At 41.4% G+C, this 144,179-nt stretch overlaps 1 protein-coding gene and 1 long non-coding RNA gene across 51 annotated transcripts; one reads left to right on the forward strand and one right to left on the reverse strand.

Annotated features, from left to right (window-relative positions):
• The first annotated feature begins 5,470 nt into the window (after positions 1 to 5,470).
• Positions 5,471 to 16,942, forward strand: LOC145530372 (uncharacterized). Its single transcript, XR_014071712.1, has 2 exons — positions 5,471 to 5,920; positions 14,211 to 16,942. It is a non-coding gene; the product is annotated as an uncharacterized LOC145530372 (long non-coding RNA).
• Positions 16,687 to 96,969, reverse strand: VRK1 (VRK serine/threonine kinase 1). Of its 50 annotated transcripts, none has more exons than XM_081551645.1 (19): positions 96,905 to 96,969; positions 92,943 to 93,037; positions 90,738 to 90,843; positions 82,814 to 82,924; positions 81,817 to 81,931; positions 76,812 to 76,884; positions 68,626 to 68,913; positions 63,824 to 63,988; positions 59,011 to 59,066; positions 51,286 to 51,355; positions 50,333 to 50,420; positions 46,183 to 46,291; positions 45,971 to 46,063; positions 43,871 to 44,003; positions 42,973 to 43,093; positions 42,618 to 42,676; positions 38,460 to 38,638; positions 21,704 to 21,794; positions 16,687 to 17,086 (listed from the first exon to the last, which is right to left on the reverse strand). In XM_081551645.1, exons 8-19 carry the CDS (start codon positions 63,981 to 63,983, stop codon positions 17,055 to 17,057), a joined length of 1,191 nt encoding a protein of 396 aa, XP_081407771.1. In that variant the 5' UTR covers positions 63,984 to 63,988; positions 68,626 to 68,913; positions 76,812 to 76,884; positions 81,817 to 81,931; positions 82,814 to 82,924; positions 90,738 to 90,843; positions 92,943 to 93,037; positions 96,905 to 96,969; the 3' UTR covers positions 16,687 to 17,054. The 50 variants fall into 50 exon arrangements, with proteins under 50 accessions (XP_081407771.1, XP_081407779.1, XP_081407780.1 ...); XM_081551653.1 differs by lacking the exon at positions 68,626 to 68,913 and adding an exon at positions 86,925 to 87,027 and having other exon boundaries at positions 82,814 to 82,870; positions 90,733 to 90,843; XM_081551654.1 differs by lacking the exon at positions 68,626 to 68,913 and adding an exon at positions 86,925 to 87,027 and having other exon boundaries at positions 82,814 to 82,873; positions 90,733 to 90,843.
• Positions 96,970 to 144,179: the final 47,210 nt, after the last annotated feature.

Consider the following 144,179-nt stretch of genomic DNA (forward strand, 5'->3'; position numbering starts at 1 on the left):
CAGCAATACCATTCTCTTTTTAAAAATAACTTCATAATCCAATTATCCCACCAAAAATCATTTATTAAATGTCTCTTATGTTGTAGACACTGGGCATTGCTCCCATATTTCTGTGAACTTTTTGGGAAAAGACCACATAGCGGGTTTTTTATTTTAAAAATAGCTGTTCATAAATGTAAAACAGGGAGCAAATAGGAGGTTGATGGGATCTAAGCCAGGTTGATGGGATCAGGAAGGGTTTCCTGGAGGAAGTGAAGCCAGACTTTTAAAGAACTAATAAGAATTAGTTCATTGCAAAAGAGAAGAAAAGGCTTTGGGGGCAGCGAGAGTGTCCTGAGCAAAGACATGGAGGTTGACGGAGCAGCTCATTTGAATAACTGCCAGCCGTTTAAGATGCATGACATTGTCACGAACAGTGAGTGGCAAACCCTTTATTTCCAATTAGTTTTTCTGTGCAGTAAACAGAGCTCCTTCTTGAGTCTTCCTTCTTCTTCCCTTCAGGGTATGATGGTGACATCAGGGTTAAAAGTTGACACCATTTTTTTAGGAAATAGCCACTATTAGAACACAGAAGCCAGGATAACAGAGATTTCTGGGGAGATGGACGGGAGCTGGAAGACAGAGCAAACAGTGAAGCTTTTGGAAGAACCAATGAGGGACTTCTCTGGCAGTCCAGTGGTCAGGAGTCTGCCTTCCAATGTGAGGAACACAGGTTCGATCCCTGGTCAGGGAACTGGGATCCCATATGCTCTGGGCAGCTAAGCCCGCATGCTACAACTAAGACCCTACATGGCCAAATGAATAATCTTTTTTTTTTTTAAAGGGATGATGAAACAAGAATCCAGGGACCATGGGAAGCACCTCTCTGACCATCACAGGAAAAATGGCAGGTGCTGGTTTCTGCAATCCCATTTTCCTGTCTGCATGTGTGAACACACACACCTAAGGGTCATCTGGGGTGGCTCTTGGGTCATATAGGTGAAGGGTTGAATAGATTCATACAATAGATGAAGAGAAGGTCCCTGGTGTCAGACGAGGAACTTTCTAGAGATGGGGTTCACTGTACCTTCCTCTGTAGTTAGGAGGGCACACAGTCAGAGTAGATTCTTCCTGGGAAGTCCTGCCCTGGACCAGCTGTCCTCTGTGGACAGGGCACACAGGAGTGGGATGAAAAATCCGAGGAAGGAGTTCATGGTCTTAATATTTCTAATACTCTTCAGATAGGTACTTTCCATTAATGATGTAGCATGGCGCAGTGGTAAAGAATCCGCCTGCCAGTGCAGGGGACACACGAGATGTGGGTTTGATCCCTGGATCGGGAAGATCCTTTGGAGGAGGAAATGGCAACCCACTCCAGTGTTCTTGCCTGGAGAATCCCATGGACAGAGGAGCCTGGCGGGCTACAGCCCATGGGGTCGCAAAGAGTTGGACACGACTGAGCACACACACACATTATGATGTGGATTGGGCAGCTGATACTTCTGTCTTTCTAACGTGGATCTTCCTAAAGGAATAAATTAAAAAGTGAAAGAAAAAAAAATGCAGCCAAGAGCCTGAAATGTGAACTGGACTGAGGCTGTGGTCCTCAGACCTTTACTGAACATGCATTCCATCACTGGTTCATCCACCGCTTCATGGTCTGATGTTTGTTAAGCACCTTCTAGATGCCAGGAGTCGTGGGAGGTGTAAGGGTGAAGCAGAGAAGAGCTTCCTGTCGATGAGGAGCAGAAAGTGAGAAGACTTGACCATGCTGTAGGAAGGGGGCTTGGGAGGGCTGCACCCCCATGCTGTGCAAACAGAGGAAGAGCAGCCCATGTCTAAAGACAGGGTGACCCAGGGAAGGGCATACAGGGGGGCACAAAGGCTTGGGCCACCTCCTCTCTTTGGGTAGTTGCCGGGGCCTGCCTGTGACCACAGCGTGGTCTAAGCTCACCCTCTGTGTCACCTGGTTCGTTCCTTCACTCCCCATGGGCACTGATGTACAATCCTGGGCACCTCTTCCCAAGGCTGCTTCCTGTTACATCAGGGTAGTGGCTAGCAATCAGCCATGGGGGGACTTTTACCCCAGGGAATTTAGCAAACTACAGATCAAGACTCCTCTCTGCCAGGAAGTGGTTGTTAAACCAGTACCTACATGCATGCCCCACTGTCGGTCCCCAGGCACTCAGTGAGCTTCCTGCCTCAACAACCCATCTCCTTGGGGTCCCTTTCCTGGAGACCCGGTTGAAGACACCGGGTGACTTTACGTGGGGCAGCTCTGCACTCTAACCCTACCTTGACACGGGGACTTCAGGCACTTCACCTGATCACAGTGAGCCTTCTGTTTCTCAAATGCGTTCTGGGTTGTGTTACATGGAAGGCAGAATGCCCAGGGTGTCTGCAAGGTGGTGGAGAGGACACCTCATCCCAGTGCAGCCTGGGACCTAAGCCCCGGGGTCCCTGTCTAGTAAGTGGAGATGAGTTCCTCAGGTTATTATAAGGAATGGAGACCAGTGACCAGCCCAAAGCATCTCTCTGCACAAGTGAAAGGCTCTCAGACGGTGGTCCGTGAGAACGGGATTCTTTACTCCCCCAGAACCCAGTGGCTCAAAAACATACCAAGTGATCAGAGTAGGCTGCAGCAAACAGAGAAAACAGGCAACCAGCCAATCCAAACACAAGACTTTCACTCCCATTTTTTCTTCTTTGCTGCCACCGTAAACAGAAGAGAATTCTAGCAGAGGTATTCAATGACCACACAGTACAATTCAACCACCTCTTTAGAACCGCTCCGTTCTGCTTCCACTGTCAAGACTACCAGCTAGTATATGGAAAGGTCTGCCTTGGCTTTTGGCATGATGCTCTTGTTGCAGAGAGCGGATTAGATTTACCCTTGCCTATCTGCATCCAGCTACAGTTGAGGGCTAATTGTTACCTTGGAGTGGGTACGCTGCTGTGGGTCTCTCCTTGTGGAGCCTAATCAAGAGGATTTCTAGTAACCCAAGACGCGGTACCAGGCCTTTCTTGGAAGCAGATGAAAGCCATTTGTCTTTAGCATTCTGTCATGTACCTCACCGATTCCCAAACTGTGTTCGGGAAGACAGTCTGAGACATTGCTTCCGCATGGCTGTTTGTTTGGCAGGGTGCTTTCCCAAGCTCTGTCTCACATCATTTGAAAATTACCAGCAGGTGCAATTCACGTGGGGTTTAGCAAGTAGAAACATAGGACACCCAGTTACATGGGAACTTCAGATAAATAATGAATCATTGTTTTTAGGAAAAGCATGTCCCAGGCAATACAGGGGAGATGTTTATATGAAGAAGTTACGTGTTCATCTGAAATTCAAAAATAACTAGGTATCCTGTATTTGGGGGCTTCCCTGGTAGCTCAGCTGGTAAAGAATCTGCCTGTAATGCAGGAGACCTGGGTTCGGTCCCTGGGTTGGGAAGATCCCCTGGAGGAGGGCATGGCAACCCACTCCAGTGTTCTTGCCTGGAGAATCCTCATGGACAGAGAAGCCTGGTGGGCTACAGTGCATAGGGTCACAAAGAGTCAGACACGACTGAGTGACAAACACTTTCTTAGCCACCTGAACATCTTCTAAGTGATCTCAACTACTGCCCCATGACCAGATCCTACTGCTTTGTCCATCATGTCCATGTTCTTCTGGAGACAGAGAGGAGCTACGAGTTAAGAACCTCTGCCTTTTCTAAGCTGGTTTATTTCTGGTTTGGTGCTTGATTTCCAAACAGGGGCAGGGCACCACGGTACATCTGAAAACTTCGTGGGGGGTGGGGAGAGGAGAGAGGAGACTGAGAGCCAGAGCTAGACAGACACAGACAGGGAGAGATATCTGAAACCGTATAGCACAGGCTTGCCCTCAGCCAGAGAAAATACTTGGCGGATTCTCACCTGCATTCCCGGACCAAACACCAAAAGAAAGAGGTGGGGCGGGGGGCGGGAACCTAAAAGCTTCTGCACTTCTGTTGACTATAGGAGCAGTGCTATCATGGCTCACCTTTGGCCATCAAAGCTTGCACCCAAGGGAGTTAACGACTGAGGCTGTCCTCGCAGTCTGTTGGTAATTATAAAACAAGATTGTCTTCCATTAGCTACAAGGAAATTCAGCTCTCATTACTTAATATTGTTACATCATGATCTGATGCCAGTTAACTTGTTCTTTTCAACCCCCTCCTGCTTAGGAATGATCGCCACTCATGTTGCTCACCAAGTATTCTCAGTTCTTCTTCCCAGGGCAGGCTGGGTCGTGGAGTCTCCAAGGACTCGTACTGTTTGTTCACAGGACAGATTTTCAGCTCTTTGCCGACACTGATTCTCTCCACCATACTCCCTGTGACCACTTCTATCCTCTTCTCCAAACGAACTTATCCCGGTTTTTCCAGTGTTTCCTGGTGCGGCGTGGTTTCTTAACTATACTCTCTCCTTCCCACCCGCTTTGGAAGCACCTCACTTTGTCTGGGTGCATGCGAATGGGGCACCAAGATGTGGTCTGTTGGTTGCAGACTGCATCAGTCAAGCAGCCTCTGGCCGGTCACCGCCCTCCCACTGGCCTGGCCCAGGGGGTGGTCATCAGCTCCCGTCTCCTTTCCCTCCCTGTAACTTGCTGCTGCGCCCTGTCTTCTTCATCCCGCGCTTGGTAAGTAAGTGTTAGTCGCTCAGTCGTGTCCAGCTCTTTGCGACTCCATGGTCGGTAGCCCACCAGGCTCCTCTGTCCATGGGATTCTCCAGGCAAGAATACTGGAGTGGGTTGCCATTTCCTTCTCCAGGGGATCTTCCCAACCCAGGGACTGAACCGAGGTCTCCTGCATCGCAGGCAGATTCTTTTCCACTAGCGCCACATGGGAAGCTAATACTCTTAGGTAACCAATACCTTTCCCCTGAATATTTATACTTGGCAGATTCATTTCATTTCCCACTTTTCCTCAACTTCCAGCCGGTCATTCATTCATTCAGCAAATATTTATCCCCCATCAATGATGTGCCAGATGCTGTGCAGAGAACTGAGGCTACAAAGACCAAGACAAGAGGCTCAAGGGCTGCTGAGGGAGAAGGACTGATAATCAGAAAGACTGCCCAGACTCCTCTGACTCCTGATATCATCCAAAGTATAAGCTGCTGTTGCTAGTAACATTTCATCTGTAGACATGACTTTTTTGGGGCTCCAAAAAAACTATCAGGTCTAGAGAAGAATGACAGCAAGGAGATCAAACCAGTCCATCCTAAAGGAAACCAATCCTGAATTTTCATTGGAAGGACTGATGCTGAAGCTGAAGCTCAAATACTTTGACCACCTCATGCAAAGAGCAACTCACTGGATAAGACCCTGATGCTGGGAAAGACTTAGGGCAAAATGAGAAGAAGGTGGCAGAGAATGAGATGCTTGGATGGCATGATCAACACAACGGACATGAGTTTGCACAAACTCTGGTTGGTAGTGAAGGACAGGGAAGGCTGGTGTGCTGCAGTCCATGGGGTCACCAACAGTTGGACACGACTGAGTGGCTCAGCACCAGACACGGTAAGCAGGTTCTTATGTCTTTACGTAAAAGACAAAGGAAACGTGGAGAGAAGGACTGAGCAGGCCAGGTCAGTGAGGACTTGTCTGGGGGAGCTCTGCCCTCCAGCTAGACTCCACCTGATGATACAATGCCCACATTTCCGCACTTTTCCCAGGACCCTTTGTTTTGCTGAAATAAAGTTTCACTCTTTTTATTCCTCATAACTACTGGCAAAGGAAATATACGAGAGAGGAAGAGGGAAGGAAGGAAAAAGGGAAGGAAGAGAGAGAGGGAGGGCAGGAGGAAAGAAGGAAGGCTTAAAATGAAAAAAGATTTACATCAGCATCATGTTTAAATGTTTTTTAACATAAATTTAAGCATCATGTTTAAATCATGGAGAAGGCAGTGGCAACCCACTCCAGTATTCTTGCCTGGAGAATCCCATGGATGGAGGAGCCTGGTAGGCTACAGTCCATGGGGTCGCAAAGAGTCGGACACGACTGAGCGACTTCACTTCATGTTTAAATAAATCCAGAATATGGTGTGACAATGACATTTGAAGATTTGCCCATTCTTTTACTTTTTTCGGGGTTACTCAAAAATCACCAACCGTGTTTCACCACCACATACCAGCACATCCTGGCTGTCCCCTAGGGTCCAGGAGGTCAATGCTTGGACGGCTGGGTTCATCTGACGTGTACTCCTGACTCTACACTTCTCTTGAGCTTTGAGCACCCCTTAGAGAAATATTTTCCTTTAATAGTTCTGCTTGCCCTTTCATCTGCCAACATTTACACTGCACCTGGCAGACAGCGGGTACCCACTGATGTAGCAGCGCAGAAGCCCCTGGAGGGCTCCCCTGGACAGCACAGGACCCCAAGTTTCCTGGGGAGCTGGGGAAAGAGATGCAGGGCTGGAAACGAGGCTACTCTCCTGGACCCTAGCCTTCCTTCCCCACTCACTGTGGCCTTAAAAACATTTAACATCGTCTCTAAAAATGTTCAAGGATAAAACGAAGGAAATCTCCCGAAAACTGGGATGAAAAAACAAGAGAAAAAACAAGAAAGAGGTCCAACAAGTAACTGCTAAGACATAAAACAGAGAAATTGGAAAGAAGGACGTAAAGACGGCAAGAATGCTTCTCGGAACTGAGAAACAAAGTCTCCTCTGGTCAGAAAGGCCATGGATTCCACAGTCTGAGACGGCCTCCGCAGGGGTCCCTGCTGGCTCCCACTCCGGCCCCTCTGCAGCCTGTTCAGGGTGCTTCAGGTGGCCTCTTAAAGGGGTAAGTGGAGCCTACCACTCGTCTCTGTGTCCGTGTGTAACGTTCCAAGGACTTTTCACTTCAAGGAGAATAAAACCCAGACTCACTCCTGCAGCCCTGCGTGGTGTGGCATCTGCTGAGCTGCCCAACCTCATTTCTGTGTCTTTCGTCCACCTCTCCCCACACTCTACTCCCTGCCCATCAGAAACGCTCAGCTCAGGACCTTCACTCTTACTTTTGCCCCCAGTCGAGAACCATCCTCTCCCGACAGCTTCCTCCTCCTCACTCCCCAGGTCTCCGCTCTGACATCATCTCATCAGAGGCAGAGGGGTCTTCCCTGGTCACCCTGACTCACAGAGCGCCCGCTGTCCCACAGACGTCCTCCAAGTTCATTTTTCTCTTCTATGTTCTTCACTGTCCTGTCATTATGTGAAATTATTATAGTTATCTGTGTATTTCTTATAGTTTCCCCTATGCGATTATAAGCTCTATTAAGAGTGAAAACCTCATCTGTCTTATTCACACATCATCTCCAGTGTTCCGAACAGTGCCTGGGACAAAGTAAATTCTCAATAATTGACAAATAATTGATTTCCTAATACAGCAAATAACAAGATGCCTCACTGAGTCGTGAACTGTTATAACAGCAAAGGTAAAGAGAAGATCCTAAGAGTTTCAGAGAGAAAAGGGAACCAATGCATTGGACGTCCCTTTGGAAACATTAAATGCCAGAAGGCTGTGGTGCAAAATTTTAAAAAACCTGAAGGAAAAGACTTTCAACCTAGGCTTTTATACTTAGCTAAATATCTATTACATATGAAGACAGATTAAAAATATACTTTTTCAGACATGAAAAAATTTTTAAAAATTAATAATAACCTCCCACACGTGTGTAAAGAAGCTTCTGGAGGAGTACTAGTGCAAAGTAAGAGTGAGGATCAAGAGAGGAGCTGCAGAGACCAGAACAGGAGATACACTACAGTGAAGTGATACGGGAGCTCAGTATTACAGCCAGGAGATGCCCTAGGTGCAGAGCTCTGCAGAAACCCAGGGACGAACTGGCATTCAAGAGAGCAAGAAGGAAGGCTCCAGTTAATTTCTAGCATATATATGTAATATACTATAGGTTCCCAAATGTTATATGGTATGCTATTTTAAAATTTCTGCAATCATTTTCCATCATCCTCTTTATACAGTTTTAAAAAGTATAGTAGACATACAATATTATTTAAGTTCTAGAAATGCAATATAATTAATATTTACTTTTATTCCTATTGATTTTAGTATCATGTAACCATTACATGTATTACCTATTCAAAATGAGTATTTCCTAAAAATTAGTTTAAAATGATGTATGGATAAGGGAGGTCTAACATATATTGCCGACATTCACTTAAAGCCCACAAAGGCCATCCATCAACAGCTACAGGGTCCCCTGAAAAACCATGGTAGGGCTGTTTCTGCCTTCAGTCTCCACAGGAGAAACCATCAAGCCCTGACCTCTAAAGATTTTGACCTGATTTTCAAAGCCAATTCTATTTTTATCAAAGGCCAACTAGTTACATATACATTTTTAATAGTATATTAATTTGACAGACTTAGAGTTGAATCATAAAGAAGGCTGAGTGCTGAAGAATTGATGCTTTCAAATTGTGGCACTGGAGAAAACTCTTGAGAGTCCCTTGGACAGCAAGGAGATCAAACCAGTCAACCCTAAAGGAAATCAACCCGGACTATTTTGGAAGGGCTGAAGCTGAAGCTGAAGCTCCAGTTCTTTGGCCACCTAATGTGAAGAGCTGACTCATTAGAAAAGACCCTGATGCTGGGAAAGATTGAGGGCAAAGGAGAAGGGGGCAACAGAGGATGAAATGATTGGATGGCATCACCGACTCAATGGACATGAGTTTGTACAAACCCTGGGAGACAGTGAAGGACAGGGGAGTTTGGCGTGCTGCAGTTGCACATGACTGAGTGACTCAACAATAAAACTTGACTGCTTATAATCTAACACAGGATAAAATGACCTTGCCCTCTTCTGTCAGCTTCTAGCAGAGGAGAGAAACCAGCAGAGAGGCCCTCCAGCATTTCTGGTCCTCTGCTAAGACAGGTGAAGCTCTTCACCCTTGTCAAGGAGGCCACACTCTCACTGATGGCAGCTCAGTCATCTAGCCAAAGGCTACAGGAGTGAATCCAGAGGAAAGATCGTGTGTGAATGTGTACTAAACACACTTACAGTGAAAATCTAACTATAATGAATGCTTGGGTTTCACTAGAATTTGTCTGCCAGGTGGCCTTCGGTAGGGAGGATAGCACCAGCAAAGCTACAGCTTCACAGTTCTGAGAATGAAAGCTAACCCAAGTAACAGCCAGACACTGGGGAGTGGAAAGTATTCAAACATGCTTACTGCTTTAGAAATTAAGATCAAACTACAATTCCTAGTATCTTCTGAATGGGGAAATTAAGAGCCACCATTTGGAGTAAAAAACAAACAAACCAACCTGTACTTTTTTGATGGGGATCAACTATTCATTTCAAAACAGGGCATGGGCAAGACGGGCAGGCTGGGGGTGGGGACAAGCTTTGGACGCAATGGTCTGAGTCAGGGTGACAGGACCTATTTGCCTGCTAGCTTCTCCCCACATCTTCATTCCCAGGGTCCTGACGACTCGGAGAGGAAATGTCAACTGAATGTGCCTGTGCTAGTCTAATTTCTTTTGACAGCCTGTTTCACAAATTATAAAAAAAATTTTTGAAATTAAGTATCTTTGAAAATGGAAAACAGACGCACTGTCCCAGTACGGAGGGGGAAGGAAGGGGCACTCCACGTAGAAAGTAAAATTGTGGCAAACCAATTTGCAAAGGGTTGGGGGTGTCAGTGTTAGAAATGGTTTGAATTAAAAAACACGAACAATAGAGACTATCAATTAGGCATGAGGGCTCTGAGCCTATGTGCTGGCTCGTCTACAATTTTTTTTTTTTTTAATGTCTGGCAGAATGTTTTACAAACTAAAACCCAGCAAGACTACAATTCTACCAGAAGGTGCCTCAGATGGTTTTGCTAATAATTTTGATCAGCTGAAATGGAGAAAAGCATCATTTCAATTATTCACTTTTCAAAACCTGTCAATTTTAAGTTGGAATATTAAATGCTCCTTTCTTCCTCCACCACCAACCAAATAAAACCAAATCCCAAAAGAACACTCACAGAAAGCAAAAGGGGGTTGACAGTGACATTTTCTAGTATGTTAACATACTAAAAATCTTGATGTTAATTTCTTGCTACTCAGAAGGAAGTAGGAGTCCAGCTTATGTGTAACTTTGAGGGAGAGAAAGTTCCTTTAGAGAGCTAGGGGGAGGCTGGCATTGCTCCTGCCGCAGAGATACAAGTGCAAACCACCATATATTGGCTTTTGTTTTAATAGCCTTTTAACCAACTTTGTTAATGGACTGAATGCAATTTAGATATGGAACTTGGCTAAAACGTAGCTTCAATTGGCTATTAAAATTTAAGAGCCAACTAAGATAGCTAATTACAAAAAAAAAAAGCTCCAGTGATAATGCTAAGCAGAATTAGTAATAGCAAATGACAGTCTGTCTGGTCTTATTCCCATAGGGAAAGAAACTCTTAACTGAAGTCAACCAGAGACTGTGCAGCCAAGCTAATTGCATTACTGGTATTATGGCATACAGACCTGGCAGCTCGCTGGGACACAACAGAAAAGGCAGTCTATCCAACCCAAGGCAAAAAGCAACTGACCCTCTTCTCCAGACCAGTTACGACAGGTTCCGGGAAATTCTATTTTTATTCAGTTGATGGGGAGGTGGTCTTTCCTGAGGAATCTCCCGGTAAAACCCTGCGAGGAGTGAGGACGAAAGGAAACAGAGTCTAGAAAGCAGTTCAAAAGGAAAAGCGCCTTCAGGACACAGAATGCGATTCTCCCGTAGATATTTAGGTCTGAAAGAGACAACAATAAATATCTGACTGCTAAAAAGTTGAGCTTGGGGCGGGGGGACAGTGGTGGTGGTGGACAATGTTCCACTTCTTTGCTTCATTACAGATACCTTCATTATGGCATCGGGGAAGTGCAGACTAGCTCTCCTGTGAAGATTTATCGTGTGTGGTGGCCACTTTGAATCGGAGGTGCCAGAGTCTTTAACATTCCCTAGTCAAGTGTCTCCCTGCTGCGTCTGTAAATGTCAGTCCAGTTTTTTCACGGCTGTGCGCACAGATTAGAAACAGCAGGAGAGCCGGGGAGTATGACTACAATACCAGTCAGGACACTTGTCTTCGTGGCTCTGCTCAAGTGATTCTTGGAATGCAGGACCCCGCTGTTTTCTAATATTTACACACAACTGGAGTCATCAAGAGCAGTAAATGCAGTCTAAAGGCAGTCTGCTTCTTTTGTTAGGGACTTTACATTCAAATAGGGACATCAACAATAACACCAGAATTAAAAAAAAAGCCCACAACCACCATTTAAAAAAGTTTCGTACTCCCCTCCACCCCCACCTCCCCGCCCCGATTTTGCTGCTAAAAGACCAACCAGGTATTATCAGGACTGTTCCCTTAGCGCGACCCTCTCTTCCGAACATCTTCTGTGAGCATCACACAGTTCATTGGGAACAGCAGGGGTTCCGGATTCTTGACCCCGAATTGTGATTCTGCCGGCTGCGGTTCCTCTGACCTCCACACGAACAGACAGGGCCTTGGAAACCATTTTGATGTAATTTTAGCCACCTTTGCTTTCTGAACACTTTGCATGACATATCAAAGACTTATCTGGGGCCTTGTAGCACCTGGAATACAGACTTCTTTTTCAAAAGCATGGTTACGAGCTTTAAGAAAGGGCGGTGTGTGTGTGTGGGTAGCCCACCGTGACTGCGTGTGTTATCTTAAGAAATGTCTAAATGATCCTATTTTAAATGATAAATTATAGGGTAAGTTATGTATTTGGTCTTAAGTTTTTAAACATCTGCCAAGAATTTTTGAAGGAGAAACCTGAGAGGTGCGTTCCACCTTATGAAACCTACACAGTGATGTTTGTCAATTATTTCTCAGTGAAACTGGGACAAAAAACGAAACAAAACAACTTCGGTGGCTGGTAGAAGGTGATGGAGTGCCTACATGTGGACCACATCACACACTTTGCAACCAGTGCTAAACAGGTAAGGACGTGCATAGCACTCCTCCAGGTAGACTGACTCATAAGTCAGCACCAAAATATTCTACAAGAGTTAAAAAAAAATGAAGATTTTAAAAAAAAACAAAGCTTTTTTTCAGGGGTTGGGGGTGGGGGGACAGTGCGCTGTGGAATCTAAAGTGCCTAGAACATGACCGTCTTAAGGATCTTAAAGGCACAGGTCTCTACCTTGAAAGGTTCAAGAAATAAACCATTTCTCTCTCGGCCAGGCAATCTAACAGAACAATGTGTACTTCCAGTTGTAATCTTCCAAGATATACAGCCCTAGAACTTCAGTGTTCAGGGTTAGCAGACCCTTCAGTTGCTTCACTCTGAATTTTAAGTACATATCCAGCCCATATGAGGAAAGCTTGAGACATCTCTCACATCTGAGAACACTGAAAAGGTGCACCATGAACTTCTGTACTATGATTTCTGTGTTAAGTTCTGAAAAAATATAAAATGCAGCAATTTTTTAGTTATTAAACAAACTGAGGCCCATGTGTTATAATGCGCTCATTTACGTAACTGCGATCACACCTCTAAATCGTGACCACTTGCTTCTAAAAGACATCAGAAGCAGAAAAACAACCTACCGGAAAATGGAAACAGATTTCAGACTACTGTCCCACCTCCTCCCCGCCCCCACAAAGGCTGGATTCGTGCCTTTAAAATTCCTTCCTGCCTCTGTACTCCAACCACAAAGATTATCTTATTTCCACTGCCAACTCAGACCCCTGACCAATGGTGGACCTCACCAAGACAAAAGGAAGAGTTTTTCCGAAGAGTCTTTAGCAGTTCACAAATAAATCTGTACTTTGCTCAACGGAGAAATTTTACAGGTAATTTCATGATGAGCCAAGACTACAAAAATTCAGGACTACTACTCATCAGCTGCAAAATGCTACTGCTGTAATAAAAGAAAGCTCACCGACACATGAATAACACAGCAGTAGTACAGTGGAAACAGTAGTTATTTTATTTGTAAAATAACAACCAAGTGATAAGAGTTGCCTAAGCCATCAGGGCAACAATATACTGCACAGACTCGCTAATCTAGTGAGTGTGGCTGTATTTACCTAGAGAACCCCTTTCCAATGTTAATTCTTCAGTGTGTCTTGTATTTTCTATATCAGTAGAGCTTAATGAATGACGGGTATATAGAATAAACTGTGGAACTTTAAAAGACACATATGCAAAACTTTAACAGCGCAACTAGTACAACTGGAAAAATTATATAAGCATGAAACAGGACTGAAAAATAATACAACCAAAGGATAAGAGTTTGATTTTTGTGCCAGTGGTAAGATCATAAATGAATTTTTTTTCTTTCATTTTGATTTCTGTTAATCTGGTTTGGGCAGTAAATAAGAATTAATAAGTAAAATGGCACTAATTAAATCAGTGTGGTACTGGCATAAGAACAGACAAGACAGATCAATGAAACTGAACTGACAGTCAGAAACAGACCCTGGTGTAAGAACTTAACATGTAATAAAACAGGCAAAACAGACCAGAGTGGGAAGCGGGTGGGGAAGATAATTTAACAAATGGTAGTGAAACTACTGGTTAGCTATTTGGAAAAAAATCCATTGTGATTCTTATCTCATGGTATATATATATCACACTAAATTTCATATGGATTAAAAATTCAGAAGCATTAAAAACAAAAAAAAGCCCTGGTAAAATTTTGATATCAGGATGGGAAATATTTTAAAATAGTGGCAGAAATTACAATGAAAAAGGTCAACAGATGAAAGCCACAAAAATTAAGTCTTCAAAAAAAAAAGGGGGAAAGTCAGCAACAAACATGACAAAAGTTAAGATCATTACTATACAGACAGTGCAAACATACACATTCAAAAAGTGAATAGAATGATTAGTTTACAAATAAAAAATTGCTCAGGTTCACTAGCAATTAAAAAAAATTACCTTAAAGTGTAAAAATCAGTAGCACTCAAGGATGACAAAAATGTTAAGCTGAGCACTGATTTATTGAGTAAAGGGTTAACTGGTGGCGTTTTGCAAAGCAAGTTGATAACAGGCACCAATAACCTTACATTTTCATAGTCTTTCACCCAAAAGTTCTCTTTCGAAAATCTAAGGAAATACTTTCAAACCTACCCAGACTCTGAAATGTGTGTTAGTACTTTAGGGCTTCCCTCATAGTTCAGTCGGTAAAGAATCTGCCTGCAGTGGAGGAGACCCGGGTTCAATTCCTGGGTTGGGAAGATCCCCTGGAGAAGGAAACGGCAACCCACTCCAGTCTTCTTGACGACTTAGCAACTAAACCACCACCACCACCAAGCAAACAGTTGTACATGTGGACAAAGACTTCTGCCCAATTTTATCCAAGAATATTGTTTATAATATCCTAATATTGAAAACAACTTAAATGTCCAATATGAGGGAAACAGTCACGAAAGTATAACGAATTCATAAGAAAAAAGTATTATGAAAGCACAAAAACTATATTTACTAAGTATCTGTAATAACATGGTAAGTTTTTAACATTCACTTTACAAAGCAGAATATAAAGATTTGTAAAGTATGATATTTAAAGCTAAAAATGCATAGAAAAGGCTAGAAAAGATGTGTCAAAATATTAACAGTGGGTTGCCTGTGTGTGGTAGTAATGTGGCTAGACATTTTCCTGTATATTCTAAATTTTCTACAGTGATCATGTATTACTAACACCCTGTGATGACCAGAAGAAAATAGAGCACTAAAAATAGAATTTTAAAGGATAAACAAGCGCACACACACACACAAATACAATGAGGTGTTTATATTTCCACCAATTATTTACTGCTATGCAACTTAAGCTTCTGATATGCACATTTAAGTTAGCAATTCAAAGAAGTAACAGGGGAGCTTGGGGTGGAGGGTGGGGGTGGGGGTGGGGAGGTTGCTGCCCTGGCCTATTAGCGTTTGATTTGTCTTAAAGATCATTATTGAAGAACACCTAGGAGCTACTTTACACCAGGGCTTCGAGGGTTATCTATGATTTATCAGTTGTTTTCTAGGAAATACAGAGCACCTCTAGCTCCCGCTGTCTGAAGGCAGGTGCCTGGCACAGGTGTGGGTTCTCAACAGAGCTGAAACCTTCGCTCATCACTAAGGACCTAAGAGAATAGCGGGGCAGGCAGGCCACGGTGGGGACAGGAACACGTCCCACGTGGACGCTGGATGGTGAAGGGAGAAGGAAGAAAGGCGAACCCACTGGATGCAGGGACCGGAAAGACAACACAAGACTGAAAACAACATATACGGAACTGAAAAGGTCAAGGATAAAAAGCCTAACTCCGAATGACAAGGAGGTTATTTAACTACTTTTTAGGAAAATATAGGGGGTAAGAAAAACCAGAGAGGTAGGGAACAGAAGAACAGTAGAATGAGGGGGTGCAGCTGAGGAATCAAACTGGCTACTGCGGCTACTGGGTTTTCATTTCTGCAGCCCTGCCAACAGAGTAACATTCGAGAAAATGCCAGCACTTGTTAAAAACAATATGTGAGGAAATATTTGTTTTCTTAATATTTAACCAACAGGCTTTTGCTATGTTTTTGTGTTTTGAAAAATAAAAAAGGCTAAGGCATATACACAAAAACACGCCACACACATTTTATCCTATTTTAAGCGTCATTGTGTTTGAAACAGAACTCGAGAGTTGATTTTAGGTGTTACAAATAAACTTGGGACCATAGCACTGATGAGTAGTAAAATCCAGCAATCTACAGAAAACTGGAGGAGGTTCTGCCCAAAATCTTGTTCTCTATTCTGTAAAGACAGAGAGCCCAAGAACTTCAGGAGGCGTTTAAAAGATTAACCTTCAAAGGAAAGTTGCAGATCTGCTTTGCATATTTCAACATCCAACCACCACAGTGATAAATGCTTCATGTGACAACTAAATATCCACACTGGAAAGCAAAGGGTAAAGTCTCTGTGCTGATTTGAAGCGGCTCAAACCTGGGACAACCCTGTTGATTTCTGGTATGTCTACATCCACCTGTACTATTATTTACTTAATGTTTTCTTCAAATCAACTTGCTTTTTGAAAAAACTCTAATACCTACTTTAGCCTTGTCCTAAGCAAGAGAAATTGCCAGTTTAATGTGCTATTTATATTCTGAATACATATTAAATAAATGCTTAAATATTTAAATAAAAAACCATCTAAAAACACTGCATAGGTTACAAGTTCTAAGACATACCACCCTTAAAAAATTTAATCTGATTCCAATTTCTCTAATGAAGCAAATCTTGAGAAATTGTTTATGTTTAAATTCCAAGCTTTATTCCTAAGGCAACTATAAAAAGTCCACATTTTAAAATTTCTAATCACTTAAACTCTGAAGTGTTTGGTTTCCTGTACAAATATTATACGCTACAAAAAATAAAAAACTTGTAAGAAAAATAATCTCCTATAAATGAACAATAAGTCATATGTATATACTTAACAGTATTTCCTGAAAGGAAGCCAGTCTATAAAATCTTTGATCATGCCACCATGTGATAACTATTTTCTTATCATAGTTTGCACACTTAACTAATTCTCATGTAATCTTTCAAATACATATATATTTCATTTCTCACTGATATACTTACTATTCCATGTTTTCTTCCATAATCCTTTCCCTTCTTTTTGTACCTCTCATTTCATACAGCAGATGCTTAATAAATGCTTGTGAAACTGAACAAAATCAAGACAAACTAAAATCTTATGCTCACAACAAATTGTGTATTTGTATCAAGCAAAAAAAGACCTTTATTTTAAGTTGTGTATTTCCTTAAAAGTAAGGCTTTTGTCAGACATTTATACTCTGGAAAACATAGAACAATCAAAAAGTGCAAACAAACTGCATGGGACAACTTAAAAAGGGTATAACCTTAAGATCGTTAAATTTTATAAATTAGGCTTTAATAAATTGTATAAAGTATTTATTTAATAAAAAAAAGTCTGCTTTTCAAACACATAGGTACTTCATTGTTACCCCCAATCCACAAGACTCACATGAAAATAAAACACTTAATACAGAAAAAGAGGAAAAGGTCAAATTGAAAGGAGGAAAGCCGAATGAAAGGAAGAAATGAAAAACCAGTTCACAGTATTTACTTCTGGACTCTCTTTCTGGTTTTTGAACCTTGAAGAGAAAACAAAGAGATTTAAATCATTAATTTACAAAAGAAAATAACAGATATATAAGTATTTCCATATACAGTGATTTATGTTTAAAATCTAACTGACTATGATGTTTTGTGGAGATGACATTCATACACCAATTTATAACTGTTAATACCCTAAAAATCTTGGGAAATTGTGTCATTTTTTTAGTGTGTCAAAAAACATGCTAACAAAGTCTACCTTCTACTTTGAGGTTATATGAGAATGTATCCACTGGTAAAATATATCCCATTTACACTGGTCATGAACTATTTCTCCCCCAAATTTTTATTGTGCAATTTAAAACATTAACTCCTGATATAAATTATAGCAACGAGACAGGTGTTCCTTGGGGGAAAAGCAGTGAGTTACGCATATTATGAAAACCCAGGAATTTTGCCTAAATGTGTTGCTTTTTAAAGCCTGTTCCCTCTACTCTTCAGGCAGGAGAGCAGTGGGCTATTCTGAAATGCAAAGTCCTGTCCACTAGGCATTAAGCAGATCCCAACCGAGTCGCCTTCTAGAAAAGCATCACATCTGACTCTGGCTGAAGTGCCTTCGGACAGCTCCTGAGCTACTCGGCCAACTGTTGCTGGGCTGGCAGAAACCAGCGCTTCTTTATCTGGGGCACACGGATCCGCCTCCCCAAGGAGACTCTGTCCCCCCACACCACAGGCCACCTCCACCTCGAGCACAGCAGAGGCAGAAGGACGATCCCAGCCCTATCACAGCCGCCTGTGCTGGCAAGTGGAGTGTGCCTTCTAGGCCTCGGGCTTCCTTCCGCCAGAGCAGCAGAACCAGGGTGAGGGCAGCGAGGAGCCCACAAGTGATCAATGAGTGCACTGAACAATAAAGAGATCAATACTTCTTTTCTGAAGTGAACAAAACATCCTTTGAATCTAGGACAAAATATCTACCATACATGTCTAATCACACACAGTTTCTAAAGGCTTTCTGATTACAGGTTTATTTAGGTACTTAATTGGAAGATCAGTTGTTTGGTTTTTTTTCCAGGTTCTAGTTTCTATTCAGTTTTCATACATTTCAACTCATGCAAACTTCAATCTCATATAGATGCCTTTTTTTCACCACCAATCCTAGTGCCCAGCCTATAGACTAGGGTGGGCTTAAGAGTTTTTCTTCAATTTTTGTGATACGGCCTTCTTTTAAAAATATCCCATGGCAGATTTTTTACTACAACAACTTTGAAATTAATTTTGCATAGAAAACTGCGACCGCTGTGATTGTCTAAAACTGGCATAATAGAATACCACTAAAGGGAATACATCAAGGTCAAAGGGAATACATCTCCCTTTCAATAAAATATGAATCTACTGCCACATTACAAAGGACACTAAAGTTAACAATTATAACTACTTTCTCATTAATGTCCTAATTTGACATTCTACTCTTAGATTAAATACCACTGCTACTTATCCCCATTCAATCTAGATTTAAAGTTTTCCACTGCAACTAAAAATGCCATCACCACCTGGAATTTATTATATAATACGTATTATGCAACTTAGACACTTTGCTACATGTATCAATTCAAAATGTCTCCTAATAATCAATTCTGACTGTTGCAGGAAAACACCCATTTCTCCTCCAATCTCTTTAAATTATAACTCATTTTCTTAATATTTTACTATGGTTAAAAGGCCCAATCATAAGACTAATGTGCAAAATTTAATATTTGAAAACTAAAATATACAAGATTGGGATATTCTTCTATGATGCAGAATGAAAAAAAAAAGTGGGAAATTTCTTTGCAGGGTGCCTTAGAAACATCTCTTCCTTTACTAGACCATAGCTCTTCAAGGGGTACACATGTCATGCTTTCCTCAAAGAACCCTCAGGCATAGTCCAAAATCCAAAGTACTTCAAAAATACTACCACCAAGAGTAGGCTGTTGAGTACTGTCTATTGTATGAAAAGTAGGGACAAAGTATACTAGCCATAAATATCATGGCTATATTAACTAATTTTTAGTGTATTTCTGAAATATTGGCACGGTTTTGAAATGCCAGAATACATGTGGTTTTTTAAAGGTTTATCATTTTGTGGGGGAAAAAAATTACTTGCAGCAAATTACCAAATTTCCTCAATTGGTAAAAATTATGCCTTGCATAAAAATAAAAGGATTAGAGGCCTCTGTTCTTCCTGAAAACCACCTCGTCACCCCCTCTCTTTCTTCAAGAAAACCTACACAATACACATTTTGAAAGCTTTCAGAAAGTGTTCTTACACAATAGACCCCCAGCTAGTCAAAATGAGTTTAGGTGTATCAAGAAAATTATACACATTTTTAAAATGGTCTAAATAGATATTAAAGGAAAGTTGCTCCCATTTTGCTAGGCACAGCATTCTGAAAGATCACACAGTGAGAAAAATCTCTTACCATATTGTAAACCATAAATTGTGTTTGAAAATAAAATTGTTAATGAAGAAACTGACATTTCTAAAGCAGCTGTTAGAGGTAACCATTCTTGAAACATGTTTCTGACACAAAATCTTAAAGCTCTAGAAACACAGAATTCACTGAATCGTATTATGTATTTCTTTAAAAAATTCCAATGTAATAATGTGCCTTCTCCTTCAAGTTACTTTAAATTAATGAATATAAATACATACATTTTCATGAACCCCTGGATGGTTTTTTTCTTTGCAAGAAGCATTAACATTTTACTATCTCAGGTAAAATTTCTCTCATTTATGAATATTTAGATAGCAAAATACCTTAACCAGCCTTATATTTTCATGGGGAAAAGAATTACAATGGGAAAATAACAGCATTTAATTACAGCAATTCAGAGTTTATATGAATAAAAGAGAATCTATTATCTTCATTTTTTTAACATCAAAAAAAATCTGGATTGTTCTTAAATTAGTGATGGAGTCTATTCTCTTCTTTTGTCATTAATAAATAAAACAAAGATACTAATACATTTTCTCACAGTAAAAAATATCAGTATAAGGACCTTAAATTAAAATTTTAGGTATAAAAAATACTTTTCATAATTACAGTCAAACTGAAAATCAAAACAAATATCTCAGATGCTCATTAAGTAAAGTTCAGGGAACAAATGACCCTCAAGGTGTGAAGGGAGGCAGGAGGCTTCCCCAGGCACAGCTGGGAACGGGCTCCGGTCTACATGGGTATCAACCTTACAGTAACAACGCAGGCCCTCTCCTCAACTTAAATTGCCTGTTTTAAATGTAAGGGATTTCTTTAGGTAAAAATATTGCTCGATCGTTAAAAATGCTCCTTAATTTGCCTCCCAGTCACCATCATAGCTGTTGCCACTAGCCTCTGGCTGAGACATACTTCCATGTACCGCTCCCCGGGACTCCTCACTTCCTAACAACAAAATGAACAAGACAGGGGAGGTGGCGGGGGAGCGGGGGAACAAAAACAGGAGGGAATGGAAGATGGCAGCAGCAAAGTGAGAGGCACTGTTTCAAAACCTCTGGCTTCCAGAGTGACATTATACACTCCCTCTTCAGATGTCCCAAGGATTCTCTTGGGTAAATTCAGATAAACCTAAGGACGAACTATCCATAATATACAATGAAGAAAATGATCGTCATATCAGGGTGAAGGTGATTCTCTCTCAAAGTCAATTTTTGCCTTCCACAAACATGCACCAGTGCTGCTTGTCAAAGGCAAGGAAAAATACAGCACTGGCCTGGCTCTACAAGGAACTGACACCTTGATGAAAATTTTTCCCCAAATAAGCCTTTTCTTTCAGAAATCAGAAACATCTCAGGGCCAACAAACTAATAAATAAAAGGCAAACAAACAGGAGAGAAATTTGGGGGGGTGGGGGGTGGGGGCGGAGAATGGTACTGTAGCCAGTTTTGAATCTCTCCTCATTGAGGCAAGTAAACCATCTCTCGTGAACCTTGGAACATTCCCCGTTTCCCGAGCCCCACAGGTGTGCCTACACGCCACAGGCTGGCCATTCACTAACCAGACCAAAGTCCAACCTCGTCTTGCCCTTTGCAGATGCTGCCTTGCTAAGGTCACTTCTGGAAGCCACACTTGAAGTGCTCTCAGCACCACTGTAGGAGCCACTGAAGAAATGACTTTATACCTTGCTTCCTGCTTCAAGAGCCTGGAAAAGTGATGATTTGAGGCTTTAATTCCTTGCAGCCCAATTTGTTGAGAGAAGAGTTGGCAGACCCTGCGGTAAGCCATGTACTAACCACCTGACCTGACATGCCCCTTCAGGCACAGAGTTCTGTGGTTAAGTGTGGGGAGACAGACAGAGAGCAGACAGAAAAATAAGTGCTCTGGTCTTCACGTTTACCCCTTTCACAACATTCTGTCATGTAAATGCTCTGCGTCTTGGGCTCCATATCTGCAAAATGAGACCAACTCCTGGTCCCAACTTCAGGGTTACTGGAAACATGATGAGTAAGTAACACAATGCGTGAACAAGGGACAATGGGATACATAGTGTATAAGACCTTCTCTTACCTTTTTTAAATTATACAATGAGAATGTTATGACCCAAACAGTTAACCCTTTATTCAGTGGGAAGAAATGAAATTTGTGTTTATTATATAAGAACTAATAGACCGTTCAACTTACGGGTTTGTGTGGCCTCTTCTGTCTGTTTATCCGAGCATTCCATACCTTCAACACTAGATTCTACTCTTTCCTCAGCTTCTTTCTTTCTCTTCTTACATATAAAAATTAAAAGAAAGAAAAAGAAATGTGGCATGATGGTTAAGTAAATATACAAGCTTTCCAGTTATTAGCATAAATGTATCCATACAGGATTGGGTGTGCCAAAACATACAGGAGAATACACACAACTTCATGGGTGGGGGTCACCTAAGGAAGGGGTAAGGGATGAGAGAAAATGAGGTTAAGAGAACCTTTACCTGTATAGTTAGCCTAGGAGTGGGAACATTTGCTATATCCACCTTTTTATGCTTCATATAATTTATCATTGAAAGTCATGTTTTAGCCACCTGGACTGATTATACAGAAACCCTTTTTGAAAGCAAAGTGTTTTACAAACTTGATACCATGACTTGCTCAAGCCAACGATACTTCCTTTCGCCATTTTACACTGTGTGTGGAGGGTCGGGGGGGAGTAAATTCATTTAACAGGAAAATATATACCTGGCCCATGTATTGCATCAGCGGTTATACCCTATAAGTTGGTTAGAAATTTTTATTTATTAATCAACAATGGCAAACGTCCAATAAATGGTTTTTTTTTAAGTTTAAGAGGGCCATAAACCTTACTGTAAAGGAAGAGTCTTAAAAGTATACAGTGCTCCTAAAATCTCAGAAACAGGATGGATTTTCTAATACTCTCTCAGGCCTTTCCTGTTTTCTATGTACTTTTCTAGTCAAGTGTTATCAATACTTAGGAGCTAATGCCTACATTCTATCACCACCTATTCTTTCCAAATGTTCATATAACTTATTTTTCTTACTTTCTATCACAACTATAGTTTCTAACTAGTTCAATACTGTGTAAAACTTTTTTAAATTCTTTTTTTTTTAACTTTCTTAATTTTATTTTTTATTGAAATACAGTTAAGTTACAATATTGTGTATATAGAAAGTGATCCGGTTATTTTTTTTTAATGGAGGAAAATTACAATGTTGTGGTGGTCTCTGTTGTACATCAATACAAATCAGTCATAATTATATACATTTGTTATTATTTAGTCGCTAAGTTGTGTCTGATTCTTTTGTGATCTCATGAACTGTAGCCCACAGGCTCCTTTACCACGGGATTTTCCAGGCAAGAATACTGGAGTAGGTTGCCATTTCCTTCTCCAATCATATATATATATATCCCCTCCCTAAAATTCATAACATCTCTGTACGCAGGTATACCTATAGAAGGACACTAGTAATGAACCAAGAACTTTGTATTTTTCATACAGCTTTATCCCATGTAGTCTCAAATTTAAATGCGTTGAAATCCACATCAGAACTCAGAGCTTCTCTAGGCTTCCTAAAGTAAGTCTGTAGCATTTAGGAAATCATCTGATACCTCTCAAATTTCACAGATCACAGCACATCAGAAAGTTCTCATTTATATTTTCCTAACAATTAGTTTTAAGTTAAACTTTGTCAAAAAAATAAAATAATTTTCCCAGCTTCAGGTCATACAGTGTACAGCTATGAAAGAGTATAATGCTTGCTGACAAGACACAGTTCTTTTTCCTAATGGCAACCATGGGTTCTGTTCCACAGACAACTACATGCGAAAGCACAACTCTATTCAAACGACATCATCTTAAAACCGCCAAATGGTCAGAATTGTTGTTATCTATGTATCACAATCAATCCCACTGCTCCAAAACACGCTGAGGGTAGCTGTGGAAAGATGAGAACTCAGACATATCCACCATGGTCCTGAAGAAAATGCGCCGCAAATATAAAAATAATATCCTGACTAAACCTTAAGAAACTTTCAAAGGCATTCATTTAGCAGATTTGTATATGTAGGTATTGCTTCTCAAAAATAGCTGGAAGATTGGCTGTAACTTCATATAACTGATGAGAGAAGGGGAGAGTGCCTTACATCTTTCTTTTCCAAAGTGTTGCTTCATGATTACCATCTAAACCCTGCTGGGCTGAACAGATTGGTTCGATAATTACATACAATAACTGCAGTGGGCAGGTAACCCTCAGCTGGCACAGGGCAGCTCCCCTGTGAGAACTTCCATATGCAAACTGCACTGATGGAGTGCATTAGGTACCTCTCTCCTGCCGGTGCACAGGCCTGATTAACGCCAGCCAAGACTCCAAGGTTAGCATGTCAGCAGATTTGTGATGCATTAGGCAGGAATAAACACAGACACTTTTGTTCGTTCGGACCAAAACTAAGGAGGAATATTTCAGTACTATGTTGCTTTCCATACGGGAGAGAATGCATTTTCCAGTTTTAGGAGGGCAGATTTTTAAACGCTCATTATAAAGGGAGCTCTCCAATACATTCTACCCAAGAACCAAGTGCATTCATCTTGTTTTCAAGCTTATTTAATAAGTAGGAGCTTTCTTTATCCCCATGCAGGTAAATTACAGAGGAATGAAAATCAGACAGTATTCAACCAACAAAAGAAACACCTGTGTTTGAGCAGGATGCACTGGGGAAAGCACTCAATTTCATGAATCCACGCTCCAGTTGGGCGTCTCTTGCCCAACTCCTCTGACAATGCATACAGTAAGGATGGAAAGGACCAATGGTATACAAACTAAGACCAATTAACAACAACAACAACCTTCACGTTAAAGAATATCTAAGTATGTTACTCATTTTACAATGCAATGAGTAAACTTCCTAACAGTGTGCTGCCAGCTTCTTTCTCCTGATGTCATCCAATGCTTCACTCTGTTACCTGACAGCATCCTGGGCTTCAGACAGTGCATTATTTTGGTTGTCTGTGAACAGAAAACAGCTTCACAAAGTGTGCTGAGCTCTGACTTTCACATATTCCATATCAGGTCTCACAGGTCCCTTTCTTTACGTTTATAAACAAAACCAAAATATTGCAGGACATACAAGAGTAATTCATAAGCTTAAGATGAAGCTTTCTTTTAATTCAGCATGGCTAAAATATCTTTTAAAACTTAGGTTTATTTCAAAGGGCATGAATGCATACATTACACACTGTATTTCTGAAGTGCCTATACATGCTAGGCTACAACTTAGTTAATTAGCAGCTTCTCACCTCTAATTCAAAAACAGGAAGACAAATCAGCTAGATGCATTGAACTTATAACTTACTAACAGTCTAACTGAATGGAGACCAGTTACAGACTTAAAGCTGTTTTAAGGGAAAACAGAAGAAAAGTCTTCAGAGACAAAAACCAAGGACAAATTCTTTGCACCCCAACTCAAACATCCAAAGATCACCACCATTTCTTTCAGCAGCATCTAAGAGAAGCCAATTAGATTCATGGTTATAGCAAAGGAGATGTGTGCTCAAGGACTGTTGTTGGGTTTTTTCCGCCCTTATGACAAAAGTCTTAAATGTTTATTATATGGGACTTTCCTGGTGGTACAGTGGATAAGAATCCACCTGCCAATGCAGGGGACACAGGTTCGATCCCTGGTTGGGGAAGATCCCACATGCTGCAGAGCAACTAAGCCCCTGTGCCACAACTACCAAGTCCGTGCTCTAGGGCCCGCAGGCCACAACTACTGAATCCGTCTGCTGCAACTACTAAAGCCCGTGTGCCTACAGCCTGTGCTCTGAAACAAAAGAAGCCATGACAATGAGAAGCCAGTGCATCACAACTATAGAGTAGCCCCTGCTCGCTGCAACTAGACAAAGTCCATGTACCACAATGGAGACACAATGCAATCAAATAGAAACCACTTTTAAAAAATTACTGTTCCCTCTATTCTGTTCCCCCCCTTCCTCATAGGAAACCATATTTTCAAAAAATGTTTCTTATATAAACTTAGAATGCACAGCTTAAAGTGATTAAATGTTTGGTATTGCACATGTGTCAAACAAAGAACTCTACACACAAACATGAGATTGCAACACACAGTTAATCTTATTGGACTTCTTTGATTAAGGCCACCGAAATCATCAGGCAAATGTAGACACTTTACAAATTACTATTATATTCCTTAATCAGTTCAGTTCAGTCGCTCAGTCATGTCCGACTCTTTGCGACCCCATGAACTGCAGCATGCCAGGCCTCTCTGTCCATCACCAACTCCCGGAGTCTACTCAAACCCATGTCCATCGAGTCGGTGATGCCATCCAACCATCTCATCCTCTGTCGTCCCCTTCTCCTCCCGCCCCCAATCCTACCCAGCATTAGGGTCTTTTCCAATGAGTCAACCCTTCGCATGAGGTGCCCAAAGTATATTCCTTAATAGTAGCCAGAAATAGAATATTTGTTACTAGTGGTAACTAAAAGGAAAAAGAATGTATCTTCTATGACCATAAAGAAACCTATGTGCTACACTACAATATTTATAAAACCAGTGGATCTCAGTTAAACTTCATCTAGGCAGAAAACACTGAGGCTGGGACAGAAGAAAGCTGGGAGAACCCGTTTAGTATTTCGATCTGGGGGGAGTAAGACCATGAGGACCCAGAGCTCATGGTTCTTATCAGAACTTCCTTCCACAGGACCATACTTTCTCCCACAGGACTTTTCAGTATGATGTGGCAGTTACCAATTGCAGTGCTTTCACTGTAACAGACCCCTTCCTGGAGAGCCAGCGAGCACTTACATTCCACTGCCCACGCCCTCGTTACCTACTCGCCCACCCTGGACCTTCCTGGGGGCAAGAGCACTTGGCATTATGCATGTTACACATGCATAATTATCTAGGGGTCTGCACCTGTTGAGCAACTAGTCCCCTACTACAGTAAAAACAAAGAGCTGACGACGCAAGCCCCTCAAAAACCATGTAAATGGACATTCAGTAATCTCAGAAATGTTTTGATCGAAAGTAGGAAAACATCAGATATAACGGAAAAGAGAAGAGATGAAAAGATGGGAGGTGGGTTAGGAAATGAGTCAGTGACTTAAGGGCAGAAGAATTTAAAGAATGGTCTAAATGTTACATGTGAACCGTGAACTTCCAGATGTTCAAGCTGGTTTTAGAAAAGGCAGAGGAACCAGAAATCAAATTGCCAATATCCGCTGGATCATCGAAAAAGCAAGAGAGTTCCAGAAAAACATCTATTTCTGCTTTATTGACTATGCCAAAGCCTTTGACTGTGTGGATGACAAGAAACTGTGGAAAATTCTGAAAGAGATGGGAATACCAGACCATCTGACCTGTCTCTTGAAAAACCTGTATGCAGGTCAGGAAGCAACAGTTAGAACTGGACATGGAACAACAGACTGGTTCCAAATAGGGAAAGGAGTACGTCAAGGCTGTATATTGTCACCCTGCTTATTTAACTTATATGCAGAGTACATCATGAGAAACGCTGGGCAGGAAGAAACACAAGCTGGAATCAAGATTGCTGGGAGAAATATCAATAACCTCAGATATGCGGATGACACCACCCTTATGGCAGAAAGTGAAGAAGAACTAAAGAGCCTCTTGATGAAGGTGAAAGAGGAGAGTGAAAAAGTTGGCTTAAAGCTCAACATTCAGAAAACTAAGATCATGGCATCTGGTCCCATCACTTCATGGGAAATAGATGGGGAAACAGTGGAAACAGTGTCCGACTTTATTTTTTTGGGCTCCAGAATCACTGCTGATGGTGACTGCAGCCATGAAATTAAAAGACGCTTACTCCTTGGAAGGAAGGTTATGGCCAACCTAGATAGCATGTTTAAAAGCAGAGACATTACTTTGCCAACAAAAGTACGTCTAGTCAAGGCTATGGTTTTTCCAGTGGTCATGTATGGATGTGAGAGTTGGACGGTGAAGAAAGCTGAGCACCGAAGAATTGATGCTTTTGAACTGTGATGTTGGAGAAGACTCTTGAGAGTCCCTTGGACTGCAAGGAGATCCAATCAATCCATCCTAAAGGAGATCAATTCTGGGTGTTCATTGGAAGGACTGATGTTGAAGCTGAAACTCCAATACTTTGGCCACCTCATGCGAAGGGTTGACTCATTGGAAAAGACCCTAATGCTGGGTAGGATTGGGGGCGGGAGGAGAAGGGGACGACAGAGGATGAGATGGTTGGATGGCATCACCGACTCGATGGACATGGGTTTGGGTAGACTCCAGGAGTTGGTGATGGACAGAGAGGCCTGGCGTGCTGCGATTCATGGGGTCGCAAAGAGTCGGACACGACTGAGCGACTGAACTGAACTAAATGTTACAACACATCAAAGTGATTTATTATTTTAAATGAGTCTGTGTGTGAAAGGCTGTGATCAGAGTAACACATGCTATAATTTCCCTCCACGGTAACCCTGACTCTACTGGAAAACAGGCAGGACACCCATCACGTATTGTCTAAGCACCTACTGCATGCCAGGCTTCCTTGGTAGCTGAGCTGGTAAAGAATCCGCCTACAATGCAGGAGATCCTGGTGTGATTCCTGGGTTGGGAAGACCCCCTGGAAAAGGGACAGGCTATCCATTCCAATATTCTTGGGCTTCCCTGGTGACTCAGATAGTAAAGAATCTGCCTGCAATGTGGGAGACCTGGGTTTGATCGCTGGGTTGGGAAGATCCCCTGGAGGAAGGCATGGCAACCCATTCCAGTATTCTTGCCTGGAGAATCCCCAGAGAGAGGAGCCTGGCGGGCTACAGTTCATGGGGTTGCAGAGTTGGACATGACTAAGCAACTAACACTTTCACTGATAAGAAAAGTCATTTCAGAGTTCCATAAATGAGTCCAATGTAATGCCACATATATAGAATTTCACTCTGTGAAGTATTAATCCATCTGTAAAGTGACACAGGCAACACCACATGGTCAAACCCTGATTTTCCTTACATGGCTAACAAAATGTGGAATATCTACGTCCTTCACCAGTTCAAGCTACCACACTCTTATGCTATGAAGAATGTAGCACTGCCTGTAATTATATGAAAATGGTGCAGCAAAGATCATTGCTAACTCATGAGTTAGCAAATAAAACCAATGCATCTGTAAACTCTGTCAGAATAAATAAATAAATGAGTGAAAACATTGCATCTAGGTGGCAAGCACACGTGATTGCTTGCTCTATGGGCAACACACTTTTTAGCAAAAATTGCTTTCATAAAGTAGGCATAAACGCCCACTTGCTTATCTGGAGCGAATGTGTGTTACTTCTGAAGACCTAGAAACGAGCTGCTTTAGGAACCTACTGTCATCCACGCTCCTAGAAAAAATACAGCCACTGAGCAGATAACGAACTGAAAAACAAGCTGAATCTGATCACATGATCTTCAGGAATACTATATGACTGAGAACTTACTTTCATCAAGTAATAATGGCAATCACAGCCTGGCAAGGTCTCCCAATATAAGCACTTTGGGAAACAGTAAATCCATCTTCCACAGTGTTGGCAACAATGGCTTTTTGAGACTCTATCATCACTCACATCATAAGCACCACAAATTTAATCAAACTTGTGATCACTGAACAACTGAGAGCTGTATCCAGACATTCAACAAGCAGAGGTCAAGTCTAACGCATGACAGTACTCTCTTCTGTGCTGGAATTAATATGACCTGAGGCTTCCATGACCTGTACCATTAATGTCAAAACCTCCAGCAAAGTCATGGTTTTCAAGGGCAACTTACAGGGAGAGGCAAATGCATAGCTAGTTATGCTTTAATTGTCTTTAATATTTTATATCTAAAACCACCAGGAGATTTTCAAGTGCCTTGAGTTCCTATGAGGAAAAAAACTATATAAATGCATAATAATAATAATAATTAATGATTGTATGGCCCTGGACAATTCATCTAACTTCTTCTGATTTTCACTGTCATCATTCGTAAGCAGATATATCTCATATCAGTGCTGTAAAGTATATGCAAAATAACGTAAAAGTACTGATAGACTACAAAGTACTACATAAATGTTCAAAGGAGACCCAAGGCTGATATAACCAGCATTGAGCACTATCAAGTCCCCTGGGTAAATTTCAAACAAAGAATTAAAAGCACAAGACTCTGAAGCTGTAATATTGCAACCTAAAGAGGCCAATATTTATAAAAATACATATTTCAATGAAAACCAAACCCTCTGTATGTACTGGTGGGGAATTAAATGCTCTCAAGGCATTCATGAACAAGTTTCTTAAATATAAACCAGGCTGCATTAGCGTTCCTATTAAAAACAGACTGCCTGATCTCCCCCCAAAACATCTATGCCACAACATTTCTAATCCCTAAACAACATGGGTGAACGGTGAACACAGAATCCTCTGGCATCAGAAGTCCTCTGCTTTACGTCAACTGCTTAGGTCCTTTAGTATCAATCAACAGCTTTAGGGAAGAAAGTTGACTTCAAACTCATTAATTTAACCATTTTTAATATGAGTGAGTTATGGAGCTCCATTTTGGAACCTTTATTTCACAGTGATTATCATCTCGTCTTTGTTGCAAAAATCAACTTTTACCCATTCCCCATCATTTACTATTCCAAACAATTAACTTTAACACACATACTCACCAAGTGAATGTAAGCCAGTCTTCATTCACATCTGCCTGATATACTCGATTGCATAAACTGAACTTGAATGATATATGATCTTAGTTCAAAAGGTATTGAAAGATTCAAATGAAAATTATTTCATTTGAATCTTTCTTTTCTTGACATCAAGACGCCAGAAAGACTTGAGAAAATGTAGTCAGTGAAACAACAGCATTTATGCTGCAGTTAACATTTACTGATTAATTTATCATGTGTTCAGCACTGTTCTAAAGCACTTTCTAAATCTCATTTAATCCACACAACAATCTTATGAGCAAGATAGGCAATATTACTATTTCCACAGAAAGATAACTTTTAAAAAACTCATCCCTTATTAAAAATAAATTCACACAAACGTTTAATATAATTCCTAAAAACTAGTCATGATATCACAGAAAAATGGAATCTTGGTCTAATACCGTCTTTTGAAATTGAAATTGTGAACATATCTTATAAGCATATCTGTTTATTACATCCAAAAATAAATCCCCCTACATATCATTCAAAGTACTTATATGATGCCAAAATTTCCTTTTCTAGCTCTTCCAATAAAAATCAAAACACAGCATGTATGAATAACTATCTACAAATACAAACTGGTCATGTGGTTGATAAGTGCTATTATTTAAAGTCTTTTAGACTTAAATGCCCAATATCTGCTTTGTCTATTTGCAAAAGGGATGCTTCACTTGGAAGCTAGAATTCTAAGATACTCAAATTTTGGTTGGCAGTGGTTCTCACAGCTATGCCTGCACAACACAGTCACCTAAAAATCCTGAGGCCTAGGTCCCCGCCATAGCTTTTGGTTTAATTGGTCTGGGGTGTAACCCAGGCAGTGGAATTTTTAAAAGCTCCCAGGTGATTTTAATATGCAGTCAAGGAGGCCACCCCCTGCCGTTCATTTGGATTAGAATCACCTGAGGCACCTGTGGTATGGTGCCCTCCCCGGATCATAACGGTGCAATACACAGCTGGAAACTCCACTGTGAAGGAAAACATAGTCCTCCCCTCAAAAACAAACCTTATAAAGTAAATTGGAGGCTTAAAAAAAGATTTTAAAGATTAAAGAAATGAAAAATGATTAAAGAAATGAAAAATGATAATTACAAAAAAAGAAATAACAAGGAAACCAGATAGCTAATAAGCAGAAAAATAATCATTATAGGATTTATAAGTATATTAGAAATTTCAAAAACCACAGACAGAGCTGACAACTAAATGACATGAAGGAAAGGTCTGGGATGATTACAGATGATGCAAAAGAAACAGACTAAGAATTAAGCAAGCATTTAGACATGGAAGATGTGTATATTCTCTACACAGTCAGATGCAACTACAAACATCACTGAGGTAAGTGGAAGAACACCTAAATAAATATAGAGGTATACCATATTCATGGAACAGAAAAGAATATTGTGAAGATGTCAGTTTTCCCCAAAAGTCAATGCAATCTCAAACAAAATCCCAGACGTATTTTTGTGGAAATTAGTAAAATTTATAGGTACAAAGGGCGAAAAATAGAAAGACGATCTCAAAGAAGAACAAAGCTGGAGAACTTAACTATCAAATATTACCACAAAGTAGTAGTTCAAGCAGTGTGGCACTCATACAAACACAGAAGAGCGGGCCAGTGGCAGAGAACAGAGTATCTGGAGACAGATTCAAACACACGTGGCCAACTGAAAACCAGCTGACTGCTACGGGGACATTATGATCTTTCCAGTAAATGACTCAGATCAGGCAGACATCCAGAGGGTAAGCAAACACCAATTCACACCATTCACAAAATCAAATTCTGTTAAATTACAGACCTAAGTGAAAAAGAAAAAATAAAATTTCTTGACAAAATAATGACTGTGAAGTAAACAAAATCTTTCTAGACTAGAATACACAAAGCACTAGCCATAAACAAACACACACATGCAAAAAAAAACCCTGATAAATTAGATTTCATTAAAGTTAAGAACGTCTGTTCACCAAAGATGTCATACTAAGAGAGTGAAAAGAAAAACCACAGACTGTAAAAAAAAAAAAAAAAAAGTGCAATACATATATTGTGCATATGCAAAGTACTTAACTCAGCAAATCAAAGAAAAGCAGAGAACCCAGACATATTTTAATGGACTTGAAATGCACTTCACACACAAAAAAAGGTTAATCAAGACTGATGTGCACATGAAAAGGTGTTCAAACTCAATATTCCCAAGGATATTAAATTAAAACCAGAAAGAAATACTAGTAAACATCTACCAAAGTAGATAAAATTAACATAATGCAATAAAGAGTGTCAGTGAGCAACTGAGACTCTCCTAAGCTGCTGGTGGGAGAGCAGAGTGGACAGAACCTTGGCAGGATCTGCTAAAGCTATTATGCATACATAGACCCTATGCCCCAGTAACTCTACTATGTACACACCCAACTTGAATTAATTATATGTGTTTCCTAAAAGAATTTATGAGTGTTTTTAACAGTATAATTGCAATCACTGAAAGCTGGAAACAATGCATACATCCATGAACAGCAGAAGAAACAAATGAATCATCATACAGTCATATAACAGAGTACTATACAGGAACAAAAACCAAAAAGACTTTTGTTACTTGCCAACAGAACAGAAATTTGAAATACAAATGAATCAAAGACTCAAAAGTGTACAAAACATATGGTGGTACTGCTAAGTTTCTTAAAAATAGCAAAATGAATGTTAGAAATCATAATGTTGGTTATTCTTAATGAAGGGGTAATGGCTGAGAGAGGTTTCAATGAATGATCCACATCTTGATTTAGGGGACATTTAAATGCATGTGTTCACTTTTGTGAAGTTCAAATTTCTCACTTATTTGTGCATTGTGCTGCACAGATAGGGCTCCCCTGGTGGCTCAGGCAGAAAAGAATCCACCCGCAATGTGGGAGACTTGGGTTCAATCCCTGTGTTGCAAAGATCCCCTGGAGAAGGGAAAGGCTATCCACTCCAGTATTCTGGCCTGGAGAATTCCATGGACTGTATAGTCCATGGGTTCACAAAGAGTCAGACACGACTGAGCGACTTTCACTGCACAGATATCATAATCTTACTTATTTTAATGGATTTTAAAAAACTAGGAACAAAAAATACTTGACAAAATCCAAATAAGACAACATTCAAAGTAAGACAATAATGGGATTTATTGATTTGTTAAGGACAGAAATAGTATGGACCCAAGAGAAGCAAAAGATATTAAGAAGAGGTGGCAAGAATACACAGAAGAACTATACAAAAAAGATCTTAATGACCCAGATAACCACGATGGTGTGATCACTCACCTAAAGCAAGATCATACATCTTGGAGTGCGAAGTCAAGTGGGCCTTAGGAAACATCACTACGAACAAAGCTAGCAGAGGTGATAGAATTCCAGCTGAGCTATTTCAAATCCTAAAAGATGATGCTGTGAAAGTGCTGCACACAATATGCCAGCAAATTTGGACAACTCAGCAGGGGCCACAGGACTAGAAAAGGTCAGTTTTCATTCCAATCCCAAAGAAGGGCAATGCCAATGAATGTTCAAACTAGTGCACAAATGCACTCATTTCACATGCCAGCAAAGTAATGCTCAAAATTCTCCAAGCTAGGCTTCAACAGTACATGAACTAAGAACTTTCAGATGTGAAAGCTGGATTTAGAAAAGGCAGAGGAAACAGAGATCAAATTGCCAACATCCATTGGATCATCGAAAAATCAAGAGAATTCCAGCAGAATATCTACTTCTGTTTCATTGACTATGCTAAAGCCTTTGACTGTGTGGATCACAACAAACTGTGGAAAATTCTGAAAGAGATGGGAATACCAGACCACCTGACCTGCCTCTTGAGAAATCTGTATGCAGGTCAAGAAGCAACAGTTAGAACTGGACATGGAACAACAGACTGGTTTCAAATCGGGAAAGGAGTATGTCCAGGCTGTATATTGTCACCCTGCTTATTTAACTTATATGCAGAGTACATCATGAGAAACGCTGGGCTGGAAGAAACACAAGCTGGAATCAAGATTGCTGGGAGAAATATCAATAACCTCAGATATGCAGATGACATCACCCTTATGGCAGAAAGTGAAAAAGAACTAAAGAGCCTCCTGATGAAAGTGAAAGAGAAGAGTGGAAAAAGTTGGCTTAAAACTCAACATTCAGAAAACAAAGATCATGGCATCCAGTCCCACCACTTCATGGCAAATAGATAGGGAAACAATGGAAACAGTGACAGACTTTATTTTCTTGGGCTCCCAAATCACTGCAAATGGTGACTGCAGCCATGAAATGAAAAGACACTTGCTCCTTGGAAGAAAAGCTATCAGAACAAACCTAGACAGCATATTAAAAAGCAGACACATTACCTTGCTGACAAAGGTCCATCTAGTCAAAACTATGGTTTTTCTAGTAGTCATGTATGGATGTGAGAGTTGGATCATAAAGAAAGCTAAGCATGCAAGAACTGATGCTTTCAAAAGCATCTGTGGTGTTGGAGAAGACTCTTGAGAGTCCCTTGAACAGCAAGGAGATGAAATCAGTCAATCCTAAAGGAAATCAGTCCTGAATATTCATTGGAAGGACTGATGCTGAAGCTGAAGCTCCAATACTTTGGCCACCTGATGTGAAGAACTGACTCCTTAGAAAAGACCCTGATGCTGGAAAAGATTGAAGGCATGAGGAGAAGGGGACGACAGAGGATGAGATGGTTGGACGGCATCACCAACTCAATGGACTTGAGTTTGAGCAACTCCGGGATCTGGTGATGGACAGGGAAACCTGGCGTGCTGCAGTCAGTCCATGGGGCTGCCAAGAGTTGGACACGACTGAGCGACTGAACTGAACTGAATGGGATTTATAGGGAAAGGAATTCTTAATAAACACCAAATCCACTTAGATATAGATTTAAGGGCAAACTACCATTAAAAAACAAAGAAATGTATCAACTGCAACAATCTAAATTTATATAAGTAAAATACAGTTTCTGCTATTCTATCATACAAAAACAGCTAGATAGATCTTCACCAAATTTAGATGGTATATTTGGAGCAATCTGACTTCAATTATAGGCTACACGGTGTAAATTTAATGATGCTGAGGTGTGATCACATCAAAGAGGCAGGAAGTTGTCCACCAGGGCAGCTGCAGGCCTCTGATGGGAGTTTGAAGACCTTTCTTTGCTCTTGTTCAGTTCTCTGTACCATGTTCCAGGCTGAGTGCCAGCAGGAATTTATTTATTATTTATTTAACAATGGTTAATGATTTTTCAGAGGAACTATGGAAAGGCCAACTAGTATAACATAACTTAGAAAAACAAAAAACTGGAAAGTAGAACAAAGGGTACTTGGACATCACTTATAGGGAGCAACAATATATATTGCTTGAAAATAAAAAAATTAAATACAAATTGCAGGGCCATGCTCTAGACCTAGTCAGCAGGTCTCCAGGGGTGAGACCCAAGAGATTCTAATGAACAGCTCTTTTTGTTGGCTTGGGCAAGCAACTTAATCAAAACTTTATAAAAAAAAATAGCTAATGGAGGTATTAATGTCTTTTAACTTGCTGAGTTCTTTCCAGTAAATTAAGCTGTTCTTAACCCAGACGGGACAGGGAGAAATTCTTTAAGGACAGAACTACACGTTATTGATCCCTGTAGCCCTGGGGACCTGGCCTAGATCAGGTACATAAATTAGACCTTACACATAACTGCTCAATGGTGATTTAAGAGTACACAGTGAATCCAATAACTGTTGGAACTGTTTGGACAGATTCTAAGTGTCGAGTTCTAATCAACAGTTGAAATCTTTGGCTGCAGTACTTTTTAAGGAGAAACTAATACTTAGTATCTTTCTACTTTAGCTTTATGTCAAATCCAAACTCTCTGCTTTAAATAATACCCTTAGGTTATTGAAACCAAAAACAGTTCCAAGTGGATATATTCATATTTCACTACAGTTTCCAAATTTACTGTACCACAATCAAGCATGGCTGTAAAAAGCTAGACAGAAGCCTTGCTTCATTTCACTGCTGATCAATTCTTACAGGTTTTTGTTTTCTTTTTAAAACTCTTATCTCTTAGGAATATAAAGAGAAATATATATTGAATTGATTGAACTCATCCCTTTCAGAGATTTGAGTGTCCTAGATACAAAGAATGTACACTTTTATGTAAGTTTTTTAAAAATTATGATAGAGGAAAAGAATAAAGAATAAATATGCAATTACAAGGATTAATACAGTTTCTATGATGAAGCATTATACTCAGCTCTGAAATTCTGAAAACCAGAGCAAAAAGCAAAAAAGGAATTTCAACTAAATACACGTTCCTAAAAAAGAGATGGAATATACTAATCACTCAGAGAAGAAAGCTTTCTCTTGTTGGAAGTTCTCAGACTCAAAAGTTGGATGAAGCTCTGCTTTTATCTGTTTTAGATGTGGTATATTTACAATTTATTTGAAGAAAGTGTTCTGATGCTTAAAAACAAAAACTCTTTCACTTTACAAATAAAAAAAAAGGTGACAAAATCAACAATTAATCTACAGTTAAATGCCTAACAAGCAGCTTCAAGATCTTACCTAACCTTAACTTTGATTAATTTCTTTTAAATACAAAAACAGTCCTGTGCCAGTTCTGAGCTGGAAAAATAAAAGGCAGCAAATGAATGAAGGAAACCTAACAGTTCAGCTTTTTATTCATTTTCTTCCCCTAAATGAAGCTTTATACATGTAGGGGATGATCTAACAGGAAATTTCCAGCTTTCTGAACTATCCAAGGACACAAGAGAATTATAAGGTCACAGATGTGAGCTCCGCAGCAGACTGACCTAGTCAGCCGTAAAGTCAGCCAACCTGGGGAAATGGGATCTTCCCCAGCATGTAGTTACAAACCACAGTGGTTTGCAAAGGGAAGCGAGATGGCACTGGACAAGTTCTCAGGACAACAGAGATCTTTATTTTTCAATCAGCAAAATTTTAGAGCAAAACACTACAGAAGCCAGCTATAAATATTAATGCACAAAAATCTGTCTGAGCAAGATGTGAGCTGTATGTTTATACATGTATGCAAATTCTAAGTTTACCACCTTCCTGAAAAATTCCACTCAGCCTTCAGTTTATCCTCTTCACATAAAACTGGATATGGTTTTCCTCCTGGTCATTGACCACAAAAATGCAGTAGGTGCAATTATGACAAAACTTATGAAAGCAAGAAGATACATATATATATAGATGCATATGTATAATTCCAGATTCTGTGATGAAATTATAAAGAAATCTATCAGCCAAAAGAGTCAAATTTATGATCCAATTTCAAAATTCCTATCTCCTCTGTAAATTAAAAAAATTATAAAAAACTTTTAATATGCTGCTTATTTTAAAGGGAGAAAATCGTTTTTAACTCTTTATCTCATAGTTTGGAATATGAGACTTCCAAAAAACTCTACTGGAATTTATAGAGTTAATGACAATTAAAAGTCAATAATGTAAAAACATATTTTTCTTCTAAAAGTAGTCTTCCTTTTTCATAGAAAAGTAACTAACACAATTTCAGATTAAAAAAGGAAAAAGTTAATCAATAATTATTAAAAATAACTGGTAAGATAATGCATACCTTAAAATCTGAATTTTAAAGTGATACCAGGGGTTATCTACAAGTCTGTACAATACTTCTACCATAGGTTTATTATTTAACATTTCTTTCCAAAAAACTAATCCTCATATATACAGATACACAGCTTTATGAAGTGACATTTCTGTAAAGAGCAAAATAAATGCTCAAATGAGAAATATACCACACCAACAAATAAGGAAACTTTCAAATGTAATTTTCAAAAGATAATTTTTCAAAACCAATTTTCAAATGGCAAATACTTCGACTACACCAATGAACAAGGAAAAAGTGAAACATGGGATCAACCGAAAAGGGGTGACATGGGAGAAAAGGACACACAGGATGTGAACTGAGAGCCCCACCCAAATCCCTCTGCTACACATTAGGATCCCAAGTCAGAAACTTCCAGGGAATTTCTTAACTTGCTACCGGACATAAGAAATACATAAATACTCATTTTTCTAAAACCTTCTATGTATTTTTCCATATCATACAGTTTGCTTTTACATAATGATGATAAATATTTAACTGCAGAGCAATCTGCTATTTTCTTTACTGAGCTACTGGTTTACTTGCCTATATTTGTTGCAAACAGTCACAGGAAACCCAAAGGAAAATTCATTAACAAAACTCACCTTTGCCACTGGTTTTGCTTTCAAACTTCCATTCTCCACAACAGTGAGGTCCAGCTTGCCATCATCCTTACTTCCTATAGCTTTCAGTCCTTGCAAAAGAATATCTCGCAACTTTTGATAAAGAGGTTTTTCAACATAATCCAGTAATTTCACTGTTTCCATGTACTTAGCAATTTCCTCTAAAAGAATAACACAATTATTTTGTAGTTTTTATCATAAATACAACATACTTGTCTCTTCTAAGAAAATGATCTACAACTATAGTAACATTAGAATGCAAATATATAGCTTGTTAAATATGTTTTTCTATCACGTCTGCATTGAAAGTATGCTTTTGAATTCAGGAATTGTCAGATAAGTCTAATAAAAAAATGCATTTTTAGATACAATGCAAAAAACATCTTTTAACTGTGACAGTAAGAAAGACAAGCTTAAAATTTAAATATATATAAAAATAATTACTAATATAGTTTTAAAGCTACTTTTTAAAAGGACCTAGAATAAATATTATGAAGTAAAATGTGCTTGCTGCTGCTGCTAAGTCGCTTCAGTCGTGTCCGACTCTGTGCGACCCCATAGACGGCAGCCCACCAGGCTCCGCCGTTCCTGGGATTCTCCAGGCAAGAACACTGGAGTGGGTTGCCATTTCCTTCTCCAATGCATGAGAGTGAAAAGTGAAAGTGAAGTTGCTCAGTCCTGTCCGACTCAGTGACCCCATGGACTGCAGCCTACCGGGCTCCTCTGTCCAGAGGATTTTCCAGGCAAGAGTACTGGAGCAGGGTGCCATTGCCTTCTCCATAAAATGTGCTTAAGTACAATAAGTATCATAGCCAGAATTTTTTTTGTGTTTTTTTTTTGCCACAGAAGCCATTAGTTCTAGAGAAGACAGCTGCATATTTTGGGTAAGTGAAAAATAAAACATATGAAAAACAGGTTGAAAAAAAGAAACAGAAGCAAGGCCTGGTTGTCCCATAAAAGAGAAAAACCAACTTGTGAATGATAAAACGTCTACTGTACACTGAGGCAGAATCAAACCCATAAAAAGAAATCTTACTAGTCAAGATCAACACCTCTCAACACCCATCTAAAAATCCATCTTTGGGTTAAAGACTCATGCATGTATATGTCCAGCCCAGCCTTTCCACCGACCTTCAGACTTGTATATCCACTGACTTCCACTGAGTCATATACTGGCTCTGTAACTGCCAGCTCATTCCAACAAGTGCAAATACAAAATCCTGACCAACCCCTAAAACCTGCTCACCCTGCAGTTTTGTCTTAATTATAGAAAATCCCATCCTCCCAGCTCCTCAAATCCTCTTCCCACATCCAATAAATCAAGACATCATGTCAGTGCTACACACACATTCATTCATTCATTCATTCATTCAGACATTTTAAGTACCCACCACATGTCAAACATGATTCTAAATACTTGGGTACATGAGAAAAAAGAAATGAAAATCCTTCCTTTCAACTTTCTTAATCTGATAAAGGGGATCTACAGAAAACCTAAAGCAAACACCACCAAGTGTGATAAAATACTGGACTTCCCTTCTGAGAGAAGAAAACAGCAAGAAGTCCATCTACACTGTTTCTATGCTGCCTCAAAGTCCTGCAGTTTTTAGCTGGTACAGTAAGGCAAGAAAGAAGACAGAAGGCACTGAGTGAATGGGAGATGTGAAACCGTTTATTCACAAACATGAGAGTATATGTAAAAAATCCTAAGAAATCTATCAAAAAACTTCTAGCCAATATGTAAATTTAACAAGATCACAGGATATAAAGTATTTAAAAATCTATTTTACTTCTATACACTAGCAACAAGCAATTAGAAAAATAAATTGTAATAAAAACATATCACATACAATAGCATCAAAAACCTACAAACAAATATAATGAAAGATGGGCAAGATTTTTTCCAAATGAAAACTATAAAACACAGGTGAGAGAAACGGACACCAAATTAAACAGAAGCTATAAAGTATCAACTGTATAAAGATGCCAACGCTCCCCAATTAGTCCCGAGTCCCTGCAATCCCACTCAGAATTTCAGCACACTGCAGAGGGAGAGGATGTGTGGGACTGACAAGGTGATTCTAAAATGTACAAACATACAAAGGATCAAGCAAAACAGCAAGTCAAGTTTAAAGAAGAAAAAGTGCCAGAGGACTTAAACTACCAGATAAAGCTGTAGTAATTAAGAGAGTGTGGCCCAAGAATAGAAAAAAAAAAAAAAAACACACAACTATGAAAGAGCCCAGAAACAGACCCACAGACCTGCAAGTGACTGACCACAAAGGGGGCATCACAGAGCAAGGCTGGGCTTTTCAAGAAAGGCTGCTGTTAACAATGTGAACTATGCGAGGTGACGAGGGTGTTAAATCATGTTCATCTTGGTAATCCTTCTCCAGCCTACATGTACAGGAAGATCTCGGAAGACACTATCGGTTATCTCCAGACCGCCGCAATAAAGCAAGTATCACGATAAAGCAAGTCACATTACCTTTCCTGGTTTCCCAGTGCATTGAAAAGTTATGTCTATGCTATACTGTAGTCTATTATGTGTGAAATAACACGATGTCTAAAAAAATGTGCATACCTTAATAAAAAAAACACTTATTGCTAAAAAGTGCCCACCATTATCTGAGCCTTCAGTGAGTCATAATTTTTTCAATAATAATGTCAAAGATCACTGATCACAAATCACCATAAGAAGTAATAATGAAAAAGTTTAAAATATTGTGGGAGTTACCACAATGTCTGACATAGACAGGAAGTGAGCAAATGCTGTTGGAAAAAATAGCACCAACAGATTTACTCGACATTGGGTTGCCACAAACCTTCAATTAGTAAAAAAAAAACAAAAAACCACATCTGCAAAGTGCGATAAAGTTAATCGCTATAAAATGAGGTATGCCTACAAAGAAATCATCACGTTATAGAATTATATTTGTCAATTATTCCTCAATAAAGTTAAAAATTAAATAAAAACATTTAAAAAAATGGGGATGAATTTCACAAATGCAGTATTGAATGAAAGAAAAAGAACGCCACCAGAAACTAGAACATTAAAAATCTCTGCCCTCGAGAAATTATCTGTTTTGTTCACTCTATGATTCCATTGCCATATAGTTCAAAGAGAAATTCTTGATGTTGGAAGTTGTGCTAGTGATTCATTAGGCCAGAGGGAGAGGCTGGTGACTGGGAGAAGGCACCAGGGAGCATATCTGAAAAGGCTGTAACATTCCATTTCCAGATGTGGTTGAGAGGTTGCAAATTTAAACAGCTTAAGCCCACGGTAGACCTCCCTGAAAAGGAGACAACTGAGCAAAGGCTTGAAAAGACTTCTAAATATATCCAAACTGACCACTGCTCACACCTGCACGGCTACTTCCCTTGCTCAGATTATGGCAGGAGGCTCCTAACCGGCTCCTGCTTATACCCGGCCTTGCCTCCTTAGCAGTCGATCTTCAAAACAGGAGCCGGAGAGAGTTCCCTTAAAGACAGACAATTCACGGCCCTCCTTTCCTCCAAACCTCACGTGCTCTTGCGCAAAGTAAAAGTCAAAACCCAGGATGGCCTAGAAGCAGGCATCAGCAGGCACTCAGGTTCCTTCCGCGTGGACATGTTCTTCCCCAGAGCTCACTCCCTGTCTCCTTCCCACAGCTGCTCAAATGGCACCTCCACAGGAGGACCACCCCAGGCCACCCTATTTACAGTAACAACCCACTCCTTCAATTTATTTCCTGCGTTTTTCTTTTTTGCCACAGTACTAACCATGCAATAAACTGTGAAATTTACTCATTCATTTACCGTCTACCTTTCCCAACTAGAGCTTCATGAGGACAGGAGTTTTTCTTTATTTTGTTCACTGATATATCCCTAGTGCCTAAAACAGTCTGAGGCACAAAATAAAGCCTCAACTAAAAAAACAGCAGCATTACTGAATGAAATTTGGTTCCTTGACTAAAAGCACTGACTAACAACTGAGTAACACCCACCTGTGGAAAGGCCTGCGCAAGCAGCCCCAGTGAGATGGTTACACCCAGCAATACTGAAGCTCTTCCATTAAGGGTTATTAGTCTATGGACCTCAGGATGTTTTTCCTCTCAGAAAACAAAAATCCTTATGAACACTGAAGAAGCCTTTTCTTACCTGGCTTGTTTTTCTCAGGAAAACATTTGTCCATCAAACTTGCAATATTTTCTCTGTATCTGTTAAAAATTAAAGAATGAGTCATTGTTTGATGCTTGATGCCATGGAAAGTTATTAATATTTAATAACAGTAAATAGCACATTAAGCAGCACTGGGCTACATCCTAAATACACTTAAGAACATTCTTCTAAAATAAATTCAACAAAAAGAAATCCAAGGAATTTTACTGTTAAACAAGTACTTTCTTATTTCTACATTAGTGTCAGTTAAAGCTACAGTCCTCGTGAAGAAGTTCCGACCAAACAGCTGCCTCATCATTTTGCCCCAAATAATTCACTGTAAGTTTTCCTTTACCTAATTTTGGAATCTCTAACGTAGTTAGGATCTTTCAAATTATCCTCCCACGGCAGATGGCCACTAAGCCACTGGATCATGCAATATCCAAGGATTTCCAAGTCACCGCGTCTTGATGGGGCTGGGAAAGAAAACACTTCAGCAGAGTGAACTGACGCTTGAGGCAGAGTTTCAGGCATATCTGAAGCCACAAGGTAAGAGAGTCAGCTCTACAGTCTTCGTTTTCATCATAAATCTTGACTCCACTTTGAAAAAAAGCACCGAATACTGGGCAGTATCAAAGAACTCATTTGCCTTCGACTAATAATTTACTTTATAACCCAAACTGGCAAAACTCTAGTTTCAAACTGAGACTACTAGTCCACAAAATAAATTATAAAACAATGACACATTTAATAGTGCCCTTGGAAGTTGTGAAGATATTAAAAATGCTGTAAGCTACTAAGAGGCCCAGAGAACTGGGGTTTTAGTTCCTCCACAGTGTTGGATGCAGGAAAAAAAGAAACGATGGCTGAAGAAACAGGCCAGCTGAATGGGTGACAAAGTAAGTCTACTGGTTACAAAGTTGTAGCTGCATAAGAAACCACAGACCTTTATGGGGGAAAGCCGCCAGCGTTCCAATTAAGCTAAAGAAAAGCAAAAGAAGCCTCACTGCAGCTGACTGAACGACTTCACCACCGACCCGTCATGACCTCTGAAGGGTGAGAGGAAGACAGGGAGAACACAGGTGCCCTGTTCCTCAAACGCAGGAGCCTAAGCTCCCCCTTCTCCCCCCGCCCGACCCTGCCTCCTCAGTTCTGATCCGTCTGCTTATCCACTGACGCAGGATGAAGAACCACGCGGGAGTTCAGCGGAAAGCACTGGTGCTGTAGCTCTAGCTCAGGTGCCTCGGACGTACCCACACCGTTGTGCGCATCGATGCTGGTGAATTCAATTGTGCCATCGTGACATCTTTTGGGGTCTTCTTTGTATTCTTTATGAGTCCCTTCTGGGCAGTATCGATAAGCAAGGCCATAGTCTACCAAGTACACCTATAAATGTCCAAGCACCAAGACAAATTAAAGCCTGTAAAGCTCACAAACGGAATCCTGTCACTGGAGGGCAGATCCACCCACAAAGCCGCACTACAACACCCCACACCAGTCTGATCCAACACGCGAACAGCATCAAGTACTTAATTCTGAAATGCCTTTTATTTAAAGAAAAACAGTTGACGACCGTGTAGCTACAGTGCAGATAATACCACCTGACTTCCTTACGTAAGTATGTGCTTTACTTGTAATAATCGTCCCCTCAATTTGAGCAAGGATCATAAATCATACACTTTTTCTTATGGCATCAAAAACAAAACTGAGCCGAGTAAACCATCAATACCTGTCGCAATGCAACTGCCACACACGGAGCCCAAGTGCTAACGTAGCTGACACACGGCATGTTAGTTTTTCCTCTCTTCACTTATAGAATAATCAAGTATCAATTCACTTCATAAAAATATTTTCAAGATTATAATGATGACCTGAAGAACTTTTAGATGAGGCTCTTAGGTACATTTAAATATTATATGTTAAAGTCAAGTCTTCATAATTAAAACTAAATTTTAATATAATGTATACACATATCTATGGGCATGTACATGTACATCTGATTAGCATACAAAGCTAATAAATTTGGCTTTCCTCTGTTCCTGAGCTACATATTACATCTCCAACTCCGGGTAACTGTCTCGCAGATGTATGCATCTGGTCACAGGAGGGAAGTGAAGTAAAAATATGGGTCTGGATTGAGCGCATACATCTAATACTGAAAAAATTATCCCATCCAAAGCATATGCCCAAAGGATAACCAAGCTGCAAAAATATTTCCACCTGAACAAAAGGCAGCATGTTCTAGTCAACTGTAAAAAGAAATTATATTTGTATTTATTATATAAGTCTGGTCTACTTCAATTAACGGAATCCTTACCGTTCAGGTTCGTAGCTGTGTATTGTTTGCTTGCTTGCTTATTTTTAACCTAAATGCAAATAAAGTAAGCTGCCTGGAAATTCTGTGGCTGCCTTTAGGATTTCTCCATTAGCCTGCTCTAACCAGCAACTTCCTTCTGTGGTATCTATATAGCTCCTTACAGCCACCGTAACAGAGAGGGGAAGGGGAGGACAGGAAAAGAAAGGGGAGCCAAAGGAGAGAGGGAAAGCTAAGCAAGAGGAAGTCAAAGTCAGACCTAAGACAAAGAAAAAAGTCCAGTATATCCACTTATCACCCTTAAAATGCCTAAGTATTCCTTTCTTATACAAGCTCAAGTAAGAAGTGAGAACATATATAAAATGGATTAAATACAGAGGCCCAACTATGACTTCAACTAAACCTGACTTTTACCAAAATCATGGAGTCAGCTTCAAGAAAATTATAAACCCGTCTAACTCCAACTAAATTGACCCAAATAAAGGTATAATAACATTAGCTTTTCTCTTTTCCTTAAAAAGTGAAAATTACAAAGTGAATGTAATAAGCTTAAAAAATGCATATTTGAATTCCAAACCCTATGCAAATTTAGACAGCTAAGATATTTCTGTAAACCAATTGATTTCAATAATCAACATGTTAAAGACCAAATTTTCCAAGTAACAGAACACTTACATTTGATGGATTTCTTGAACAAAGGAAATAAAAAAAATGACAAAGCAGACAGGCAAACATAATTCATTGGTGCACTATGTAATTTTAAGCTTCCACCCCCAAATAGCTATTTGAAATTCATTTTGTATCACAAGTACTTCTTCTGAATATTATTTAGGGCAAAATAGCCAACTTGATAAAGTGCCAACAAATAGCATCAAAAATGTAGAATGTTAACTAGATAAAAGTGTCAAGAAGAAATATTATTATTACCATATCTACTTCAAAAAGGAAAACTTCTGCATGGGTTCAAAAGTTCATAGCAACCATATTTGTTTTTCAAACAACAGGTTTTAAACAGTAGAAATTAAAGTTATAAAGCTACCTGGTCAGGATTCTTGTAGCTGAGAAGAAGATTTGAGGCCTTGATATCTCCGTGTACATACTCATGCTCATGAATATATTCCAGAATATCCAGCTATGAAAGCATCATATACAATAAATTAATGCAGTACCTGACACCAACCAGCAGAGGACCAAGCGTCAACACAACTAGCCTTTACTGGATTAAAAACAAGAAGAATGTAGCTCACATACAATTCTTAAGCTTAGCTGCAAGACAGTTTTCCGAGAAAATCTTTTGGCATTTGCTTCATATATTTTCTGAAGGTCACTCCCAAAGCGATCTATTATCATAAACCTGTAACTAAAGACAAACAAGAAAAGTCAATGAACAAAATGTAACTCAGGAAAACCTACTTTGCCATGAGTACTCTCCTTTCAAAGTAATTTTTTTCAAGGCAATGTTTAGTAAGAAAGTAAAAAGCAAAAGGAAAGAAAGACATCTGAAACAAGTTCTTCCAATGAAAAATCTCAAGAGCTGCAAGAGCTGTCCTGGTTCTTCCTTTTATCTTAGGGACCTCCTGGTCTCAACAAGTTAAATGAGACAGCATTCAATGCAAGGAAAAAACATCCACAGAGAGAAGACAACAGAAGCTTTATGGTAAAGATAATAAAGATAAAATAATTTGAGAAAGGCTGATATCACTGATTTTTGTCATAGTTAAAGTTAATTTATGCTTCTGGATATTAGCTTCTTGTCTGTGACTGTTCTCTATTTTTAAGGACATTTTAGCAGTATTAACATTCTGTTAAAATCAAGAGTGTCAAGAGATGCTGTAACAATAGCTAAATGCAATAAAACTGCTTAAATGGTATAAAAGAATTGTGTACTAAGTACTCAACAGATAAAATTTGGGGAACAGTAAATGTCCCAGAAAAACATAAAGATTTTCACTTTTGCCAGAAAACCAACTCCATCACCTGGGCCGAGTCACATTTCTTGTTTGGGCCCCAATTTTCACAGGTGTCAAACGAGACAGTAGGGCCTCATGCTTTTTAAGGTCTTTTCTAGCACCCAACTCTACAATTCAATAACTATATGTTATATTTCATATACTGTGTATACAGTATACTTCAGGGCACTGAAAAGAGTCACCTAGTTGCAGTGACATGGTGCATCTTTTGCTCTGTGAACCACTTTTATCTTTATAGAGTTTTCCAAATTCTGAGCTGTCTAGTTAAACCATTCAATAAATCAATAAAAAACCAAGATGCACCAAACACTCAAAATGTATCAAGCTATCTTCTAATGGGAATAAGATTAATAATCACTGTAACACCAACAGCTGGCATTTACTGAAATATGAGAACGGCCCCATTCTAAGCACTTTAGATGCATTCATGTCGGTGCATTTAAACCTGCCATCACCCTGTTACGGCAGGCACCCCCATGAGCCCCACTTTACCACAGAAGAAAACTGATCATTAGTAATTTGTCCTCTAGGAAGTGGTGAATCCACGTTTTTGACCACAACACTAAATATATCAAAATAAATAAACCTAAGTAGGACACAAAAATCTCACTTACATATGTTAGGTTTATAAGATAAAAATACAGTATGACAAGTTCTACAGGGAAAGGAAGAGCTAACAGTTAAAAGGCAATATGCCAAATAAAAAATCCAAGATTCTACCTATTCTTGAACTGGAAAAGAATTAGAGATCCTTTTAAACATCTTTTAATAAAATAATTAACATTTATAGAGGCAAAGTTATTTGTCCAAAGTCGTGTAATTAGTCAGTGGCTAAATGTCTTCATTTTTCTAAGACCTTCAGCACCCCGACCTCAAGCATAATAAAGAGGGAACAGTAATGCTGACTTCCTGATTTCCTCTGTACAATAGTTTTTGAGAGGTTGAGGGAGGAGACCAAGGACAGATGGATGAGTTAGTTTTTACAAATAAGTGATTTGATCGTGTAATTATTATAAAATAATATGTAGGTAACAAAAATACAGCCTCTGCTGACACTCTGAAAGGGAGCTGAAGCACACGTGGTCTGATGCTATCGGACGCCTATTAACACATCACAGGACGTGGAGCTCTGTTTTCATTCACAGATCACCCCACCACTACTCTCAACAATCCCTCCATCTTCTCACCATGTCTGAAGTATCCACATCAAATGAAGCAAGATTCTGTATACTGCACAGAAATCTTTACCACGTTCTTCCACAAAATTATTTCTACCACTGAGCGCTAAAAGAAAAGCTACTTCCAAGTAACTTCTCTAAAGTAAAACCACTGATGTATACTTTCCTGGGGACTTGAATAAAACAATGCAAATAATGGGAAACTATAAATCAGCATAAATGATTTAATAACGATAGCAGCTAACATTTTTACGAGCCTAACACTGTGCTAAGCACTATATTCACATCACTTCAGATGAGTTACAGGAGGAAGTTAAGGATTTCTGGCAGGGGAGGAGGGCGGGAAGGAGTCTTTCTTTTCTTTTTTTTTTTACTTTTGTAAGAACTAAAACAATTATTTCTTAAGAGCTTCAATCTAAAAAGTAAACCATTACCTTATGGGTGATGACCTTCCCATTTAGAAGATATCTGCAGCCAACTCTATGTCACAGAAGACATACGCTCAGCGGTAAGGTCACCAGGGGTCAATGGTGGGGGGGTGGGAGGTCAGCTGTACCTCAAACGTGTCTGTTCCTTGTTTAAGCACCTGCAGTAGCTTCCAGCCACCTACCGCACACAAGCTCCAAACAGCCCTTTCTTCCATGTCTTCATTACCTGCCTCAGCCTCTTTCTCCAAGTTATTTCCTTCTCTTCCTCATGTGTGTGCAACACCCTTTCTTTGTTAGAGAAAGATGGCCACGAGGCCACCCCAGAGGCCAGAAGCCTACTCTGCCCCTGTGTGCTGGTCACTCCCCGCTTGAGAGGCTATTCTTTGTCTACAGTGCTTTTCTAAACCAGCAGTTCTTAATATTTAAGGGATTAAAGACCGCTTTGAGAGCAAAGCTAACACTTACATATATTCTAACAGCTTTACATTTAATACTCTCTATTATGTGGGGAGGTGTTACTCAGCTTCACAGATGCGGTAACGGACACAGAAAGGAGTATCGTACCCAGTCACACACATCTTTAGGGGCAAAACAAAGATCTGAAACCAAGTGTCTGCCTCTAGTCTGCTCTATACTATTTCTCTAAAAAATTTCACGAAAACTACAGAAACTTGTCCCAGCAAAACCATAACAAAATGCTATCTGGCCATTCCTCCGAGTTGCCGGGCTCCCTGGGTTCCAGGATCAGAACTTCCCGTGCAGGGTGCTGGCTGCCCTCCAGCAGCTCCTCTGATCTCCATCTTGTCTGGCGGAGCCCACCTTGGGTTCAGGCTCTCTATCCTTTCCCCTGTCTGATCGCTGTGACCACCCTGCCCCTGCCAGTGGCTGGTTTAAGAATGAGCACTGATAAAACTCCAACAAAGAAAACATGGAGGGACGTGGCCACAAGACCCCTGGGAATGGTTTCCCTGCCAGCAAACTGAAACTCACCAGAAGCAACCCAATTTTCTGCTGTGGGGGACTGTTTGCATGCAAAGTCTAGCAATGGGCAGTCACCGTGAGACTGCACAATGGAGAATTAACAGAGAACAAAGCCAAGATAAAGGAACCCGAGCACTTGATGGTGACTTAAAGAGAGCTGAGTCAGTTTTATCTTTACCTGCAGCTGAGAGCATCCTAACCAGTACACCCCAGTTCCAACCAAATAGACTCTCCAAATCTCAGCTACCAGCACTGCTGAATGACACTCTATTCATTCAATCAAATATTTTTAAAGTGTCAATTATGCATCAAAAGCATTGGAGGTTTCCTCCAACTCAACTCTGCCAACAATGTCCTCTCCTCTCTGAATTCTTAAGACACACATGAGGCAGAATCACACAATTTGGCACTTAAACTGGTCTCTGGTTGTTTCAAACAACTTTGCTTCTTCTCATCAGTTAGACTGAAACCTCATAAAGGTGGGCAGATTATACTGATGTCTCTAATAGGAAATGCCATGTTGAAGCCCGAGGGCTCCCTTTGACATAAGCAACATGAAGTTTTCTCTTTGCTTATTCATTATTAAGGGAAAAGAAATAATGCAGGCACGTTTGGCTTTGTGTTCCTACTCGTCAGCTGGGTTCCAGGCAGCTGCTACCACTTGGTACAAGCCCCCCAGATGAGAGAGAACACCGTGTTCATCTCGGCAGAAGACACGCCACACAACCCAGGTGAAGGCCAAGCAGCACTGCAGGCAGGTGCTCAGTACACAATTCTTGACTGAACAAACTGAACAATAAATGCTCAAAATGGGAGGAGAAAAACAAAACACGCATGTTTTTACCTTTTTCCATTTTTGTCATGTAGACCAGACCCCCAATACTTAGGGACACCCAGGTACTTCAGTTTATGGGTACGAATCCATTTCTGAACTACAAGTTAAAACACATGCTTGTGATTTCAGTTTTGTTATATATAAGCAGGTTTTTATATCTTCAAGAACAGAATGCGTAAGATTCCACCTTAATTCACAAAAAAATAAGTGAACAGTACATAATAACCAATAAATGAAAAGTACTTTACAATTGAAACATTTTTATTAACCTACAAAATTGTGCTATCCTGCCCTAAATGTTGTCTTTAAAATGAAAAATCTGCGAAAGACATTTTTTTAAAAAGTCAAACCACAGTACTGCCATTAAGATTAATATCTCCAATTACCTAAGTGTTTACTTGTTTCCACAGTCTTACTTTTTACCTCATTCTAAAGGTCCTCAGCCAGGAAATCAAGCTCGAGGAGAGACAGAGCCTTTAGAGAGATTCCCAAGCCCAACAGCAGCCTGTCAGGGGGCTCCCTGGATCTGCAGAGGGGACGGAACAGGGGAGGGGACAGGAGGACAGGCAGGATCGGGGGGCTGGAAGAGACCTTGCCCTCTCCCCTGGGGGTCTGTTCCGGTTCATCGTGATGGCGACCCTGCAAGTCACGGTCTCCAGAGCTCAGGGAGACACTCAGAGGGAGACCTGGGGATCCCTGAGCCATTCTCAGGGGCTAGGGCTGACCCTCAGTCTTTAACACTGTCCTAAATCACACAGTATTTACTAACTCCGTATTATCAACATAAGTGAGATCTTATCATGACAAACCCATTAAGAGATCAAAATTCTTTCATACAAATCGTATTTTAAATACAATCTATCTATACAGTAAAAAAATTACAAAACCATAGTGCTCTATTCTAAAAAACAAAACCAGTGTTCATTTTAAAAGTGCAAGCACATGTGTACTGTATTTCTTACTTTGTTCTGGTTTGGCAGCTCGCTGGTAGAACTTTAATTCAGTAAAAAGAGGTCCATTATCACTGGGTTCCTTAAAATAAAAGAGCTCATTAGTACACACAGTAGTTAAAATTACTGAGTAATTTTCAATGAACCTTCAAAAAAACACTAATAAATCAATTTTTCTTTCCAAACTCTTTGTGACTCCATGGACTGTTCACCCACCAGGCTCCTCTGTCCATGGAATTCTCCAGGGAAGAACACTAGAGTGGGTAGCCATTCCCTTCTTCAGGGGATCTTCCGGACCCAGGAACCTAACCTGGGTTTCCTGCATTGCAGGTGGATTCTTTACCATCCGAGCCACCTAGAAAGCCCTCTTCCAACAGTATGACTTTGATATTTCAGTTTATAAACTATGTTTGAGATTAAGTAAAATGCTTGGAAATGTTTCAGACAGTCTCAGAAGAGTCCATAAGTCTTGTATTTCTCTCTTGTATTTCTCAGGGTTCATTTCTACATGTGGTAAACTATACAAAACCAGATATACAGTTTAACCTTCGCAGAAATTTAAGAAAAACTGTTAACCTTATTTTCACCATTATTAAACTGCCTCTTAAGCAAAGATCAGCAACCATGTTAACTGTTTCACCAAGGGGCTACAAGATTATTTCTGAGATTTAACAAAAATTTCAACAACTGATTTAACCCATTAGTGGCAAAATCCCATTCCTTTCCTGTTTCTCATTATAGTTATATCTAACATCAAAACTGGCAGGAAACCATTCTTATCACAAAGACAAGTGTTCTGGAACCCCATAGCAAGCAAGCATGTCCACGTGACTAGATCCTTTGTTGACACTGATTCCTATGATTTTCAAGGAGGGAGCCCTACAATTTATTCCCCGCATGATAATTTAAAGTTCGGAGGGAAACGAGGCTCAACAAGCACTGTTTTCACCAACGTTAGTGAACTATACTCATTTCATATTTTAAGGGATATGAACAGTTAAAATTATTTGTAAAGAGGCTTATATTCAAAAAAAAATACTTGGAAAAATAAGAAACATCAGCCTGTTGGGAGTTTTGCCTAGTTAAATAAATCTAGGATGGTGGGAAACATAATTTTGTGAACTTTCTAAATAGTAAATTTTGTCTAATAAAACTGATCAGTATTTATTTAATGTTTGATAGTTTATGTTGATATTATCTTAATTATTAAAAGTCTGAAAATTTTTGAAAAGTATCAAATTTTCAACTAAGGAGGCTAATACTTCTAAACTAATTTTAGGGCTGCTTTCCTCTGGAGAAGTTCAAGAAGAAAGTTACTTCAGACAGAATGTCTGTGTAACTGGAGTTTCAGAGTCAGCAGAGCATTAGAAGAAGCAGTAAGAGAAGTCGACTACCTTATCTGAGAGAACATTTATAGAAATATGTAGATTTTCACAAATATGCAAATACTTACTATATGTTCACTTTTTCTTTATTCAAGATATTCTCACTGTCACAGAAGTTAATTTTGCTCCTTAACGTTTAAACAAAACTACTCTAAATACACAGTTTAGTATCTCAGATTTCCTGTTATTCAGAATAATAGAAATCCCTAGTTAAAGTACTTACAGGAAGACTGATTAGACAATATGCGAAGTCAGGCAGTAGCCACTAAGAATACGTATTCCACAGCAAAAGAGCAACATATATAACACTGGGATCAGAACTGGAAAATAAGCTAGCCTTATTTGTTATAGGCAAGCTTTGGAAGAGAATGGTATACAAGGGTTGTATACCATGTCTTAAGAAGTAGAAACTAACCGATATACTAAGGTGTGCCAAATCACTACCTTGTGGACTCACAACCGCAAGTTTTACCATAACCTGTAGTTCCTTCCCTTGCAGCAATGGGAGCTAGACAGACACTTGTGAATGCTTAGAGCCCATGGCTGAGAACAGGCCTGCAGCAGGAGTAATAGACTCAGTGTAAGAAATGGAAATTCAGGAGAGGAATTTTGGGAAGTTACTCTCCAAAGGCTAACTTTTAGAGTAGCTAAAACTCAGGTTTGAAAGGAGTTTCCTAAGACACATTCCTGGCTTATTACCATCTGTATAAAATTCTGATTTATTCAGTTTCAACCTATGTCATATCAACTTTAATTTTCTAGCTTTCCTTCAGGCAATAATTTATTAAACTTATAATAATAAGAATCAACCTATATAAATCAAGCTATTATATTGAAAGTCCCATTACAATAAAGACTCTTTGATCTCATTTCATTCTTTTTTCTAATTCAATAAAATTCCATTATAACAAAATAAAGGACCTACTTCCTTGGCATTGCACTCCAGCCAAAGCTAGCTATTTCTGTTGAAGAAAATACCTTAACTCATAACTAAAAATTTTATTAACATACTTCAAATCTAAAATACTTTGCCAACTCTATAATAGCCAAGATTTAGAAAAGAAATTGGGACTGACATTTTAACTAGAATATCACTAAACGTTTCTTTAAGACTTCTAAGTGTCAAAATGAAGATGACAACAGAAAAAAAATTAAAATGTGATATATTTCAACAGCACCATCTAAAAGCAACTGGCTGCCATTTAAAAATGAAGCTGTATAAAGTTTCTCCTTCCTACCAAAAAATTATGATATATGAATTGAAAATTTAGGTCACTTCTCATAACATCAGTGTGGGAAATTAAACATCAGTCTTCAACTTCCTTCCAGAGAACTTCGGACTACAGCTATCTATCAGTACACGCTGGAAACGACTATGATATAAAGAACTGTTAGAATAAAAGATCCTAAAGCCTGACCTCTACCCGCAGTTCTGCTGCTAGCTCATGGACATGACCATAAAGGGGGACTGAATGAAGTAATCCATTATACAATCTGTTAACAAGAAAACACAAAAGGAGGGACTTCCCTGGTGGTCCAGTGGTTGACAATCCACCTTTCAGTGCAGGGGACATGGGTTCAATCCCTGGTCAGGGAACTAAGATCCCACATGCCAAAAGGCAACTAAGCCCACGCACCACAACTGGAGAGAAACTTGCCTGCCACAACAAGGGAGCCCGAGTGCCACAACTGAGACCCCATGCAAATAAATAAATACAGATTTTTTTTTAGAAAATATACACAAAAAGAAGTTTTCCTCCTTGCATCATCCGATTTTTGAAAGATCAATTTACCATTTCTCTCTGCCTGTTTACTTTCCTGAAATAAAATACAGAGAGTGTCTCTCAGTTATCCAGAGGCAAGGAATACAAGTTCACCATCACTGGTGACCCAGCACCATGACTCCAAGACTGCCCCCGTAAGTCAGTAAGGATCAAGGTCCTAAACAAACCCGGACATGGTCACTTAGGAGGACAGAGCCTACACCCAGTACCTACCTAGACATCTGCCTTAAATATGTTAGTCGTAACTTCACTTCAAGACCAAATGTAAGAAGTGCGTGGATTAGTATTTGGAGCTCTTGTGCATACATACCCGTTAACGCTGAGAGTGCAGTAATCAAATGTTCTAACCAGTCTTCCACACGGAGATGGGAACCCTACCCGAAGCAGAGGGTACCTGGTGCCCCCAGTGAATAAAAGGACCCCCAGGCACAGGTAAGCACAAGCATGAGCACAGGACCCCACTGAAGAGAACTAAGGTGCTCTGCATGCCAGACTCCACCAGCGGCTCTCAATCTTGATGAGCAACAGAATTTCTTGAGGAGACTTTACTAAAAATACCAATAACCCAGCCCTGCACTTGGAGATTGTAATTATCCTATGTAACCGGAGCTGAGAACCACTGTTTGATTTGATATGCTATTAAATTATTAAGTCTAATTTCACATTAAAAATCAATTTGTCTTTGATTATTTCTTAAATAATTTGTTTTCTTTCTCTAAAGATAAAATACCAATTCACTTTAGAAAATCTGGAAATACTATGATATATTTTCTTTCTATATATAGCTATTTTGTAAAATTACCTCTGTATTATAGTTTTGTATCTTGCTTTTTTGGGTAATTAATTATGAAGCTTCCCCAAAGAATAGTACTTGTTCTTTGAAAAAAAATGATATTTAATAGCTCCTGATGTTTAAACAGCAAATGTTCATAAACAGTTCTGATCTTAATACTGGAAAGAGGTGATAATCATTTTACATGTTTGTATTTGATGAACCATTTTGACTTCTACAAAGCTCTATGAGAATAAAAGGACTGCAGATTAGTAGTGAACAGAGCTATGGCGCTGCCTATCACAAGTGAAGACAAATCACAGACAGGCCTACGCTAAAAGGCACAGACAAGAGACAGAAATAGGTGCATCAGGAAGTTGCAAGGTGGTAAGCAATTATGGCCAAAAACTTTTGAAAAGAATACAACAGGCATTTAAGGGTGGCATAAAGAAAACAAAATTTAAAACAAGGTCCTTAAAATCTAGTTAGGAAGGTAAAATTAACACATAAAAAACTAAAACAAGTAGTGCCATGGGAAGGATATTAGCAAGTGAAATTGTAAAACAAACGGAAATATATAGAATGGGAGCAACAGGGGTTTAAAGGAGTTCAGGAAAGACAAGTATGAGGGAAGAAACGACCAAAAGCAGTCACTAAATCACTTCTTAGAGAGGAAAAAAAAGTCAACATTATTTTGCTTATGGTATTCTTCCAGGATCACAGACAAACCAGGACATTGAAAATGTTACTGAATTATTAAATGCAAAAGAGAAACCAGCTGAATGTTTATCATCATCCTAATTACAAAGAGAAGACGTAATATAGGCTAATGGGAGTAGAACTAAACTAGGAGACAGGAGGCACAAGAGTACTGAACTAGGGTTGATGACAAATAGCTTTTAACTTAGAAATGTAATTTGCTACCTTAAGCAGTTAGGAAATACTTGTTTCTACCCATTTTCTTTCATAATGTAAGTGAAAAAGACACTAAATAACAAAATTCTTAGAACTACTCATAATGAAGAAGAATATTATAATTCTAAAATAAAACATAAGTGTAAAGAAGCTAGGGTTACACAGAAGAAAAAGAGACACGGTTACACAGTAGCCCCACCTACAAGCCACAGCTCAGGCACTTTCCTTCAAGACCTGGAAATAGCCGTGCAGGTAAAGCAGCTGCCGAGTGGTCAGAGGTAACCGTATTTTCTGAACCTCACTATCATGAGAAGTTCATAAGGGGACTCGCTTTCTTCCCACAGTAGAAACTATTTAAAGATCCTAAGAAGAAACTAATCTTACCCATAGATTTTAATATTTTAATTGTCATATCAAAGACAAATGCAGATAATATTCCATGCAAATGACCCAATTTAATGGTACAAACTTCATTCCTCTGATATAGCAGCAAAGTAAGTATTTCAAAGGAACTTAATACACAAGAAAGAAGAAAAATCCAAAATGAAAAGGCATAAAGAAAAGTAACATGGCAAGGGAAACAAACCAATCACACCCACTTTAAAGTTACCCACGTTGCTTCCACTCACAGGCATGATGGAATAGTTGGGATCCAATTAGCCCTCTCACAATAAACAAATATGAACAATGGACAAAATACAGGAAAATTACTATTCTCAGACATCAGACAAAACAGGCAATACAGGACTGTGACTTCTAAAGGACGGGAGACAAGCAAATGAGCCCCAGGACGGGACACTTGAGATGCTGTGGGGCCAGAGGGAGACCAAGCTCAGTGCACCACGAACCCTGACGCTGACACCAAACAAGGAGATGAGAAATGCTTTCACTGCAGGAATATTAGGAAAAATTAACAACCGATACCCCTCATGAACAAAGATGCGAAAATCCTTAATGAAATGTTAGCAAAGAATTCCAGCATTATGCAAAAAGCATAATACACCTTAACTAACTGGAGTGTATGTTAAGAATACAAAGTCAGTTTACCATTCAAATATCAATCAATATAAATGCCATATTAACAAAATAAAAGAAGAAAATCCTATGATTCATCTCAAAAGATGCAGAAAAAGTATTCAGAAAATAAACAGGCAAACTACAAACTAGGAGAAAAGATTTACAACACATATATTTAAGAAAGGACTTGTATACAGAGTAACTCTTACACTGAATTATAAAAAGCAAAACTGAGTTATTAAAAAAAGAGGGGGGAGGGCGGTGCCAGTAGACCACAAAAGACTGAAGAGGATCCACAAAGGAAAACACATAAATTGTCGGTAACCATAATGAAAAAGTGCTCAAAACCAGTCAGCAAGTAAATATAATCTAAAACTATGAGATACTACTATACTTCCGATATCATGGTCACAACAAACCAACAACAGATCTGACAATTCCAAGCGTTAAAGGGGACACAGAGCAGCTGGAATTCTCACACGTTACTGGTGGCTGTGTAAAATAGTAACAACCACTTTGGAAATCTGGCTAGTACTTTCTTATAAATTTAAATATGCACCTTCCCTATAAACCAGTAATTCTAGGTACTGATCCAAGAAAAACAGTGACCAGAGTATTTACAGAAGGTCTATTCATAAGAGCCCAAAACTGGAAACAATCCAAATGTCTATCAACAGGAAATAGAAAACTAACTCTAATATGGCTACCATATAATACTACAACATAAAGACTGACCAAGCAACTGAGATGCCAACAATATACCCGAGCCTTTAAAACACTATGCTGAGCATACGCAGTCAGAGACAAAACAGAATGTACTGCATAAATACCATTTACAGGACATTCTGGAAACAATCCACAGGGAGAAAGGAAACTCAGACAAGCGGTTTCCTCCACGGTGATCAGAAAATGACACCAGGAATCTTTTGGAAGCGATAGAAATGCTCTGTATTTTAACAGAGGTAGGATTATACAGGCATATGCACTTGTCAAAAACGATTCAAACTGTTTATTTCATATCTGTTTCCTTATAAAAACTACACATGAATAAAAACTTGGTGGAAACAATCACAAAAACAATTAGATCCGAAAGAGGTATTAACTCAAACAGGATCAAATATATTCTTCTTTTAAAAAAAGAGAGTAAAATAAAACAAATCAAACCAAAAAACCTTGAGGTAATTCTAATTTCAGAAATCTGTAGCCTTTAGGAAAAAAAGCAGCGTTGGGGGACTTTGTGGTAACTTGCCCAAATAACAGACCCTGTTACTTCTTCTATTTAACAAAAACATGTTCTTCATACATAATAAAGAATTTTGAGTTACAAATGTTGGTAAGCAGAAGATGCATACAACCTCACTTACTAACAAACAGTAGTTAAAATGCTTGTTAGTGGCAATATATAAATTGACCTGGCTATTCAGAGTATGTCTATGTTAGACAAGATACTGTCTACCTTTACTCATTACAAACTAATTTCAACATCAGTGTAGCAAAAAGAAGTTTCAAAGTGACCACAAATAAATAACTTTATTTATTAAAATGAAAGGGGAAGGAAAGATAACGGGAAATAAACAAAAACTGACCAAGTGCAAGTTCAGAAGCAAAGCATGACAAACCACAATAAAGTTCATTGAAGTACTACAATCTTTAGGATATAAAAAAGCATCTCATCTATTATAAACATAGCTGAAATAAAAAGAACGAGCTGAGTATTTTCATTCCACTCCTGCAAACCTCCAGCCTCTCATTCATTTTTTCCACAAATACTAGTGCCACTCTAACTCAAAAGAAAGGGGAGAGAATTTTTAAATTCAAATTATTTAAAACTATAAAGCCACGTTTTGTCTCATTTAATACTTACCACTTTCACAACACAGGGTGCATCGGTGCCCACGGATTTTGAAGAATTCGTATCAGCTGTTTGAAAGAGTGACATATATAATATCAGAACAAGAAGTAGCACCATTATAGCCTATTACTAACCCTTTATTAATATTTAGATCTGTAGATCTATAACTTCTTGATAGAATAAATTTCAGTTCCCAAATATGTGTCTCAGGATATCATTACTGCATATTTCATCAATTTTAAGACATTTTTTCCCACGATTTAACATGTCTGAAATTGGAAGTCATCTTACAATTGCTGCTATCTTCAATGTGATCATCAATTAAGTATGGAAAACTGAGTTAAAGATTTCTTTAATTCAAAAGTACTCAGGTCTTTGATATGCTAATGTATGCTCTGAATTTCCAAGAGGATGATAACTGATACAATTTCTTAAATTTAACAATCTAGGGAATCATTTTTAGAAGTAGCATCAGGTAGGAAGGTAAGAAGAGAGGGAGGTAAAGTTCTAAAGAGAACTCATTTGGGGTAAAGATAACTTCTCTAGATCAATGGTTCAGGATATCGGCACTAGACCTTTGAAATGCCATCCAGAATAATTTTAATGCGGCTGTCATATTATTTCGTGCAAATATAAGAAGCATAATTGCCCTGAAATGCTGAATTAGGAAAATAAGGTTTCCCATACTCATTAAACACGTATCTTTTTTACCAGATACCTATTACATGCCAGTTTCTAAGAAACTGATTTAGCAATGAACAGGAGCAAACAATCTCTACTTTTATAATGCTAACATTTCAGTGGCTGGACACAGATGATTAAAATATAAAGTATGTTTGATGGCAGTAAGTGCAAGAGAAAGAAAAATTAAACAGGAAAGGAAGGTAGAGAGTTGCAAGTTAGTAAGAGGAACCTCAGTGATAGGGTATCATCACTGGAGCAGTGGTCTGGAGACAGTGAGGGACGGAGCCATGGAAATAATCTGGGAGAACATTCCAGGCAGTCCAGTGCAAAGGCCTACATGTACCCAGAGAAGAACAAGTGAGGTGCAAAGTACCAGGGTACAGATCAGAAAAGCAGCAGAGAACAAATACAAAGATAGGTGACCTAAAGCTGCAGCTATGAATGCCATGGCGAGCCACTGGAAGGTTCTGAGAAGAGAAATGGTAAGCTCAGACTGCTTTTCTGCAGAACTGTGCGAGTGGCTTGTGGAGAATGGAGGGTGGACAGGAAGAGCAGAGCAGAGAGTTAAGCGAGGCTACTAGAATACTCTGGGTGAGGAAGGGCGGCAGCGTGAACCAGAGCAGTGGCACACAAGGCGGTGATAAGTGGTCAGATCGTGGACGTAGTTTTAAGCAAGAGCCAACAAGACTTGTGATGAACTAGATACAGAGGGTAAGGTGGGGTGGGGGGAGAGGGCAGGATGACTCCAGGTTTTTGGCCTGAGCAACCGGAAAGAGGAAGTCGCTACTTGCTATGACAGAAAACTGTAGGAGGAGCTGGTGTTTTGGGGTGTCTTAAGTTTGAGATGCTTATTAAACATCCAAGCTCAGGTGTTAAACAGGCAGCTGACCTACAAGTCTTGAGTTCAGAAGAGTGGTCCAAGTTGGATAAAAAAATTTGAGAGTCATCAACACAGAAATGCTATTCATTTAACATGAAACTGGAAGGGCCCCTAGGGAATGAGTGTAGACAGAGGAAAGAAGAAATCCTAGGACTGGCCCTAAGGCATTCTCACATAAGAAGCTGAAGAGATGAAGAGGGACAGGCAAAGGAAATGGAGAAAACACCAATCAGCTGGAAAGCAGCAGCACTGTGAAAAGGCTGTAGCTAAAATACTTCAAACGACAGAAGGGAACACCAGGTCATAAAAACGGCTAAATGGGCAAAAGAGTAAGTCTGAGTTCCTTAAGGAACAGTCCCTGCTGTGATGACTACATCACTCAGACACTGAATTAATAATAGAGCAAAGTTATATTTTTTAAAATAAGCATTTAATGCACAAAGTGTTAAAATGAGGATAGTATCCCAACAATACCAGACAATTCAAATGAGGAAAGGGGGAAAGGGAAGTTCAATAATTCATTCAAACAACATATACTGAAAAATATGCCAGATACCAGGAAATAGGAAGAATTGTCTCACTGCCAAGGAGGACATATTTATTCTGGGAAAAACAAAAGTAATTTCAGTGCAGCGTGAAACATACTATGAAAGGGTTAACAGAGGAGCATTATAATCAGGTAACACCTGCCCTAAGATCAGCTTTGGAAAAATAAAGCAAAAGAAACATCACATACAAAGATCAAGAGGCAAAGGGCAGCATGATAGTCAAAAACAGATTCTGAGAAAATAAAAGGGATGAAGAAAAAAGTCATAAGGACCAGACTACGTGGAAGGTATGGGATGCCATTCTCAAAGTCTGGCGCTTCATCCTAAGGTCCCTGGGGGAGCCATCAAGAAGCGTGAAATCGAGTAGATCACTCAAGCCACAATGTGAATAACAAGATGCAAGAGGGCAGGGCTGAGCAGAGAAAATTCACTGCTATAGTGAGAATCCAGACAAGACATGAAAATGACCTGAACCCAGGTAGGACCAGCAAAAGAGGGAGAAATGAATGCATCTGAGAAGTCTCACAGCTGAAGCAACAGCACCAGATGAAATACCAGGAATATTCGTGTAATAACACTTGAGAATGCTTTCCAGTGTCTGGCTTGGGGGGTGTCATTCAGTCAGATCATCCTCTCCGATCCTGACAGAATCACGAGATGGAAGAGGATGATATAAATTTTAGACATGTCTGTGGGTCATCCAAATAGAGATCCCTTGTAGGTCACTGGCTATGGGCTTGGACTCAAGGGATCAAGAAAGTCCTTGGCTACTAATAAAAGATATGGAAATCAACAATCGAGAGACAACAGAAGTCAAGAGACTCAATGAGATCACTCAAAGAGACTACACAGAAGGAAAAGTGAGCTGAGAAAAGAAGCCAGAGAGCACAGAGGTACCTGCAAAGATGACCTAGCACATCAAGAGGCAGGAAGAAAACCACAAGTGAAGGTACGTATTATGAAAGACAACGGTGAAGCAATGTTGATGAGCAGGAAAGGCAAACCGTATCAAATGCTACAGGAAGTATCTAAACAAAAAAGCAATCTTTTAGCAGAAAACCATCAGTTAGCAGAAACTGCTGATGATCTTGAAACACTATTTTGGTGTCAGTGGGCACAGAGAGATAAAGTAGAGGCCGCAATACTGAAGAAAAGCCTTTTCCAGATCAATCTAGTTTTTAAAGAGTGAAAGTTTTATTACACAAATCTGTCAAACCATTGGATATTAAAAATACTATTAGATGGCACTTTCTGTTGAGAAATACCAATACAGATAAAACAGCTGGCACACATGCAAGGCAAGCTGCAAATTTGCCAAAGGTTACAAAAGCAATTAACTAATACAAAGTGAAGAATTTACTTGCTTTAAGACAAGTTTCCAATCCTAATACGGGAAGTCTTCAGTATGCACATTCTGCAGTAGAGCCAGGTTACAGAATTGCCATCTCTAAATTACAAGGTCAAAAACATAGACCTGGCTAGTATAGCTACTAACCTTTCATGACTTATGAAGGCTTTCAGTTTAAGTCAGACAGTCTAGGTCGCCGGGATGGGTTTGGTTCTGAACAAAACTAAAGAAACAATTTATTTCCCCTAAGACAGGTGCCACTGATCTAGAGACACTGTATTTATAAAATACAGTAAAGTGCTGGTTTTTAAACTATGTTTCATGAACATACATCTAGAGACTGCAACTAACCAACTACAACTCATTGGTCCTGGTTGAGGTAGACCCCTCCGGACTAAGAGCAGCTGTTCCTTCATCTACGTCAGTGGTTCTCAAACTTTCCCAGGCATCCATCTGCACCCCCTGCAGGGCTTTTTCATTCACACGGCTACACCTCCTCCCTACAGCTGCTGATTCGTGGGTCTTGGGGAAGGACCCAAGAATGTGCACTTCTAACAAGTTTTCACATGATGCTAATCTAGTATTAGTATTAGTATTGTGAGGAAGATGTTGCTCGAAAGAAAAAGAAAGGTTCACTACTAAAAATAAAATTTTATAAACCTCATACAGAAATATAATAATTAAATAAAGATTAGAGGAGTAAGAATACATGGCAGAAAAGTCAGAGAGAAATATCAAAAGCAATCATTACATGCACTGTATCAATACTAGTATTCTGAGAGAAGCAGCTTTAGAAGCAATCAGGTAAAATATTTTTCAAATGAACAAATTAGCTAACTTACAGTATCGCAGGGTTCCACAATGGGTCCCCTAAAATTTAAATAATGTGCTAATTAAATAGCACATTTCAGACTTAATATGCAATTTCTAGGTCATTCTCCTAAACTCCACCATGATGACTATTAAGGTTGCATAGAAAGAAAAAATATCCATACCTATTAAAGATATGAAAAATCTCGAAATTATACTAAAACAAAGAGAATATATCCTAATTGGGTGGAGGTGGGGAAAGAAAGATATGGCTTTCTTTGGGTCTCAGAGGAGATTAACATCATATAGAATATCTAATAAATCTAAAGCCATATGCTCACTAGTGGCAATATTAGAGGTGTTTTCTCCTCTATTTCTACTGAGATTAAATCAACCGTCTTCTCCACTCCCACATCAGAGAGGCATTTTTGCCTAATAATATTATGTTGATGTAGACTATTAGGAGCATCCTGTAAAAGTCTGCAATTAAGAAAATATTTTGATAACAAACTTGTAAATCTTTGGACTGACAATCAGAAGTAGTGGTATACTTACCAAGATATATACAACCAAAGCCACCTTGGCCAATGGGAGATCCCAGTTTCCATTCCTTTTTGGTCATATCAGTGATTATCTCCCCGGCTGCAAAATGTTCTGCAAGACGTCTCTTTGCAGGGCCCTGTCTTCCAGCCTGAACAGCTTTTACACGAGGCATTTTCACTATAATAAAAAACAAAGCAACATTCAAAATTATAATACTGGAAGTGCTGAAAATGTTTTCACTGAGGAACGCTTTCTATGCAAAGATGCTATTCAAATTCCTACTTACTCCAAAGTTTAAATAAAGGACTCATAAGTGCTCAATTCTGTTTATCTCTTAACTTGGAAGAGGAAGCAATAAGTAACATGATCCATGCAATTATTTGCAAGAAAATATTTCAAGTTCCAGTGATATAAAATCATCAATGACTAAAAATGCTATTTAATGCTAACAGTGTATGGGGTGGTGTGTGATTTCAAACTCTAATAACCTATTTTAATCTACTAATTGAAAAATATTTAAAACATATAGTTTTTAGGATTCTATAGTTCCTTAAAACTATATTATAGATACAGTAAAGAAAGAAAAGAGATTGATAAAAGCTGTAAGGTAGTCTGCAACGCCTGAAATGGCTATTCAGATAAGCGATGTCTGTTAAGATTCGACAATTTTACATAAGTAGCTTGGTTTTGAGCCTAGATATTACAAATACATACACACCACATTAGACTGGAAAATTTAAGCACTATCATTCTACATACACAAACTCCATTTATGCAAATACTCTTTATTAATTTATTGAGAATTTTTAAATTTAACTTTTCCTGACAGAGTACTGATATATATATTCATTGCCTATATCCTAAGTTAACAAAAAAACTTCAAAATAAATGAATGTGCTTGTTATTTCTTCATATCAATTAATTCTCTTAATTGTTTGTAATCATTAAAAGAGTTTTCTGAATGGAATTTCAGTGCAACCATAATAGCCCACACTCAAAACACCAAAAAAAAGATGATTTTGACAACTACAGTTAAGTAGATTGAGTTTAATAACTAAAACACACAGTACTATCAAATACTAAAAGGAATGCCTTCTAAATTTTACCCAACTTTATCAAACCACCAGACTAATCTCCTATTCAATAATTTCCTTATAGCATTCAAGACAATTTAAATGATTTAATTAGAGAAGATTCCTGAACTTTAACAAGAAAAAAATGTGAAACTACAAAATGAAAGATCACACCTACATACTAATCAACCCAGGATGACCAGCTCTAACACCCTAGTCTGTTAAAATTACTGAAATTAATAGTAAAAGAAAATATTCTTTGTGCTTCCAGGCCAAAAAGAAGATACTCTGTAAGGAAAGTAAAATCATATTGTCATCACATTGACAGCAACACTTTATGCCAGGAAAAAAAGGGAAGTAACATATTTAAGACTCAAGGAATGAAAATACGAACCAAAGAGTCTATACTAAGTTAAATTTCAAGTCTAAAGACTTCAAAGTGTTATCAACATGGAAATGGGGAAAAGGAGTAAGAATCTACTAGAAAACAAGTCTCAGATACCCCAAATGACTAAAGAAACGTCCCTGTACGAACTGACAGTGAGCAGTAAATAGATAATTATTTGCAGAACTGAGCCTCAACAAGGGTTATAAAGGAGATGATAGAGTATATTAATGGGTATATGTTCTGACAATGCAGACATAGTACAACTGCAAAAGACAGGGAAACAAGCTAAAAAAATCAACTTTCACTCATATTGTGATGATCCTTGGTTTTGTTAACTAAAGATATTGTAGGCAGACATAGAATAATGCAAATGAATAATTATGTGATGTTTTAATTCTACCATTGCTGTGTCCTTAAAAACAGGATTCAAATACGGAAGGGGATGCAGATGAAAGAAGAGGCAGGATTATATTTGGAAGTATTGTTTGTAATTCAGAAGGCATTTTATCTTTTACAGAAAGAATATATATATAAACACACAGACATACACCTTTGTATTCCCAAGCCCCATTCACCAACAAAAAAGCTTAGCGAAAGAAACAGCACAGTAGCAAACAGAGAGCGTTCCTCGTGTACAAACCGTATTCTTGAAATACTATCTCCTGTTAAAACGGTGCCTTGAACAAACTACTGATTTCAGGTCTGGAGCTGGAAATGTACAAGATAATCCTGGAAGATCTTGTCATTTCTAGATGTCAAGGAAGCTATCAAAAACTATTAGAGTTATGTCATATATGTCTAAGGAGTCAAGATGCTACCACTAACCAAAGATGAGCCAATTTGAGTCAATAAAGATAATAACCATAATGGATTAAAACACACAAAATGGGTGAATCAAAGTTTATCACAGTAAGAAAACTTAAGTGGTCACCTCCAGAGGATAGCAAGAAACCACTCAATTTTGAAAACCAGTGAATAAAGGGAAACAATCAACCATCTATCCTTCCTTTCATATATGAATTGTACCACTAGATAACCAAATAGAAGATGAAGAGAAATTTCTCTTTACACAGAAAAATTTCAGCTAATAAGTAAGAATGGTTTTAGCTTAACACCATTTCCTCCTCCTAATGAATTAACGGATCCAGACATTGAGCACTGACAGATACTAACATCAACAAGAGAGAACTATTCAGACAGTATATGCCTCGTGATAAAAGAACACACAGCTAGCCATGAAGAAATCCTGCCAAAAAAGAAAAAAAAAATAAACAGACCCTGAATCTGACCCCTATCAATTCACAGGATATGAAGGGACCAGAAGAATATGATAAACTATGACACAGGAATGCAATCAGCAGAATTCTAACTGTGGGAAGGAAACCCTTATGGTGCATATGACCCTATTTCTTCAACAGATAAAGGAGGGAAAAGAGATGGGGGAGAAGAAAACTAGATTTTAAAAGACTTTAAAACACATCTAACAAAATCTGGCAAATCTAAGCCACAGTGTGGAGGGATACACATTTGAATGATAAAACTATAAAGAAAAGAGAGCAATTACCATAAAAGCTGGAGGTGACTTTGGGGAAGCATAAGAAAGTCGGGATTTGGATGGGGCCTGTGGTGGGCACATTTTTCTTGAAACAAGTGGTGGTTATAATAAAAGTTCCTTCTGATTCATTATGTCTGTATGTGCATAATAAGGTTTTCTGAATTGTGACATATTTTATGGTTTTTAAACTTTAAAAAATTACTGTTCCTATAATTAACAATCACCAAGAGATCAAAATTGGAAATCCTTTCATATTCCATGAGCTTGGTCCAATCACACACACACAAATAAAGAAAAAAAAAAAGGTTCCAAAGTAAAACCTGTACTTCAATTCCTGTGAACTTATTGGTGGCCTTTTGCTTTTTTATTCACGGGCACTCCTTATATATTCTATACGTATTAAAGAAATTAGGTCTTGGTATTGCAACTAGTCTTCCCAATTTATTTGTCTTTTGACATTGTTTATTTTCAGTTTTAGAGTTTTATGTCATCCTTAGAAAGACCTCTCCCAGTAAAAAAAATTTTTTTTCAAACATCTCCCATGTTTTCCTTTAGTTATCTTATGGTTTCATAAAGTTCTTTGCTAATATTTTGTCTGTCTACACTTACACTGGTATAAGATATGAGGTGGGAATCCAGCTTTTTCCCCGTTTAGTCAGTCATCCATACATATTAGGGAGATGCACAAGTATTGGAGAACCCACTCCAGTACTCTTGCCTGGAGAACCCCATGGACAGAGAAGCCTGGTGAGCTACAGTCCATGGGGTCTCAAGAGTCAGACACAACTTAGCGACTAAACCACCACCATATATATCAAACCAACCCAAGTAAACCAACTATAGAATACAGTTCATAAAACTTGTATAATATAGGTCCTTGGTATCACCAGTTTCTTTGGAATGGAATGGAATGGAAGGTTGGTTACTAGTTAGTATTTGAAACTAACCTTATGCTTGGGTTAAAACTTCCCTCACACCTCTATCTATTCCACGTGAATGTCAAGAAGTCACTGAAATATACTCTGCTGCTCTGACAGAAAGGGGCCACTACAACACAGGATTTTCTTTAGAATAATTCTAACTGAAACTCCTTTCCTCCAGTGGCTTTTTGTGGAAAAAGATACGGTGGTCCCCCTCCGGGCAGTCCTACAATTTTAGGTGGGCCATAGACAACCAACAGCCATGTCAGTGCTCAGAGCTGGCCTCTGCTGGGTGTGAGGGGGTGACAATGACAGTGGGTTAATAAATCAGCATCTGGTCCATAAGCTTTTTTAAAACATTTACTTTTAATTGAAGGATAGTTGCTCTTCAGTGTCGTGTGGGTCTCTGCCATACATGAGCATGCGTCTGCCACAGACACACCTATGTTCCCTCCTTCCTGAACCTCCCTCCTGCCTCCCATCCCATCCCTCGAGGTTCTCACAGAGCCCCAGCTTGAGTTCCCCGAGTCATACAGCCAATTTCCCCGGGCTATCTACTTTACATGTGGAATAACCTATCTTTTACAATGTGAAGAGAAACAAGACCTAAACAAATGCAGCTGGTTATGCTCACTTCATAAAAAGATTTTAGAAGTTTTTCTTCTCTTACCACAATACAAAGAGTTTAAACAGCATTTAAATTATCTATTCCTAAAAAGTAGTGAAGATCTGAACTGGGAAAGCCTGACAATGCCAAGTACTGGTAAGGATGCGGAGCAAATGGAGTTCACACACACGAGCCCGCGTTTCAACCACACTGAACACCTGTTGTGTGGCAGCTGCGGCCCGACCCGACAGTTCCTCTCCTGTGCACGTACCTAAGAGAGACGGAGACAGACCCACCAAACACACGGTGAGGGATGACAGCAGCTTCTCTCAGAACGGCCCAACACCGGAAACCACGTGTCCGTCAACAGGAAAACATGTGATACAACAGATGAACCTCCAGAGACGTCACTCTGCCAGCAAAAGCTGGTACAGTCAAAGCTATGGTTTTTTCAGTGAGAGCTGGATGTGAGAGTTGGACCATAAAGAAAAGGCGGAGTGCTGAAGAATCGATGCTTTTGAATTGTGGTGCTGGAAAAGACGCTTGAGAGTCCTTTAAACTGCAAGGAGATCAGAACAGTCAATCCCAAAGGAAAGTGAAAGTCGCTCAGTTGTGTCCAACCCTTTGAGACCCCATAGACTGCAGCCTGCCAGGCTCCCCTGTCCATGAAATTCTTCAGGTCAGAACACTGGAGTGGGTAGCCATTTCCTTCTCTAGGGGATCTTCCCAACCCAGGAATCGAACCCAGGTCTCCCGCACTGCAGAAGGATTCTTTACCATCTGAATCACCAGGGAAGCCCAAGAATACTGGAGTGGGTAGCCTATCCCTTCTCCAGGGGATCTTCCCAACCCAGAACTGAACCGGGGTCTTCTGAATTGCAGGTGGATTCTTTACCAGCTGAGTACCAGGAAAGCCCATATCCTAAAGGAAATCAACCCCAAATATTCATTGGAAGGATGGATACTGAAGCTAAAGCTCCAATACTTTAGCCACCTGATGCCAAGAGCCAATTCACTGGAAAAAGACTCTGATACTGGGAAAGTCTGAAGGCAAAAAGAGAAGGGGCAGCAGAGGATGAGGTGGTTGGATAGCATCACCGACTCAATGGACATGAATTTGAGCAAACTCCAGGAGATAGTGGAGGACAGAGGAGACTGGTGTGCTACAGCCCATGGGGTTGCCAACGAGTCAGACGTGACTTAGCAAGTGAAGACCACCACCCACCCAAATGGTATGTTGATAAACCCAGACACAAAACAACACACTCTATGATTCATCTCATTAATCCGTGATGTGCTAAGTCACTTCAGTAGTGTCCTACTCTTTCGATCCCATGGACTACTGGAACCCACTGGGTTTCTGTCCATGGAATTCTCCAAGCAAAAATACTGAAGTGGGTTGCCATTTCCTTCTCCAGGGGATCTTCCTGATCTAGGGATCGAACCCACATCCCTTAAGTCTCCAGCACTGGCTAGCTGGTTCTTTACCACTAGTGCCACCTGAGAAGCCCAATCCATAATGATAGAAGTCAAATAGCAGGATCACTGAGTCAGAAGGTTTCTGGGGCTCTGGTCATGTCCCATACCCCAGTCTGTGTAATATCTATATTGTATGTTCACATCATCAAAATTAATCAAGTTATACACATGACTTATTTCATTCTATTTTTAAATTTATGTAAAATTAACAGCTGATTACACAAACCTTAAGTGTTATAACGGTCAGGATCCAATCAGGAGTTAAAATGCATAAGTAACTTAAAAAAACTTAAAATAAATATTATTAATTTGTAAAAGGTAGTTAACTATTAAAAGGGGTAAGAGAACTCTAAGGAAGAGCAAAGGGAGGGAGCAGGTACAATCTACAAGGTCAAAGGAGAGAAGACAGAAAGGAACTCCTCACTGGATGGGCTGTGGCCAAGCCCACTGGGCGGCAGAGCTCTCGAGGGCACCTGCTGGTACACAGGACTCCACCTGCTGGGGTCCTGGTGGAAACAAGATAACTACTACTGGGATGCTAAACTAAGCCACGGAGGATAAGCATGCTGTGCTCATCCACTCTTTAAAACGGTGGGGGGGAAAGCCAAGCACACTGCAACAGCAAGAGAAGCCCCTTCCCCATTCTGCCTAGCAGTGCCCCCCCCCACCCTCTACTGACTAACCTAATATTGTGCTGGAGAGGAAAAAATGCTTACAAGGTCTAGTTCAAGCATCATCAACAGAGCAAAGAAAGATGTTTATGGAATTGAGAGGCAATAAACTGATAACCCGCATAAATGTTGCACAAAGGCTGACGAATCTCTGCACGTGCGGACGCACTTGGGTACCAACCACACTGGGACATTTTCACACCATCAAGTAAGTGTCCCTGGGCCCTCTTCTGCCACCACCCACTCCTGTTTTTCCCATCAAAGGCTACTGGTCGTGCCCTCGGGGTGGGCCTCTCCCTTTGGAGAACCTAGTCTGCCAGCTCTGCCTGAGACCTGATCAGGTCTCAGACCTGAGGGAGCCCCTCCTGGCACCCCCTGCACCCTGTCTGATCTTCGCTCCACCCAGTCACTCCTCTTATTCTCTGGTTCAGAGTAAAAGACATCTCCGAGCTTCAGAGAATATGAAATCTGTGTGTCTCAATCTCCTTGTCCTTTCAAGAGGATTTCTGAAAAGAAGAAAGGAAAAGTATTTAAAATCAGAAGTCTCTGGTCAAAAACTGTAATAAATAACATGACCAGAAGCATTTGCCTCGGTAAAGAACTTAAAATACTCATTGGAATTAAACAATTGCTTTAGTATATTATAGGTTTCTCCTAACAATGAAACCAATACCTACGTTAAGGTTTCTATTAAAAGAGTAAACCAGAGGGAACAAACCGCCACCAAATTAAATCTTTATGCATAATTTCTGCCCAGCTGGAGCAAAGCAAATCCAAGTTATGATGGCCAATCCGAGAGAGAGATTTCAAAGAAAAGAAAGTTTGCTGTCACTAACCATTACATAACCTGACCACTTCTTCTCCTATTGACATTAAATGAAATTCAGATGCAAGTAAAAAAAGGACATGAAAATGTAAATCAATACCGCTCTTTACTGAAATCATTCACTGGTATATTCCATATTAGCATATTCACCAAAACTTAATTGTAAACAGAGCAATTATGGTACTAAAGTTATTAAATACACAAAGCAAGCCTGGAACTATACATATTCAAATAGAATTTCAGTGGCAGATCAACTTTTATATCTGAAACAATACCCTAATTAATAGTCAGCTCTGATAATGAAATGGTCCTCTGTTTTTCAGATAACATTCCAAAAAAAGTTCTGCTATGAATATTAAAAGAAAGTTTTGTGAAAAGATTCTTAAAATTTCAATAGCTATATTTATCACAATATGGTACTGTATTTAGACAACCGGCATTTTCCAAGTCCTGGATTCAAATTTGGAATTTTTTTAATCCTCTGCTGAAGAGAGAAAAAAAAAGCTTGAATGAATCCAATAATGCCACTTACACTCAATGAGCTCTGAATTCATCATACCCAAACTGGGAAATTACAATGCTGTATAAAGCTTGTCACATATTGGATGACTAGCCATACATTTTCCCTAAAATAGGTATGTACTTGAGTTTCTCTGAGAGGGTCATATATTTTTATGAAATTTTCTTTAAAGTCGTAAGTTCTCTGATGCTTTTAAACTGCACAGAGACATGCTGATTCAAGGATAATTTTGAACAACCTGGACTATTCACCATGCCATTAACATGGTACCAACATATTGTTAGCTCTGCTCTTTGCAGCAGAGAGCACTTTCTCGCCCCCACTCCCCATATACACTTGCTGAAAATATTTTCCATACACAAAGATCTAGCTCTTCTGCCGTCAGACATGACCTCTTAAGTTTCAGTCCTGTTCTTACTGCTTATTGCATTTGATAAACGTTCCCTGTAAGTTCATGAGCTTCCTAAGTACGAGACCTGTCTTACAATACACTGCACTTGGTAAGAATTCAATATATGTGTCAAGTTACACAGCAAAAAGGTTAATAAGTTTTTTTTTCCCTCAGATACCTGACATCTAACTTTATGCTTAATATACATCCAAATGGAGTGGACATTGCCACTCCTTTGAAAAGCCTAGCAACTGAAATCCATATCAAACCCTATTTAGTCTCCCCAAAACTGTAATTCCCCTTCCTAACTCATAGTTCTCAACAGATGACCTCATCTCCTAGTTTAGAGAAAAAAGCCAGAAACTTCAGTGGGAGTTCCTCTATCTTTCCAAGACTCAAATCTACAAACCACCTGCATCCGCGTCAAGTCCAACTTTGCCTCCATCCTATCCTCCTCCTCCATCAAACACCAGCTCCTTCTTCACCTGTATCCCACCCCCTCCTACGTCCTGACTTAAGACGATTAACCCTTCTCTCAAATATTCAACATCTCCCTCAACTAGAGCTTTCCCATCAGCTTTTATATATGGCGTGCCTATTAAAAAAAAAAACAAAAAACTTTTTCATTCCCCTCTGCTCTCATCAGTACCAACCATCTTAAATTTATCTGTACTTACTAACGCACCCTTCCTCCTCATGTCACCGCAACTCACTCCACCTGAACCGCGAGTCCACCCCAGCCACTCTGGCTCAGGGCGCTAAACCCGATGACCCTTCGGATCACCTCATTCACTCTGCACATTCCCCAGCAGCGCTCAACACTGCCGCGCATCCTTTCTTTTCCTTTGGCTCTCTCTTGCTTTTCTTGCATTTCACTTTCTTGCTTTCACTCTCTCGCTTTTGCTTTCTCAACAGAACCCTTCCCTGGTTCTCAGAGCCTAGATAATCTGGGAGACACAACAGTGAGTGAGAGCTCATTCTTTCAAGGAACTTGTTCCACGTTTGATGTGTGTTTTTCCAGGACTGTATCACTCTAAAAAAGCAGACCACCTATATTTCCACAGCTTAAACCACAATACAAATTTTATAAGAATAGATTACATAAAAGAAAAACATGCTGTTAAGTAAAATTAAGACCTCTGGAAATAAAGTTAAGAGCTTTAAAAGTAAGATGAGGGCATATACAGAAAATATAACTGATTGATGTGATTTCCTTAAGCTAACAGATCTCAAGAGTTTATAGCCTTCAAGCAGTATGTGCACCCATGCTCAAAGCAGCACTATTCATATCCACCAAAATGTGGAAGCAACCCAGGTGTCTGTCCATGGATGGGTGGATACATAAAATGTGGTATAAACATATGATGCAATATCTGCAGCCTTAAAAGGAAGGAAATTCTAACCCAGGTTACAATATGGAGGTACAAAGACAAGTGGTATTATTTCAAAGGTTGTTGCTGTAGATGTTAATTACACAAATCTATCTGTTATCACAGCAGTCAATAAAGGTCAACTGTGAATGATGTGAACTTACAAAGGAGAGGCATGATTTGTTCATTCATTCATTCACTCACTCAGCAAACACTTACTGATAACCTGCCACATGCTAAGCACTGCTCTAGTTCTTCTCTAGCTCCTCACTGTTCTTCAAGGAACCAAACAAAGGTCCTACCTTTGACACGTACATTCTAGAAGAGATAATAAAACCTACCATAATGGGAGAATTCTCTAATATTTTAGAGGATGTACACGCTATGTTTAAAAAGAAGAAGAGCATGTCAGGGGGACAGAGGACAGGGAGGGCACAGTGGCTGGGGGCAGCGTGTGGTGTCAAGAGAGAGGTCACCGTCAGCCCCCCTGAGAAGGGGGGAACCGAGCAAGCACAGGGGGGAAGTGGGAAAGCTGGCCATGAGTATCTGGGCAGAGGGCTGAGTGGTGCAAAGCCCCTAAGTTAGGAGTGTGCCATGCCAGCAAAGAGCAAGGGTGCCAGGTGGCTGGTGTGGAGTGGGCAAGGGGAAAGGAGAAGTCAGAGAAGGAACATGGGAGCATCAGATCAAGGGGAGCCCCAGGGGCCACTGTAAAGACTCTTATGACTTTAGCGAAAGGGTAAACATGATACTAGGAACAGGTATTATACTTCCATCTTGATTCACAATCCTCCAAATCAGTCAGGATGAAAATCATACTCTGACTACCCAAGTCAAGAATTCTCCCACTGACCAATTTCTCACCAAAATTTTTACATTTTTAAAATATTTCTGGCTAATGTGAATTATTCCATCCTCAAAATTTATTTCGTCTATAAGCTGAACTTGATATAAACTTAAAACCTTAAGTGCCTTTGTCATTAAAGTCACCTCAAGGTAGGACTGGTTTTATAAAGGATTGAAATCCATTTCTTAACAGAACAGACTAGGACTAGACCTTATCCTCCCTTTAACATACACATAAGTCCCATGGTAGTGCAACTACAGTAAGTGGCTGCAACTTTGGGACAGGAAATACAAAACTTTACGATGCTATGCCTCCTTTAGAATTTAAAATAAAAATAACACTGAATCCTACAAAATTCTGTATTATTACAATCTATAGTGTCTGCTTCATTAATTCATTTGCTCAACAAATATTTACTGAGCACACACTCTGTGCCAGGAACTGCTCTAGCAGGTGGAAATACAGCAGTAGACAAATGAAACAAAAATCCTGCCCTCACTGAGCTTATATATTATTTGAGGATAGAAAGATAATATTTTTCAAATTTGAAACATGTGCAATGTGCAATGGTGACAAGTACTAACAGAAAAAATAATAAAGGAAGAATAAGGGGTGGGGTGGGGGAGCTGGGGCTGAACCTGAAATGTGAGCTGGTAAAGCTGCACAAGAAAGTGACATTTAAGCAAAGGCTGGTGCTTTCCAGGTGGCTTGGTGGGAAAGAATCTGCCTGCAATGCGGAAAATGTGGGTTCAATCCCTGGGTCAGAAAGATCCCCTGGAGAAGGAAATGGCAACCCATTCTGGTATTTTTGCCTGGGAAATCCCATGGACAGAGGAGGCTGGCAGGCTATGGTCCATGGCAAGAGTCAGAGACGACTAAGCAACTAAACAACAAGCAAAGACTTGAAGGTAAAGCAAGGAAGCTGGCCAGGCGGTGATGGAGAGGAAGAGCATCTCACGCTGAGGCAGCCACAAGCACAAGGCCGAGGGCCAGGGCCTGCCCAGCACAGCGAGGAGGCTGGCACAGCTGGCAGAGAGAGCACTGGCTGACGTCAGACGCCTAAGGGCCAGGGGTGGCCATCATGTCCAGGATACAGGCCACTGTGAGGACACTGACTTTGAATTCAGTGAGGCGGGAAATCATGGCAAGGTTTGGAGCAGAGGAGTGGTGTGCTCTGATTGAGGTTTTCAAAGGATCACTCTGGCAGATGCATCAAACAGACTCGGAAGGGGGCAAGGCAGAAACCGCTACCAGTTACTAGGACAGTGTGGCTACTGGAATAACCAATGCCTGCATTCATGCTTACTGACTAGTGAGAATGACAAGTTTTTAAAAACTGATTTTAAGCCACCAAAGAGAGGGATACAGAATAACAGGAGGTTTTTCCAACATTTTTTTTAACTTTATACAAGCTATCCACTCCCAAAAAAGCAAGTCTCCAGTGCCAAGTCGAAACAATCAATATTAGTGACAGATGGTCTAGGAAACACGCTAATCATCTCTTACTCTAGATTTTCTAAGCTCTATCTCATGGCAAGTTAATTCACCAGGAAATGAAACATTTGAACTCACTTATTCCAAAGGCCTTTATAAAACACCTCCAGTGTATGTGCTGGAAAATGTGCTGGGGCTACAAATATAACACAAATAAAATGCAACCTTTGGCTTCAAGAAGCTGCACTTAGCTTCATGCAGAAACACCATCACACGGGATTTAATATTATATCATCAGCTTCAAACAAGGATCAATAAAAAGCTTGCCAGGTGAAGAATGTTTCTGAATTCTTTGATAAAAACTATTTATTAAAGAAAGTGAGCAGTTTCAGACATCTACAAGATCAAACTTTATTAGTTTCATGGTGGGAAGAAAAGTGCCTCTTCCAGTGATGGAAGTTTTTAAGACATTAAGAGCTATGAAACTCCTGTTTCCCCTTTTTCACTGACTGGCAGGAAGTTCAAAAGAAAAGTATAAACTCGATTACATGACTACCCATTGTGGGAGGCAGTAATTCTCAATCCTGGCTACACATCATGATTACCGGCAGAACTCTGAAACACTAAAGGCCCTATTTCACAAGAGCCCTAGTGTCTTATGCTTTAATCCTGCACAGGCAGTTGTGAAGTGCAATCTGGACCACTGGTTTATATACATCATCCCTCACTATCCTCAGGGGATTGGTTCCTCGATCCCCTTGGAAACTAAAATCCGCTCAAGTCCCTTACATAGAATGGCACAGTATTTGCATATATTCTGTGCACATCCTCCCATATACTTTAAATCATATCTAGATTATTTATAATAACAATATGCAAATGCTATGTAAATAGCTGTCCACATGGCAAACGCAAGTTTCACCTTTTGGAATTTTCCGGAAATTTCTTTCGAGTATCTTTGGTTCACAGCTAGTTGAATTCACAGTTGACTGAACCTGTGGATGCAGAACCAATGGATATCGAGGTCAACTGTGTTCTGGCACATCTTCCTTTCTTCATTAAGCCAATCATTTTCAATTAAGGGCTCTATTACAGACAACTCTATTGCATCAGAAAATTTTAATAAAAGCCCCCTTCGTTTTAGAAGTTGGGTAAAAAATATAAAGTAGTGAATGAACAATTCAGAAGGAGTGCCCCCGCCCCACCCAAATCACCTTTTCCCCATCCCATCTCAGGGCAAAGACCTTCGTTCATATTTCAAACTTATTTGAAATTAAGAAATAATTACATATTTGGTATAAATGGCTTCCTGCCAGTCTACAGTAAGTCAAAGAATAAAATCAAGTAGAAGATAATCAGTCAATAAGGAACTTCATCACCTCTTCTGCTAAATTATATCAAGAATAATTTGAAAGCAATACATCTAAAGACAATTCTCTTACAAATGAGCCAGCTAATCAGAAGTTGATTAATGCATCTGATGAGTGTGAAGAAATCATATGAAAAATAAAATATAGAATCTTGAGTTTATATGCCCTTCCCAACAATAAACAGGGTCTCTTTCATATATTTACTTCATTTTATCCCCACAAATCCTACAGTTGAGACAGAATTGTGAGGATGACGACAGGAATAAATGCAGGTATTACCAATACCATTTAACATAAACTAGTGAGAAGCAGGAAGGTTTCCTCTGACTTCCTGTTAGGGACACCCGATCAATCTCCTGGGCTTCCCTGGTGGCTCAGCTGGTAAAGAATCCATCTGCAATGCGGGAGATCTGGGTTCAATCCCTGGGCTGCTAAAATCCCCTGGAGAAGGGAAAGGCTACCCACTGCAGTACTGTAGCCTGGAAAACGTCATGGACTGTATAGTCCATGGAGTCGCAAAGAGTCGGACACAACTGATCAACTCGCTTTTCAATCAATCTCCTAGTGTCACTCAGAGAACCAGGCATATCAATACAAGTATGAAAACTATTCATGGCTGTTATGGTACTGTCAGCAACACTAACAAGTTAGTGAGTGTTAGTCACTCAGTCATGTCCAACTCTTTGCAACCCCATGGACTGCAGCCCGCCCGGCTCCTCTGTCCATGGAATTCTCCAGGCAAGAAGACTGGAGTGGGTTGCCATGCACTCTTCCAGGGGATCTTCCTGACTCAGAGACTGAACCAAGGTCTCCAGCATTGCACGCAGATTCTTTACTATCTGAGTCAAATATAACACAACAAACCGTGTAAATTTAGAAGTGAACTTCCATAGATAATGATCCTATCAATTCATAGGTTTATTCCTGAAAAACATGAAGCTAAACTCAAAGAAACATTAAGCTAAACTTAAGACTGTGACACAATCTTTAGATGCAACTGTCATACTAGTCGTGTTTTCACACCTAAGCTGCAAAGAACTAGGTGAAGACTGAGACTTCCAAGTTGGAAAAATAAAGTAGATTATCTTCATAGGAGAAAAATTTGCTCTTATTCAGAGTTTTTAAACTTGTATTAAAATAGTGATTAACATTCAATTTTTATAAAAAGTTTTGGTACAGTGAGTAAAATGTTTAAAATACAGTATCAGATGTACTTCAACTTTTATTTCCTTTAAATGATTTCCAAAAGTTCCTAAAGAGTAACCCTAACTGCAGAACTAAACTTAACCGAAAATAAACAGCATGGTACAGTTTAAAACACAAGCCCAAGGACACCTCACTGCCACCACTTCCCCCCAGAAGGAACAATTTCATGCAGTTTCTGCTGTGCACTGCTCCTTCCGACTTCTGACGCAGTGGTTAAAAGATCCAAACAGGTCTCCACGAATCAACCGTGAACAAGACACCACAGTAACACCTGGAAAACTCCTTGCTCTGCCCAGACGAAGGCATCAACTCAGAGAAAGGGACAAGCTTGAAGATGCCGAATTCAAAGGAGCTTGAAGATGCCGAATTCAAAGGCAGGTGGCACCTGGCTCCTTGACCCATAAGCTCTACAAAAAAGAGCTGAAAGGAATGCTTCTTTATGTAAAGAAAACACTGAAACTTTTCTAAAATTAGAAATTTCGAACTATACTGCTAATTTTTTAAATTACATTTAGCACACTTTGACGATCTTGTTAAATGAAAGATTTCCCATTAGTTCTGCTATGGGGGGGGGGGGGCAAAATTAACTACCAAACTTTGTTCATGGTTAATTCTCCAGGTGTTCACTATTAAATCTCCACAGGATAGTGACTGAACAACATCCTTCCTTGTATATTCTTGCAGCAGGACTCCAAGAAAGACTATTTCTAAATACTCTAAAGGAAATTGGAGAAGGCAATGGCACCCCACTCCAGTCCTCTTGCCTGGAAAATCCCATGGACGGAGGAACCTGGTAGGCTGCAGTCCATGGGGTCACTGAGTCGGACACGACTGAATGACTCCACTTTCACTTTTATGCCCTGGAGAAGGAAATGGCAACCCACTCCAGTCCTCTTGCCTGGAGAATCCCAGGGACGGGGGAGCCTGGTGGGCTGCCGTCTATGGGGTTGCACAGAGTCGGACACAACTGACGCAACTTAGCAGCTAAAGGAAATTAAGATGACCAAATAGTCAAAGTAAATCAGAAGAGGAAGGACTACAGTCATTAAAAAATACTGCATGAAAACATAATAAACTTTTCAGAATCCCAGAGAAGGGTTTTCTATACAACACACAAAATAAAACACACAGGCCTAAAGAAAATTCATGTGACAAAATAAAAATTCTCCACAGATTAAAAACACCATAAACAAATTCAAAAGACAAATGAAAAATATCTACAGAATATGTGACAAAAGGCTAATTTTCTCAGTACATATTAAAGAATCCTATAGATTATAAGAAAGACAAAAACCCAAGAGAAAAGTGGCAAAGTGACAGAGAGAGGCAAATTCATGGAAAAAGAAATACAAATAACCTTAAAAAAAATAGAGGAATTAGCAAATGCATACAAAGTAGAAAAGTAATATAATGAACTCCTATGTACACATCATCCAGTTTCAACAATTATTCACATATCACCAGTTGGTATAACCAATCCATAGCCCCTCCCAAGAGCATTTTAAAGCACACCCTCAAACACAGTATCATTTCATGTTAGAAGTATTTACTTCTAACAGGGACTTTCTAAAAATACAGCCACATTAACATTGTCACACCTAACAAAATTAACAATTCCTTAATATCACTTAATAAATAAATGTTCAAATATCCCCAAGTGTCTCAAGAAAAAAAAAAAAAGTCTTCCTATAGTTGATTTTTTAGTCACTAACTGGCTGATATATCTCTGAATCTCTTAAGCAGACAAGAGCCATCTCCCTATTTTTTTTTCTTTCCCTTGTGGGTGTTCCACATTTTGGATTTTGCTGATTATCTTTTTATTGTCAAACTTTAGCCCTGTAGTTTTTGTTACTGTGGTTGCTAAAACTGCTCAATCTCTGGTGTCTGCCTTTCAGCAAGAGACCAGCAGAACACACCTCTAGTTCTGTGAGCTGGAAGGACACACACACGCAGAACAGCGGGGCATCTGGTAAGAAATGTTGTCAAGAGCTCCCCGGGGGTACAGTGGTCAGGGATCTGCCGCCAAGGCAGGAGACATGGGTTCGACTCCTGGTCCAGGAAGATTCCACGTGCTGAGGGCAACTAAAGCCTGCACGCCGCAACTACTGGAGCCTGTGGGCCTAGAGCCTGTGCACCGCAATGAAAAGCCCATGCACCGCAATGAAAGGCAGCCTCCGCCCACCACTAGAGAAAAGCCTGTCCACAGCAACGAGGACCCAGTGCAACCAAAAAAAAAAAAAGAATCTATGACAGGATTTGGGTTTTGCTTGGGTAACCCAGGGGAGGATCTAGGAGGGAAGCTTCCCTAATAGCTCAGTTGGTAAAGAATCCACCTGCAATGCAGGAGAGCCTGGTTCAATTCCTGGGTCGAGAAGGTCCCCTGGAGAAGGGATAGGCTACCCACTCCAGTATTCTGGCCTGGAGAATTCCACAGACTGTATAGTCCATGGGGTCACAAAGAGTCGACACGACTGAGCGCCTTTCACTTTTCAGGGAAGCTAGAGTTTCTCTAAACTGGATGCAATTAGAAAGTACGGGGATCTATGTTGGGTATCTCAATAAATCTTATCTGAGAGGAGACAAGAACAAAGACAAAGTGGTAACTGGTAAAGAAGCTGTGGTCACTCACTCTAGCCAAGGACTCTGTGGACGGCAGCAACTCGGGCTTCGTTTGTGCTCTGTCTCATTTTTGTGTGCTCTGCAGAAACCTGGTTGGAGGCGTTCTGAGCTGGAGGACGCAGGGTCAGCTGTGACCCAGGCCAGCTCCTGATGTGGGGCCACTCCCCTCACTTTTCTTTTGCCCTCAACGATGAAGCCCTTCCAGTTGGCCACCCCGTCCCTCTGACTCGACCCCAATAGTGTTGGATATTTTCCTGGCCTCACAACCAGGGACAGTACGTCAACAAGGCTAAGAATCAAAAAATACATATGACAAGTATAATTTTTTTGTAAGAAATGCCTTTTTTGCTAATTAACAGAAGCACTGAGAGTAGAGTGCATACTGCAGAATCATTTGAAAATGAAAAGTTTTTAGGTGGTAAAATATTTGCTTTAACGACTAAGAATATAAACATCATAAAAATAGTATAAATGACAAAACAGAAACATATCCACATGTTACGCAAATACACAGCCCACTGTTACAAGAAGGATGACTTCCAAAGATCAAGAGGACAAAAGTAACAAAATAACCGATGTAGAACTCGCCAGAAAAAAAGCTTTTAGCTGCGGTTTTACTAATACAAACCATGACAATAATTCAGCTTGAAAAACTTGATGTGATAAACTACTGCAGAATATATGATAAAATAGTTAAGAAAATACTGTATAAAAATAGTACAAAGAGACTACCTTCTCGATTTCAGTGAAAAAATGCTGAAGATTCTAAAGTCAGCTTCTTCTGCAACCTCAGCATCTGGATGATGGCATATTTCAACCATTCCTTACTGAGTGGTCCAGATAAAATCTAGTACTCAAAGATTTACATGCAAAAGAAAAGTGAAAGTCAGCATCGAGTGGAGTTAAGGGCACCAGACCACACCTCCTTGCACACCTCTCACAATGCCTGTGATACTGTATCACCATGAGTTGCATATATAGTCTTTTTTTATATATTTTATGAGAATCTGAAGTCAAGGAGTCTATCTTACTCACCCCAGTATCCCTTGAGTCTAACATATAACTTGGTGAGAAACCAACAGCTATTTCCTAAAACTAGGCTGAATGAAGTCATGGTCCAGGGCCACCTGCTATGAACTGAGACAAGGCCCAACGTCTCCAGGTCTTTTTTCCTTAACTAAAATGACCTGAATTAAAGTTTAAGCAGGTGCTTTACCTTCCAGTTTGTAAGGGAAGAAGCATGGTTCATTTTAGAAGTAGGATGAACTACAAAAGGATCTATTCCAATAACCAGGAGACGTATATTTTCCATTCTAAGGTATTTCACAGTTACATATTTTGCCAATGGAATCTGTTGCCGAGAGAATGCAAAAGGGCTAGAGAATCTTGTTGACCTGCCTGCTCACTTCAGGAAAAATAAATGGTCCCTGAACAAAAGAAATATAAAGGAAGGAAAATCGAGGGAAAAATGTTTCTAGTTGCAAGTAAATCAAGGTGATTCAAGGTGAACGTTAGAAGGTTAATGAACTCAATATGAAAAAGGCAATCCAATTTAAAAACACACAAAGGATTTAAACAGACATGACTCCAAAACAGATAAACAACTGGCCAAGAAACACACAAAAAGATACTTGACCTCATTAGTCATTAAGAGGAATAAAAATCAAAACTGCAATGATACCATTTCACACATGCTACCATGGACATAAACAAAAAGACAGAAAATCACCTGAACTGGTGAAGATTTGGAGAGATCCGAACCCTCAAACAACTGCTGCTGCTGCTGCTGCTAATAAAAATTGTAAAAAGATGCAGTCACTTTGGAAAAGTTTGGCAATTCCTAAAAAGAAGTTAAACAGAGTTACCATGTAACCCAGCAGTTCCAAGGGCAGTATGTACTCAGGAAAAATGAAAACATGTGTACATGTAAAAAACGTATGCATAAATGTTCACAGCAGCATTACTCATGATAGTCCACGAGTGGAAACAACTGAAGTGTCTTTTGATGGATGAATAGATAAATGTGACATATCCATACACTGGGATCTTATTCAGCAATAAAAAGAAACGAAGCACAGATTCTGCTACAACACAGCTGAACTTTAAAAACATGCTAGGCAAAAGAAAATACAAAACACCACGTATTGTATGACTTCAATTATGTAAAATTTCGAAAACAGGTAAATTTGTAGAGACAAAAGCAGATTCGTAGTTTCTTAGGGCTCTAGGGGGTACTTCCCAGGTGGTTCAGTGGTAAAGAATCCGCCTGCCAATGTAGGAGATGCAGGAGACAGAGGTTCCACCCCTGAGTTGGGAAGATTCCCTGGAGGAGGAAATGGCAACCCACTCCAGTGCCTGGAAAATTCCATGGACAGAGGAGCCTGGTGTTTTACAGTCCATGAGATCACAAAGAGCCAGACAGGACTCGGAGACTGAGCATGCACACAGGGTTCTGGGGAGTATGGGAGAGAATGGAGACTGACTGCTAGTTAGTTGGTGGGGGAGTTCTCTTAGGGTTGATGAAAATATTCTAAAATTAGATTATGGTGATGGTTACAGTCCTGTGGCTATACTAACACTGAACAATACCCTTTGAATGAGTGAGCTGTGTGATAATTGAACTGTATCTCAACAATGCCTTTTTTATTTGCTATGCCAGGTGGCATGCGGGATCTCAGTTCCCCGACCAGGGATCGAACCCGTACCCTTGCACTGGGAGCACACACTCTTAACCACTGGACTGTGAGGGAAGTCCCAATAAAGCTTTAAAAAAAAAAAAAAGAGTTAATGAGAGGGAAAATGTGATATCAAGAATGACAAAGGAAGGAGTTATGACATTGTGCATAAAGAAACTATGCTTTCTGAATGAAGGATAGAAATCACCCCAACACAGACTACCAAGAACACTGAGGAACCAGCTAAAGGTAGATTTTGCTATGTCACCAGTGTGGTTCCTGACTGCTCCACTGAAGGGCACCAGTACAGTATACAGCTATTTGCAGGAAATGCCACGTGGGAGAGAGACTTCACCGAGACCAGAACTCATTTGATCATGAATGACTTCTGCTGATGCCTGAAACGTTACACTGTTATCTGTGATTCTTAGAAGTTCAAGTAGGAAACTGAAGGAAAGGACAAGCGAAATGAAGAGTGTGTCTATGTGAATGACATTCAAAACCGCAACCGGCGTCCTGAACCACGGCTTATTAAACCAGGACGATGAGCTCCTGGCAAGGGACAGAGTACAACCAGATCAGAAGACCACGTGCAGGAAGAGGACTTGCCACCGTGATGAAGAAAGTTGTCTTTCACCAGTAGCTTAGATGAAAATCTAGATGGCAGACTCCCCATAGCTGGTGATCACATTAAGCTGGGGGGAGACCAGGGACACATCAGGTCCCGGAAACCAGATTCATGAAGATTCTTACAGGCCTAAATAAAACTGCACACTGGGCAGAATGATGCAATGAACCAGAGGCAGAAGGAAGACCAGAAACATTTCATTCAGATCCTTCATACTGGAGGTGAAGCTGAGGCCAGACTGTTTTAATAATGTGCCCAAGCTCAGACGGTGCATTAAAGGTAGATGAAGGCTGAGAATGCAAGAATGCTAACTTTCAGGCTGGTGTTCACCTGACCCAGTGCTACCTGCTACTAGCTGTGGAGATAAGCAAATGGGGAGAAAAAGAACCTTGGCCCTTACCACACCACACACAAAAAATCAATTCCTGGAGACTGAAACCTAAATATGAAAGGTGAAAGGATAAAACTTCTTGAAGATAACATAAGAAAATATCTTCATGACCACAGAGTAGCAAAACTTGGTAAACAAGACACAGAAACACTAGTCAAAAAGGAAAAGATTAGTAAACTGAAATTGATTAAAATTTAGAATTTCAGTTCATCTAAAGACACAAGAGTGAAATGGCAAGCTACAGGATGGAAGAGATTTTTACAATTCATATTTTCAACAAAGACTTTATATCCAGAATACATAAGAAATTCAACATTTCAGTAAGAAAAAAAAAAAAGACAGGACAACTTGTTTAAAATGGGCAAATGACACTTGAATAGGCACTTTATAACACAAGATATTTAAAAGGCTAATAGCAAATGAAAAGGTGCTCAAGTCACCAGTTAACAAAAAATGTCAGTTAAACCACATTGAGATCTTCAACACAACCACAGAATAGTTTGAAAAAAAAAAACTAAACTGTAATGTTTTAACTGATAGTGCTAAGCACAGGTGAAGCTGAAGAGCAATGGGAACTGTGTTTTCCGGTAGAAGCAAAACTGGCAGTAACCATGAAAGCTGAAGATACATACACGCTGGGACTGGCAATCCTACGCTTAGTACACGCAACTAAAATGAATACACACGTGAACCAGGAGATACGAACAAGAATGATTCCAGCAGCATTATTCAAAACTTCTCCAAAGTACAAACTATTCCAATATCTACAACAGAATGGATAAATTGTGTCTACAATTTATGGTGGTTTTTAAAAATTGTCACAGAATTTTTGACACATCTTTCATAAAGATGTGAGGTCTAAGTTCCTTCCCCTTGAATCCAGGCAGACTTGCGTCCATTTCAACCAACAGAGTACAGCGGAAGTGATCCTGTGTGACCCCTGAGGATGAGTCACTCTCAGCAAGCTTCCTGCGGGAACCCAGTCCACATGCTTGAAGAGCCAAGGCCTCGTTGAGAACCCGCAGCAAGGGCACAGCCACCTTTAGATCAACCACTATCCTAGTGACCACCTCTCCGTCTCAAAGGAATCTCTGCTTCTGGATACAGATGATGACGTTCCCCTGGTTAAAGACCATCATCCACCCCATTACACCCTTTCCAGCAGCAATACCTGAACACTATCCAAACAATCTATTCAAAAGTTGCAAAGAAGCGAAGCAAGTTTCAAGTAGAAGTCTTTGCCTCCATTCAAATTGTCTTAGATATACCACTGGAAAAACAAATAGACACTTTCAAAAAAAAAAAATAATAATAATGTAAGTGCTCCAGTCAACAATCCCGGATGGTCCTGGTTTTCATGACATCCCAGACAAACCGCCATACACGTGAGTGAGGGAAGCCAGAAACGACAGGGCAAGCTGTCCTAACCAAATTCCTAACCCACAGAATTCATGAGCATAATAATATGGTTGTTGTTTAACTCCCACTAAGTTTGGTGTTAGGTAGCAACAAATAACCAAAAAACTCATGTATTATACAATAATAGCTAACCAGAATTAGAGAGCTACTACCAACACCCACAACATGAATGAATCTCAGACATGTGTGTGCTCAGTCACTCAGTGATGTCCAACTCTGTGACTGCAGCCCACCAGGCTCCTCTGTCCATGAGATTTTTCAGGCTAGAATACTGGAGTGAGTTGCCAAGCCCTCCTCCAGGGGATCCCAACTCAGGGATCGAACCCAGGTCTCCCACACTGAAGGCAGATTCTTTACCGTCTAAGCCACCAGGGAGGGTATGAAGGCAAAATAAAGAATAACTCTTAAGTTTTCAGGCATACCTGACTAGGTAATACCATTAACTGAAAAGTTAAACCATGGGACAAATAAAAACAAGAGCAGAAAACAGAGACGATGTCCTATTCATTTTGTATTCAAGGATCTACCCCAGTATTTAACACACAGTCTCTCCAGCTTCCAAGATACACTCATTTTCACCCTCTTTTTTTGGCCCACCCCTTCCTGGTCTCCTCTGTTGCCTCCTTTGTGTCCAGCTGCCTCTTAATATCAGGATTCCCAGGTTTCCATCCCCAAATCCCTTTTTAGAAGCGTGCACATGGATATGTGCACGCACACACACACGTACCTTTCTCCCACATTTTCAATCTCAGCTGATAGTATCATTATCACCTACTTGTTCTTTTAAGCTAAAAACTTCCGAGTTGACCAAGAATTTGGATTGCAGTTAGCTAAATTAAAAAAAAAAAATTAACAGGATAAGCAGAAGTTATCATGCTTAAACCCCAAAACTAATGCTTAAAAACAGACTAAAGAAGACATGGCTTAAATAGATCTAAGGGTTTTACTCAACTCTAGGTTCAACATATCATGTGGTCATTAAAAGGATATAGCTGATAATAAAGGATACAGCTGATAGTATGCAGATGATGAAAGGTAATCTTTCCTATCCTAATAGAAAAGTGGTGTATCTAAAGTAAGGGATACAATTCAATTTTTTTTTTTTTTAATTTATCAAGGCTTACAGGGAGTACTGCATTCAATTTTAAGCACTACCATTAAAAAAAAAAAAAAAACTAAATCAAAGGAAAGTTGCTAATGTGGTGAAATGACATGAAAGCAAGACCTGTAAGAAACAGTCAATGATGATGTTTCAACTCAAAAATACTGAGAAGACTTGATGACCATTTTTAAGTATTTGAAAGACCATAATGAGGAACAGGAACTGAGCTTGTCCTACATGTCTCCGAAAGACAGAACTGGGTAGGAAAATAAAGACTTCCACTCAATCTAAGAAAGTACTTACTAACAGAAAATACTTCATTAAGAACAGGAGAGCAGTGGTTCTCAAACAGGGACAATTCTGTGCCCCCTGGCCAGGGATGTTGAACACCCAACAATTCCAAGAACAACCCCACACAGCAAAGGACAACTCATCTAAAATGTCACCAGCCCCATGACTGAATAACCCTGTTCTATAGGTAGTGAGCTCCCTGTCATTGGAGGCATTCCATTATAGACTAAACAATGTGATGATATCCAATACATGACTTTCAAGAATGGCATTAATAGAAAATGAGTGGAAAAAAAGATTTCCTGTTTCAGATAACTCTCCAGAGACAAATGCCCTCAGGTATGTTATAGTGATGATGATGATGATCAAACACTTACTGAACACATACAGTGGACCAGCCATTACACCAAGGAATTCACTGTACATGTTTCACAGGTCATTCTCACAACCACCCTATGAAACAGCTATTATTTCACCTTGATGTGATGGTAAAATGAGGTTACCCTGATGTCCACGCAGCCATCAGTCTGCGAACTCAGGTCTACCTGACTCCAACCAATTATGTACATCACTGTCCAAACCATAAATACCTATGGCTTCAAAGCTTCTGTACTCTAGAAAACAAATGCAACAGCATATATTCTAGACATATCAGGACCATGTCTGAACAGTTTTGTATTCACTGCAAACCAAGTTGGCTGGGAAAAAAAGGAAAGGATTATTTGAAGTAGTCCTGGGATGAAGGAGAGGACAATTACCCTGATTGTCCCCAATTGCCTACTTCTGTAAGCGCCAAGAAGCTCTTACATACCCATGGAATCTCAGTCAGAGGCTGAGATTAATGATGACATCCCTTTATCCATAGGCGTGAACGCTCAGGATGGACAGACGTTTGAACATCCCCGACTGGGAACCCTGCCCTTAACAAATACACTAGATGCAGATACATGGTTTCTTGGCTGCCTCTATGCACGCCCATCTGTCAGGATGGCAGTGTGCCTGCTCACATGTTGGTCAAACTGTCACTAGGGCATAGGTGCCAAGCAATGATAGTTTTAAATGGGCAGCTTGCATAGCACTGTAAGAGCTTGCTCTTCTGCAGGGGGAAAAAAAAATCCATTTTAATACTGAAGGGTTGCAATCGTGAGTGAAATAGTCTTGGTCAATCTAAACATTTCAGTGGGGAAAAGATCTAGACTTGCAGAAAAGAATCAGACTAAGAAAATTAAATCAAAGAGAAAAACTGCTCTGAAGGCAAATAAGTCATTGCACAAAAGCTTCTCACACTGCCAATCTTTCATTAATACATGTCACGGTAATCTTTTATGCAGTACAATCCTTTGCTCAACAAGTCATCACTGATGTTTTATAAAAATGGGATGATACACTTTTGCATGTTCTAAATTAAAAAGTAGGAATGCATGGATATTTAGCAGTTTGACATTAAAAAAGTTCTATTTGTTCAGAAGCTATTTTTTTAAATGACACAAGTCTAATCTACATCCAAGATAATCTTTTAAACGCGCAGGAGAAGGCAGAAACCAAATGAGATTCCCAAAGGTGAACAGAAAAAGAAATATAATTTGTTCAGGGAAAGAAATCAAGAACAGGAAGTGGCTGTTAAGAAAACAGAAACTAAGTATTTCTGGTCACAAATTAATATATTAGGACTCGGGGGCTGTCACCCGTCACATCCCCAACTATAAGAAAAATGTTCCTAGACTACATCTAGGGTTCCTATTCCCTCTCTAAAGATCCTTCCATCACTGGCAGGAAGTATCTAATGTTCTCACTGCCTGGAAATTCTTTCCTTAGACTAAAGCCCTAATCCTGCCATCTGAGCTGCCTGTCCTTATTCAGTCCTCGGTGACTCTGAAGAACAGCTGCTCATCACCACTCTCCGTGTAGTTCTTCAAATACAGGTATCAGGACATTCTCGTTAAATAACCCCTGAGTCTTAGCCGTGATAAATAAAAGGGATTCCATTAACTTTTTCTCACTGGACCAATTCATCAACTCTTTATGTTTTCATCATTTCAGCTGCTCATCTCTTGGACTCTTTTTAGGCCTGATAAGAAAAGTCATCCAAAGTCAACAATGAGCCAACAGGCACAACTTACTAAAAGGAAGCATTGATATGAAAGAGAAAGTCCAGCAGAGTTCTCAGTAGCCATCACTAAGGACAAAAGTCTGAAAAAGTGGCAAAAGGCTGAAATCTCCCAAAATCCTTCTGAGAAATACAAACGACTTACTGTTATAAAGTAACAACACTGTCAGGGTCATGGCTGTATCCTGTCCTTCACACTAACCTAGCACTGCCATCAGAGTGCTTGCTTAGTCGCTCAGTCATGTCCAGCTCTTTGTGACACCACGGACTGTTGCCCGCCAGGCTCCTCTGTCCATGGGCTTCTTCAGGCAAGAATACTGGAGTGGGTTGCCAGGCCCTCCTCGAGGCAATCTTCCCAACCCAGGGATCGAACCCACATCTCTTATGCCTCCCGGGTTGGCAGGCAGGTTCTTTACCACTAGCACCACCTGGAAAGCCCCATCACTGCCATATGTACCTCTAAAAAAACTTCTCTTGAAGACTATTTCTACCATATCCTTCTTCCTGCTCCAGAACCTACAGTACCTTCTAGTAGCCAATATACTGATCATAAACTAGCCAGCAGTTTTCTAGACACATGAACGAATTATCCTCCTCTGATGTCCCTCCTCTCCTTCACTCCCATGACACCCCAAAATAACCAGTTCTTATTTTCTCTAGGCCCTAAATTTGCTCATGCTATTCTCTTAAATGTTTTCCCACTTCCTCTCAAATCTGTACATATTTTTTTCAAGACTCAAGCCATGAGTCTCTATACCTTCAAACATCTGTATTAATTTTCATACTTAATTGCTTATTCATTTCCTCCTGTCTTCATTTTGTTTGCAGCCAACTGATTTTTGATAAAGATTAAAAAAAAAAAAGACTCAATGGAGAAAGCATTGTTCTGGAACAATCAGACATCCATATACAAAAGGAAAAGAGCAAAGACCTAAAAGTCATCCTCCATGCAAAAATTAACCCAAAATGGATTCACTAATGTAAATGTAAGACATAAAATTATTAAACACTTAGAAGAAAACTTGGAACATCTACCTGACCTAGGGTTTGGTAAAGAGTTCCGAGACATGCATGACACCAAAAACGATCCATACATTGGTAAGCTGGACTTCATGAAAATTAAAACCTTTTGTGCTGCAGAAGACACTGTAAGAGAATGAAAAGACAAGCCGCAGACTGAGAGAGTACATCTGCAAATCACATATCTGGCAAAGGACTTGTATTCAGAATATATAAAGAATACTCTAAATTCAACAGTAAGAAAACAAATTAGTCAATGGGAAAAAGATCTGAACAAAGTAAGATATGACTGTGTGGGAGAGAAAAAAAAATTTCCTCTACCATTCTAGGTTCTTTTGCTACTGTATCAATTAAACTGGCGTAAGACAAATTAACAGGAGAAAAACAAATTTAATTGTACCTCCATAAAAATATGGGACCCAAGGGCAGGGCAGGCCACTGAAGCTTATTTGCCATCCTGAGCAGAGGAAGGGGACGGGGGCTGGGACTTCAAAGAGGAGGACGGTAACTCAGACATACGATCAGATGTTTGTTATTAGATGCCACACAGTTAGGTCTTTCAGTTAAAAGTTATCTCTGGTAACAGCTCTCTCTGAACCAGGCTCCTTATCTAAACTACTTTCGCAGTTCAGGGGGTGGTAAAACGCTCTAGAATCTTTTGGGTCTTCACTGTCTTTGGCTTAAAGTAATCCACTTGCCATAGTGACACATTTTGTGGAGGCTTGTTCTGAACCACTTCAAAGGACAAGCATATGGAAAGATGTTGAACATTATTAGCCATTAGAAAAATGCAAATTAAAGCCATTCTGAAATACCAATACACATCCATTAAAATGGTTAACATAAAAAATACTGCTAACACCAAATGCTGGTAAAAATGTGGAGAAATTATCACTCATATAGTGATGACAGGACTGTAAGATGGTACAGCTCTGGCAAAGTTTGCAGTTTCTTAGTGGATTAAACATATACTTACTCCTACAACTCAATATCATAGAGCATAATACAGTGATCAAAGTTAGGAAACTCACTGATACAGTGTTAGTAACATAAGTACTTTTTCAAACTTCAGTTTTTACCGTGTGTGTGTGTACACCCTGTGACATTTCATCATATGTAAAGATAATTAAAACCATCACAATAACCAAGCCACAGAACTGTTCAATTACCCCCAGAGAAATTCCCTCAGGCCACCCCACTCTAGTAACATCATACTCCCAACCCTCACTGTGGCAAAACTGAGCTCTTCTCCACTACCATAACGTTATCATTTCGGGAACATTACATAATAGAATGTTAATCACACAACCTTTTGAGATCGGCTCTTCTCACTCAGCACTACGCCCTTAAACTCCATCCAAACTGTTGCTTGCGTCGGTAGTTTGCTCCTTTTTGCTATGATCTTTTTTTGTTTTGTTTGCCCCGTTTCGTGCTCCATTATATGACTAAACCTCATTTTATTTGACCATTTACCCACTGAAGGATGTGTGGGGCTGTCTCTGGGTTTTGGCTTTTATAAACGAAGCCACTAGAACATTCACATACAGGTCTTCATGTGAACATAAGTTTTTATTTTCTGAGGATAAATGCCCAGGAGTGCAACTGCTGGGTCATGTGCGTGGTGTATGTTCAACTTTTTAAGAAACTGTCAAACTAAATCCCAGAGTGGCTGCACCATTTCACATGGACTGCAACATGTGAAGTAATGCATTTGAAAGTCACAATTTCTACAATATTTTCTAAAAGCCTGTAAAACCAGTAAGATTAAGCCTCTTAAATGTTATAACCTGGCCTTGGTGGTTTTTTTAAATAAATTTCTAAAATTTTTTCCCTGATTCCCAAAAAAGACCTTTTCCCTTATTACCTCTAATAAAGAATGCATAATTAGATATAATCTGTACGGTGACAGCTCTGCTACCATATTAAATAGTAAATTGCAATAAGAAGTGGAACAAAAGCAACAATTCCAGCAGAAACAGCAAAAGTTTGATTCTCTATGTTCCTGACAGTCTATGAAGACTGAAGGCTTAATGGCACTTTTAACACACCATATGATCACAATGCATTTATATACAGTATCATCAAACATTGGCATTTGTTCAGCTGTTATCAATACTTGGTAAGACAATTTGAGGAAAGCAATTAATCTGAAATAAAGCTGTAGTTATCTTAGCTCTACAATTTCTAACTTCATGACTTTTTAAAAAATTTTGGATACAACTGACAGAGATAATGGAGTCTCTCTGGGATTCTTGAAACAAGGAGCTGGAACTAAAGGAGACTATCTGCCCCAAACGTGAACAGCAGCAAGACCGGCAACCTGCAAAGAGAAAACTAAATAAATGTACAGAAAGAAACTATAAAGCTATGAAAAAAGGATGGTGCTGCCCTTTGCCCAGTGGCTTTCCAGTTCTCATTCAGACTGGGTACTGAGCTCCATTAAGACAAATGTGTCCAGAACATTCCCAAGTCTCAAATTAATAACCCTGCAACTTAATTACATGACTTCCATCTAGTGTATCTTCCCACTTAATATATATGGCTTCTTTATCAACACTTCAGTCTATGTGTATCTTTAACATTCACCCTAAACATTGGGCAGTGCGGACAGCATCTCATTTTCAAGCCAGAGATGGTTCCCTTCTCTTGGGTCAGAGACTCATGGAGAGACAGGAGTAACTGCAAAGAATCATGGAAATCCACGTACCTCCATGAAGACTAAACAAACAATACAATTCAAACCAAGCTGACAAAGACACTGTGGCTAATAAAATTCTTGATAAATTTACCAATGAATGTTACTTAGAAATAGTTTCCTGTCGTTAGCATTTAGCAGTGAATATTAAAAATCAAACTCTAATTATGGGGGAAGGGCAGATTTCATACCTATGCAGACTCTAGAGAGCTTTTCTTTCTTTAAGTGTTGTCCACATGTCATCCAGAAAAGAAGAGTAGAATGAGCTTGAGTTTGAGTGCAAAGATTTAAGGTGACATTGGGAGAGATGGAGCACTGCACAAAATTAGTTCAAAACAACAACTATGGAATGTTAGGTACTTAAATATCATTCAGAAGCTAAGGGGGCAAGATATTAAAGGGCATGGCCCTCTTTACATCTTTTTTTTTAATTAATTTATTTTAATTGGAGGCTAATTACAATATCGTGGTGGTTTTCGTCATACATCAACATGAATCTTTATATCTTTATAAAGGCAAGTAAGAACATATTCACAGGAATTTGGGTCAAAAGGGCCAAATGTATCATAGAGTATAAACACATCTAGGTTATACCACCCAGCTAAATGCTTCAGCAGGCTTCCATCACTTTTCCATATCACCCTTACACCCTTATTAAAAATTTCCTGTTTTCTACATTTTACCACTAACAGTATAGTTTTTCGAATGGGCCATACACACTTGACTTCTTGTGTGCTGGGTGCTAGATAACCAAAGTTCAAAAGAATGACCTCTATTCGCTTAAACGAAAAGTTGCTTCGACAAGACACTACAATCGCAAGAAGAGATTCTGCACCCAGCACAGTTCCTGACATACAGTAGGCACAGGACATCTGGTGAATAATCAAGTCTATCTCTGCTCACTCTGAAAAATAAACTCGGCAAACATGCAAAATGTACTAACAGTCTGAAAAATATTCTCCAGGCCTATTCGGTAATCCATCCATTCTTAAAACTCACGAAGACCAATTGCCATGAAAGCCACACACACACAGCTACACACACACAGAGGCAGCACTTAATTTCCATTAGGTTCAATGCCTGATCTATGAAGATACTAACATCTGCACACTTGCATAAATTCAGGAATCATCCTTCATTTTGATATAAGGTAAATTTTTAAGCTTTGCCTCATTTCCAATAAGTTTTACTTATCAAATCAAAAATACTTTCAAAGTTTTATTTTTTAAACCAAAATTCCACTCATAGCACATCATATCTTATTAGGGATGGCTTTAAGGAAAAATATGTATATAGTTGTCAAAATAAAAATCGTATTTTTCTTTCCAAGACATCTGGGACATTCACTTACATATTTATTATTATTTCACATTAGCTCTCAAAAAAAAAAAAGAAGAAAAAGCTTGGCCTATTTAAGAAATTTAATTTTAGGGTCTGTCAACATTTTCAACGCACTACTATTAATTTTAAAATATATAACTTGCACCCTGGAATAGAACTTAGCATAAGCTTTCCACATAACCATTTCCTGGGCACTTACTAACTTATTATATGGCAGGTTCTACAAATGTCACATTCCTTCATTTTCTCATTTGTTTAACAAATATCCTCTCACAATTTTTGCTGTGCTTAACATAAGCCATTACATTCTAAACCTGGTATTTGCACTAGACTGTTGTTGCTGTTTAGTCGCTAAGTCGCGTCTGACTCTGTGACCCCATGGACTGTAGCCCGCCAGGCTCCTGTCTATGGGATTTCCCAGGCAAGAATACTGGAGTGGGTTGTCATTTCCTTCTCCAGGGGATCTTCCCAACCCAGGGATCAAATCTGGGCCTCCTACTTGGCAGGAGGATTCTTGACCACTGACACACCTGGAAGCCCTTTCGCACTAGATACTTGTATAATAAATGGACAGTAATGCTTAACACAAGTTTACTGTCACTAGATTCAAGCTGTGTTACTATTATTATCCCAGAATCTGATGAGCAATGTTGACATGCGCAGAGAACAGCACCTGTAGCAGCTTCAGCAGAGAATCTTGTGTTAAGTGACTACTGAATTCCCTTCTACAGACAGCTGATGAACATCATCCTATCTTGGAGGAGAAAATAGCAACCCAACTCACCCCAGTATTCTCGCCTGGGAAATCCCATGGACAGAGGACCCTGGGGAGCTACGGTCCGTGGGGGTCACAAAGAGTGGGATACAACTGAGGGACTTAACAACATAAAGAACCCCTGCTGCCCTTTGAAACTTTTTTAAAACTGTAGATTAAATTCTTCCCCAAAAGTATCACACTCAGCATGTCATGAAAAGTAAGGTGTCTTTATTCTGAACTCTTAAACACAAATGCTATCCTACATTTATTTTTAACTCTTGCAAATTTCAGACTCCACAGATGAGCAACTACAGTTAAAAAAGAAGAAAGAAATGAAGAAACGGTGATTAATGAGGCTCTTCAACAGTTCCTTAAACGCACCACCCTCCCAAGAGCAAAACTGGTTATTTCCAAGTTGTTCCAAGAAAAGGAGATGGGGAAGGGAAAGGAAGAGTCAACACAAAGCAAGAAAAAGAGAGAGAGAGTGAAAAACGGGTGGCCTAGTGTCTGCGTCCCTTCCTCCCTCTCTCTCAACCCAGAGACTCTGGTACTTTTTCTCTAATTTAAATAAATCACCTATGAGTTTTGACACCAGAGCCAAAAATTATTTCGACAAAAGGAAAAACTACTTGCTGCCCTTGAATACGGCTACATCAGCATAGGGTGCCACCCCATAGCTACGGAGGGGCAACAAAAAACCGTCAGAAGGATGCTAAAATCCCTTGTAAAACTCCCACGGAGCTTCACAGCCTTGAACCTTGCGGTCAAGTGCAAGCAAGCTCTTACCCGGCCTCAGTCGGACACTGACCGGTTAGAAACGCCTGGAACGCTACCCTCTGGGGAGCAGGCTCCTTCTCCCATCTCAGGTCTCAGGACCAACGTCACCTCCTCTGAGATGCTCTCCATCACCCCTACCACTCCGGCCCACCGTCGCCTAACCTATTACTAGGGAGCTTTTCAGCATCTGCAAATGGTCCTATTTGCTTCTATTCCGTTTCCCCTGCAGAGTGTGAGCTTCGAGAGGGTGGAAGGACCCCGGCGGTCCAGGCTGGCCTTACAGGCGCCATCTCCCAGACCAGGCCCGAGCTACCAGGACGCGACGCGAGTCTGACAGGCCTACGTGCCGTCCAGAACGGGAAGCTGAGCCTCGGGGACCCACCCGGCCGGTGCAGGAAACCCAGGGCCGCGGCGGGACCTGAGGGAGCCCCGGCGGGACCTGAGGGAGCCCCGGCGGGACCTGAGGGAAGCCCGGCGGGACCTGAGGGAGCCCCGGCGGGAGAGGACGCCGGCGCCGCGCCGAGGGCACGGCCGTCCGGCCGCCCCACGCTAGCCCAGCTCCCCGGCCCCCGCTCGGCGCCGGCGCCCTCGGACCGCTTACCGCGCGGCCGCCCTACCTCAAGCCGCAGACCGTCGCCTTCTGCCCAGTACGAACTTCCCGCCGCTTTCGCCGACTCGCAACTCCGCAGCAGCGCCGGCCCCGTCACACCCTGCAGTATGGGGCCTTCCCATTGGCTCAGGGGAAACGGAGAGGCGGAGCGAGCGGGAACGCGCCGGGTGGGCGGAGCCCGCGCCGGCTCCCGCAGGCTCCCCAGGAATGCCGGGAGCCGCGGGCCGGCCCTCGCAATGCGTGCTGGGAAATGGAGTCTTTCACTGGCAAAGCGATATCGCGTTGGCCTGGCCCCCGTGGGCCTCTGGGAAATGCGGTCCAGAGCCTCTGAGTCGGCTCTCGTGGTCAGATGCTGTCCCTGTGAAAGCCCTAGGAACCAAAATAAATACCGCCCGTTTTCGCAGTAGCTTGATTCATTAAATAATGTGTTGAAAAAGTTGGATGTAAAAGAAGTCCTATATTCCCGTTTGGCCAGGTGATGCTTCTGTTTTCCCACCTCCTGGTCCACACCCTGCACGCTTGTCACATAGCCACTTGGTTCAGTATATTAGGGCCTGACTCTGGAAGTAAACAGCTCGCAATCAAATCCCGGCTCCTCCACTCTGTAACTTTGTAAACTAAATGATTTAACCCCTATGAGTCTCCATTTCCTGTTTTTGTCAGGAGTAAGTGAGATATCCTAGACACAGGGCTTTGTCCGTAGTAAATGCTCAATAAACAGGAGAGAGGATTATTCTGTCCACTCATAGCCATGAGTCTAAATCCCGTCTGTCAAAGCCTGTATCCATGCCTACCTAATCTGTGTATTCCATCCGTAATTCTCTTATGCCACAGTTTGCTTTGGGATTCTAATCAGTTGTCTAAGCCTTTGTAAACCGTATCCATGAGACGGTTAAGTTTACTGAGGGCAGCGATGCTGTTCTACGTCAAACTCACCAAAGTCATAGGCGGAGGGAGATTCACAATGAAACTAATGAGGCTTAAGCACATGTCTCATCCAAAGCCTTCTGTTAACCGTTTTGGTGGGTTTTTCTTTTTTTTTTTTTTTTTGCCAAGGTAAGATATTTTTTATGATTTTCTTTAAACAGACCCCCCAAATTGTGTGAACTTCAGGCCACACAGAACCTGGAATCCCTGTCCACTGGTCAGTGCAGTATTATGACTGTTGAGGTGCATTTGCCCCTCCAGATACCCTCAAGTGCTCCAGATGCTCCCCCAGCCTGCCCTCCGCCCCTAGAGGTTGAGCTGTCCAGACCACTACCAGGCTCCTGTGCGCCAGCCTCCTGGTGGATTTGGCCGGTAGGGAAGCCCACAGAGGAGTGGAAGGAAAGAGAGATGTGGCTGAAAGTGCGTATCCCCCTGGATCCTGGCTGGCAAGGTCCCCTGCTGTCGGCTGGGCCCTCGGCTGAAGGCCACTGCTGCCTGGCCTTCCTCTCCAGCTTGCAGTGACAGCCCCCTCCCTCTGTGCCTCAGACCTGCAGCTGATAAGCCCAGGACCACGGCTGTGCCAAGGTTACTGCTCCATCCCCATGGTTCCCACCCTCACAGTTTTGCCAGTAGTCTCAGTGCAAATAAACCCTCTGCAGATAAACTCTGTTTTAAATGTGTCATCTGCTTCTTGTGGAGACTCGGATGGAAATACATGCAGAAGATGAGGACTCAGTGAATACTTGTCAGCGAAGAGGCCTCAAGATTCACACATCTCACAGGGGTGGAATCCCCCAGCAGGAATCTGTGGCCAAAATCCATTGAGAGAAAGACAGTCTACACTTGCACACACACATATGCACACACACACACACACACGTGTGTGCACACACATATACACATATACACATATGTGCACACACACATAGACACACTACATACATACACATGTATACACACACACACACACACACACACACACACACACTAAGGAGTCTTGGAACAGGACTTATTTGTCACACCATCACCGTTTTCCCCTAACCTCTCCATACATGGGCAAAGTGTCCCTTCTTTCACACCAGGTTGAAAACTGGCTGGCCTTGAAATACACTTAAATCAACAGGGCCTGGAGTATTCCAAGGTGAGAATGGAATGCATTTATTCTGCAGCTCATGGCTCCCTCACCCTCACTCAGATGACTTGCTGTTAAACAATGCTTAGATGCAACCATGCGCCAAGGCAATTGACAACATCTTCAACACCACCCACACGTGCTGAGATATCCTACTGGTGGAGAGCATGGCAGGACATCAGTCCACACTGCTATCACAGACACTGTGTGTCTTACTTTGTATCTACTGTAGGTACAGTTACAGCCCTGGGACACAGAAGCCCTCAAAGGATGTTTATGCGTTGATACCTTGGTATCAAGATCAGGGTTCTGCAGAAGATGACCCATGAGGGCTTGATGGGTCTGGGCTTTAGGATTTAAGAATTGAACTTGAAGGAAAAGTTCATGAGTATAGTCTGGCCATATATTCAAAAATATCTATACCATCCAAACAAATGTTTGTTGTTGTTTGGTCACTAAGTTGTATCTGACTCTTTGCGACTCCATGGACTGCTCATGTCCATTGAGTCAGTGATGCCATCCAACCATGTTATCCTCTGTCACGCTAAAATCGTCCCCTTCTCCTCCTGCCCTAAATCTTTCTCAGCATCAGAAGTTTTTCCAGTGGATCAGCTCTTCACAATCAGGTGTGACCAGGAGTTGGACTAAACTCTGGGAACTCTGGGGTTTCCAATTTAATGATTGATAACAGAGGTCTTACTATGTATTAGGCACTGCACTTTTCCGCACTATCTCCGTTCCTAAAAAGGAACAAGAATCAAAAACTTTATGTGATTCCAGGCCGCCTGAATCTACTTCCAACTTCCAAATGTTTTTTTTTTTCTTTTACTATCCCTTTATGCATAGCCTCAGTACATGAGGATACTTCTTGCTACTGCTGCTGCTAAGTCACTACAGTCGTGTCCGACTCTGTGCAACCCCATAGACGGCAGCCACCAGGCTCCGCTGTCCCTGGGATTCTCCAGGCAAGAAGACTGGAGTGGGTTGCCATTGCCTTCTCCAGAGGATACTTCTTAGAGGGAACTAATTTCAATGCTGTGATAGAGATTTATGGAAGATGTTGGCTTTTAGTTGGGTAAGGAGATTCTTGCACAATGGATCATGGTAGATAAAGCAAGATGAGTCATGAGTGGGTTCGGCCTGATGAATATATTTTTTCCTGCTGCCTGGCAAGAGCAGACCAGCTGAAAATCTATGCAAGGAATCTGTGTTGATTTGCCACATAGTCAGGCTCTGGAGTGCCCTTCTTTATTTCCAGGCACTCTCCAACCCTGATAACATGAGTATAAAGACACAGACGGGGAACAATAATACAGGGAACTTTGGGAAAGAGAGAGGAGATTGGTAGTAGCTAGAACATAACAGAAGCTCAGTCTGTGAAGTGCAAACAAGCATGAATGTCGTTAGCAAGCAACACTGCCCTGGCAGGCTTCAGCAGATGCTGGACCTAACAATTAGTCAGTTTATAAACTGAGTCCTTGCCCTTGTTGTTTCCATCTGTAGAATGAGCACAATCATCCTGGATCAACCAGTTCCACACCTCCCAAGGCCAATGAGAGGTAGACGAGGTTGTGTCTGAGAAGGGCTTTGATCTTCATGAAACAAAGCTGCTAGGGTGTCCTTGCTCAGTGTAGGCATCCTAACAACAACCCAAGAAATTATTACCTCCTGGGGGGGAGGGAAAAGGGAGAGGAACATGGAACAGAATATGTTCAGAAGTCTTCTGAGTGCCCTGGCCCAGGTTCCTACTCCTCCATCCCCTTTTGATCTTATCCCAGGGGTCCAGAGCCCCTATTTCCATTTTAACAAGGACTTTTGAGCACTTACCAGGTGCCAACCATTTGATACAGTGGTTGATACAATGATACAATCTACAGTATCCTTACAGATTTATAATCCAGACATGATTATAGACATGACTACAAATTCTAGTAACTATGATTTTTATGAGCATTTATTATATGCTGGAAAACTATCTCATGTAACTCCGAGAGGTAGGTAATATAATCCCCAGTGTCCAGATGAGGATGCAAAATCGCAGAGAAATGAAATGATTTGTTCAAGGTTGTACTGCTAGTGGCGGCCGATAGGGCTGGCTGACTCTAAATCCATCTTGGTATCAATCATAGCTGTTGACTCTCAGAAGATGTAATGAGACAATATGGTGTCACTTAGACTCCGTGCACTAAGAATGCAGGAAGAACACACACTGTACTGCCAGGCCTCATAGTCAAGGTAACACTGACCTAGTTACTCAGTTGAACTAATCTAGCAACTCTCACAATAGAATAGATAGGTTTTTTTGGATTTAATGATACAATAATCAATGATTACATGCTTCCCTAGTGGCTCAGTGGTAAAGAACTTGTCTGCCAATGCAGGAGCCACGGTTCAATCCCTGAGTCAGGAAGATCCCCTGGAGAAGGAAATGGCAACCCACTCGAGTATTCTTGCCTGGAGAATCCCATAGACAGAGGAGCCTAGAGAGTTACGGTCCATGAGGTCGCAAAGAGTCAGACACGACTGAGCATCTAACACGCTGAGGTCAGAAGTGGATAAATAAAGCTTTAAAGTCCTAGGAAAATGTTTCCTTCTCCTTTCCTTCATCCTGATAAAGATGACATTGATGATGATGATGATAATGATAATGATGATGGCAGCATCCATTTATTAAATTTTAAGCACTTTCCAGGAATTGTGTAATAATTTACAAACATTTCAAGAAACCTTCACAATAACCCTTGGAGTTTGATATTATCCCTCCCCCGACTACAGAGATAAAGAAATTAAAGCTCAGAGAAGGTAAGTAACTGACTCAGGGTCACACAGCTAGTGAGTGATACATTTGGGCTTTAAGCCAAGGTTTAGACTGATCCAGAAGACCAAACATTTAATTGCTCTCCATGAGGTGCACTAACCATTCATCATTTCATGTGTTTGTATCTCCTGAGCAGGTTTTAAAGATGCCATAGTTATTTGCCTTCCCCAAGATTTGAGAGATTAATGGTACAGAAAATTTTAATGTGTGAGCCTCTGAGAGTGATTGAAATATTTCACACTGTGCTGGTGAAACTCCCTGAGCTGAGGATGATGTGGGTGGCCAGTGGATGGGTTGATTTCTGTCCACTTGTCGGGAGGAGTGGCAGATATGGTACTGAGACTCACACACATTTCTACTGCCTTCTACTGTCATTTCCTGCTGCAGAGGCTGCAAATCTAAAAGCTGTGTTTCCCAGGCATCCTAGTGCTTAGGATTCTGGATGTAAATTAGTTCCTCCCATGAGATTCCTCAAGGAAGATTTGGAGGCAAAGTGAAGTGTCAGTACAGTCATGGAGTCTTGGGATTTGTCTGCAGCAATGTCCCAGTGCCATGCGTGTAATGCTATGCGTGTCAGAAGGTAGTTGTGTTGGTGGCAGTAGGAGCTTCCTGGTTGATGGGTGGTGGGTACAATTGTGAGTGCATCCTAAAGAATTTAGCCTTGCCCAAAAACAGCTCTGGCCTTTGTCCTCAGCAAGATGATCTCCAAGACCTTGGAATGTCAGTTAGGAGTGTCTATGTTTGCTTGGAAACCTTGGGTCACCAGACTGTCCCACAATATGACTTAGTGTGGTAGCTGGCCATGGTAGAAGGATCAATAATGCAATTTATGTGGATTCTTTGGGTCATATGGTATTGGTCAACCTCTGGAGGGACCGGTGATTGAGATCAGCAGATGGACAATGAATCATATGTTTGTGATGGAGCCCCAGTAAAAGCCCTGGACACTGAGGCTTAGGTGACTGGTTGGTAATACTCCATATGCATGGTCACACATTGATGCTGGGAAGGTAGAACTGTCCTAACCCCACTAGAGAGGAGCTCCACATTCAGAAACCTCTTGGGCTCTGCTTTGGCCCTTGCAGCTTTAATCTGCATCCTTTCCCTACAATAAAATATATCCATGAGTACAGCAGCTTCTGGTGAGTTCCATGAGTTCTTCTAGCAAATTATCAAAACTAAGGGTGGTTTGGACTATAGGACATTTCACCCCAAAAGAATGAATTTCACCTTTTTCTCAAGTACACACAGAACATTCTCCAGGATAGATCACATCCTGGGCCATAAATCTAGCCTTGGTAAATTCAAAAAAATTGAAATCATTTCAAGCATCTTTTCTGATCACAATGCAGTAAGATTAGATGTCAAGTACAAGCAAAAACTATTAAAAATACAAACATATGGAGGCTAAACAACACGCTTCTGAATAACGAACAAATCACAGAATAAATCAAAAAGGAAATCAAAATATGCATAGAAACAAATGAAAATGAAAACACAACAACCCAAAACCTATGTGATTCAGTAAAAGCACTGCTAAGGGGAAGGGTCATAGCAATGCAAGCTTACCTCAAGAAACAAGAGAAAAATCAAATAACCTAACTTTACACCTAAAGCAACTAGAAAAAGAAGAAATGAAGAACCCCGGGGCTAGTAGAAGGAAACAAATCATAAAAATAGACCAGAAATAAATGAAAAAGAAATAAAGGAGACTACAGCAAAAATCAACAAAACTAAAAGCTGGTTCTTTGAGAAGGTAAATAAAATAGACAAACCATTAGCCAGACTCATCAAGGAAAAAAAGGGAAAAGAATCAAATCAACAAAATTAGAAATGAAAGTGGAGAAATCACAACAGACAACACAGAAATACAAAAGATCGTAAGAGACTATTATCAGCAACTACATGCCAATAAAATGGACAACTTGGAAGAAGTGGATAAATTCTTAGAAAAGTATAACCTTCCAAAACTGAACCAGGAAGAAATAGAAAATCTTAACAGACCCATCCCAAGTACAGAAATCAAAACTGTAATAAAAATCTTCCAACAAACAAAAGCCCAGGACCAGATGGCTTCACAGGTGAATTCTACCAAAAATTTAGAGAAGAGCTAACACCTATCCTACTCAAATTCTTCCAGAAAATTGCAGAGGAAGGTAAACTCCCAAACTCATTCTATGAGGCCATCATCACCCTAATACCAAACAAGACAAATATGTCACAAAACAAGAAAACTACAGGCCAATATCACTGATGAACATAGATGCAAAAATCCTCAACAAAATTCTAGCAAACAAAATCCAACAACATATTAAAAAGATCATACATCATGACCAAGTGAGCTTTATCCCAGGGGTGCAAGGATTCTTCAATATTCACAAATCAATCAATGTGATACACCACGTTAACAAATTGAAAGATAAAAACCATATGATTATCTCAACAGATGCAGAGAAAGTCTTTGACAAAATTCAACATCCATTTACGATAAACTCTTCGGAAAGCGGGCATAGAAAGAACATACCTCAACATAATAAAAGCCATATATGATAAACCCACAGCAAACATTATCCTCAATGGCGAAAAATTGAAAGCATTTCCCCTAAAGTCAGGAACAAGACAAGGGTGTCCACTCTCACCACTACTATTCAACATAGTTTTTAAAGTTTTAGCCATAGCAATCAGAGAAGAAAAAGAAATAAAAGGAATCCAGATTGGGAAAGAAGTGAAACTCTCACTCTTTGCAGATGACATGATCCTCTACATATAAAACCGTAAAGACACCACCAGAAAATTACTAGAGCTAATCAATGAATATAGTAAAGTTGCAGGATATAAAATTAATACACAGAAATCCTTTGCATTCCTATACACTAACAAGGAGAAAACAGAAAGAGAAATTAAGGAAACAATCACATTCACCATTGTGACAAAAAGAATAAAACACTTAGGAATAAATCTACCTAAAGAAACAAAAGACTTGTGTATAGAAAACTATAAAATACTGATGAAAGAAATCAAGATGACACAAATAGATGGAGAAATATACCATGTTCATGGATTGGAAGAATCAATATAGTGAAAAGGAGTATACTACCCAAAGCACTCTACAGATTCAGTGTAATCTCTATCAAGCTACCAACAGTATTTTTCACAGAACTAGAACAAATAATTTCGCAATTTGTATGGAAATACAAAAAACCTGGAACAGCAAAAGTAATCTTGAGAAAGAAGAATGGAACTGGAGGAATCAACCTGCCTAACTTCAGACTATACTACAAAGCTACAGTCATCAAGACAGTATGGACAGAAGTATAGATCAATGGAACAAAATAGAAAGCCCAGAGATAAATCCATGCACCTATGGGCATGTTGTCTTTGACAAAGGAGGCAAAAATATACAATGAAGAAAAGAACAATCTATTTAACAAGTGGTGCTGGGAAAACTGGTCAACTACTTGTAAAAGAATGAAACTAGAACGCTTTCTAACACTGTACACAAAAATAAACTCAAAATGGATTAAAGATCTGAATGTAAGACCAGAAACTATAAAACTCCAAGAGGAAAACATAGGCAAAATGCTCTCTGACATAAATCAGAGCAAGATCCTCTATGACCCACCTCCCAGAGTAATGGAAATAAAAGCAAAAATAAACAAATGGGATCTAAGTAAACTTAAAAGCTTTTAAACAATGAAGAAAACTATAAGCAAGATGAAAAGCCTTCAGAATGGGAGAACATAATAGCAAATGAAGCAACTGACAAAGAATTAATCTCAAAAATATACAAGCAGCTTATGCAGCTCAATATCAGAAAAATCAATGACCCAATCACAAAATGGCCAAGGAACTAAACAGACATTTCTCCAAAGAAGGCATACAGATGGCTAACAAACATACAAAAAGATGCTCAACATCACTCATTATCAGAGAAATGCAAATCAAAACCACGATGAGGTACCATCTCACACCAGTCAAAATGGCTGCTATCAAAAAGTCTACAAACAATAAATGCTGGAGAGAGTGTGGAGAAATGGGAACCCTCTTATACTGTTGGTGGGAATGCAAACTAGTACAGCTGCTATGGAGAACAGTGTGGAGAGTCCTTTAAAAACTGGAAATAGAACTGCCATACGACCCAGCAATCCCACTGTTGGGCATACACACCAAGGAAACCAGAATTGAAAGAGACACATGTATCCCAATGTTCACTGCAATACTGTTTACAATAGCTAGGATATGGAAGCAACCTAGATGTCCATCAGCAAACAAATGGATAAGAAAGCTGTGGTACATATGCACAATGGAATACTACTCAGCTATTAAAAAGAACACATTTGAATCAGTCCTAATGAGGTGGATGAAACTGGAGCCTATTATACAGAGTGAAGTAAGTCAGAAAGAAAAACACCAATACAGTATATTAATGCACATATATGGAATTTAGAAAGATGATAACGACAACCCTATTCACGAGACAGCAAAAGAGACACAGATATAAAGAACAGAGTTTTGGACTCTGTGGGAGAAGGCAAGGGTAGGATGATTTGAGAAAATAGCATGTATATTACCATATGTGAAATAAATGACCAGTCCAAGTTTGATGCATGAAACAGGGCAACCCGGAGGGATGGGATGGGGAGGGAGGTGGGAGGGGGTTCAGGATGGGGACACATGTACACCCATGGCTGATTCATGTCAATGTATGGCCAAAACCACCACAGTATTGTAAAGTAATTAGCCTCCAATTAAAGTAAATAAATTAATTTGAAGAAAAACTAAGGGTGGTTTGGGGAACCCTCCCCCAAACTTGCAGTTGCTGTTGGAAGTGAGAGTGGTAAGCTGTGTCCTGTGCAAGTGGCTAGAGCTCCCGCAAAGTTCCTGAACTCTCTAGTCCCCACGGCGGCCTCCTCATTCTTCCTCTTTTTGATTGTAGCAGAGCTAGTGGCCTCCCAGGTAAAGCAGTTCTGTGCTGCTCTCACTAATGTCCACTAGTCTAGCCCTTCAACAATTTTATAAGTCCCTAACTCCCTATATTAAATCTCTTTGTGCTTAAAATACCTGGAATGGTCATTGCACCCTGCATTAAACTTCAGCTAATGTGGGAGAGGAACTGACCCTGATAAATGACATCTTGTATTAATTCTAACAAGCAAGCTTTTCACATTTTAAAATGTGAAAAGTCTCTAAAATCAGAGTATGTCCTATAACTGATCAATGCCATTGTAACTGGTGTTGGTTTTATTTTTTCCTTATTAGTAGTACATAAAATGATGGGTTATCTTACAACTGATAGAGCCTTGTGTGTGTTAGTCACTCGGTTGCATCTGACTCTTTGCAACCCTGTGGACTGCAGTTTGCAAGGCTCCTCTGTCCATGGAATTCTCCAGGCAAGGATACTGGAGTGGGTGGCCATTCCCTTCTCCAGAGGATCTTCCCAACCCTGGGATTGAACCGTGGTCTTCCACATTGCGGGAAGATTCTTTGCCATCTGAGCCACCAGGGAGCCTTAAAATTTATTAAATTCTAGGATACTTGGTGTTTGCTTCCTCAGAACTTCTCTGCAGACCATCTCTCCTCTTTGTTCCACTCCCCATGTTGCACACTGCATCTGACACTCCCAAACTCTCTCAATGATGTGGAGCTTTCCTCCTTTCTCCCACTCCATGCTTTTTGAAAGTGAAGGCAAACATCCTTAAAGAAAGGAGGAAGCAGTGTGGTAATGTGATAGGAGTGTAGGTTTTGTGAAGGAAACAGATTCTGGAACTTCTTTCTACATTTAATTGCTGTGTGACCTTGGATAAAGTATTGACCTCACTGAGCTTCCTCCTTCAACTGTAAATGCTAGCAGTTGTTGGGATTCAATGGTATAGCATGTGTAACATTCCTGGCTCCTCATAGGCACTCAGTAAAGTTTTTGCCTCCTCCTTCTGCTCATCCTTCTCTTCTTTTCTTCCTTCAAAACATCAGAAGGTGCACTTCACTCCATCTCCAAGAGTCAAGCTACAAGCAGCTGCCATCGTGGACTGTCAGTGGTTCGTCATGGACCCAGGTCACATACACATACATGTTCACATCCAGCTGCCAAGTTGTGAACTAGGAAAGTTAGAAGAGCTTTTTCAAAAACAAAAGCAAATTGTTGCTTTTATCTTTGCAACCATCCAGCTCTTGTTATGTTTTGATTTCAAGACTGCTCCAAGATTCTGAGACAAAAGGCACTATATATAAGCATTATTATGAGACTCAAAGGGGCTCTGAGCAAAACAAAATCCTTTCATGACAAAAGAATTGGAGAGATGTGCTGCTAAATATAGTCACTGTGTGGAAAGTGTTTTTCCTTTTTTCCACACATCATCACCATCACCACCTCCTTACTTTAACTAAACCCATAGCCTATCAATTAGTCTACAGGCAAATATTTTTAAGTAATAGCAACCAACATATCTCAGCAGTTACCATGCACCAGACATGGTCCCAAGTACTTCACATCTAGTGTCTCCTTTGGTTTTCCCTGTAGCTCTATGAGATAGGTACCATAATTGGCCCATTTTACAGATGTGGAAATTAAGTCTTGGAGAACTTAGGCAGGCAACTTGCCCAAAGTCACACAACCAATAAGTGGTTGAAGCAGGATTTGAACTCAACTCTGCGATGTCAATGATTATGTTCTTCCTACCCAGGCTGTACTAGGTGTTCAATAAACCTTTGTTAAACAATAAATGAACTTTGATTTACACTAGCGGATTCCTTGAAGGGCTCTGCACTGTGTCCTGAATCCTCTTAAAGTTGCTTCACAGATTTTTTAAACACCTGAGGCTTTTATCTCTGTGCTGTAAGACCACTGATGTCAAAAGGAATGTAGAACACACGTGGTCCCAGATCTTCAGAACTCTGATCACTGACATAAGTGTCAAGATCAGGTGGAGATTAACAGAATTCCTAGAAAATAGCAAAATGGGACTGGAATGAAAAGGCATTGCACATCTGTTACGGGAGGCATTGAGAGGTGGCTGACTCACGTAATACTTATTATCAATCCTGAAAGGCAGGTGTGATTATAATTTCCTATTTTGTGAGAATAGGATCTTTAACCATGACTGTGACTCATTAGTGACAGTGGGCTTTTATACTCAGGATTCTTTGACTCCAAAGCCGTGATTAAGTCCACACTGCCTACTGAAACTAGGTCAGTGGACTTTTCTCCACTCTTTTTCTGCATATATTTCTCTGGATAATACCTTGAGAGAGAGTGAATAATCAGGCTGTTGATAAATTATATGCACATCAAGAAAACAAGTCAATTGTTGTTTTGCCTCTAACAGGTGTGCCTTGATTGCAGACCATTAGTGACCATTATAAAAGAAACCCGGGTTGCAATTTCCCGGATTTGTATTTCTCACCAGGGAGCTGAGCTCAGACAATATTTTCAGAAGCTAACACCTGCAGCAGAGGCAGAACTCATGACCTAACAGAGGTAACATTTATCTTTAGAAATTAAAACATAAGCCACAGGATAATCTGTGGACTAGATCATCGTTTCCTCTGCCCGGCATTGGTCTTACAGCACAGAGATAAAGCCTCGGGTGTTTTAAAAATCTGTGAAGCAACTTTAAGATGATTCAGGACACACTGCAGAGCCCTTCAAGGAATCTGCTAGTATAAATCAAAGTTTATTCATTTATTGTTTAACAAAGACTTATTGAACACCTACTACAGCCCGGGTGCTATGCTAGGTTCTCAGGATAGGGAGAACAAGACAAGACCACTGGCCCACAGTTGGCCCATTATCTCTCCTTAAAGCATGTTCTCCTCCCGAACATGCTCCTCCTCCTTATTATAAAGCAATAAAAATTAGTTTAAAAGAAAAGAAATGGTAATGGGTCTCTATAACACTAGAGTCTGTCTGAGTTTCACTTTCCTTTTCTGAAAACTTTGCAATGCTACCTGCTAGCACTTCTTCAGCTCCAGCTTCTACATCTTTAAGGCCCATTGCTCTATCTTTACGTTCATATCTTGGCAGATTTCAGAGGGTAGAAAGAAAACTTTGGGAATCATCACCACATAGTCAGCTTGTTACAAATGAAAATGGCCAATAGAATATTACTCAGCCATGAAAAGGGAATGAAATTGGGTCATCTGTAGAGACTTGGATGACCTAGAGTCTGTCATGCAGACTCTAAGTCAGAAAGAGAAAAATAAATATTGTATATTAATGCACATATGTGGAATCTATAAAAATGATATAGATGATCTCATTTGCAAAACAGAAACAGAGACACAAATATAGAGAGCAGTATGAACACCAAGCGAGGAAAGAAGGGAGAATGGAAAGAACTAGGAGACTAGGATTGACATACATACACTATTTATAATTTGTATAAAATAGATAACTAATGAAGACCTACTGTACAGCTAAGAGAACTCCACTCAGTGCTCTCTGAATGGGAAGGAAATCCAAAAAAGAGGAGATATATGTATACATATGGCTGATTCACTTTACTGTACAGTAGAAACTGACAGAGCATTATAAAGCAATAAAAATTAATTTAAAAGAAAAGAAATGAAAATGGGTTATCCATGAGGATGGACAAACTAACCCAAGGAGGGAATATATATCAAAAAAAAAAAAGAAGTCAAAGGACTTCCCTGGTGGTGCAGTGGATGAGAATCCTCCTGCCAATGCAGGTGACATGGGTTCAGTCCCTGGTCCAGGAAGATTCCACATGCCACAGCCACTGAGCCAGTGCACCTAAAGCTCGTGCTCTGCAACAAGAAAAGCCACTGCAATGAGGAGCACACGTGCCTCAGTGGAGTAGCCCCCATCACTGCAGCTAGAGAAAGCCCACGTGCAACAACACAGACCCAGCACAACCAAAAAGAAAAACAGAGAGTTCCAGGGGCAATGGTGGAATCACTTATGTCATGCCCATCTCCCACAGGACAGTAGCTAACAGCAGGCAGACTGAAGGAGATTTGACCCTTGAAAGAAGGGAGCCAGTGTGTGGGAGACCCATGTTTATCGGACTTTTCCATTGAGAACACTCCGCCGTCGACAGGCCACAAGGTGGCTAGAACTCAAGAAGAAAACCACAATCCTTTGAGACTGAATAGTCACCTGCATGAGAGAACCTCCAAGGCTGCGCAAAAGGGAAACAATTGGAAGGTTGAAAGTGCAGGCAGAGCCAGCTGCTGTCCCTTGCAAAGGAGACTGCTGCTGCTGCTGCTGCTATCCAAGTCAGAGGAGCTTGGTTATTTCAGGTTAATTTCTGGTTCATTACAGACTACCCACTGAAAAGCAAAAAGTACCAAGCCTGAAGGGCTTCCTAAGTGATACTGGTGGTAAAGAATCCGCCTGCCAGTGCAGGAGATGCAAGAGACTTGGGTCCGATTCCTGGGTCAGGAAGATCCCCTGCATGGCAATCCACTCCAGTATTCTTGCCGGGAGAATCCTTTTGGATGGAGAAGCCTGGAGGACTACAGTTCATGGGGTCGCAAAGAGTCAGACATGACTGAGCAACTGAAGTGAACTGAAGGAATAGGGAACTAAGAAAGGGAGGCCCAACAATGTCAGTAGTGTATTTTAGGCACACAGCTAATGCGTGGCCAGGCTGGGATTCAAATCCAAGGATTCTGCCTCCAGAGCCCACGCCCTCAACCACTGCTTTCAACTTTACTCTCTCAGCACCCTGTATTCTTCCTTTAAAGCTTTCACCTTCAAAGTCAACATCCAACGTCTTCGCACATTCAGTTGTTTGTCTCCTGCACAAGAAGAAAGATTCCCTAAGAGCAGAGGGCTTGCACAGTGCCTGGTACACAGGCCCGTAAAAATCTGTTGAATGAACAAATGAATAGTTTGAGGTGGCTGACTCACCAAAGCCTATGCATGTATAATGTATCGATATGTTTCCTATTAGTAAACACATATCATTAAAAATGCAGTCCTGCCCTATAATTTCACTCCCTCTTATGATCCTGGAGGGAATTAAATCACCAATAATCACTCTGGTTGTAGCTGGGTTTATTTGCACGTATCTGTTACTATGTTTAAGCACCATCAGGAATTTATAAGCGTAATATGAATGACTCAGTATTTTGATTAATCAGCTCAGTAGGAGAAATTTCCGTGGGTAATCAGACTGAACATAAAGATAGGGCACATGCTGAGAATGAATGGAGGGGAGGGCCAAGAGACAGAGAGAGAGAGAGATGGAATTACTTTGTAGTCAGAAAGGCAGTTTGAGTCAAGGCCATGGAACTTGCAAGTTTCTGTTTTATCATTTATCTATTTGTTTGGCTGCACTGGGTCTTAGTTGCAGCATGTGAACCCTTAGCTGTGGCATGTGGGATCTAGTTCCCTGACTAGGGATCAAACCTGGGGCCCCTGCTTTGGGAGCTTGAAGTCTTAGCCACTGGACCATCAGGGGAGTCCCACAAGGGGCAGAGCTTATGAAGGCGAGCAGAACAGACAGTAGCTGGGAGGTTTTTGTTGTTGTTGTTTCGTCGCTAAGTCGTGTCTGACTCTGCGACCCCGTGGACTGTAGCCCACCAGTCTCCTCTGTCCATGGGATTTCCCAGGCAAGAATACTGCAGTGGGCTGCCATTTCCTTCTCCAGGGGATCTTCCCGACCCAGAGATCAAACCTCCATCTCCTGCTTGGCAGGTGGATTCTTTACCACTGAGCCACCTGGGAAGTTCCAAAGTTTCTGTTTTATCATAAACTTAGGTTGGTAGCTGTATTAATTTCCTGTGACTGCCAGGACAAATTGCCACAAACAGGTGACTTAAAAGAGCAGAAATGTATCCCTCATAGTTCTGAAGACCAGAAGTCCAAAATCAAAGTGTCAGCAGGGGGATTTCCCTGGTGGTCCAGTGGCTAAGGATCCAAGCTCCCAATGCAGGGGACCCAGGTTTGATCCCTGGTCAGGGAACTAGATCCCACATACCTTAACTAAGACCTGATGCAGCCAAATAAATAAATAAAATAAATATTAAAGGAACAAATGACACCCCCCCCAAAGTGTCATCAGGATCAAAAACTAGGGGAGAATCTTTCCTTGATTCTTCCAGCTTTTCATGGCTCTGGGCATGTCTCAGCACTCCTTGGCTTGTGGCAGCATCACTCCAATCTCTGCCTCTGTCTTCTCATGGCCTTTTCCTCTGTGTCCATCAAATCTCCCTCTTCTTTCTCTTTTAAGGACACCAGTCACTGGATTTAGGACCCACCCTAAATCCAGGACAATCTCATCTCAAAATCTTTAGCTTGATTAAAACTGCAATGACTCTATTTCCAAATAAGGTAGCATTTGCAGGTACAGGAGTTAGGACTTGAACTTATCTTGTTGGGGACATGATTCAACCCATAACACCAGAGAAGCAATGTCACTGCCATAATTCCCTTGAATGGGATACAGAGAGGGGGCTGTGCTGACAATTTCCTTCTGACTTCAGGTACTGCTGCGCATGTCCCTGCTGCCACGTGTCCTGCCCAGATTGGATCCTGCTCTGGCACAAGCACAACCACTCTGAAGGATCCCTACTCTCCAGAGATGGAAACAGAGGCCATCTCTGGTTTTACCAAAAGTTTAAGGTTAAACCAGCTGGAGGAGCAAAGTTTGAAACCAGGTATAGTCTTCTCCAGAGCTGGGTATATGTCCATCCCACACTACCTGGAACACTCTCATTATTAGAAAGTCCCTGTACTCTTTAAATCCTTTGTTAAAATACAAATTCTTCCTTAGAGAAGTTAGTCAAGCCTTCATGGAAACCTCGATTGTGGAGGAATGTATTAGATGAACTTCTAGAATACAAGACCATTTAATACATTCCTGAGATGTATTCTAATACATTCAAGAGATCCCCCTGGGAGGTCTTCTAGAACACAAGAGATCCCAGGGGTACCTGTGGGGAGAGAAGCAATAAGGAGGAACTCTGATATAAGGGTAAATTTACAAATTGAGAAACTGCTGCCCAGAGAGGTTAAGTGACCTGACCAAGAGTACACAGCAAATCAGTAGCATAATCAGAAATCACATCTGAGAGTCCTAACTGTGTAAGGAAACTTAGAAGTTATCAGCCAACCTGAAATATTAAAATTTGCTGTGCCAGAGAGTTGCTGTCAGCGGAAGCTAGTATAAACAGCAAAGTCTAAACCAGACCAAGAAGAGGCTCCCCTGGGTCACCCCTTTTCAGGAGGCCTCCTTCGCTGCAAAGTTCAAAGAGAAGAGTCCAAGAGGGTAAGAGACCTGAATGCTTGTGGTAGGCCTGCTACTGAAGACTCAAGTGACCTTGAGTCAGTCACTTCTCCCCTCTGAGCCTCGGTCTCTTTAACTTGAAGCAAAAACATTGGATCTAATCATCTCAAAAGTGCCTCTGGCACCAGGCATTTATTATTCATAAGCGTCTACAGCTTGAGCAAGCCTCCAGGCCAGCTAGAGTGAGTTCAAACCCCAAATGCATATCTGCCATTTCCTCTGCCCCACACCCTCTCCTTCTTCCTCTATCAGCAGCTTCCTAGGAGTCCAAAGGGAACCATCCTCTATAACTTTTACTTCACAGCTGAAAGGTGCAGACCCCACTTCCTGCTTCCACTCTGGGTGGTCACGTGACCCAGGCCTGGCCAGTTAGTGTAATTGTACCTGAAAATGCTGATTGGCCCAGGGAGGGACACATGATCCAATCTGAACAGATGAGATTCGACTCAGGGGCTTTGGTGGGAAACACTGAGAAAAAGTTCTCTTTCTGCTCTTCTGGCCAAGAATGTGAACGTGGGGCAAAGGGAAGGAGCTTGACTGACCACGATGCCAAGAGACAGAGGGGCACCAAGTCCTTGTAACATCGCTGGATACACCCTTGCCTGAACCAAAACACTCCAAGAGGTTTGTAGAGACATGAGCCATGATAGTCACTTCTTTTTTGTTTTTTGTTGTTTAATTTTTTTTTGCTGAAGACAGTTTAAGCTATCACTTGCAACTAAAAGTTTCCTTATTGATTCAAAAGCCCTCATTTTAAGAATGAGAAAATGGAAACCAAGAGTAGGAAAATGACTTTTTCATAGAATTTGACAACAGGAAGCACCTCAGTGCCCATCGACCACAATCCTTACTACTTACAGATAAAGAAACTGGTGTCCAAAATGAGATGAAACTTCTTATGCATACACAACATACACACATACACACAGAGAGGCCTGAGTCGTCTTATTACAATGCTGAGAAACTCTGTTTATCATCACACATTTCATATATCCTATTACACGTGAGAGTATTATCTAGCCTGGTGCCGTGAAATGCTTTTTCCCATAATGGAATTTTACTCTGGAAGTGTATTTTGGTATTAAAAGGTTCCACTTTATAATGTCGATGGTTCAATCTGTGATCTAAAAGGCACTTAAACGTTTTGAATAAGAGGCATAAAAAGCTTTTATTGCAAAAGCCTTTCTGGATCTACCAATTTTGCCATTGATCCTTTTCCCCAGAAGGCTTCTCTGGAAGCAGCCCAGGCAAAAGCTAACCCCATGGTGGGGCTGGACCTCCAGCGAGTGAGCAAGACACGTTTCAGAGGACTGCATTTCCCATACACCCATTTGCAGATATTGAAACTATTCTGGTTGGACTGCAGCAAGCTTCTTCAGGCGCGTGTCTTGAGCAAAGAATCCAAGCCATCCAGAATTTAGAATCAAGCCCAAGAAGCTTGATTCTAACTCCCTTTGTTACTCCCAGTGTATGTTTTTGGTTGGGTCACTTCATCTGTAACATTGTTGTATAGTCGCTAAGTTGTGTCCGACTCTTTCCCACCCCATGAACTGCAGCATGTCAGGATTCCCTGACCTTCACTCTCTCCCAGAGTTGCTCAAACCCATGTCCATTGAATCAGTGATGCCATCCAACCATTTCATCCCATCCTCTGCTGCCCCCTTCTCCTCTTACCCTCAGTATTTCCCAGCATCAGGATCTTTTCCAATGAGTTGGCTCTTCGCATCAGGTGGCCAAAGTACGCATGCTGCTTCCATGTCCTCTCTTGGGCAAGACAACACCCTCAGAAATATGGCTCCTGGGACTTACTTCCCTCTTGGTCCAGTAGTTAAGACTTCACCTTCTGATGCCAGGGGTGTGGGTTCAACTCCTGGTTGGAGAGCTAAGATCCCACTAGCCTTATGACCAAAACATAAAACAGAAGCAATGTTGTAGCAAATTCAGTGAAGACTTAAAAAACATAAAAAGAAAGAAATATGGCTCTTGGCTGCAAGGAGCTCATTGTCTAAAAGGGACGAAGGATGCATGAGCAGATACGACGAAGTGCATAAGATAAAGGCACACTTTGCAGGGTGGGAGGGGGTGGGGTGGATGTCAGAGATGCTTTGTCTGAAAGATGAGCTGCCACTGGAGGAAATAGTCAGAGGAGGCAGGACTGCTGTGGAGGCAGCACGTGTAAAGGCCCTGGAAAAAGACAGGGGGATTTCTGGAATGACAAGTATAGTGGCCTTTGAATCTGCAGGTTCCAAGATGATTGAATCTGTGGATCTAGAATTGAGGATACAGAGGCCCAACTGCACTAAGCCATTATATAAAAGGGGTTTGAGCATGTGAGAATTTGGTATCCACAGTGGGAGTGGGGGCTGGAATGAATTCCCCAGGGGATATGGAGGGACTCGTGTGACTAAATTAGGATGGAGAACCGGGGATGAAAGAGAGGAGTAGGGAAGTGTGTAGAGGCTGGGCCGTGAAGAACTTCCTGAGCTGTAAACACCAAGGAACTCGGGGAGCCTTCAAGGGAGATTATGAGATAGGCTGGGACCTGGAATCTTTTGTTTGCACTTGGACACACCTCTCATCAAGCAACAAGATACAAACTGTATGGGACTGAAAATAACTGCAAGCATGCACGTTTGGCATCACTGTCTCAATGGACATGAGTTTGAGCAAACTCCAGGAGATGGTGAAGGACGGGGACGCCTGACACGCTGCAGTTCCATAGAATCGCAAAGAGTCAGACACGACTTAGTGACTGAATAACAATGCACATTTGGGGCAAATTCTGGACAAAAAATACAAAGAGACCAGAAAAATTCAACTGCCATCTTTGAAGAGCCTTGAGCAAAGCCAGGGGGTTGGGAGCAAAACCAGGGTACTGCACATGTCCCTTGTACACAATACCGCCTGGTGGAGAGGGCAGACCACCTACCACCCCTCTGGCCTGATCCCTGGACACACCCTGCTCTTATCCCATAGAAGGAAGAAGCTTGCCTCCCCCTCAAGAAGCAAGCAAGCAGGGGCCCCAGTAAAGTCTTGCCTGAATTTCTCCTCTGGTCTCTAGTCAATTTCTACTGCTTGCGGGAAGGCCAAGAACCCTGGTTGGTAATAACTGAAGAACTCTGTATTTGTGAGTGTGTGTGTGTGCACGCACGTGAGTGGGTGTGTGCGAGGGGCAGGAAGATGACATGGGTAGATCTGTGGTTAAGAAGGATGGTTCTGAGACCCCGTGGAGAAGGGCGTGGAGAGACCACCAGCTGGAATACTGGATCGTGGCTGGTAGGCAGGATGGGCTTTAAAGCATAAAGATGGCTGCAGATTCCGGCACTCTGCTGCTGGAGAGGTGGAGTTTGTTTCCCTTCCTCTGGAACCGAGACTGGCCTTAGTGACTTGCTTGGTCAATAGAATGTGGGAGGAGGGACCCTGAATTCTAAGTCTAGGTGATAAGAACCCTTGGAGTTTCGGCTCAGCCTTGGAATACTCACTCCGGAAGGGGGCCAGCTGTCCAGTTCACCTAAGACCTCCGTGCTGGAAGGATGCCCGAGCTAGCCACTCGGAGGCATGTACTGGGAGCAAGATGCCAAGCTGGGCCCGGCTGTTCTAGTAATCCCAGCCCAGTCATCAGACATACGAGCTCAAATTCATCTTGAATAATCCAGTCCTAGCAAACATGGGGTGGAGAAGAGGCAAGGAACACAGCCTGCAGCTGGGACCAAGGCCCCAGCAATGCAGCCTTGGTGGAGCTGCTCGGCCGTCTGATTCTACAAGACATCCGAGCTGAGGTCAACCTCTTGTGGAGCACAGATGTCTCCATTTCTAACCCACAAAATTGTGCCTGTAACAGAATGGCTGTTGTTTTATGCCACTAAATTTTGGGGTGGCTTAGTGAACAGCAAGAGATTCACAGAACACCAGACAAGCCCAGAGCCTCAAATAGAGTGAAAAATCACCTGTGAAAAGATAGGGAGTAGTGTGTGCACACACACATGTAAACACACACACACACACACACTCTCTTTTCAGGCTCATCTCCTAGTTCCTAGTTCACTCTCACACTGTCTCCTGTCCCAGCAGGTGTCACTTCATTTAGCTACAGTTCTGAAGTCACAGGGACAGTGGCCCATTTGAGAAAGTCCATGGCATACATCTGAACAACATCGTGAGCAGGTGGGTTTCGCTAATCAATGAGAATTTCATGCAGTTCCAGGAGCGAGCAGCAACACCATGTCAGTTGGTATTTCATTCCCATGGCAAGGTCATCTTTGCAGCAAGTTCTTATGTTCCTGAGTCAAATCGAAGACCTTGCGGCAAAGCCAGTGAAAACCTCCCTTTGGGGAGGGCATCTGGGGGGATTTCAAGACATTTATCTCCTCCCAAGGCTCAGACTCTACCTAGAAGAGCTAAGGGAGAAGCTGGGCCTCGCCTTAGTCTTCAGACTAGAAATGCCAGGGCTGAGAGGCCTCAGGGTGGGGAGGCCATTCCTCAGAGGGAGAAACAGAGTCTTGGGGGCCTAGCGTGAGCATCCAGGCCAGGCCACTCCCGGAGAGGCCCGGGCCCTGCTCCAGGAGGGGAGAGCAGCACACGGATCCTGGCTCTGCAACCTGAGAGCTGGTTGTCTGTGGCTGTCGGTCTCAGGCGGTGTGTGGGCCTCAGTGACCTTGCAGACTGTCTTTTAGGTCTGGGAGAACGAGCCTTGAGACCAGCTTTCTAAGCAGTTGCTGTGAGTTGAATTATTGGGTCTCCCCAAATTTCATGTTGAAGTCCTGACTCTCAGTACCCAGAAAGATGGCCTTATTTAGAAACAGACTCACTGGAGATGGAATTTAAGTTCAGATAATGTCTTCTTGGAGTAAGCTGGGCCCCTGCTCCAGAGGGACTGGTGTCCTTCTAAAAAGGGGAAATTTGGACACAGACATACCCATGGGGAGACCATTGCGTGAAGAGAGAAGTTCTGTGAGCACAAGCTAAGGAGACACCAGCAGCGGGAGAGAGGCCTGGAATCCGTCCTCCCCAGAGCCTTGAGAGAGCACATGGACCTCCTGACACCTTGACTTCAGGCCTCTGGCCTCCAGAACCATGACACAGAGCTTTCTGTTGACGTTTACCACCCAGTTTGTGGTACTCTGTTATAACAGCCATAGGAAGGTAACACAAGAGGTTGTTTGTTTAACAGAGAGGTTTGCTTAACAAAGATGCACCCATCAAGCTCGTTCTATGTCCTGAGCCTCATGCATAGAGGTGGGTAAGATATGTTCTTTCCTTGCACTCAAGAGTCCTCTTGAGAGAGATACTCATTACGCAACAAGTTTGAAACAATGGCAGCGCAGCGGTGCAGAGAAGAGGCTCCCACCCCCCGTCCAGGGAATCAGGGAAGGCTTCTGAGAGGAGGCGGCATCTAAGATTTGAGTGACCCCCACCTGATGCAAAGAGCTGACTCATTGGAAAAGACCCTGAGGCTGGGAAAGATTGAAGGCAAAAGGAGAAGGGGGTGGCAGAGGATATGATGGTTAGATAGCGTCATCGACCTGATGGACGTGAATTTGAGCAAAATCCAGGAGACGGTGGAGGACAGAGGAGCCTGGCGTGCTGTAGTCCATGGGGTTGCAAAGAGGCAGATGAGGCTGAGCAACTGAACGACAACAGCAATGATAGGGCTGTGAGGGACCAGCTGCCCATGGGATAAGAGCGGCTGGGTCTCACCTGAAGGGTTCTGGCACTTGACTCCTGCTCTCCTTTCTGAAAACAGAACCCAAAATGGCTGGATATGGCCAAGATAAGAATCCCTTTTCCACATAAGGGTTCTCCTTAGCATAAGAATAGCTAAAAGTATTGGAGAGGGTCAGCAAAGCCTTCTTGTGGCTTCACAATTCCATATGAATTCGTGGGGGCAGGGCAGGATTGTAATTTCAGGGACTCCAAACCCAGCAGGGTCCAGATCAGAGCCTGGCACCTGGTAGGTTCCCTGAAAGAGTTAGCTGAACAGAAAGGAGAGAGTGCAAAACCCATGCCCAGCCCATTCCTGGGGTCACCTAGACATCTGTGACCACCTGCTCCTGCACATCTGACAGGGGACCTGCTCATCAACTCCACTCATCCGCAGCCAAGGCCACGGGTAGAGGTGAGAGGGAGGAAGTTGCATCATACAAAATGGCAGCCAGTTGGGCATCTGATTGGACATCTGACCCAAGGTGAGCTAGTAAATCCCTTCCTCCAAGGGTTTTTTAAAAAATTAATTAATTAATTTTAATTGGAGGCTAATTACTTTACAATATTGTGGTAGTTTTTGCCATACATTGACATGGATTCTTAATCACTGGACATGACATGACCTACATCGACATGAATCCGTCGTGGGTGTACATGTATCCCACCATCCTGAAACTCCTTCAACCACCCTCCCCACCCCATCCCTCTGGGTTGTCCCAGAGCACCAGTTTTGGGTGCCCTGCTACATGCATCGAATTTTGCACTGGTCATCTATATTACATATGGTAATACACACGTTTCAATGCTATTCTCTCATATCGTCCCATCCTCACCTTCTCCCACAGAGTCCGAAAGTCTGCTCTTTACATCTGTGTCTCTTTTGCTGTCTTGCATATCGGGTCGTCGTTACTGTCTTTCTAAATTCCATACATATGCGTTAATATACTGTATTGGTGTTTCTCTTTCTGGCTTCCTCCAAGGATTTTGAATTGAAAGGTGGGGGAAAGAGATGATGTAAGAGAGACAAGTGGACACCAAGAGAGCCCGAGACAGAGAGTGAGAGAGGGACTTCCCTGGTGGTCCAGTGATTAACCTGTCAATGCAGGGGTCATAGGTTTGATCCCTGGCCCAGGAAGATTCCATGTGCCCCGGGGCAGCTAAGCCTGTGCCCCACAACTACTGAAGCCCGGGAACTCTAGAGTCCATGCTCTGCAGCAAGAGAAGCCACGGCAATAAGAACCCTGCACAACACAGGTAGAGAGTAGCCCCCGCTTGCCACAACTAGAAAAAGCCTGGGCATAGCAAGACCCATTGCAGCCAAAAATAAAAAGTAAATAAAATTTTTTAAAAAAGAAAGAGAGGGAGATGGAGAGAGAATTTGAATGGCCCCTGTCCTTGGTACTAGCCCCTGCGGCTGGCAAAGTTCACCTGTAAGGGGCAGGGTTTCTTTTATCCTTCCCTCCAATCCCATTGGCCCTTGGAAGGAAGACTACCTACCACCAGGTGCCTTGGTGGGTTATTTCACAACAACACAATGAAAACCGAGAGAAATCTTGGCAAACTTTAAAGAAAATACAGTTAATTGCCACTGACATTCTCCCTTTAGTTACACGAGCAGGCCCTGAGTTTAATCACATGCATTACTGTAATCAGCCTGCCAATCACATTTTGAAATCTTTCATTTTTGACATAATTACAGTAGAATACCCACAACCCATCAATAATATGGATAAGGCAAGATTGATATTGTGTTTCCAAATGGGACCTGACAAAGCCATCACTGCTTTTGTTCGGAGGAAGAAAGGTGGGCCGGCTAGCATCTCCCTCTCACGTCAGGACTGGGCTGAGCGGGTCTGTCTGGCTCGTCACTCACAAGAGCCTGGAAAATCCCACTCGTCAGAACTGTGACTGGGAATTTTCCGTTATTCAAGCCTCGATGAGTGTGATCTTCATTGAGCAACAAATTCCAAATGAGTGCTCCAACCAGGGGCTTTTGTGCATAGACGGTATTGTGAAATGAAAGTCTAGCGTGGATCTCTGTTTTTTGTTAATTTGCCTCGTTTTACTTGTCAGCTCCTTGCTGTAGATCAGTTTATCCGCATCTACTACTCTTAAAAGATAAAAAGTGTGAGGGGATTCCCCGGTGGTCCAGTGGCTAAGACTCTGCACTCCTAACCAAGGGGACCTGTGTTCCATCCCTGATCAGGGAACTAGATCCCACGTGCTGCAACTAAAAGATCTCGCCTGGAGTCTGAGATCTGGCACACTCAAATAAATGAATAAGTATAAAAATAAATAAAAACATATGTATGAGAAACTGTAAAACTTTGAACTTATGAGTTTTCCCAATAATTCAGCCAAGATGAGTAGTACCTCCGTCTCCTACCCTTTGGATCTTGTCTTTTTAAGATAGAGCTTTGCTTTTATTCTCAACAGTGAGTTTTAGAAGCCCCAGACACATGGGCAGACAAATTGCTAAAAGAACTTTTTTTTTTTTGCATACAGAATTCTGTTCCTTCAGGAGAAGGAACGTGATCCTTGTAGCTGAAGCGCTGAAGTTGGGAGAAAAGGAAGACGCTCAGGAGAAAAGCCTGGATGGCTAGAGTCCATAGGACGGCAAAGAGTCAGACATGACTGAAGCGACTTAGCACGTACTCACGCAGGTCTTCGGAGAGTGTTCTCACTCAGACCTTTCTTCTAGAAGCATCCCAGGTGGCTCAGATGGTAAAGAATCCGTCTGCAATGCAGGAGACCCAGGTTTGATCCCTGGATCTGGAAGATCCTCTGGAGGAGGAAATGGCAATCCCCTGCAGTATTCTTGCCTGGGAAATTTCATGGAGAGAGGAGCCTGGGGGGCTACAGTCCAGGGGGGTCACAAAGAGTTGGACACAACTGAGTGACTTAACATACACACATACACATCCCTCATTAAGGACATACATTGGGTGTGTTTGAGCAACTGAAGGCGGCATGAAATAGCTCAAAAGCAAGTCCTGGGGAGCTAGGACAGAGGCCCAGGGGGTCAGCAATGTGGCTCTGAAGCCACCAGACCTCAAATACCTTTGCTGACTGCCCACCCTGAAACTCAAATCCTTCTCAGTGAGGCCAGGGCCCCTACAAACCTCCCCCAGGGCCCATACCTTACCTTCAGACTTCTGACCTACAGAACCGGTGGGAGAAAATGCATTTCTGTTTTTTAAGTCACCCAGCATGTGGTGTTTTGTCATGGTGGCCCCAGTAGCTCCCAAACACCCAGGAACGTAGGTGGCCAAATTAACCAGCATTTTCCGATGTCCCTCTATTCCTAGTTAGTCAAGGCTGATCTGCTCTGGGGCTGGAGGAGGTTGTCTTTCGTCACTGAATGCAACTCCTGAGTGTGCCTTCTGGGGCCTCCCTTCCCCAGCTGTGACCATTTTAATAGCAACCTGGAGTCATATCACATGGTGTCATGTATAATAGGACCCAAGGAAAAGAAAAAAGAAAGGGAGGGAGGGAGGAGAGAAGGAGGGAAGCAGATATCAGGAAAAGAGCAATCCAGGCATAGAGAACAGCAGGTGCAAATACCCTGCATGAAGACCATGCCTGGTGTGTTTACAGAAGACGCCAGAATGACACTGATAAGAGAGACAAAGAGAAAACAAATATATAATGAAAATGAGAAAGAAGTACAACTACAGAAAGAAGACTTTTTTAAAAATAGAAGCCCTTGAAAAGGTGGTTTATATTAATTAGATGACTTCCCTGGTGCCTGGTGGCTCAGATGGTAAAGAATCCACCCGCAATGCAGGAGACTTGGGTTCGATCCCTGGGTCAGGAAGATCCCCTGGAGAAGGGAATGGCAACCCACTCCAGTATTATTGCCTAGAGAATTCCATGGACAGAGGGGCCTGGCGGATTATGGTCCATGGGGTTGGGAAGAGTCAGACATGACTGAGTGACTTACACTAATTAGATGTGGGGTGAGTGGTTGTAGGAAGAACCCAAAATAAGTGGCTTAAAAGAAAAATCAGCTTTCCCCCAACCGTCCAGAGCTGGCATGGCACTAAGAACTCGGGTTCCCTCTGCTTTATTGATCTCCATCCCAGCTCATTATCAGCTGCCTCCTCCTTGAATCTACCTTATAGGCAGCACGTTGAAGGAAAAAAAGGAAACACTGCCACCTTTAAAGGCATGAGCCAGAAGTTATACACAAGTGTCTTTACAACCTGAATTCTGACTTTATAACCTGAATTCTGAAATCTTTCACCACCTGAACTTTGAAACTTGGTCACATTCAGCCACAAGAGAAGCTACGGAAAGTTGTCTCATTCCAGGCATTTATACTTAGCTACAAATCAAGGATTTTTTAAGCTTTTTATCTGTTCTTTCAAAGGAAAGAACAGATATTGTTGACAATTAGCAGTCTCTGCCACCCTAGCTGAAGATTATTTCTAAAATATCACCATGACAGAGTGTTTGAAGAACAAATTCTTCTAAATCATCAAAAAAAGAGTTTCACAGATACATTAACTATGATAGAACATGGAAAAGGACAGAAAATTTCCTAGTTCATCCTTTCAGATTGGCATGGCCCTGATACTAAAAGCAAGAATCATGCTTTAAAAAAAAAAACCCATAGGCCAACATTGTTCATAAATATAGAAGCAAATCCTAAAGAAAGCATTATCTAAAAATGGTACAAATAAACGTTTTCAAAACAGAGATGGAGTCATAGATGTAGAAAACAAACTTACGGTTACCAAGGGGGGAAAGAGGTAGGGAAGGATAAATTGGGAGACTGGGATTGACATATACACACTACTATATATAAAATAGATAGCTAATAAGGACCTACTGTATAGCGCTGGGAACTCTAGTCAATACTCTGTAATGGCCTATGAGGGGAAAGCATCTAAAAAGGATTGGATATTCTGTACAGCAGAAACTAACACAACAATGTAAATCAGCTATACTCCAATAAAAATTATTTTAAAAAATGATCATTGGTTGATTAAGGAAAAAAATGAAACTTGATCCAGTGGAGTGGAATCCCAGATATGTACTAATTAGGACATAGGCTAAATGGTAAAACAAAAAGACTCCAAAATACTGTGGCTTAAATAAGACAAAGCTAATTCCTCTCTTACGGGGAGTTCACAGTGATAGTCCATGCCCTGGCTAGTATATTCATGCAGTAGTTACCAGAGATCACCACAAATATAATTTCCAGGGATGAATCAGAGAAGCATTCTCATTAAAATCAGGAACAAGAAAAGGATAGCTGTTCTTTACTATTCAACAGTTTCCTGGATGTCCCAGCCAAAGCAATTAGGTGAGAATAAAATAATAATATTAGAAAGGAAGATTAAAATTTCCATTATGTGCAGGCATTATTATCTGCTTTCCTACTAAAAAGGACTAGAAATGATAAGAGGTTTTAAAAAGGGCTGGAAGATAGATGGATAGATATAGAGAGAATAGGTTTTCTCCACATAACAGTGACCAATTAAAAAATACATAGGAAAATTTTTATTCGCCAAAAGCCAAATAATGACAAACAAACCAACAGATATATAGAAATAAACTTTACAAGCAATCTGCATATCCTCTTTGGAAAAAAAAAGCCCTAAGAAATCAATAGCATACTGCTTTTAGATGGTGAACTCTGCTATAAAGATGTTAATACTCCCTAAGTTAACCTCTCAATGTTATGTATTTCAATAAAAATTTTATAGAACCTAGTAAGCTGATTTCAAATGCATTTGTAAAAGAAAATACAAATGGGAGTCTAAGAAAACAAAAATATCAAACATCCTAAAATATTATAGTAGCTGAAGCAATATAGTATCAACACAGAAATAAACAAATATATTAATGAAATAGATACATGGTGCAAAAAAAGAACCATTGTATAAATGACAATTTGGCCTGTGGTAAAGCTGGCATTTTAAATCGATGGAAAGCACGGAACATTCAGTAGATGACTTTGGAATAACTGACTCTCCATTTAGAAATAATTTTAGTACCCAACATCAAACCATATGCAATAATCAATTTAAGATAAGTCAAAAAACTAAGAGTGAAATTCTAAACTGTAAAAGCATAGGAGTAAAACATCAGAGAACGTGCTTTAGAGTGCTGAATGGGCAAAACCTCTCCAAGCAAAGTACAAAACCGAGGAGCCATCAAGAGTATATCTCAAATCTTCAGGTGTCTGGCAGCTTAAATTGTTATGAACCCATTGGGGGTGAAGTTGATGTGGGATGATGGTTATTTAATTGCTAGTCATGTTTGACTCTTCGCGACTGCATGGACTGTAGCCCACCAGGCTCCTCTGTCCATGGGATTCTCCAGGCAAGAATACTGGAGTGGGTTGCCATTCCCTTCTCCAGGGGATTTTCCTGATGCAGGGATCAAACCCGCATCTCCTGCACTGGCAGGCAGATTTGTTACCACTGAGCCACCTGGGGATGGTAGAAACCAGGCAAATAAAAGGTGTGCATGACCCACCTGAAGAGTGAAAGTGAAGTTGCTCAGTCATGTCCAACTCTTTGCAACCCTATGGACTTTAGCCTACCGGGCTCCTCCATCCATGGGATTTTCCAGGCAAGAAAACTGGAGTGGGTTGCCATTTCCTTCTCCAGGGGATCTTCCTGACGCAGGGATCGAACCTGGGTCTCCCACACTGCAGGCAGACTCTTTACTGTCTGAGCCACAAGGAAGTCGTATGACCCACCTAAAGGCATCCAAAAATTTAAATGTTAAGGCTTTGTTCAGACTAATAAAAATATTCTTGGGACCCAGATACAAACCACTGGTTGTCAATTTGTAATCCCTGTACTATCACATAAAAGATGAACAAATTTGATACCCTCCAAAAAATGTTAAAATTCTAAAGATAAAAAAACCATGGTAATTAATTAAGAATACAAACAACATACTAGAGAAAAGATTTACAAGATTATAATAGACCATAAATTAATGACTGACCTACAGTGCCTATTAGGGGTTGAATTGTGTCCCTTAAAAGATAGGTTGACATCCTAACTCCCAGTATCTCAAAATGTAACCTTAAGATGAGGTCATTAGGGTGGGCCCTGATCCAACATTGTCTTCCCTGGTGGCACAGACATTAAAGAATCTGCCTGCAATGCAGCAGACCCAGGTTCGATCCTTGGGTCAGGAAGGTGCCCTGGAGGAGGCAATGGCAACCCACTTCAGTATTCTTGCCTGGAGAATCCCTTGGACAGAGAAGCCTGGCAGGCTATGGTCTACAGGGTCTCAAAGAGTCAGACACGACTGAAATGACTTAGCCCAGTAATCCAACATGACTGGTTCCCTTACTAGAAGAGGGGAAAAGGCATGGAGTCCCAGGACATATGGAAGGAAGATGGTGTTCTCAGAGACACACAGGGAGAAGGGCATGAGATGATGGAAGCAGAGACTGGAGTGATGTATCTGCACACCAAGTAAAGCCCAGGACCACGGCACCACCAGAAGCAAAGAGAAAAGCTTGGGACAGAGTCTCCTCTAGAGCCTTGGGAGCAGGCAGAACCCTGCTGACACCTGGATCTCAGACTTCCAGCCTCTGGAACTGTGTAGGAATCCATCTCTGTCATTTCAAGTCTCCCCATTCATGATGCGGTGTTACCACAGCAGTCCTAGGGACCCCTCCCTTTCCTCCCTGGCTCCAGCCCCAAGGGTCTACCAGCTATTCTTGAATATTCCTAGGCGTCCAACTCAGGGACTTAGCACTTCCCTAGATTTCAGTTTGAATGTTATCTTTATTGATAAGCGTTATCCCTGGTGGCTCAGTGGTAAAGAATCCATCCACCTGCCAATGTGGGAGACATGAGACATGGGTTCAGTCCCTGGATCAGGAAGATCCCCTGGAAGAGGAAATGGCACTCCAGTACTCTTGCCTGGGAAATCCCTTGGATCACGGAACCTGGCAGGCTACGCAGTCCACAGGGTCACACGGACGCAGACACAACTGAGCACACACGCACGCATGCATTCCCGACTACTTTTTAAAAAAAATAGCAACCCCATCCCCACCCCACAGTTCAGTTCAGTTCAGTCGCTCAGTCATGTCTGACTCTTTGCGACCCCATGAGCTGCAGCACGCCAGGCTTCCCTGTCCATCACCAACTCCAGGAGTTTACCCAAATCCACATTCTTTGAGTCGGGTGAGGCCATCCAACCATCTCATCCTCTGTCGTCCCCTTCTCCTCCTGCCCTCAATCTTTCCCAGCATCAGGGTCTTTTCAAATGAGTCAGCTCTTCGCATCAGGTGGCCAAAGTATTGGAGTTTCAGCTTCAACATCAGTCCTTCCAGTGAACACCCAGGACTGATCTCCTTTAGGATGGACTGGTTGGATCTCCTTGCAGTCCAAGGGACTCTCAAGAGTCTTCTCCAACACCACAGGTCAAAAGCATCAATTCTTCGGTGCTCAGCTTTCTTCACCGTCCAACTCTCACATCCATACATGACTACTGGAAAAACCATAGCCTTGACCAGATGGACCTTTGTCGGCAAAGTAATGTCTTTGTTTTTCAATATGCTGTCTAGGTTGGTCATAACTTTCCTTCCAAGGAGTAAGCACCTTTTAATTTCATGGTTGCAATCACCACACTGGCCCCTTTTCTCTTCCTTCCCTGATTTATTTCTCTCCTAGACATTCATAACTCTGACACACTGTATCATTTGCTTATTTATCTGTACTTTGTCTGTCTCACTCCTCCTCCCATAAAATGTAATCTCCTTGAGGGCAAGTACTTTGTCTATTTACAGCTCTAATAGTCATTGACCTGTAGTAGATACTTAAGTAATATTTGTCAAATAAATAGATACACAAAATGCTTACTACAAAATGAAGAAGAAAACCTGACAGAAAACAGAAAATAGGTGTGCATGGACATTTCATCAAAGAAATAGAAATGGTCGATAAATATATGAAAGATGCACATACTATTATATACCAATAGAAATTAAAACAACAATGAAACATCACTTTTCACCTAAAATGTTTTTTAAAATTTGGGCATCTGAGCCAGAAAGACATCAGTTTAAGTCCGTGTTCCACCACTTATTAAGGCTTTCTGAGTCTCAAATCTTTATGTACAAAATGGGGGAAATTTTTAAGATTAATTTTTGTGTGCCTTTTGTGTGGTCTCCTGTTGGCTGGAGCATCAGTGGCAAGGCTGATAGTGGACCTGTAGACGAATCTCTCCAAAATTCTTATGAACATAGCCTTTAAGCAGTTCCACTTCTAGGACTCCATTCTAGAGAAATGTGTACGTGTGTATACAGAAAAATACATCATAAGCATGTCCACAATAGCACTAAAAACAGCCTGCTTGTTCATCAACATGGAAGGGTGAATGAGCATAGCTCTGCACTATTTGAAAAGTATGTACAAGTTGAAAAGATTTGCTCCCAGAGCAGAGTTTCAAGAAAGATGCAAAACCTGGAACACAGAATCATACACAAATATATCCTATTTATGTTTTTAGAAACTTTAAATATTTTCATGTATATTGTATATGTTTATAAATAATTATAAAAAGGACCAGAGAGATACATGGGGAATTGACCAGAAGGTTATCTGGAAGGGCAGTGGTATCGGGAAGACGTGGGAAGGCATGGGTGGAGGTTTGGAAATTGTACTTACTATTTAGTTCAGTGGCCCTGGGCAAACACTGTGCTTGGGTGTGATAACACAGCTAAACCATGTGGAACATGGGACAAAAATCTGAGTCCCTTGATGCTTAGTCCAGGGAGTTTTCCCTGTTCCACAATGCCTCCCTATAATAGCAACGTGAACAGCAGTATTAATGAAAAGCCTCAGTGAGACATCACACCTCTCCTGACAAACCTAAGATAGGATAGGTAAGAAGCATCCAATAACAAATTCAACCAGTGTTATATTTTTTCTGTACATCAAATGAATTCCTTGAAATAACTTTTGGGCATCTTCAAGGCTGTCCTTGCAACATTCCTGAAGCTGACGTTCTAAACATGCCCCTTCATCTGCAGGTATTTATTTCACTGGAGGCCGTGTTTCAGTGGACAGGATTTGGACAAATGAGCCAGAAAGACGTCAGTTTAAGTCTCTGTTCCACTACTTATCAAGCCTTTTTGAGCCCCAATTCCTTTTTACAAAATGAGGATAATAGTTCCTCATAGGATTATCATGAAGGTGAAATGAGAAAATGATCGAAAAATGCCTGGCATGACACCTGGTGTATAGTTGGTGCTAAGTCACTTCAGTCGTGTCCAACTCTTTGTGACCCTACGGACCGTCGCCTGCCAGGTTCTTCTGTCCATGGGATTCTCCAGGCAGGAATATTTGAGTAGGTTACCACTCTCTTCTCCAGGGGATCTTCCCGACCTAGGGCTCAAACCTGCGTCTCTTATGTCTCCTGCATTGGCAGGCGGGTTCTTTACCACTAGTATAGTCATTCAGTAAATACATTCCTTCCCTTTTGTCTCATTCAGCTACAGTTGGGAGCCTCACACATCTATCTACTACAAAAGAAAGAAAGATTTCTTTCCCAGAGCACTAAAAGTAAAATAAGTATCCATTGCATTCCGGTGCTAATGCATTATATTCTGTACAAGAATATGAAGTAAGGGGCTCTCTGATTGGAAGAATCCTAACAGATTCATTTGTCCAACTATCTCTCTATCTATCTATCTATATCCTGAAGCCTCTCTACAATCTGTGCTTGAAGGCTGTGAATGCCAAATAAAGCATTATCCTCTAGGAGGATATGCCCCTTCAACCCATCCATCCCCTACCCAGCTTATCCATCCATCCTTGCATATACCCATACATTCATCCATCTACCCACACACACACCCATCCACCCATACACACACACACCCAGCCATCTATCCACCTACCTCATCCATCCATCCATCTATCTACCCACTTCATCCAACCATCCATACATACATCTATCCATCCATCCACCCACCTACCCACCTCATCCATTCACCCATCCATCTATCTACCCACCCCAGCCATCCATCCATTTATACACCCACCAACCTCATCTATCCATCCATCCATCCATCCACCCACCTATCCATCCATCCACCCACCTCATCCATCCATCCATCCATATATCTATCCACCCATTGTCCATCCACCCACATCATCCATCCATCCATCCATCCATCCATCCATCCATCCACCCACCCACCCACTCACCTCATCCATGCACCCATCCATCCATCTACCCACCCCACCCATCCATCCATTTACACACCCACCAACCTCATCTATCCATCCACCCATACATACATACATCTATCCATCCACCCACCCACAGCCATATTCCACAAACACTTACTGAGCATGTATTATGGATGAGGCATGGTGGTAGACACTGGACCTTCTATATTGAACTTGCCACAGTTGCACCATAGTGTGTGTAAACAAATAACAATAATACACCGTGACAAGTGCTATCATAGATGCCTCTTCAAATTACTGTGGGAGGATGGAAATAATAACTTCTGAGGGTGTCAGAGAAAGTTCCCAGCGGGGATGGCATTTTAGCCAGAATGTCTAAGAGACATTCCCTCAGCAAAGAAGAGAGGAAGCACATTACAGACAGAGGGAACAGAACACTGATTACAGAAAGGTACACACACAATACCCTCAGAAAAATGCAAATAGTAGGGCAGAGGTGAGGGCATATGGGAGAGAGAAGAGTGGAGCAGGAGGGGGAGAGTCAGTGGGCTGGGAAAGGTGACAGGAGGGGACACTCTGAAAACCTTTGCAATTCTCACTGAAGTTAAAGTTTGGGTGAGTAGAATAGCTATTCTCTAGAAATCTCCTTAAGAAAATATGCAAAGAATCCCCATGATGTTCTTACATTAATCTGTGCTGCCGGCTTGGCTTTAGATGCAGCTCTGCAGAATATATTGTTTAAAGTTTCATTATGCCACTGTACATCAAAATAGGCCAATATAAATTATAATATGGTCATGCCAATAGGACTTGCAAACACAATATTTTAAGTTTATATTGCATTCCAAGACCCATAAAAATTATTCCGAATGGCTGTTTGCTTTTTGAAGCCAAATGAAAAGGTATTTGCAATTTGATTATTAACAAATCAAATCACTGATATGATATTGGATTCGGTACATCTCAAACTGACTGAGAGCGAAAAAATCCTCAGTGGTCAATTACGTAGCATGGCTGGTTTATAGTTTCCTGTGTGTGTCATCAAGAGTAAGCACCAGAGCCAGCTCTGATTTTATTTTGATTTATTTTAACCATTTCCCTGCTCTGAGAATTTCTCTCTAAGCTTCTACCGTGCATTGGAGGTTTTCTCTGACTGAGGCTGGTATGGGTATGACCAGATGGATAGCTGACTGAGTAAATAGAATAATGGGTAGATAAACAGGTGAATGAATGAATGAATGAATGCACCATTATGTGGGTTAATGAACGCATACCACTTTAATGCACATCAGGCTTTTAAAAATATTATATATCTATTTGTTGAAGTATAGTTGATTTACAATGTTGCACTAATTTCTACCATACACCAAGATGATTCAGTTATATGTGCATATATATACATATATATACACATACAATATATTATATGTGTATATATAATATATATGATGATTCAGATATGTGTGTGTATATATGTATGTATATATATAGAGAGAGACACACATTCTTTTTTACATTCTTTTCCATTATGGCTTATCATCAGATATTGAATCTAGTTTCCTGTGCTTTACAGCAGAAACTGTTGTTTACCCATTCTATACATAAAATAGTTTGCATCTGCTAACCCCAACCCCCACTCCATCCCTCCCCCAGCCATCCCTTCCCCTTGGCAACCACAAGTGTGTTCTCTATGTCTGTGAGTCTGTTTCTGTTTTGTAGATAAGTTCATCCGTGTCATATTTTAGATTCCACATATAAGTGATATCATATGGCATTTGTCTTTGTCCGACTTACTTCACTTAGTGTGATTACCTCTAGGTCCATCCGTGTTGCTGCAAGCAGCATTATTTCATCCTTTTTTATGGTTGAGTAATATTCCATTGTGTATATGTACCACACCTCCTTTATCCAGTCCTCTGACAATGGACATTTAGGTTGTTTCCACGTCTTGACGATGGTGAATAGTGCTGCTGTGAACCCTGCAGTGCACATATCTTTTTGAATTGTAGTTTTGTCCAGATCCATGCCTAGGGATGGGATTGCTGACATATGGCAACTCTATTTTTAGTGTTTTGAGGAACCTCCATACTGTTTTCCGTAGTGGCTGCACCAGCTTACGTTCCCACCAGCAGTGTAGGAGGGTTCCCTTTTCTCTACACCCTCTCCAGCATTTGTTATTTGTAGACTTTTTAGTGATGGCCATTCTGACTGCGCACAGACTTTTAAGAATTAGAAGCTCAAGAGCTGAGTTGCTTTTGATGTGAAAAGAGCACTGATATTCTCACTTCCATGGTTTCATCTTTTTTTAAAAAATATTGTAAAATATAATTAAAATATAAAAGTACCTTTTCTTTATGTATGTTGATGCTTTCGAACTGCGGTGCTGGAGTAGACTCTTGAGAGTCCCTTGGACAGCAAGGAGATTCAACCAGTCAATTCTAAAGGCAATCAACTCTGAATATTCATTGGAAGGACTGATGCTGAAGTTGAAGTTACAATACTTTGGCCACCTGATGTGAAGAGCTGACTCATTGGAAAAGACCCTGATGCTGGGATTGAGGGCAGGAGGAGAAGGGAGTGGCAGAGGATAAGATGGTTGGATGGCATCACTGACTCAATGCACATGAGTTTGAGCTAACTCTGGGAGATAGTGAAGGACAGGAAAGCCTGGCATGCTGCGGTTCATGGGGTCCCAAAGAGTTGGACATGACTTAGCAACTGAACAAGAACAAAAGGGCAGGATTCATCTGAAGGCATCTTAGAGACCAGCTACCATGAAAGGTTAGAGTGATAAGCCTTGAGATGACGAGTCCCACACCCACAATCCCCAAAGCAGGCTTAAGCAGAACCTGGATTAGGATGCAGGCCTACTCCTGCCAAATCAAACATGCTTCTGGATGTGCCCCTCCTCCAACTCTTACGCCTCCTCCAATTGCTCCTCCCCAGTCAGAAGTAATCCTCTAGGTGGGTTAAACTGCATCGTTGGAAATCAGCTGGAGAAACCAGACACAGCCTGAGACGCCACTGAGGCTCAGCTCCCTGCTTGAGCAGCTCTGGAAATTGAGGCCCAGAGAGGTCATGAGAAGCTACCAAAGTCATCCCACAAGTTAGGGGACTGATTAGGGAAGCGTTCAGAGCCCAGGCGGGTAGAATGGATGCCATGTAGGCATCTTGTTGTCTCTACTGGATGGCAGACACCTTACAAGCAGAAACCATCTCTTCCGTTTCCATCTCCTCATGGTTCCTTGAACAGGTCTTGAACAGGGAGGACCTTCAATGTTTAAGCAAGAGTTGTTTAAAATTTACTGAGGCAGGACTTTCCTGGTGGTCCAGTGGTTAAGGATCCGCCTGCCAATGCAGGGGACATGGGTTCGATTCCTGGTCCTGGAACTAAGATCTCACATGCCGCAGGGCAACTATGCCCATGAGCCACAACCACTGGAGCCTGAGCAATCTAGAGCCCATGCTCTGCAACAAGAGAAGCCACCGCAATGAGAAGCCTGCTCACTTCAACTAGGGAGGAGCCCCCACTTGGCACAGCTAGAGAGAGCCTGTGTAAAGCAATGAAGACCCAGCGCAGCCAAAAATAAAATAATATTGAATTTACTGAGGCAACTTTCACACTGAGAATGTCTCCATCCTACTCTGCTTTAAGCTGCCGACTGGTGCCTGGGAAGTCACCCCTCTGCTCTCCCTACCCTTCCCTAGAAAAGGAAGGCAAGGAGGGACAGAGGCAGCTTAAGGAAGTAAAAGGTCACCCCTGGGCTTGGTATCCCAGGACTGGGTTCTAACAGAGGCTCTGCCAACTGTCCGGCGAACCTCCATGTTCTTATCTGTAAAATGGGCTGTAATGACCACTTACCCCCAGTCTCACGGCTGCTGGATGAAATAATGTTTTTGGGTTTTTGGGTCAAAGGGTTTTTGAAAACTCTAACAAGCTATGCAAAAGCAAGGGATTGAAGGCACCATTAATAGATTGGGACGCACAGACTCTGTTGTGCCAGCGGGTTGGGGCGGGGGGCAAGGACCCAAGGGGGCCCTGATCCTCCCAAGAGCTGGAAGCCTTCCCTTTGCCTGTCCCGCAGCCCTCCCCAGGCCCAAAGAATGAACACTGCCCCCAAAGCTGTTGGTCACAGGCCAAGCTGAAACGAGGGGCTGAGTCCATCCAGCTTCCTCCCTCCCCTGGGGCATCCCACCCATTATTAGCCCCGAATGGGGAAAGAGACATGAGTAATTGTGCCCACAGTTGCCTCCTGGCATGGACAATTAGCCACCTGCATCTAATTCTGAGGGACCCAGAGGCTAATCGCATCTGCCAGAACCCACGGGCTGTGTGTGTGTGCGTGTGTGTGTGCACACACGTGCGCTCAGATGTGTGTCTCCTTGAGTTGTCAGTGGGCACCAAAGCAGGGGGCTGCCAAAGCAAGTGGGTATCATTGCATTTAACATCCGCCAAGAGCCTGCTGAGCCCTGAGCACAGCACCAAGGACCAGATCAGGACATGGTCCTTCCCCAAGGAGCGGAGACAAAGGAGACTTTCCCTGGAAAATGAGAAAAGCAGAGTCCTGGGGCTGGGGGACACCCTGGGGTCGGCCTCGGGGCAGTGGGAGGGGTCCCTTCAGAGCTTCCCCTGATTAGAAACCCTTGCCTGGGAGTTCTGGTGAGATACTGTCTGGGCCCTCTGCTACACGTCTCCTCCCCGTCAGAGCAGCAGGCACGCTCTGCTTTGACACAGAGCCTCTGGGCCGAGATGGAAGCATCTCAAAAGCGGAGCCCATGTGTGTCTCAGGCTCTCCCCCGGGTCAGGGCTGGGCACACAGGGGTGTTGAGGAAAGGGGTGCAGAATGAATAAATGAATGAGTGAATGAATGAATGACACCTGCTGCCCCAGAAATGCTTCTCAGGCTTCAATCCTGTGCTGTTAGGACACCTCACACCTTCTCACCTCACCTGCCCTCAGGGGCAGCAAGCAGAAACCACCCATGGCCTTGGTTTCCATACTCAGCCCCGGGGTCTCATGACCCCATTCCACCCCGGATCCAGGCTGAGCCCCTAACCTTTGCTGTCAGTCCTGCAGCAATGGCTCCCCCCTCCCCACTGAGGACGCTGGACCCCATCGAAAGTCTTCGGGCTGGGATTCTCATCCTTCTCTGTCTACTTAACACCTGCTTAGGAAGGGTGCCTGGCCTGGCCGGTCCCTGGGGACTCAGCATTATCGGGCCAGCTTACCTGACTGATCCCAGAGGAGCAGGAATAGGGGTGCTGAAGACCACCTCCTCTGGGCCATGTGAGCGCCTCCCTGGCCAGACCTCCATCTGCTGCCCCGCCTTCTCCCTCCTGCCCCAACTCCATTTAGCCTCGAGAGTCACCCTGAAGCCTTCTCCCCTGCAGAGGACTCCCCCAGTCCCCACTCCCAGGAGAGACAGGCAGCTCTGCTAGGGCCGCCATCACATACCTTGCACCCACCCACACTCACGCTGCCCTCCACTGCCCACCTGGAAACCCACCTGCCCTGGGTTGAAATGTGCTGTCCAGAAGAGATATGCCCGAGTCCCATCCCCCAGGCGCTTCTGTATTTGGAAATAAGGTCTTTGCAGAGGTCATTAAGTCAATCTCAAGATGAGATCATCCTGGGTTTAGGACTCATGTCCCTAGAAGAGAAAGGAGAGGGAGATTTGACACACAGACACAGGAAGACTTGGGGAGAAAGCCACGGGAAGATGGAGGCAGAGACGGCAATGATACAACCTCAAGCCAAGGGGCACCAAGGACTGGGGGCAGCCACTGGTTGCCAGGAGAGAAGCCTGGATCAGATTCTCACTCACAGCTTCCCAGAAGAACCAAACGTGCTGACACCTTGATTTCAAACTTCTGGCCTCCAGAACTGGGAGAGAATACATTTGTGTTCTGTTAAGCCACCAAATGGGCTGTCATTGTTACAGCAGCTCTAGGAATCTAACACATCATTCATGCAGGATCTGACTGCTGTTAAGCAAGCTCCGTTTCCAGGAGCCACATCTCTGATGCCTGAGAGGTGAAATGATTACACGTGAGACCAAAGAGAGTGCCTGGGCTTGCGTTGAGCATGAGAACATTTGCCTCTCTGAAGAACACTCAAGTTAATTTTAAAAAGAAAAGAAAGCTGAAATGAAATGCCATAAGAGTAAAACAAAACACATCAGTGGTGGAAATTTGGTTTGTAGCTAGGGTGACCGTATGTCCTGGTTTTCCTGAGTCAATCGAGGTTTATCCTATTGTTCCAGTGTAATTATGCATATGTCCCCTTCACTCTCAGAAGTATTCAGTGTGGATGGCAACTATGTGGTCACCCTACCCATGTACCGTGAGTTCTCTGCTTCCTTCATAACAGGCATTCAGAACTTTGCCCTGTTTCTAATTATGTCCCCCACCCCATTAATAGATCAGATTATTATTCAACAAAATCCACTCCTTCCTCCTCCCCACCTCCACGGGAGCAGTTTTCTCTGTCCAGTAGATGTAGGGTTGGGCCACTGGGACTCTGCTTGGCCTCCTGGTACACACGGGCAGGGTGTACTTCCCTGCTGCTGGATTCCGGTTCCAGCCATATGACTTGCTTTGGCTAAGGGGATGTTACTAGATATGACTGAGCTAAGGGTTACCAATTATTTGTACAAGTGAAATTTGCCTCTTGCACTATATCACCATGTGAGAACTTTTCCCAGATCTTAGTTCCCGGACCAGGGACTGAACCTGCATCCTTAGCAGTGAAAGCATGGAGTCCTAATCACTGGACCACCAGGGAAGTTCTTTGGTTTCCTTTTCGTATCATCTTTAAAATTCAGTGTGAATTTAACTTGTGTCGCCATCTCGCCTCAGACTAGCCACCTTTCAAGTGCTCAATAGCTACATGAGCTGCTGCCACTTTGTCCTGGGTCCTGGCATGAGTGCCCTTGGAGCAGACCTAAACCCAATCCTCAGGGAGAAGCCAAGTCCAGCTTAGATCAGCCACACCAGCCAATCTGCCGAGATATGAGTGAGATACAAATGCATACTTTGCGCATTGTTGTATGTCTCTGTGGTTTTGTGATTGTTTGTTACACAGCAAAAGCTGATGGATACACCCTCAAACCACCATTTGACCCCAATATATTTGGGTTCTCTCTCAGTTTCCTGGATCCCAACTGCAGACTTATGACTCCAACTTCAGAGCCTTTGCTGACCCCTACATCCTGCATTTGGGGACTATTCTCCAAGTCAGGCTCAAATGACAGGGGGATCTAGAAAATTATAGCACTCCATTTGTTGTGTCATAATTAACCAATTATATGTCTGTGAACCATCTAGACCCCTGCTGTCGAACAAAAATAGGATATGAACTTAATATGTAATCTAAAAGTTTCCAGTGGATGCACAGAAACAAAAGTGGGAAAAAGCAGAAGGTGAAATTCACTCTAATAATAAATTTTATCTTACCCAACATATCCAAAACACAATTATTTCAATATGCAACCAACACTAATTTTAACTCTTTATTCTTTATTTCCAATGCATTATATATATATATATTTTTTTTTTTTTATATATTTTGCTTTCTTTTCCATTTGTTTGTTTTTTGGCCAAGTGGCCTGTGGGATCTTGGTTCCTGAACCCAGGGATTGAACCTGCATCCTTAGCAGTGAAAGCATGGAGTCCTAATCACTGGACCACCAGGGAAGTTCTTTGCTTTCCTTTTCCTATTGTCTTTAATGTTTGGTGTGAATTTAACTTGTGCCCCCATCTCACCTCAGACCAGCCACCTTTCAAGTGCTCAGTAGCCACATGTGGCTTGTGGCTACCATATTGAATAACACAGATCAAGAACATGGGAGCTAGAACCCAATGTTGCCAATGTTTAGCATGGTACCTGGACCATAGGAAAGAGTCAGTAAATTATTATTGAATGAATGAGCTAACAATAAACACACAGACACTGGTTTCAAGCTGGTGCTGATGAGTAGAATTATTACCCAAGTTAAAAACACTCATGGCTTAAATAAATCAAATTTTCATTCTAAAGAGCAGTGATGTTTTGAAGGAGCAAGTTGGCTGGTACTTCATCTGCATTTCCACATAATAATCTTGCCCAAAGGGGGCATATTCAACTAAGATATAACCTCAGGCAGTATTCCCCAACTTGTTTGACCATGGAATATTGTTTAAATTGTACTGTTTTGTCAGGGTGCCCATAGGAGGCTCACGAGATACCATTTAAATGAAAGTCAACAGCAAAAAAAACGGTCTCACAGTTGAATTAATTGTGAAAAGAAATGATCAAAATTTGATCCATATGCTTAATATAAAGTAAACATTGAATAATTGCACCAATAAATGTTAAAATTATGAGATAAAATGCATAACAAAGACCGGCAGTTTTTAAATAGAAAACACACAGCTTGGCAGCGGGAAGGCAAAATGTACAACCCGCTGCTAAACATCGTGCTTCCTACATCAGGCGATCTGTCACGTGACTTCCTTCTGTTTTCCGGGGCAGGAGAGCTTTTCCCAGAAGGGGACGATCACTCAGAAACAAAAGCTACCACTAGTCAAAGGCTCCCTGGGTGCCAGGCACTGTCCTAAGCCTCTGAGGCAGATACTACAATTAGTGCCATTTTACAGATGAAGAAACCGAGCTGCAAAGAGATGGAGTCATTTCCCAGGTCACGTGACGCCCAGGGACTCAACAACACCATGCAACCACTCTTGTTTGAACAGCTTTACCAAAACTCTTAACATTTTTCTAATATCTACTTTAAAATGCACTAAAGATGAAAAGATGTCTCCAGCTGGGACTGTTCCTCGGCTCTGGAACATCTCACGGAACCTCTGTGCACCAGGGAACAGAGTTTGGGAAATGGTGTTCAGGAACAACATGCAGACTCAGTGCTGCCAGAAGCTATTGTAAGCTCTTCATGGACTGACAATCACTGGGCTTTCTCTCTACTCCATATCTAAAAAGGTAATCTCCATAAAACTAGAATACAATCACATCAAGCAGGGAGGTACAATTGTTCAGGTAATGCTACACAAGTTCTTCCCAGGTGGTGCAGTAGTCAAGAATCCACCTGCAACGCAGGAGACATGGGTTCAAGCCCTGGGTCAGGAAGATACCCTGGAGATGGAAACGGCAACCTGCTCTAGTATTCTTGCCTTGGAAATCTCACTGACAGAGGAGCCTGGTGGGCTACAGTCCATGGAGTCACAAAGAGTCGGACACAACTTAGCGACTAAACAGCAACAACAATGCTACAAAAACGAAGACTAAGCTTAGCTTTGGGTTTCCCGACACCTGGATGCTGGAGGGAAGTATGGCAGGCCATGGGGTTCTTATTGTCTAGAGGTACGATCCAGCCTGCATGTCAGGAGAACCAATTTTTCCTGGCCCAGCGCCCTAGAATGCATTTGTCATAGGGACATTTGCATTAAGTGGCATTGAGCAGTGTAATGAATTATGTCCCCAATAGTCATTTTACAAAAAAAAAAAATGCAGTGATGTTCCTTGGGTGACTCTCCTGATATCATTGTGTAACCTTTGCTGAGGGCAAAATATTGAAGTGTTGTTTAGCAAAGGCAACTCTAAAGAGGAATTTAAGCGACTCCAATGCCTTAATTCAGACAAAGGCGCACACAGAAATCATTCTGGAATTTCAGGTTAAGCTGCTTTCAAGTCTGTCCACGCCTCCTGATCCCTACTGCAGAGGCCCCAAGCCAGCCCTTCCTCTTCACTTCCTAGCCTTTCACGGGAGTCTCCTCAAGGACCTTGTAACCCCGTCCCCTCCTCCGAACTGTCACCACAAGGACTGTCCTAAAAGTCAGATCTGAGCGCGTCCCGTCCTGTTCAAAACTCAGCGACTGTTCCACTAGGACAGAAGAACGACCACCTCATCGGCTCTGCACATCTCGAACACCCCAGGGTCTGGCCCAGGACAGGGGCTCCAAAATGTTTCCACCGCATAAAGGCATCGTTCAAAAATAAAAACATGAAAGCAAAATCCAAGGCTTCAGGACACTTCTGCCAACATTTTGGTCCCCAGACTCTATGTCCACTTGCCTTTCTCTGTGCCTTATCTCTTACTGGCCAAGCTCCGTCAGTGAACATCAAAGTCAAACGCCATCTCTGCTGTGACATTTTCCTTCTTATCCCCAGCGGGCAGGAATCTTTCCTTGTCAAGGTCTCCGTGGCATCCAGCCCAGCAGGTTAAAAGGCACGAGTTCCTTACCTACAACACAGAAGCAGACTCACAGACATCAAGGACAGACTTGTCAAGGGGGAGGGGGGAGGGGAGGGATAGCGTGGGAGTTTGGGGTTAGTGGATGCAAACTATTATATATAAAATGGATAAACATGGTAATGTATGCAATTCAAGGCTGCTCTCTTAATGTGTCCCACCCTTTCCTTCCCCTGCTGTGTCTATAAGTTCATTCTCTGCATATGTGTCTCTGTTCCTGCCCTGCAGATAGGTTCATCAGTACCATTTTCCTAGATTCAATATATATACAGAAACCAACATAACACTGTAAAGCAATTATCCTCCGATTAAAAATCAAAATGAAAGAAAACGGATGAACAACAAGGTCCTACTGTATCACACAGGGAACGGATTCAATATCCTGTGATAAACCGTAATAGAAAAGAATATGAAAAACTGTATATATACATGTAACTGAATCACTTTGCTGTACAGCAGAAACTAACACAACATTGTAAATTAACTATACATTAAAAATATAATTAAAAAAAAAAGACATGAGTTTCGAGGTTAGGAAGCTCAGCGTTGAAGGATTCAAGGAGGTTGTTTAAAGGGTCTGAGCCTCACTTTCAACATCTAGAAAATGGCAATGATGTGGGGAACCACATCACCAGGCACGAATGAGGAACAAATGGGATTGCTTTTCAAGTGACAAAGAACGATCTTTACGTCGGCTCCTCCAGCCTGTTCCCCTCTCACCCACAGGCTGCCCTGGAGCACGTGGTCCAGACTCACTCTGCATCCACCAGGGTACCTGGCAGGGGCCCTGGCCCCGAAAATCTAAATGCCAGCAGATTTCAATGAGGGGGATAGGACGCGTGCACAGACTTTATGGCAGGCGTCCCGGGTCTCAAACCTCAATTTTCTGGGCAATATTCATAAATATCCAGAATAATTTCCAACCCTTCAAATCTCTTTGATTCCATGGTTCTAAGTATAGACATAGCCTTCTAATTTTAAATGGAAATTAGGGGGAGCTGAAGACCAAGGATGATAGCCTTTCAAGATACCCAGGCACAACTGCAGAGTTCAGCCAGGGCACGCAACACGGAGGGAGGAATCTGCCTGAGAAATCTCTGAGTGACTCCCGAGCCAGGGAGAACGCGGTCTGAGCATGTGCTCTGCTGGAAACTGGCTCCGCCTGGGCAAGAAAGATGATTAGCAATAAATGGAGAGCACCTCAGGGGACCCTCCCACAGACAGTCTGTCACCCAGCGTTTTTACCATTCCATTTCAAAGTTTAATTAGATAATCACTTTCCAATGCTTAGATGCAATTAACCCCTTTGGAGCAGCCCTGGGATGCAGTCAACTTTCACAGGCCACAGAAGCTGAAATGCCCACGACGGTCTTTAGCATCACAGATTTGAGAAAAACATTTCTCCGAGAGAAAAATAACTAACAAATATTTGTGGGCTCTCAGAAGAGAGTCTCTTTGCTACATGTCAGAAGAAAACAGTTTCATATCCAAGAGTTCAGCCTTCCCCACCACCACGCGACTCCGTAAACAGAAAGAAGACTCCTAAACCAAAAGAAGACTCCTCGGCTGGAGCCGTCTCCACTTCCCTGCTGAGAGACAGAAAAGGACTTGCAACCTCCCCTTCAAGGTGGGTGTCTGGTGAGCTGCAAAGTCTCACGCCCTCTCCCACACACTAGCTGGCTGCTGTGTTGGTCCCATTTCAGTTAAATCCATAGGAGACAATAGACCCCCTTTGGTCCTCTCTGACGCTCCAACCTAAGATGGCAAAGAACCAAATAAAATTCAAAATGTCGGTGGACTTCTGGAAGCAATTTGTTTACGTGCATGACTTTTCAAAGCATTCTGATATCTTACTGGCATTCTGACATATTACTGACCCTTACAAGATGCCCACAAGATGGACAGGAAAGAGACTGTTACGTACAAGTAACATACAAGGACACTGACTTGGCAGGGGAGGGGACATGCTCAGTTACTTGACCCTTAGAGTATGCACATGAGGTGGGCAGGAAAGAGACTGTTACATACATGTAACACGGGTGGGGGTGGGGCATACTTAGTGTCACATGACTGAGAAGAAAACCAGAGCAGAACTCGAACCCAGGGCCGCCCCAGATATGGGCTCTCAGCTCCAAGTTCTTTTCACCAAGCCTTTAAAAAACTTTATCCAACAAGTACTTATCAAGCACCTACTATCTGCTAGGCCCTGGAGATTCCACACCAAGCCAAACAAGAACTACCTTCACTCGAGGAGCCTGAATTCTAACGGAGGAGGCAACCACACACAAGCAATGTGAGAACCCGCTGAGAGATGAAAGCCCTGGAATCCCCTGGACCCCAGATGACAGGGCCAATCTGACCCCTGGAAGCTGGTGGGAAATTAACTCAGCAGAGCCACGACGAGGGTGAGACAAGGGAGGTGCCCAGAGAGCAAAAGGAGACACAGGCTTCCCTGGTGGTTCAGTGGTTAAGAATCCATCTGCCAATGCAAGGGACACAGGTTTGATCCCTGGTGCAGGAAGGTTCCACATGCTGCAGGGCAACTGAGCCTGTGCGCCACAAAGACTGTAGCTTACGTGGCCTAGGGCCAGTGTTCCACAAGAGAAGCCATCACAGTGAGATGTTCTTGCACCATGCCGGGAGAGTAGCCCCTGCTTGCTGCAACTAGAGAAGAAAGGCCGAGTAGCAACGAAGACCCAGCACCACTGAAAATAAATAAACACATAATTGTTTAAAAAGGAGATCCCTGCTCTCAGGGGCATGCAAGTCGTGGCTATTACACAAGGGTGTGCTGGTAAACATTTAACAGCCAGTTCCGTGGGGAAAATGGACTTGATCTGCCCATTTCCATGGGGTAAAGACTCTCATGACAACTGAGTCAAGCTCCCAATGGGAAGTCACTGCAGAGTTAGGAAGAGAGGTACACCTGTGCTCTTGGGAGCTGGTCCAAGCTGGCTCCGACACACCCCTGAGGTGACATCTAGGCCGAGGTCTGAAAAGCTGATGATGTTTGGATATAAG

The sequence above is a fragment of the Giraffa tippelskirchi genome, chromosome 12 (genome assembly GCF_054371585.1).
Source record: "Giraffa tippelskirchi isolate mGirTip1 chromosome 12, T2T-mGirTip1v1.2.pri, whole genome shotgun sequence".
Classification (NCBI taxonomy): Eukaryota; Metazoa; Chordata; class Mammalia; order Artiodactyla; family Giraffidae; genus Giraffa; species Giraffa tippelskirchi.

Excerpts from the sequence above, each read along its gene's own strand:
- VRK1 (XM_081551622.1), bottom strand. The coding sequence starts at position 90,789 with ATGGATCGTTTTTGGTGTCATGCATGTCTCGGAACTCTTTACCAAACC. Across the intron at positions 59,067-63,823 it reads CTTTGGTTGTATATATCTTG|CTGATACGAATTCTTCAAAA; the intron begins GTAAGTATACCA and ends TCTTTCAAACAG. Across the intron at positions 38,639-42,617 it reads TCCTGAGAAAAACAAGCCAG|AGGAAATTGCTAAGTACATG; the intron begins GTAAGAAAAGGC and ends TTATTCTTTTAG.